The 143,607-nt window shown below is 46.2% G+C and overlaps 2 protein-coding genes across 5 annotated transcripts; one reads left to right on the top strand and one right to left on the bottom strand.

Moving 5' to 3' along the window:
* The first annotated feature begins 17,124 nt into the window (after nucleotides 1–17,124).
* Max (MYC associated factor X) lies at nucleotides 17,125–42,231 on the top strand. Of its 3 annotated transcripts, XR_007830799.1 has the most exons (6): nucleotides 17,125–17,409; nucleotides 18,082–18,108; nucleotides 26,192–26,299; nucleotides 39,410–39,533; nucleotides 40,012–40,096; nucleotides 40,742–40,888. XR_007830799.1 is itself a non-coding variant. In XM_051147933.1 (5 exons), the coding sequence occupies exons 1-5, from the start codon at nucleotides 17,374–17,376 to the stop codon at nucleotides 40,927–40,929; spliced, it is 483 nt and encodes a 160-aa protein (XP_051003890.1). In that variant the 5' UTR covers nucleotides 17,136–17,373; the 3' UTR covers nucleotides 40,930–42,231. The 3 variants fall into 3 exon arrangements, 2 of the variants coding, with proteins under 2 accessions (XP_051003890.1, XP_051003899.1); XM_051147933.1 differs by lacking the exon at nucleotides 40,012–40,096 and having other exon boundaries at nucleotides 17,136–17,409; nucleotides 40,742–42,231; XM_051147942.1 differs by lacking the exons at nucleotides 18,082–18,108; nucleotides 40,012–40,096 and having other exon boundaries at nucleotides 17,137–17,409; nucleotides 40,742–42,231.
* A 17,491-nt stretch (nucleotides 42,232–59,722) lies between these two features.
* On the bottom strand, nucleotides 59,723–135,317 carry Fntb (farnesyltransferase, CAAX box, beta). Of its 2 annotated transcripts, none has more exons than XM_051147875.1 (12): nucleotides 135,070–135,317; nucleotides 117,564–117,628; nucleotides 107,861–107,933; nucleotides 106,236–106,327; nucleotides 94,699–94,845; nucleotides 94,515–94,598; nucleotides 87,041–87,127; nucleotides 77,895–78,024; nucleotides 73,641–73,773; nucleotides 66,985–67,096; nucleotides 65,643–65,757; nucleotides 59,723–61,105 (listed from the first exon to the last, which is right to left on the bottom strand). In XM_051147875.1, exons 1-12 carry the CDS (start codon nucleotides 135,211–135,213, stop codon nucleotides 60,974–60,976), a joined length of 1,314 nt encoding a protein of 437 aa, XP_051003832.1. In that variant the 5' UTR covers nucleotides 135,214–135,317; the 3' UTR covers nucleotides 59,723–60,973. The 2 variants fall into 2 exon arrangements, with proteins under 2 accessions (XP_051003832.1, XP_051003840.1); XM_051147883.1 differs by having other exon boundaries at nucleotides 59,723–61,102.
* Between the last annotated feature and the right edge of the window lie 8,290 nt (nucleotides 135,318–143,607).

Below are 143,607 nucleotides of genomic sequence, written 5' to 3'. Positions count from 1 at the left end.
ACTGGAGAAACAAAATTTTCTTTTCATGAAACTAGGCAACTAAGAACTCATATGTATAGAAATGAGAAAATAGGGGCTGGAGAGATGGCTCAGATGTTAAGAGCACTGGCCGCTCTTCCAGAGGTCCTGAGTTCAATTCCCAGCAACCACATGGTGGCTCACAGCCATCTACAATGGGTTCTGATATCCTCTTCTGGTGTGTAGGCATCCATCCAGGCTGAACATTGTATATGTAATATGTAATAAATAAATAAATCTGGTACCCTCTTCTGGCCTGCAGGCAGACTAGTGTATACATAATCAATAAATCTTTTTTTTTAATGAGAAAATAATTAATCAAAGAATACATATTACTTTGGAAATCAAGTTTCTAATACAGTGTTCTGGACACACACATGCAAATCATGGCCACCCTCATGGATATATTAGTGGTATTATTATTTTGGTTTGGGTTGGGTTGGGTTTTTGTTTGTTTGTTTTGTTTTTTCTTTTTTTTAAAGCAGAGTTTCTCTACGTAGCCCTGCCTATCTTGAAACTCACTCTATAGACCAGGCTGCCCTAGAACTCAGAGATTCACCTGCCTCTGCCTTGCAAGTGCTGTGTTTAAAAGTGTGTGCCACCGCCACCACCTGGCTATTAATAGCATTACGATGGGGGTGTTTGTTATTAAAACCAGCTTTAGGAGCTGGAGAGATGGCTCAGAGGTTAAGAGCACTGGCTGCTCTTCCAGAGGTCCTGAGTTCAATTCCCAGCAACCACATGGTGGGTTCTGATATCCTCTTCTGGTGTGTAGGCATCCATCCAGGCTGAACACTGTATATGTAATATGTAATAAATAAACAAATCTTTAAAAAAATAAATAAATCCAGGTTTCTCTCATTTGATCTTTCCCAGTCTTTCCTCAGAAATATTTATTTATATTGCATGTCTTGTATATAATATCTCTGGTTAGTGGGGAGTGGTGACACATGCCTTTAATCCCAGTACCTAGCAGGCAGAGGCTGGTGGATCATTGTGAATTTAAGGCCAGCCTGGTTTACAAAGTGAGTCCAGGACAGCTAAGGCTACACAAAGAAACCCTGTATCAAAAAACTAAAAAAAAAAAAAAAAAAAAAAAAGAAAGGAAGAAGAAGAGAAACAGAGTTGTATAAAAATAACTTCAACAAGAAGTCCTGGTCAAACGTAAAATACAAGTGCTAGTGTTTTTGAAGATGTGCCACTGTATGTTTGTGGGGCTCACACCTGTAATCCCAGCTCTTGGAAGACTGACACAGGAGGATTCAAGAGCAGCCTGGGAAATCATACTACCATCATCGCAGGAGAAGGGGGAAATTGACGGCACTCCTCAAGGAGAGAATAATTAATAGTTTTGAGTACATTTTGTCATGCTTTAATAGGTATGTCTATTTAAAAATTAACAATGCCGGGCTGGGTGTGGCAGTACATGCCCTTAATCTCAGATCATGGGAGGCAGAGGCAGGCAAATCTCTGTGAGTTCAAGGCCGACCTGGTCTACAAAGTGAGTCCAGGACAGCTAAGACTATCACAGAGAAACCCTGTCTCGAAAAACCAAAAAAAATAAAATAAAATAAAAAATAAAAAATTAACAAAAATGAGATCTCCATATCCTGTGCCACACACAACTTTTTCCTCTTACTTTTGTGTTGCTGTGTCGATTCCGTTCCTTTGAGTAGCAATCTGATGTCCTAAGGCACAGATGTTTCATGTCATCCATCTACTAACAGATGTTAACCTGCTCCAAATGGGCTTTTAGGTTATAAGAGAGCAGTCAAGGATGGCAGCCTTGTGCCAAGCTTGAGTCTCAGAGTAGATGTGGTAATGCCGACGAAGGCAAAGGAGAAGAGCAAAGCAGCCGGTCTGCAGTAGATGAATAGCTGCACCTCTCTTTCCAATAACACAACTTTAAAAACATAGGCGCCGACAATGACACATGACCACTCTCTGAGCCTCAAGACCCAATTCAGCTTCATTAATTGTCTTTTTTTGTTTGTTTGTTTGTTTGTTTGCTTTTCGAGACAGGGTTTCTCTGTGTAGCCTTGGCCATCCTGGACTCACTTTGTAGACCAGGCTGGCCTCGAACTCGCAGCGATCCGCCTGCCTCTGCCTCCCTGAGTGCTGGGATTAAAGGCGTGCGCCACCATGCCTGGCTCTTCATTAATTGTCTTAATCACATCCATTAAAGAAAAATGATTCATTCCTAGATCTTATATTCATTTTGTTTCCATTTATTTTAAACTGGGAAGTTTCCCAGTTCTTCCTGGCCTCTCATTTTTTTAATTTTTATTCTTATTTTTGCTTTTTTTTTTTTTTTTTTTTTTTGAGTGAAGTTGGGACAATCAATGACAAACGGGAGCAGGCTTTGTTCTTCAGTAGAGCTAGCACTGGAACACTGGGTTGCATCCCAAGGAGGGGAACAGAGTGCACACAGAATAAGAAATCGGGTTCCCTAAACTCAGTGGCTCACGCCTGTAATCCCAGCACTCAGGGAGGCAGATCTCTGTGAGTTCAAGGCCAGCTTGATCTGCAAAGCGAGTTCAAGACAGCCAAGGCCAGCTCCTTTCTATAAAGTTCCCTGTTTTGATTTGGTCTGACGTTTGCTTAATGAGCAGATTTAGGATGTGCGTTGTTCTTTGTCCAGGACATCAGTCTTTGTGATCTTGCTCTCGATCTCTCTCTCTCCCCTTTGTCTTAGAGGAGTGGATGCTAGGAATCATGCCCAGGGTGGACAGTGTAGCACCCGTTCCCTCAGCATCCGTTTGTCTCATCATCTGTGACGTTAGCCTCTCCCATTTGGTCAGAGGCGTCTCCGTGTGATTCTACTGTATGTGTGCCTGCATCATCCTCCGTATGTGTGCCCGCATCATCCTCCGTATGTGTGCCCGCATCACCCTCCGTATGTGTGCCCGCATCATCCTCCGTATGTGTGCCCGCATCATCCTCCGTGTGTGTGCCCGCATCATCCTCCGTATGTGTGCCCGCATCACCCTCCGTATGTGTGCCCGCATCATCCTCCGTGTGTGTGCCCGCATCATCCTCCATGTGTGTACCCGCATCATCCTCCGTATGTGTGCCCGCATCATCCTCCGTATGTGTACCCGCATCATCCTCCGTATGTGTGCCCGCATCATCCTCCGTATGTGTGCCCGCATCATCCTCCGTATGTGTGCCTGCATCATCCTCCGTGTGTGTGCCGCATCATCCTCCGTGTGTGTGCCCGCATCATCCTCTGCGGCAGATGTTGACAGTTACCTCAATGGAAGCATCCATTCCTCACCCAGCTTTTCCTCGTGACTTTCAGCGTCTCCTGATGGTTCTTGGATGAATTATTCATTATTATTGTTGTTGTTCTCAAAATGATTTTTTTTTTTTCTACTCTGTCCTTATTTTATGTTCTTTAGTTGACATTTCCTGGTCAGAAGTTTTATTCTCTCATTTATTACTCTTTTGTTTATTTACACTACCACTGAGGTAACCCCCAGCCCTTCTTTTTGTTGTTGTTGTTGTTTTGTTTGTTTGTTTGTTTTGTTTTGTTTTTTGTTTTCTGAGACAGGGTTTCTCTGTGTTATCTTGGCTGTCCTGGACTTGCTTTGTAGACCAGGCTGGCCTTGAACTCACAGCGATCCACCTGCCTCTGCCTCCCAAATGCTGGGATTAAAGGCATGCGCCACCACTCCCAGCTTCCCAGCCCTTCTAATCATTATTCTAAAACCAAAGTCAGAAAAAAAAAAAAAAAAAAAAAAGACATTATAAAATGATAAGAACTGAATCCAGGCCAGATGTGGTGGCACATGTCTTTAATCCCAGCACTGAGGAAGCAGAGGCAAACGGATCTGAGTTTGAGACCAGTCTGGTCTTAAAGAGTGAGTTCCAGGACAGCCAAGGTGGCACAGAAAAACCCTGTCGCAAGCAAGCAAGCAAGCAAACAAACAAACAAAAGAACTGAGCCCAGGGCTCCTCAGGCAGGTGCTCCATCTCTTGAATTACATCTTCAGAGAATTCCTTTCTTGTTTCTTATTTTCTTGTATTTCTTTTATTCGGTTTTGTTTTTTAATAGATTCTTGTCCTGTAATCCTGGCTGGCTGGTTGACTTGGAACTCAGTCTGTAGATCATGGTGAGCTAGAACTTGCGGCAATCCACCTGCCTCTGCCTCCTGAGTGCTGGGATCATAGGCGTGTACCACCACACCTAGCAAATATGGTCTTTTGTCAAATGGTAGTTCTGAAACAATTGGACATATTTTTTTTTTAATGTCCCTTGATCTTGATCTTTACCTTGTACCCTACATATAAATTGACTTGACAGGAAATCTATAGTGATGGGACTTAGATGAGCGGTTGCCTAGAGCTGAAGGGGTGGGAGGAGAAATGTGAACCATGGCTAATGAGTGTGAGGTTTCCTTTAGAGCTGATGAAAAACCTTCAGGGCCGGATCACGGGAATGACCACACAACTCTGTAAATACACTAAAAACTATTGATTGCATTACACACATTAAGTGCATTTGGTTTGTGGGATAGGAATTATATATCAATAAGGGTGTGTAAAAAATAAAACAAACCTCAGTATGAATCATAGACCTAAGCGCTAGCACTAAGTATAAAGTTCTAAAAGAAAGATACAAGAAAACCACAGTGTGATGGGACACATCTGTAACCCCAGCTCCACGGAGGAAAGTTCCAGGGCATCTTTGTGTTCATGGAAAGACCCAGGCCAGTGAAAGCTACACAGCATTACCTGTCTTAGAAAGAAATAAATGAGAGGAAAGATGGAAGGAAAGGAAAAACCTCTGCTGTCTTGAATTAGGCCAGTAGTCCTGTGGGTCAGCTGTCCCCCAGGGGTAACATGTCAGGTATTTACATTATTATTTATAACTGTAGTAAAATTACAGTTATAAAGTAGCAACAAAATAATGTTATAGTTGAGGGGGTCATCACAACATGAGGAACCGTATTAAAGGGTCAAAGCATTAGGAAGGTTGAGAACCACTGGGTTAGGCGAAGGTCTTTAGTTTTGTTTGCTTGCTTGCTTGCTTGCTTCCTTGCTTGTTTGCTTGCTTGCAACAGGTTCTCACCAGTGTAGTGGCATTGACCTCATATGCTTGCTCTTTCTCCCTAGATTCTAGAGTACTGGAATTACAGATGTGTGCCACCATGCCTAGCATGGAGATCAGGAGTTCAAAGCCATCCTCACCTACTTAAGGAAGTTTAAGGCTCACATGGGCTTTGGTACGACCCTGTTTCGAAACAAAACCAACCAACAAACACTTGTGAAATATTCTTATTACTGTTTGTTTGTTTGTTTGTTTGTTTTGAGAGATAGTCTCCTTTTGTATCTCAGGCTGCCCTGAAACACTAGAATCCACCTGTCTCCATCCTCCCTAGCGCTGGTATTCAAAGCGTGTATCACCATGTCATGTCACCTTTTCTCCTGAACATCATTCCTTCGTTATCAGTAACTGTCAAGGATGCTTTCTGTAAATACGAGGCTGTCTCCACTTGCCCTGAGTCAAGCGGCTGGAGGGTTGGCCTGACCTACGGGAGTAGACATGAGAGCAGCTATCTTTGCCCAAAGGACGCTATGTTCTTTGGACCTGTTATCAAACCAGCCAGGTCACTTTCTCCTCCTATTTCAAAACATATTTCCTCCCATTTTCTTGAATTGCTGTAGCATTTGAGCTCTAATCTTACCAAAGGCATTAAGGAATGTTGGAGAAAATACTTCTAAAGGCACAGAGCTTTTGTTCATACACTGTTTTCACTTTTTCTTATTTTAGCCAAGTGCTTGAAGTTTAAGGAATCCTCATGAAGCTAGTTCACGCTCACTTACGCCTCTAGCAGCAATGGCGATGGTCATGCCGCCTCCAGGGAGCAGACGGGTGTGCTAGGCACTTCCATGCCTACCACTGGAGCAACAGTAGTACTTGAAAGTGACAGCTGAATTTTGGAAAGTTACATGACAGCTCCAGTGGCATTTTCACAGCTCACCCCTAGGAAGAACACTGGAGTGCTCTAAGCACCTAAGTGTCCTCTTCAGAGGCACCGTCCTTCATTCCCCCAACACTCCTTGAACTCCCACCACGGTTAAGTGCATGGCAACTCCAGACTGGCTGATAACATGGCGGCCTTGATCCACAGAAGGAATTCACAAGGTGGGGCCTCCCACTCGACGGTTCGAACCGGAGTTGGCAAGGACGTTGTGCACATCGATGAGACCGTGTGTGCTGAGTCTGATCGGAAGCAGTAGCTAGGGCTCCTGTGAGTAGGTCACTTCCAAGAGCCCCTCCCATTGTGAAGTCCCTTGCTAGATTTGTGAGCCAATGCCACAGAGTAGCACACACTGTGACATTAGAGCAACTTGGGCGCTAGGACTGGTCTTGCGCCTACTGGCTAAATGGTGACAGGGAAATTTTATTTTGTGGGTTTTGTTTTTGTTGTTGTTTTTTGTTTAGGACATGGTTTCATATAGCTCAGAGTAGTCTTGAGCTTACTGTGTAACTGAGCATGACTCTGAACTCCTGATCCTACTGCCTCTACCTCCCAAATGCTGAGATTAGAGGCATGCACCGCCACACCCAGCTTTATCATTGTCACCATTATTTTATTTGTTTATTTTTGCTCAGGCTGCTTTCAAACTCAGTGTGGCTCAGTGTGATCTTGAACTCCTGATCAACCTCTGCAGAAGATGGACCAGAGGCAGTTTTCAGGGGTTGGGGCTGGCAGGACAGATTAACTAGAGATGAGGCCAGGAGAAGTTTAGATCACAGATGACCTATTCCGTATCTTGGATATGGTGCTAGGTTGCACAAGCCTGCATTTTTCAAAATTGGCAGAAATGTTCTCTAGATTTTATTTTATGTAAATCACTCCTCTGTCCACAGGTAAGCAAGCAAAATACAGCTGCCCTTTGGACCACGTGTATCTTTGTCTCCCCACCATCTAAGTCAAGCGCTCTCCTTGATGCTATGGGAGGGTGAGACTTGGAAAGCAGAGTGAAACTCCTGCACAGTAAGACCCTCCCTACCTCAGGCCCCTTACCTGGAACTACAGCCGTTTGTCATCAAGGAGGAATATGTATCCCAACGACGCATACTTGGGCCGCTCTGTCACCGTGTGAACATCAGGGAGTGCACTTACGCAAATCTAGATGACAGAGAAGTGAGTCATGTGATGTGGCCTCTTGATGGAGACATGGTAAACACAGATCATAGAGCTGCTGCTTAACTGATAAACTGTTTACAGTGAATTTATATATATATATATATAATATATATGTGTGTATATATATATGTAAGTGGAAGTATGCTCTCTAGTGTATAAAGTATAGTAAATGCATGGACCATGTTATTAACTGTTGGGTACAGTATATAATTACATACACTATTATGCACCAGCAGACCAGTCAGCTTGTTTACGCCAGCATTGCCATAACGTAGGAATGGCACAGTGTCCTACAGCATTTCAACAGCTGTGTCATTTGGTGATAGATATTTTCAGCTCCATTATCATCTCGGTGGGCCACCATTGCATAGACAACCCATTCCAGTGCTGAATGAAATGTTACCACGAAGAGCATGACTATTTCTCTTCTGCTTAAGTGGGGTGTTCTGAGATGTTAGCCCTACAGTTGAGCTCCCCTCGCCCCCCCCCTCCCTTTTTTTTTCATTCTCATGAATGTCAAGTTTGGGGTATTTTGTTGTTGTTGTTTGTGAGAGTTATGGGATTTGTTGGGGGGGGTTGTTTTTGTTTGTTTGTTTTGTTTTGCTTTTGCTTTTTTGGTTTTTCAAGACAGGGTTTCTCTGTGTAGCCTTGGCTGTCCTGGACTCGCTTTGTAGACCAGGCTGACCTTGAACTCACAACGATCCGCCTGCCTCAGCCTCTCGAGTGCTGGGATTAAAGGTGTATGTCACCATGTCCGGCTTCTTTGTTATCTTTAAGACAAAGCCTCAGCCAGGCATGGTGGCACACACCTTTAATCCCAGCACTCGGGAGGCAGAGGCAGGCCGATCTCTGTGAGTTCAAGGCTACCCTGGTCTAAGCGAGTCCAGGACAGCCAAAGATAAGACAGAGAGAGACCTCGTCTCAAAAGAAAAAAAAAAAGACAAACCCTCACTATGTAGCCTTGGCTGGCTTACAACTTGCTATGTAGACCAGGATGGCCTCAAGTTCACAGAGATCTGCCTGCTTCCTGAATGCTGAGATTAAAAGTGTGTGCTACCACCCTAGGCCTTGGCTTCTCTTTTTCTTTAAAGATTTATTTTTATTTTTAATTATATGTACACTTGTGTGACTGTGTGTACAGTAATATATTAGAGCAGTGACCAAGGAAGCCAAAGGGCATTTTGTGTTCCCTGGGACTGGAGTGACAGGTCGCCAGTCACCCGACATGGATGCTAGGAATGGAACTTGGATCCTCTATAAGAGCAGCATGTGTTCTTAATTTAAGATATCACTTTAATCGCTGTGAGTTCGAGGCCAGCCTGGTCTACAAAGTAAGTCCAGGATGGCCAAGGCTACACAGAGAAACCCTGTCTCAAAAAAAAAAAAAGATATCACTTTAAATAACACCAAAGAAATCGAATAATGGCTGTGGCTTATGCAGGGAGATCACAATTTCAAGGCCTGCTGGAACTGCAAAGTAAGTTCAAGACCAGGCTGGGACAGTGGGATCCCGTCTCAAAATGCAGAGTAAAAAGGGGGCTGGGGGTGTAGCTTAATAGCACAGCACTTCCTAGTGCTGTAGAGGCCCTGTGTTCAGGCTCAAGTACTGCAAAGCAGGGTATGAAGGGGGGGGGGGCGGGGGGGAGGATACCTGTGTAAGAAAATTGATAAATTAGTTTCTTAATGAAAGTGTGAATTGCAAAAAGCCACGGAGAGCCACCTTCCTTCCAAATTCTTTAGAAAACCCCGAGTACTCCAGGGCATATTCTCTGAAACAAGCACACCTTGGGAGGCTAAGAGTGTGTTGCTCACTCTGCTCAGGGCCCTGGGTTCAACCCACAGCACCAGGGAGACTTCTGTCTATAATCTCAGAGTTTAGGTGTGGCAAGCAAGAGGTTCAGGAATTCCAGGTGAGCCTGGGCAATTTGGTGAGTTTGAGGTAGGCATGGGCACTTGGAATTTTCAGGTGAAAAGGTCCCTGTTGTAGTAAGCATGGTGCTCTTAGCAGTGACCTCTACTTTGTCTTCTGGAGACCTTCAGAATGGAAACTCTGTTTGACTTTCCTTTCTACAGCATTGGAAAGTGAACCCAGGCTCTGACATTCTGTCATTGAGCTCTATCCCCAGCTCTGGCTTTGCTTTTTCTTTATTTATTCTTGGGTTTGTTTTGAGACAGGGTTTCTCTGTGTAGCCTTGGCTATCCCAGATTTGTAGACCAGGCTGGCCTCGAACTCACTGCAGTCTACTGCCTCTGCTTCCCTGGGCGCTGGGATTAAAGGCTTTCTTTTATTTTAAATAAGATTGGCAAATGAGAGCCGGGCATGGTGGCACACACCTTTAATCCCAGCACTCAGGAGGCAGAGGCAGGCAGATCATTGTGAGTTTGAGGACAGCCTGGTCTACAAATCGAGACCAAGAGCCAAGGATACACCGAGAAACCCTGTCTTGAAAAACCAAACCAAACCAAACCAAACCAAACCAAACCAAACAACAATCAACGAGTGAGATGGCTCACCAGGTGACAACACTTGTTACACAAGCCTGAAGACTTGAACTGAATCCCTGAAATCCACAGTGGAAGGAGAGAAACAAGTCCCCAGTTTCCTTTGACCTCCATACTAGTTCCATGGTGCACGTGTGCCCACATATGTACCCATCACACACACACACATGTACCCATCTCTCTCTCACACACACATGTACCCATCACACACACGTGTACACACACACACATACTTAAAATAAATCATTGTTAAAAATAATAAAAGTTGTCAGATGGCATTGGTGGTTCATCCCTGTAATTCCAGTACTTGGCTGAAGCAGGAGGATTACCATAAGTTTGCAGCTAGCCTGGGCTACAGAATGAAATTTTGTTTGTTTGTTTGTTTGTTTTTAAAAAAGGGTAATTGTTCATTCACCCTCACCCTCAAATATCTCCACTAAAGACCTGTGATCTTTCTTATTTTCTTCTCTCTCTCTCTCTCTCTCTCTCTCTCTCTCTCTCTCTCTCTCTCTCTCTCTCGTTGTTCAAGACAGGGTTCTTCTGTGTAACAGCTCTGGCTGTCCTAGAATTTGCTCTGTAGACCTGGCTGGCCTCGAACTCACAGAGATCTGTCTTTCTCTGCCTCCCAAGTGCTGGGGTTAAAGGCGTGTGCCACCACTGCCTGGCTATTTTCTTTTTTTCTTTTTAATTATTTTCATTTTATATGCATTGGTGTTTTTGCCTATTTGTGTGTCTGTCCCCTGGAGTTACAGACAGGTGTAAGCAGCCATGTGGCTGCTGGGAATTGAACAGGGGACTTCTAGAAGAACATCCAGTGCTCTTAACCACTGAGCCTTCTCTCCAGTCCCCACTGTTATCTTTTCTAATTCTGCTTTTGGCCATATGATGGAGTTCATTTACATGCATAATATTGTTGCATTAGGCTAAAATGTCTTCCACATTACGTAAAATCTTGTCTGTCACTAGGAGTTGCCAGAATAATTGATGGAATGACTTCTACCAACAAGCATCCAGTTTGTATTAAGTAAAGAAACTCAACCTCGTGTTAACAGACGAGACATCTTCAGTGCATCTTGGACTTTAGGTTCCAGACAAAGGAGTCAAATTATTTCAAGTAAGATAAGGTTAAACACAGACGAGCCCATCAATATCCTTTTCACCCTGACTCTTGAGTTCTCAGAATTGCTGAAACACATTTGAAAACTATCTCAGAACCATGTATTACTAAGAGGGACAGCCCTGGCACACCTACTGTGAAGTGGGACCTAAACAGTTTCTTTATCCCCCATCAATCCCTAGTTGTTGAAGGCAATAGAGAAAACCTTCGCAGGCCCATATCTAACAGTGCCCTGGCTGTCCTGGACTCACTTTGTAGACCAGGCTGGCCTCGAACTCACAGAGATCCACCTGCCTCTATCTCCCACCACCAACACCCTGCTCCATTTTTTTTTTTTTTTTTTCTTTACAGTTGAATAAAATTCCTTCGTATGACGGGCTTCTAGGTGGATTCCTTTCCTTGCTATTGTGAGTAGTGCAGCAGTAAACATGGACATGCCAGAATCTCTGTGGTAGGGTGCAAAGTCATTTCACTGTATGTCTTGGTATAGCTGAGTCACATGTATGGTCTATTTTTTAACTTTTTGAGACACTTCCATACTGATTTCCATAATGGCTGTGCTGGCTGACACGCCCGCCAATAAGGGTTCACCTTTCTCCAGATCCTCAACAGCATGTGTTGTTAGTTTTTTAAATCCTTAAAAAAAAACAAAAACAAAAACAAAAACAAAAAAAAAACTGTGCTGAGGATAGAACCCAGGCTTCAAGTTTGTTAGGCAAGTGCCAGCTCCGCCTCCCAGGCCCCAGCCCACAGCCCACAGCCCACAGCCTCTTCATGGGGAACTTCAATAGTCTCTATTTGATGTGCCAGCAGGTTCCTTAGTGACCCTGCTGGTGCATTTCCTCCCCAAATAAAGAGAATGCAAGCACAGCTGATGTGCATGCGTCATGCAGGAGAAAGGATGGGCCTGACTTCCTACCACTATGGCTTGAAACATTTGCTGCTTAAGAAAGATAGCTGACTTGTGAAGATAGGGGCTCTCTTAATAGCTTGTCTGTTTTAGCAGGAATGATGCTGCATGCTTTAAAAAAAAAGAAAAAGAAAGAAAAATCGTTGGAGTTTTCCATTATTCAAGGACATTCACTTCTGCTAATTTTACATATACTTCTTCAAGTATCTATAGATATCATATAAATACACTCAAATTATATTCCTATTGTTATTTAATTATTATTTAATTTATTTATTTAGAGATGGGATTCCATGTAGTTCAGGCTCTCAAACATGTTATACCCCAGGCTAGCCTTGAAGTCTTTTTTTATTTATTTACTTAGTGTGTGGTGTGTGTGTGTATGCCAGAGCACAGGCGCACGCATGCGCGCACTGCACATATTTGCAGGTGTGCAAGGTATAAAGAATGGAAACTGTCATTGAGCAGCCTGATTCTTCATCGCGTGTCGTTGTCTTCTTTTTTAAGTCAGGGTCTCTCACTGAAACCTGGAGTTTTTGATTAGACTGGCTGGTCAGTGAGCTCCTGATCTGCCCCGCCCCCAGTGCTGGGGTTATGTGTGTATGCTGCTATGCCTATCCAGCTTTTTTTCTCCGCCCCCTCTCCTTTCGGTTTTTCGAGACAGGATTTCTCTGTGTAGTCTTGGCTGTCCTACACTCGCTTTGTAGACCAGGCTGGCCTCGAATTCACGCTGCTTCTGGTTTCCGAGTGGAGGGCACGTACCACCATGCCCGGCTTCGCTCTCTTTAATTAAAAAAAAAATATTATTAATTTATTCATTTTACATCCAGTCGTAGACCCCTTCCTCCTCTCCTCTCAGTCCCACCTGGGCCCGGAGGATCTGAACTCAGGCTCTCACACTTGTAAAGAGGATGCTTTACCCACTGAGCCATTCCCCAACCCGTGGCCTTGAACTCTTTCTTTTTTTTTTAAGATTTATTTATTTATTATGTATACAGATCTCATTAAAGATGGTTGTGAGCCAACATGTGGTTGCTGGGAATTGAACTCATGACCTTTGGAAGAGCAGTCAGTGCTCTTAACCTCTGAGCCATCTCTCCAGCCCCCTTGAACTCTTTCTTGATCGTACTGCCGAAGCCTCCTAATTGTTGGGTCATACACACGGTCCATCCTGCCTGGATGAGATTTGGTCTTGGGTCACCATTAGAGAGTTAGTCAGCAAAGCCTGGGGAGGCCAAGGATACCACCAGATTGAAGATGGAAGCAAAACATAAGGGTCTGCCTGGCACGATGTCTCAGTGCTTGTATTCCCAGCATTTGGGAAGCAGAGGCAGGAAGAACGCAAATTCAGAGACAGCCTGGTCCACCCCCTGAGACCCTTCCATAGCATAAATGAAGGCCTTGGCTGGACTCCCCGGCGCCACAAACACACAAAGCAGTGAAACAGAATAGGTCAACAAGTAAGAGAAGAATTTGGATTTAGTAGTAAGAGGTAGCACGCGGAGCCGGGCATGGTGGCGCACGCCTTTAATCCCAGCACTTAGGAGGCAGAGGCAGGCGGATCGCTGTGAGTTCGAGGCCAGCCTGGTCTACAAAGTGAGTCCAGGATGGCCAAGGCTACACAGAGAAACCCTGTCTTGAAACTCATCCCCCTCAAAAAAACAAAACAAAACAAAAAACCAAAAAAAAAAAAAAAAAACAACAACGAGGTAGCGTATGGTCTAGAGATTTTAATAGAATGGCAAGGTGAGCTGGAATTTGGGCAGAGTGAGAAACTGAGGCAGTCAGCCCCCACGCAGCACATCCTGATGATGACGACGGCGCCCATCCACCGGGACCAGGGCTTCTCAAATTCTGATATGCGTAGGAACCAACTGTAATCCAGATGTGACCACCTGGGTCTGGTGGAAGCTGAGGCTTTGCATTTCCACTAAGCCTCCCCCTGGAGTGTTTCCTTGGACCAGCTCAAAATAGTTAGGACTGACAACTCCAACCCTAAAAAGCTCAAGGGCTTGAATGTTTTTTTTTAAAGCTTTACCGAAGGCACACCTGTCAGCTTGGTTTTTTTTTTTTTTTTTTTTTTCCGTATCAGAAAAACAGTGAGAAGAAAATATAAAGGGCATTGCTGTCTCTTGCGTCCAGTTCATCTCCCAGCTCGGCTTATTAATGAAATCTCCACTTGGATCACATAACTCCGTTTCCTTATGGGACAGGAGATGACCATGAACTGTTGACCCTCCTGCCTCCACCTTCAGAGTGCTAAGATTACAGGAAAGTGCTACCATGTCTAACTTTTTATTTTTAAATTTAACGTTATTACCCCTATTTTGCAGATCAAACCTAAGTCCTTGTGCATATAAGCCAAGTGCATTTATCCTCATTCTGCTTTCTTCTTCTTCATCATCATCATCATCAAACTATGTTAGATCTCAGAACATGTTCTCTGAAATCACAGTCCGTCAAAGTTTACTGAGATTCAGTTTATGGCTCAGAAGTCAATCAGTCCTTACAAATGTTCTATGAGTGCTTCAAAATAACACTCAGTTTCTGGGTACTTTTTGTTTGTTTGTAGGTTTGTTTGATTTTTTTTTTGATTTTTGTTTTGTTTTCTTAAGACAGGGTTTTTCTGTGTAGCCTTAGCTGTACTGGACTTTGTAAACCAGGTGGGCCTCAAACTCACAGCGATCTGCCTGCCTCTACCTCCCAGTGCTGGGATTAAAGGCCACCATGCCTGGCTCAGATTGACAGAATTTAATAATCAGTTAATTACTGGGAAAAGACTAGATGTGGTGGCACACACCAGTAATCCTAGACTGAGGCAAGAAAATTATTGAGAGTTGGAGGTTTTATAGTGAGTTCTAGGACAGCCTAGGTTACATGATGAGACCCAGTGTTCGATGCCCCCCTTCCCCTGTAAGAAATCACAAGGAAGTAGCCAGGCATCATGGTGCACGCCTTTAATCCCAGCACTTGGGAGGCAGAGGCAGTCGAATCTCTGAGTTCAAAGCCAGCCTGGTCTACAAAGGGAGTCCAGGCAGCCAAGGCTACACAGAGAAAGTCTGTCTTGAAAAACCAAAGAAGGGGGCTGGAGAAATGGCTCAGTGGTTAAGGGCACCACCTGCTCTTCCAGAGGTCCTGAGTTCAATTCCCAGCAACCACATGTTGGCTCACAACCATCTATAATGTTATCTGATGCCCTCTTCTGCAGATAAAGCACTCATATGCAATAAATAAATCTTAAAAAAAAAAAAAAACAAAGAAGGAAAAGAAAACAAGGAAGAGGACAAAAAACAAACAAAACAAAACAAATACCCCGAAAAGAAAACAAGGAAGAGACATCTTAACACTATGGTCTCTCCTCATGGAAAACCTTTTCTCCATTTGGCCAGATCCCCTTTCAACATGTGGAAATTTGTGATAAGCAAAATCTAACCTGTTCTTTGTAGGTCCAGCCCTTGTGCTATGAAACTGACCGCCTAAGACGACCCTGATCTGTACCTCCCACCCTACCAGGAACCTGGCACTCTCCTCTAAATTCATCTGCTCTACAATCTACTTGACATGGCTGCCTTCCTTACAGTGTTTGTATAATTTACTTTCTTGTTAGGTTTTAGCCATGTAAGCAAAGTTTGGTTTTTTTTGTTGTTGTTGTTCTGTTTTGTTTTGGCTTTTCAAGACAGGGCTTCTCTGTGTAATAATAGCCCTTGCTGTTCTCAAACTCTCTTTATAGACCAGGCTGGCCTCAAACTCACAGAGTTCCTCCTGCTTCTGCCTCCTGAGTGCTGGGATTAAAGGCGCACCACCACGCCTGGCTAGCAAAGATTATTGTTGTAACAAATTTGTTGGAGTATAATTGTCAACATATCATCAAGTCAACTCTTTCAAAGTATACAATTCAGTGAAAGCCTGTCTGTATCTTGCATCATATAGGTTTCCACATCCGGAATCACCTGAAGATCTTTTTGTTTGTTTGTTTGTTTTTTGAGACAAGGTTTCTCTGTGCTGTCCTGGACTTGCTTTGTAGACCAGGCTGGCCTTGAACTCACAGTGATCCGCCTGCCTCTGCCTCTCGAGTACTGGGATTAAAGGTGTGCACCACCACTTAATTGAGCTGGGGCATGCACCAGGCATGAGATATGTTTTAAGTCCCCAAATAAACTTACCTTGCACCTATGTCTGTTTATGCTCTGCACACTGCAGGTAGGTATCTAAGGGCTCCTTGCTGTGATCATCCATTCCTCTTCCTACTGTCTTTGTCTCCCTTAGAATCCCTGTTTCCTAGGACAGTTAAATGTCTACTTAGGACTGTGTTCTCAACACCAGGCTTGCCCACACAGCCATTTCAAGACCAGCTTGGACTAGACAAAGATTGTACATTACACCACCAAGTTTGTGTACTCAATAGTCAGGGATAAAACGATTTTCATTCAGGAATCAGTAACTGAAAACAATTTGTGCCTTTATTATTATTTTTCTTTCATCCAGGACCTGATACACACTGAAAATGGTGGCAGGGTAGTGCAGTTTTTGCTTCCACAGCTGTAAGGTCTTTGAGGGGACCTGGTCAGGGCATTCCTGGGCTGCCACGTATTACACTTCATACCTCGGTGCATAAATATGACCTTAACTGGGTAAAGAGCCGCACAACTTTCCCATTTTGATTCTTTTCGCAGGTCTTAATTAAGGTTCTCTAAACTGGGGCACTTCCTAATCTGCACGGAGTACGACAAACAGAAGGTAGGTTTTACTTGACCTTCGTGAGGTTTTGTAAACATTCAAGCCCAGTAAGGGCGATCCTCTCGGACAAATGAAAGTAAGATTCTTGAGACTAAGGATACCCTTGCGAAGCCAGTCCCCTTAGTTTGTCCCCGTAATTGCCTCTTAACAGCCAAAAACAGATCCAGAGGGTCAGCGTGGGCATCCCGACCGCGCCCCCCTTGGTCAGCAGCAGCATGATTCCTACCATGGAGGGTCACGCCCCAGGGCGCAAGTGGAGCGTCTCAAGCATTAAACAAGACAATGTAAAAGCAGTCTAGCCAAGAAGAGACAGTGTTATTTTGGCAGCCCGTTTCTCCCCTGGAGCCTCCACCCAATCCCTCGGGCTGGGCGCCCAGAACTCAGACTGCGGCCGGCTCCAGGAGCTCAGCTCCCTCCACGTGTCCTGTCTTCCCAGCAGTCTCTCTGCCGCCAGGGGAGGAAAATCTCCTGACAACTCGCGGTCTGTGGACTACATCTCCCGGGAGGCACTGCGCCGCCTCTCGCAGCCACCACCCGATGCGCAGGCGTCCTGCGCTCTGTCAACAAGCAAGTCTGGCGAAGACTGTGTGCGGTTCCTGATGGGATTTGTAGTTTCTTCAGTCCTCTCCGACTTGCCCAGCAGACGCTCGAGGACTACAAGTCTCGTCTACCCCGGCGCGGAGAGGCCGGTCACGTGTCAGGGGGCCGACCGGGCGTGCGTGCCGCCGTTGATCCGGTGCTGCAGTGAGGTGGTTGTCGCCCGTGTTGTGTGTGTGTGAGTGTGTGTGAGTGAGTGAGTGAGGGTACGAGTGAGTGAGTGTGTGTGTGCGTGGGGGCACTCGGCTTGTTGTTGTCGGTGACTTCCCCCTTCCCTCCACCCCTCCCCTCCCCGGTCGCCGCTGCAGTGGCCGCTCCCTGGGCCGTAGGAAATGAGCGATAACGATGACATCGAGGTGGAGAGCGACGTGAGTCCCGGGGCTTCTTCCTTTCGGTTCGGGTTGTCAGGCGGGGACAGCGGCCAGGGCTCTCAGCGAGGCGACAGCGGGAGGGGGCCGGGTCGCCGCCGCCTCCGTCCCCTTCCCCCTGGGTCGGGACCGCCTGCGTCGGGCTCGCTCCCCTCCAGCCCTGTCGGAGAGGCCTCCTGGGACTGAAGGTGGGAGCAGACACGCGGCCTCTGGGACCCCCCACCTCCTCCCGTGGAGGAGGGTGTCGAGGCCTCCCTCTCCACTCTTCCCGGCTGGGGACCCTATTATCCGTCCGGATCCTGGGCAAGGAGACAAGCGCTCTGGTTCTGCTTCTTGGGTCCACGATTCCCCTCCTCTCGTGACCCGTTGGTACTGGGGATGAAGGAGCTGGGCGTACTCTGACGCCCAAGAGGGATCCGAGGAGAGCAGACAGCGCTCCGGACTCCCTCTGTCCAGTTCGGCTCACAGAAGGAGAGGCAGTGCCTGGGACCCCCGCTAGGTTGCGGTTCCCGCTGGAGAGAGTGGAGGGGAAAGAGGGAGGGAGGGTTGTCGGGCTAACTCCCCACCCGCTGCTTCCTCCGCCGCCGGCATTTTCTTTCTTATTATTGAATGCAAAGTGTAAAAATAACTTCTATATTTTCTATTTTTTTCTCTCTCTCTCTCTTATTCCAGGAAGAGCAACCGAGGTTTCAATCTGCGGTACGTCTCCTACTCTCCATTTCATTTTCATTTCCGTTCCATTTTGGTTCTTTTTGGAGTCAGAGAAAAAAAGAGATCATTCTGTTACTTTTACTATTCTTGTAAACTCCTCTTAACCGCTAAGGTGAGATGGAGTCAGCTGGGGTTGGAGGTTGGGGGCGTTTGCAAATCCCATGATTCTGGGTTCTCAGGTGGTAGAGTCTAGTGAGTAGTTAAGTTAGGTAGGTGAGTGACAGGAGCCCTGTCTGCCGACTGTGCTGCCGGCTGTTCTGTAGTGAAGGATGCAGCGAGGCATGTGAGAAAGGCAAGGGAATTCCGAAGTGAGTGGTAGTGTTATTTCAGAGCAAACTGGTCAGGTTTTATTGAGGAGCAAGAATGCTTTAAGCAATATCTGCATTAGTTGTGTGGAGCTGACGGCATATGGAGCAATGGCCTTTAGCCAAAGTCACGTGACTGCTGCAGACCCTTACAGTGGAGAAACGAGGTTTTCTCAACAGCAACAAAAATGGAAAAGCCGAGGAGCCAGAAGTTAAATCTTGAAAGTATTGCAGCTTGTCCTCTGACTTAACATTCAAGAAGAAAAAAAAAAGATGTTGAGAACTGGCATTGTAGGAGACAGCTTTGCTGAAGGGTGATGAGTGGCCCCATAGCATGCTATCGGCGAAATCTTAGGCTTTTGGTGTTCATGGTTTTTGTAGGTGTTTCTGTGGATTTGGGGGTTGGCACCATGATCTCTTTCTTTGAAGTCTGAGACTTAGTAAGTATAGATTAGGGAGGGAGTAAAGGAATAGACTCAGAATAAGTCCAAATCAGAGAAGAGAAACAAATGTAATAAATGATAGTTGGAAATGCAAGAAAGGTGTAGCATGAGAGCCAAAAATGCATTTGCCTGGGGGGACCAGGCAACCAGATAATGAAGGAGTCAAGGGTAGAGGGAGGGGGTGCGGACTGGGGCCCTGAGGAATGCACACCCCTTCTAAAAAGTCAGCAGCCACCTAGCCCTAGAGCTTGCTACAAAAGAGAAAGAGTGAGCTCAGTGTTGCCAGATCTTTCTGGGGTTTTTGTTTTTTTCAGGGCTGGGGTTAGACCCTTTACCACTGAGCCATACTCCATGGAACTTCCTACTTTACAAAGAATGTTAAAATGCTAAAAACAGATAATTATTTTTCTGGTCTGTTCATGGGCATTTAATTTTTTACTCTGCTGGGAGTTTAACCTGTGGCCTTAAGCATGCCAGGCAAACCCTCTGCTAGGACACTACAACCTCGGCCTACTTAACTGATTTTTTAAAAATTGCATTCATTTCTTTAATGTGTGTGTGGTCATGTATATATCATGGCTCACAAGTGAAAGTCAGAGGAAGGAGTCAGTTCTCCTTCTAACATGTGGGTCTGGGCATTGGACTTGGGGGTCCTCAGGTTTTGACCACTAAGCCATCTCTTTAGCTCCTAGTTATCTGATTTTTAAACGATATGTGGAACAGCTGTTTGGGAGTTTGTAAGAATTTGAAGGATGACATGAGGCATGGTTACCCGGGCCTGTGAACCCAGTTACTCAGGATGCAAAGGTAGGAAGATCAAACATTCAAGCCTGCTTCAGCAAATTACCAAGGCCCTGTCCCAGCATACAGAAAACAAAAAAACAAAAACAAAACCCCCCACAGAACCCAGGGTTGTGATCCAGTACGGAAGCCCAGTGCTTGCAAGGCTTTGGCAGTAGGGTTGCCCCGATTTTTAGGCCAACCTGGGCTACAGAATGAGTTCCAGCCCAGACTACAGCTTGTGGTTCTGGCTCAAACAAACAAGAACTCTTCTCTTTTGTCTCTTGCTTGCTGGGGAATATAGCTCAGTAGCTGTCGGGAGGCTCTGGGTTCAACCCTGTATGGAAAAAACAAGTATGCAGAATGCTACTTTGATAACTCCAGTGCAGGAATTCAATAGTCTCAGGGTAAAAACAGTTGTGTCTGTTCTTCGTTAGAGCGTCAACAACTGTACAGGTGGCCTGGACATTAAACGAGCCCACTGATCCAGTGTGCTTATCTCGGGGGGCTTGAAGATTGTGCTGAGAGATCCTCACTGAAGATAATGTTTTCTTTCTTTCTTTTTTTAGCTTTTTGAGACAGGGTCTCTCTGTGTAGCCTTGGATGTCCTAGACTCACTTTGCAGATCAGGATGGCCTCAAACTCACAGCGATCCGCCTGCCGAGTACTGGGATTAAAGGCGTGCGCCACCACGACCAGCTAATGTTTTATTTCTTAATGAAGTGTTAAACATACTTCTGAAAGTCAGATTTTTGTTTTGTCTTTCAGTTATCATCTCTCTTTTTTTGAGTAGTTCAGGCTGGCCTCAAACTCGCAGAAATCCACCTACCTCAGCTTTCCCAGTACTGTGATTTAATGTGTTCACCACCATATGTGGGTACTGTTATTCTTAATAATATGGATGTGGTGGTTTTCATTTGAGCCTGTTCTACCAAAACACGAACAACAACAAAAAAGCAACTTCCTTTCCCCTCCAAGTGTTCGGTTACAAGATGGGCAGGTTACAGGGCTTCATCGGTGTTAGAGGGAAGGATCAGAAAGGCTGGTTTTGAAGGATCATCCTAGAGTTAGAATTAGATTTGCTTCTCAGTGAAAGATGTTTTCTTATTTTATGATAAGCAGTTATTTTTAAAGTATCCACCTGGGTGATGTAAATTAATTTACTAAATGCTTCCATCCCCAAAAGGCTGGACTTTGTCTATTTGTTTTTACCTCTTTTTGTTAAGGTGCTTAGGATTTTTTTTCCCTTTCATTTAGGGACATAGACAATAAAATTTGTGTTGTTGGGAGCTGAACCTTTGTGTTAATTTGATGTACTTGTTGAGATTTATCTGGCACAAGTTTATCATGATAGACAAAAAAAGCAGGTATAGACACTTCATCGAATGACGATCACAGATGGAATGGAAGCATGGATTCTCCCTCCATCCCTGTGAATACATCTATTTGCTTATTGAAATTTAGTGTAAATAATACTTTTTTTGGAATGTGAAAAGCTGTTAGCTAAATATGTGGACTAAAATGAAAAGCTAAAATGTGGACTCTGAAAACTAGATGTTTATGACTGCAGAAAACTTTAAAAAAGTTACTTGGAGCCCAAGTGTGGCAGCTCACACCTGTAATCCCAGCGCTCTGGATACTGAGACAGGAGGATTGCCATTAGTTTGAGCTGAGCTACAGGGTGAGACCCTAACACATACACAAGCAAATTGTGTGAGTCCTAACATGAAAAGATGATCATATTTTATACAGTCTGTAGAGTATTTTAAGCCCCATAAAAGGTGCAAGCCATTCAGGTCAGTATTAGGAAGGAGGCTAACAGAAAGTGAAACTGATCTGACAACTGTCGTGCACCCGGAAGCAGCCTCTCCAGGGGACAGCAAGCTGTTAGAGGAAGTGGCCCTAAACACTAGTTACTAAATTTGATAATTGCAGAATCTCACTTGTGTTTTTTTCTTTTTTTTTTAAGGGAGTAAGTTGTATTTTAAAGATACGTTTCTGAGTTATGCACGACGTTCCTTTTGCTTTATTTCTGTTTGGGAAATTTCTCTAGGAAAGAGTGAAAGTGTAAGTGAAACGTCGGATTCTGAGCTGGTCAGTACCCTGAGGCCTGCCTCCAGGTATTGTCCTTCACGTCCATTGAACTCGCCATGGTGCAGTTACAACACTGGCTGGAGATTTAAAATAGATTTGTGCTATTCTGGACTATACTTTAGTATTTTTAACTTCTCAGCTCTTCGTTGGAGATTGAAGGGTATTTGGGAGGAAGGGAGTTTGACCACTTTGGAGGTTGGAGTTCAGGAAACTTAGTGTCTTACCTGGGATCAGCTTCATGTCAGAAATGCTGTAAGGCGCACATGCTTCATTCCTGCTCAGGGTTGGTTCCAATGACGTAAGCAGCAGGTTTTCTTCCTGGGTGAGCCTGTGGAAAGAAAAGGTGGTGTTAAGTTTTTAAGAGTTGTGTTATTGCTTTATCAAGAGGCTGATAGGATAAAAGAGTTGATGGAGGAGTCCTGTTTGATCTTTATTTGGGGGCAAGGAAAGGTTATGACGGGATTGCTATGTAGCCTACCCTCTGACCTGCAGTGATTCTCCCACGTCAGCCTCTCAAGTACGGGGCCTACAGGTGTGTCCTGTCAGGCTCCACTTCAGTGTCCTAACGAAGAAATCCTTCCTCTTATATGGCTAGTGGGATGACATGTCAGGGGTGTAGTGTTCCCAAGTTCTTTTAGGTACCAAAAGATGGGAGAAACATCAAAAGCAAGTGTCTATCAGCCATAGGCTTCAAACAGAAGAGGAGACTGGAGTTACTGTCTACCTGCTAGAGACTTTAGTGAGCTTATCTCAGTTGCCTGTCATTTCATGTTGCAATTTTTGAGATGATTTAAATGAGTACTTTTAGGTTGCTTAGAAATTGTTTTATGTATCTGATTTTTTATCAATCAGAAGTAATACACTGTAGGAAAATTTGGAACCTTTGTATTTTTCAGCATTCTTAGTGTTTGTGTAATCTTGTGTTGTGTAGCTTGATAATCCTGTCTTCCTTCTAAAGTGCAGCCTTTAAATTTCTGAAACTGAACATACTGAATATCCACTAAGAATGACTGAGATTCTCTCCTTGGTGAGGGTTTTCTACATTGGCATTAAGAAGACTCCCCCTATGTGTGGAACAGGTAGATGTCGGGCAGCTGGCAGGAAATGGTGTTCTGGAGAACCTTGCACATCCTTTACAGTAAGATGTTTCTTTCTCCATGCTAAGCCTTCCAGGAAATTAGGTTGGTGACTGGTGAGGTGCTGAGAGTAAAGGTGCAGTCTCTGTGCAATAAGCTCTCTTGAGAGAGCTCCTCAGTTCTGAGCGGGTCGCCTTAGCTTCTGTGTCCTCCTGCCAGTTTAGCGACTGAGCTTGCGTTCAACATTGAACTGCACTCAGATACACATGCTTGCTAGTGTGAGAGGTGGACAAATTATAGGTGAAGATTTTGCTTCTGTCTGCCAGCGTGGAAAAGTTTGGTGGAACTAAAACTGAGACTGAGTAAAAACCTTGGCATAGACATCAAAGCTGGAAGCTGTTTGGTGCTGTAGTTCCTGCTGAGCAGCTGTGGCCCACTCTCTGGTATCACAAGGCCCCTAGTACTTCTCTTAGTTTGGGCCATGCTGATGAAGAAGGGCTTGCTGACCAAAACTGCAATTCTTATGCTGAAGAGCAAGCAGTGTCCAGCCACTGCTCCTGAGGACATGTAGGGGAGTCATTTGGGAACCTGTGGTGTAGCCCGAGAAGACCTCTATGACCTATTAGACCGCAAGGGTACCGCCAGTGCCAGTGTTTGCATGACCAGACACTCCTTGGTGTAGGCGAGAGAGTGTGCACTCATCTGAGTTGCTTTGTTTGTTCCACTGCTGTTAATTGCTATGCCGCTTTAAAACGACAGTTCATGGGATGATCTCCAGCACCTTATAATGAGAATTTTCACCTCGGTTTTCTTTCTCAATTCTGAAAGCTTAGTCTGTAAGTAAGCTGTCAGTAAGAAACGATGGCTAACAAGGCAATATACTGGCCTGCCCACTGGCCCATCATGCAAGGCTAGGGGCTTTCAGCCTCATCTGTAGCTTAGAAATACTTTCCAGAGAGAACTCTCAGCCTTGTGTGAAGGTGTGTCAAGTTTTCCTATGCTTTGTAAGCACTAGAAATGTCACTTAATTCAGAGTTGCCTGAAATTAGGCATGTGAGTTCCGCATGTTTTTCACGTGTGCTTGCAAATGAGGCTTGGGGAAGGGAAAAACAAATACCTCCTTGTGGCTGTCTCTGTTTAGGCATTGCAGCTGAGGGGTAGGCATGGCAGGAGGGACTGGTCTAAGATTCCCCTGTTCTGCTGTTAAATTGGGTCTGGAACCACCACAGAAATTCCATCCACTGCTTGGAGAACAACAGTCCCCAGCCCAGGCTTTCTACCAGGCAGTGGCCTGCCGCCTCTCCTAGCTGAGCCAACTTCTAACTTGGCTGGCTCCCCAGATGAGAAGCTGAGATTTCTGCTCATGGTCTACAGCCAAGTTCACTACAGTCCTCCAACCAAAAGACTTGTTGTCCGTTTCAGTCCTTTCAGTGCTCAGCAAATGGGAGGGGGTGGTGCATCTTGTGGGGATGATTTTGGTGTTGGGTTAAACTTAGCTCCTTGTTTGCAGCACGGCCCACAGGAAACCAAGTCCAACTTAGTTCTAACTGCTTGGGATTTTCAGGGTTCTCCCAGGAAGAAAATAGACAATTAGGATTTTATTTGTATCGACAGGAGGGATTGTGGGTAACTGGGGTCACTGCTTCTGTGCACAGCTCTTAGGCTGGGAGGAAAGCCAGGAGTTGGGGTGATTTAGTAGACAGGAGTATCTTGGGCTGCTGCTGAAGACTAAAGCTGAACAATTGATTTGCAGGTAAACAGACCATCTTAGAAACCAAAGCAAACACCAGAGCATGTCACATGCTGCTCCTAGATGTCTTGCACTCCTCAGGTATTGGTTGTAGTAGCCAGTTTACCTGTGTGTTGGTGGGTTTAGTTCCTTCATGCTGTTTTACACTGCTATTAGAGGGCAGCCGTAGTTGCCCTCCTGTATACTACAGAGCTACCACTTCTAACTTCAATTACCTGGGTTGCCAAGGTTAATCTTCTTGGAGGTTCTCCATTGTATTTTTTATATAACTAGTCAAGAAAATATTTTGCTTTACAGTGAACTGAGGTTTAAGAAGGGATAATTTTACAAGTCCTCCCAGCTTCTCCATCTCCAGGACAGTGGCTGTGATGGGAGTTTGTATCAGTTAGCAGAACTGTAGGCAAGTTACCTGAGAGATCAGGAGCAAACCTCAGGCCACAGGGACTCCAGGCTCTTCCTCCAGAGTGAGTCACAGACTTAGAATTTGATAATAGAATTTCAAATCATTTTCTTCTCATGGCTCTTGTCTGATTTCTATCTGCCCATCTTTTCTAGTAGAAGGATTCATTGGAAGTGGCATTAAACCAAGTTTACACTTGTTGCTGCATTTTCAAAATTCCTGGCACTCTGGGCTTAATAGCCAGGTCACTTTGTAATGTATAGACAAGCTCTTTAGGCTGGCTTAGCACAGCCTGCTCTAGTCAGGGTAAAGTCTCAAGAGAGTGTCTCTATAATTCCTGAAGTTTAGGTGTGGTGAAGCTCTTGCTGAAGTAGGTCCTTGTTTTCTGTCTAGAGGGAGATGAAGCACCTTGGCAGTGCTCCCCAGCAACCCTTCCTGATTGGTTGGCAGCCCTGCTCCTCAACAGCTGACTGTTTATAATTCTAAGCAGGAAAGGTTAAAGGCTGGTTAGGGTATTTAGAAAACTGCCAAGTGGACCTGACCTCCTTCAAGTGCCTGGGGGAGTTTACGAAGAGCATGTAGGTGTCAGAAGGTCTACTACCCAAAACTGCCTTTCTGGCTCAGCCTGTGTGAGAGGAAATCCAAATGCAGTTGGCACATCTGTCAGCTCTGTCATAATGACCTCAGATGCAACTGTGTTTTCCAGAGGTTTGGGGCTCTCTTGTATGACTTGATGAGAGGCTATGCTAGTGACCTTTAGCAGGAGGGTGTCAGAGCAGAGCCTCTGGATGGTGGGTCTCATGTGGGCAGAAGCACCCCCCCTTCCCCAGATCTCATGGTATAAGGTAACTGTCTTACGAAGGTGCCCACTGGAGCTTTCTTAGTTACATTCCAACCACGGATTGGCAACTGCTCCATCATGTAGGCTGAGGACACTTACAGGAGAGTCATACTTTGTCCCTGTGAATAACCTTGATTTTACTTGTGCATGAGCTGGATCCATCTTGTTACTTTGGATGTTCCTGTTGCAAGCCTTGCTCACCCCCTTTCTCCTCCTTTAACAGAGCCTAATTCTGGAGACTCCTAACTGCCCACCTCACTCTACAAATCTTCCAGTCCACTTGCCAGGGACAGCGCTGACTGCATACACCTCCAGGCTTTTCCACATCCACCTGTGAAAGGAGTGGCGTTCCTAACATGCTCTTTCTTTTTCGTTCTCCTAGGCCGACAAACGGGCTCATCATAATGCACTGGAACGAAAACGAAGGGACCACATCAAAGACAGCTTTCACAGTTTGCGGGACTCAGTCCCATCACTCCAAGGAGAGAAGGTGAGTTTGTTGTTGGGCCTGGGCCCATCAGTAGCTTAGAACCCATTAGGATATCCCTTCTGTAAAGAAATACAGTCAGGTGGCATGTTCTTTGGAAGTTCCCCAATCTCAGCTGTTCTTGATTATCTTTAGAAAAAAACATTTCAAATGGAGCTGTTTATGAGATAGCCCTAGGAGATACATGGAATTGATCACATTTTCTTTGGTGGTGCTGGGCATTGAACCCAGGACCTTGTATATGCTAGGCAAATAAATTAGTCATTCACAACATTATTATAACTATATACTGTAGTATATAACTTGGTCTGTAATTAGGTTAGGATCACTAAAGATTCCTCAGGCCAGCAGCAACTCCCTAAATGGCTGTGGGAATTTCTCTCGTGCAGTTCAGCATCAGTGTTTAGTGTAAATGAACGCTTGCCGGCAGTCTGTGAACCTGCTGGGCCAGCAGTGATTTCCAGACCTGACAGCTAGCTATTCTTCCCAAGATGTATAAAGAGCCTTGTAAGCTGTAGAACGAGAGTTAAGAGAGATGAAGTAAAAAGTAATCACTCTCATCTTCCTAGCAGCTTTTAGAAACTCTTGTGTTCCCTGAAGAGGTAGGAGCCAGTGTTTCTAGCTTCAAAAAACAAAAGCTTTGAACAAAAGCCTATGAGTTAGGGTCACTCCTTGGAATACAGAAAGAACATTTGTTTGCATAATTAGTTCCACCCTTGGCAAAGTTAGCAGGCTGCTTTTTGTAGTCCTTCAATAGAACACTTTTTTTTTTTTTTTTTGAGGGTTATTGATACAATGTTGAGGGGAGAAGAACTCAATCATGGGATGCCTACTATATAGTGTGTAGGTCCTGTGGGTGATCCCCAACATTGAGAAAATGAAAACAACTTTTTTTTTTTTTTTTTTTTTTGAGACAAGGTCTCACATAGCCTAGGCAACTGGCTACATAGCTAAGGATATCCTTAAAATTTTCCCTAAGTGAACATCTCTCCAAGTGCTGGGATTACAGGTGTCCTCCACCACACTTACTCAGCTTGTTTGAAGAGTCTCACTGTAGAGCCAGACTGGCCTGAACTTTGAATTCAGCCCCTCCTGCCTGTTGGCTTTACAGGCATGGGCTACTACATCTAGCTTAAGAAGCACTATTTACTAAAAACAATCTTTACCCTAGGTATACTGTAAGTGGCTTTACTGCTTTAGTTATATGTTAAGTGTCCTGAATTTGTTTGGTTATCCAAGATCAAATTTTTCATGTTTATAGAAAGTTAGAAAGCTATGCTTTATATTTTCTATGATGTGGCCTTCTGTGTGGTTGAAGTGTGGAGTAAGTCTAAGCTTACTGGAAAACACGAATAGGCCATGTGAATACAGTATTACAAAACCAGAATCTGCTGTGGCTTAAGCCCACTTAGTATGTACTTGATTTAATGGCCTTGAACCAAGGTACTTTCCGGAATAACCACATTCCTGAGTGTAACACTGAGCACCACAGAAAATCTTTATGACTGAGAGACGCACTCTTTGTGCAAAAGATTTGTGTCTTATGCACGTCTGACCTGTTGACAGTGGGTGCTTATTCCGTATACCACAGTGTCATTTGACAGCATTTTGTGAGGTACATGGGCAAGAGCTGCCTTTACCTGAGTCTCACAAGTAATGAGAGATACTGAGGATGTGCTTCTCATAGGTGAGCTGTGAGCTCCCTGAGGTAAGCCTGAGAGTGTGCACTTGCAGCAAGCAGTCAGGTGATTCTGAGGACTTGTTAAGTTTGAAAACACTGGAAAGAGCAGATCACAAGCCACAGCTGTAGCTCTTCCTTATTTGGGGTCTCTTGCCTTGCTATTGCATTCTTCCTGCAGTCCTTACAGTTTCATCATGCTAAATCCTGTGGCCTCCTTTTTTTTAGAGAAGGTGAAAGTTTCAACTTAGTGTGATACGAATGGAATAAAGAGTTCTTCATTTGTGGCCCTTTCACTGACTTCATTCAGCAAATATCTGCTGAGGGTCTGTGTACCCCAGCCACTATTCTTAGCAAGAATAAGGAGGTCTTTTATTCCAACACGGAAATGGTAGAAATTTAGTAATCACTAAAAATATGAATATGCCTAGGCATGGTGCTGGTGAAGCTAATCACAACACGTGGAAGGTCAGGGGCAGGTGGATCTTTTTAGGTTTGAGCCGGTTTGAACTACATATCAAGTTCCTGGCTAGCCAGGGCTATCTGCGTGGGCTATGGAGGAAATGAAGGTGGAAAGAATGCTGGAACTTATTGGGACAGACAGATCTCATTGGCAAGATGGCCTTTGGCAGATTTTGTGGGAGTGAAAAAGTATCAGTCTGTATGTCTGTCTGACGCTGAGCTGGTGCTGAGCATTCCAGGCAGGAGAAAAGTGGGTGTAACAGCAGCCATGAGTCAGGACCTGAGGAGCGTTCAGGGGCAGTTGAGGAGACTTGAACAGGCCAGAGTGGCTAAGGAATGGGTGAGGGGATGATACCAGGCCCTGTGTTTTAACTTGCTGTGTTTACATGTTTGTTGAGATGGCATTTCTTCTATCTCTGGCTGTCCTGGAACTCACTGCATAGTTAAGGCTGACCTTGAAGTCATCACCTGCCTCCACCTCATCAGTACTAGGATTTGGCTTAGTCTTTTTTAATTTAGTCAAAGGAAGAGAATCCGATCTGTTAGGCCTAATCTGCCAGTTTGCGAGCCGCCATTCTTATTTCAGAGGCCTTCCTGTCCTGCTTGCACTTAACTTTGGCTGCACCCAGCCTCTTCCCATACAAAAGAGGGCTGTTCACTGTTCTTCTGTCTGCCTGCAGTTCCACAGGTGCACCGAGTCTTAACTTCCGGAACCCTTTGGCCTCTCAGACTGACTTCTCACTAAATGTTGCAATTTTCTTCTTAAAATGTGGTATTGGAACCAAAGGAAATTGACTCATTCTTGATTTGAATTGCAATGGTTAAGGTTGTGACATGTAAGTGGTCATGAAATGAGTGTTGCGTGTGAGTTTGGAGAGCTTAGCTCAGATTGTGGAAGAAAAGCCTTTGATGCCAACATCCTTGTGTTCAGGTGACTCTGGGATTATGTGACATGTGTCCAAGCCTTTCTAAACATTTTTGCTTATTTCTTAGTTTTGGTTTCTTGAGATAAAGTTTCATTCTGTGCCTCTCAAACTGCCTTGAATTCATAGTGATCTTTCTGCTTCAGGCTTCCAGATGTTGAGACTTCAACTGAAGCCTCTTGTCATTTTTGTTAATGTATGTGTGTATGGATTTTCGAGTGTTCTTTGTTTTTTGGAGGGGGTGATACAGGGTCTCACTATGTAGTCCTTGCTGTCATGAAACTCACTATATAAACCAGGCTGGCTTCAAACTCAAGAGAGATCTGCCTGCCTGTCTCCTAAGTGTTGGGACTAAAGGTGTATGTCTTTAAAACAAAGTAATGAGTTTCGTCATGGGCATTATACACATATATAACATTTTACTTTGTTCCTATTTATTTTTGAGACAGGGTTTCACACACTGAGACACAGTGTATCCTGGATGTCCTGGAACTCACTATATATACTAGTCTGGCCTTGAACTCACTGAGCTCCTCCTACCTCTGCTTTTTTTTTTTTTTTTTAAACATATATAAAGAAAAATTAACATTGATTTGGATCCTAACCAAGGTACTTGGGGAGAGAAAATGGCCTTTTTAAAATTTATTGTGGAATTTTTGCTGAATATAGTATGATCAGAACTCAGAATTCTGCTTCAGCCCCTCAATTATTGAGGCAACAGGCCTATGCTACTGTGTCTCAGAGGGTAAACGTTTCACTCATCCATTTGTTTGTTTGTTAGTTGTTTTGAGGCAGGGTCTTATAATGTAGCTGAGGCTTGCAACCCCTAAGGTAGTCTTGGTTGATACAGAATTTATAGGGGTCTTCTGCCTCAGCTTCCGGGGTGTGGGAATGACATGAGTGTGTCACCATGTCTGGCAAGAAAGAAAAGTTTAAATGTAAGACACAAATTCAATTTATTCCTTGTTTCTTGTATTTGTATGATAAAATAAACATCATAAAGAGTGCCTATATTCCTAACTGTTGTAATCTTGAAGGAGGATAACTGAGTTCAGGGTGCTACTCTTTCAGGGACCTGGGTTCAATTCTCATCATCCATATTGGTGGGTCACAACATCCTACAACTACAGTGTCAGGGGGATCTCTCTCTCTCACACACACACACACACACACACACACACACACACACACACACACGACTGAATGATTTTCTTTTTAAATAAATAAATAAGGAAAGAAAAAGCCAGTAATCTGGGAGCGGTATTGAATACCTGTAATCCCAGTACTTAGGAAGTGAAGGCAGTAGGACCAGAAGTTCAGGGTCATTGTCAGCTCCATGGTGAGTTAGGCCAGCCTCAAGTGCAGCCTGTTGTTGCCCTTGCTGTTGTCAAGGATGAGGTAGGTGCCTGCTTAAGGTCATGACCCAGGGTGTACCAGAACAAGGAATAGATCTGAGACTGCTGAGTTCCATCTTCCGGCAGTCTGAGGGTGTTTTAATGAAATCAAGCCTGGTACAGTGGCACAGGGGTACATCATTCCCAGGCAGAGGCAGGAAGGTTGCCTGAGGTCTGAAGTCTGCCTAGAGTACCAAACAGAATCTCCACTACTCATGCTAGCAATCTTGGTTAGATGCAAAAGGGCTCACAAAAAGAAAAAAAAAAAAAAGCATGTAAGTAAAGAGGGTGACATGTTGAGAGGAAGAGGGGTTCAGTGGAAGGAGTGGGGAGCGTAATGTGGAAAATACGCTCAAAGTTCATTATATGTATGTGTGAGATTGTGAAAGAATAAAGCAACAAATAAAGTCAGTCCTGCTTAAGTACTTAAATCTTGTCATCTGTTGGGAGCTCTCTTGAGGTAGAGTTGTTATCTCAGCAGCGTGTCGTAAAGGAGTTGCTATGAAAATACTCCTAAAGGGGTTTACTCAGGTTACACCAAAGTGCAGAGCTGAATTTACACCTCTCTGCATGGCCCCAGAAAGTGGATGGATCATTCCTGTCTGTGATGATTTATTTAGATTTGTCATCCGTCCCTGGGTTGGGGAGTGCACCTTCATATTCTGTTGTTTTAACTGGGTTTTTTTTTGGGTGGTGGTGGGGGGGTTGTTTTGTTTTCTCTTATAGTTTTTCAATTGAAGGTGGAGCTAACTAGGAAAAATGGAAAGATAGTACTTTTCTTGAATAGAAGTTGCTTTAATCATCTTTAGATGGATTCTAGGGCCTGTTTCTCAATGGTTCCTGGACGCTGAGTTCAATGATGATTTGTTAGTTGGGGGCAAGACCTTGGAGACAACCCATTGCCTTTATGTGAGAGTAAACTTCCTCCTCTAGCCCATGAATTGACTCTAGTACCAGTTCAGAATGTTTATAGCTGGGCATTTCTGCTTATCATGGTTGACAGTTGGAATAGAAGGTTGCTTTCCCCATTGCCATTTGCAGCGGGGTAGCAATCACAGGAATTTTTCACATCTTATAGTTGTTTCTTAAATGCCTGCTTATGTCTGTAGTTTTCTCTCAGGCATTTGTGCTGTGGATTTCTTCCTGATAGAAATGCGTGGGAAGAGTTCGACCGTACATACGGCATTTGAACGCAGGATTTTGCTAGGCATGGTGCTACATGCCTGTAATCAAAGTGATTGGGGTGAAAGCAAGAGAATCAGGAGATCCAGGTCACCGTGGCTACATGTGAGTGTGAGGTCACACGGCTACATGAGAACCTGTCTCAACAAGCAAACCAGAACCTTGATCTTCTAATCAGCTCTTAGCTCAGAATTTCTTGACTTTGATGTGAGAGTACAGGGATCCCGCACATGACAGGTTCTCCACCTGTGGTTGTGGCAAGAGGCAAGAAAACAGTGGCTTACACAGCCCCGAGAATAACAGCGCCGACTCTCTTGTGTGTACCAGTGCAATTGAGACCCTGTGAGTGTTATAGAAGTGTAGAGACCAGCTAGGTAGCCTCTACTCTTGAGGTCTTTGCCCTCATGCAGGAAAAGAGGCTAACATCTAACAACATTTAAAAGACAGAGCTAATCTCTGTTTCACTTGAGATAAAGTCTGGTTTCCTTAATGAGGCAGGTGTGTTTTAAGACATAGCTTTGTTAAGGCAAAGAATATAATGGTTCTTGGCATATATTCAAATCCCAATGTCATTTTACTAGTATTTGTGTTTGCCTGATGTTTTGAATGTTGCCTGTGCGGTGCCATCATTAGGACACACACACCCACCCACACACACCCACCCACACAGACACACACACACACACCCAAGGCAGGGAACCTGTCTCTCAGGCTTAATGGAGGAGCTCTGTGTCCGTGCTGCTTATAGTGTCTGGGAAATGCCTCTTTCTTGTGGATGGTGTTGGCGGGTTGTCTTTGAAATGGAATATAAACCATAGCCCTGTCCATTTTACCTCATTCATTACTCATTAGCCAAACTCCAATTTGGGCAAGTATCAGCTTCTGTGTACACTGTTTCTGTGTCTTACCTACAAGGTCTTCTCATGGACCAGGCTGGTAAGGACTCAGCATTGCTTGCTGCTTTTCTCGTAAGAACCCTCCTATCATGAGAGACTGTGTCTCCTTCCTCTTGTTTGTCTAAAACGCCATTGTCAACCTCTCTCAGGCTCTCAAGGTCACTCTGGCCTCAGGACCCAGATAATGTCTGACCCTAGAGCTGTGTCCCAGCATTTCCCCTGCCTGCATTCTGGTACTGCCAGTCACCACCTCCTGTCCTCTCTCTCAAATGCTTCTTAAGTCACGCCTTGTTCCTGATTCCATGGCTCCATAGGCTCTCCTCTTTCTTAGTACTTACCAGACCTAACTCTGCTTACCTTGCAAAATCAGATGGGAGCCATCTCCCTAGACTTAATTCTGTGACCAAAGGTGATACTTCTGGAGGAGCATCCCAAAGTCCTTACAGAGCCCAGGGTGGGGCTTTCCCTTCAGAGCGCCAGGAGAGGTACTTGCATTCTTTGTTTCTTCAGATTATTAAGTATTTTTAAAAATATATATATATATATATTTTTTTTTCCCTATATTTGTAGTCACTGCAATTTGGACTGAACACCTTCAAGTATTCATTAACCATATGGCTAGTGTGGGATTGTACTGGATTATGTAGTAAACTTTATACTCCCTGTGTCACCCTCCAGTTAATTGTGACTAAAAATGGTTGCCACCTTAAAGTGATATCAGACTTGTCTTCTTTTTCTCCCACCAAAAGCTATTTTAATTTTCAACCCAGAGGCTGCAGATGCAGCTCTGTTGGGGGGGGGGGGGGGGCTTGCCTAGCATGCCTGAAGCCCTGGGTTCCATCCCAGCATTTTGTAACCAGCTGTGGTGGGAGGTAGAGTTAAAGGTCAATGACTTGGTGGACTTGTGCCTATCCTAGTCTGCACGAGAACTCCCCCGCCCCGCCCCAGTGCATAGGACTGATACAGTCTACGAAGCAAGGGCAGCTATTGCACTGTCTGTCTCTGGGCACACTGGCCACGGGTAAAGTGTGACTCGCTAGTTGTGTTTACAGATCTCATCTTCCTCCAAATGACATATCATTCATATTTAGTCATTGGGATGCTTCTGTTGGCCAACTGGGGTGTTGTACACCTCTTACATTTATAACTAGAGTGATGAGCAGCAGGAAGTGTGTAGCCATTCTGTATTCAGAATCCCTCTCAGGAGTTGGATGAAGGGTATTAGCCACTGGCTTTGCTGTGTGTTGCCAAGATACTTCCACGAGGACTGTTTCCATCTCATTCGCTTTGTAAACTTTGGCGTCTTTCCATGGAGTTTGACTGTCTCAATTTCACCATCACTGGGCCTTAGGGCCTAACTAACTTTGTAGGCAAAAAACTAGTAATTGGCTTTAAATTTTTTGTTTGGTAAATACTTTTCCACATGTTATTCCCTAGATCCATTTCCTCTTCAAGGAACTATGTGTTGCGCCTACTCTGTTTGGACAGAGTTTGATGGGGAAGCGCCACACCTCCTACCAGGGTCCCAGCATCACAATTGAGCCCATAAGGTTTTAAAATAAGTTTTGACCCTTAAGCCAAGGTCTTGTAGGCTCTGTCATTGCTGTTCTGCCTAACGGTCACCAGGCCTGCCAAGGGCCTGCAAACACGAAGCCTTTAAGGAACTTCAGCCTCTCATCTCTTGCTGCGACTGATGGGTTCCATTTCGGAGTGAATTAGTTTAAAGGAGATCTACATTTGTTGTACAGATTTGCTAATTTTCATTTCCAGAAAGTGGCTTATTCAACAGAAATGTTCATCAGATTTGCCTGCTTCCTCCCCCACCACTTAGGTTCTTCACGACAGGGTCTTTGTAAAATGGTCTGGCCTTGAACTCACCATTCTCCTTCCTCAGCCTCCCAAACACTGGCATTAGAGCAGATGTAATGGCCCACCATACCTAGCGAGCATCTGGCTGGAGAACAGGGACTAGTGGAGCTGCTGGCTTTAGGTCCTCAGGGAAGGGCAGAGATGCTCCTCATGTTAGTGAGCTGAGGCTACTGTGGTCTCTCTACCTTGTCTCTCATGCCCTGTTATCTAAACCAGTTTGGCTTTCTATATAAAAACACTAAGTGTGGTAAGACTGAGAACTAAATCTGGAGCTTTTGCTTTCTCTTGTGTCGGGGGTGGCTGGTGGGGTCAGAAGAGGACAGCTTTTAGGAGTCAGTTCTCTTCTTCCGCTGAGTTCTACCCACCTGCCATCTCACTGGCTCTGTGACTTAATAACCCTGGCATGGCTGTGTTGATGAGCCTCAGGTATCATACAAATCTGTGAGAGTCTAATTAGGTTCTTTCAAAGGTTTTGAGTCCTTTTTTGAAATATGAAACTTTTGCCAGACACATGGGTAGGTTGCCCCTGTTTTCTGTTTTCAGAAAAAGGGTTGTACCGCAGGAAACGACATCCCTTTCCTTCAGGCCACCTGTTGCCAGACCTGGAAAGCTCCTCATTGTACCTTGTGGGTTTTCCTCCTTTTCTAGGTTTCCAGGAGGCAGTGAAGCCATAAGCACTGTGGCTCCGGCCCTCCTCCTCTGCTAGGAGCCTCTTTAGGTCTCATCTGTGGAAAGCAGTGTTTTTTGATGCCACTATTATTATAAGCCAGCTATTTGCTTGTTTGATTTTGTTTCTCACTTCTTACATTTTAACAAAAAAGACCAGTCTTCTGCCATTGCTTTTCAGCCTGGGCCTAGGCCTGTGCATGGAGCTGCTTGCTCATCATCCACCTTGACTCTACTTTAAGGAAACCATCTTCACTGGGGTTTTCCTTGCCATCTCTGCAGGCAGATCAGTGATTCTCCCCAGGTCCTGTTCCTCATCTTTGGTTTTTCTTGCCATGATAACTCTGTCTCTGCAGTTCTGTTCCTAAAACATAAGTATATCTGACACTTGGTTTCAATTTCTGACTATTCCCTACAAGTTCACCAGCACTGAGCAGGTTACAAGCTGTTTGTGCATCAGGTTCCTCACACGAAGGTTGTGTGGGGTGCCTGGCCCCCAGTATTCCATGTGAGCTGTTTCTGTTGCACTGGTTATTCTTACTCCTGTGTTTAAGCATGGGCTTTCAACAAGAACTACCAAGGCTGCCCAGCACCTGCCTGCAGCTGGCTCTCTATGCCGCTGTGTGTATATAGCATAGCTGCCTCTTTAGTTCAGCCACAATCTGTCCTGGCCCACAGCACTGTCCAACCTTTTCAGAAGAGCCTAGCCTACTCAGAAGGCAGAACTAGTGCTTTCTAAATATTAAAAACTAAATAGGGCAAAAAATCATCGGGGTCCTTACTAAGACAGTGGTCGATCTGTGCGCACGTTGACTTACCAGGCTCTGTGTAGTCACAGGACTCACGTGAACATTCAGTTGACTGTGCTGACCCTGCTTCTTTTCAGAAAACAGAAACCGAAAGCCTAGACCCATTCCATAGTCTATGCCATAAATCCCAGGACCTTTATGTTTATTGTTCAAGTACTCTGAACTCATAAAGGCTGGGAGGGTTGTGGCTGCTCATGTAGTCTTGTGGTTTAAAAAGACGAAAGGCATTGATTGCAGATGAACCTTGCATTTTCTGACTTTAACTTTCTGTTTTTCTCCCCTGGAGCGGATGTACGTTTAATATTTTGTAGCATCCTATATCTTGTGTTTTTTAACTTTTTAGACTTTTTGAGTGTCCTAGAGAGACCAAAATAAAGTGAACTGGACCATTTTTCTAGGTTTGTTGATTGGCCAGGGGCAGCCTGCCCACGTGACCAAGGGCACGTCTGCTTGTAGTAGGAGTTAGAGGAAGGGCTATGTTGTGTTTAGCATTAGGAATGCCTTGAACACTGGATTTAAAACAGGCCAGCCAGGTGGTTGCAGTGGTGTACGCCTTTGATCCCAGCATTCAGGATGCAGGTGGATCTCAGAGTTGGAGGCCAGCCTGCTCTACAGAGTGAGTTCCAGGACGGCCAGGGCTACACAGTAAGACCCTATCTCCTTTTTTAAAAGTTAGAAGCAAACAAAACCAGGCCAGTGTTCTTTGGGGACCTCTCGTTCCCAAAGCACTGTTTTGAGCCTTTATAATTCGCCCTCACTGAAAAGTGTTCTGAAATGCTGTCGCCTGGAGCCCCGTGTTCGCTTCTCTGGCCTGTGCTGACCACTCGCTTTTTACCTCCTGGTTCTGCTTTCCAGGTTTCGGTTGTAAGTATCTGAAAGAGAAACTGGGGGTGCACAGACCTGTTGCTTTGCTGCTCAGCGGGAGTCGGCACTGGCCACATGCAGGCACTCTCAGTTTCAGATTCTACCTTTCTCCTCTTGTCCTAGATGGACGCATGCCTTAAGAACTAAGACTACCTTCTGGGAACTGTTTGAAAAACAGCTTTAAAACAGGCAAATTTAAAAAGAGAATGTACACACTTATTTTTAATCCCAGCACTTAGAAGACCACAGTTTCAAAGCAGATCCAGACTCAGTGAACAAGACTGAGGTGTATCTATGTGCAAGGACTTAGAGAGGGTGGAGGGTTTCGAGTTGGTGAGGAGCAGCCGTGGGCAGGAATGTCTAGGTACAAATAGGTACTATAACTGTCTGTTGCATCCCCACCCTGTTGCCTGTCATTCTCCACCAAGCAGCTTCTGTCAAAGGGGCAAGGTAGTTTAATTGGTCCTTACTAGTGATGTGCTCCCCCCACCCATTGTGCCAGCGATGCCCTCAGAAGTCTCTTTGAAGAGTGAGAGCCTCTGAGGTGTCTGTCCACTGCTGGGTCACCTCATTCCTCTTACACAGGGTGACTACTCGGCTAAAGGCACACACCCAACTTAACCCCCACCTCATGCCCTGTGCTACTCAGTTAGGTCACTGTTTCATAGTGTGCAGCACTAAAGCCAGTGTCTACCACATAGTAGGTTGTCACTCTAGCGAGAAGCTGCATCTTCAGTGACATTTGTAATCTCCTAGTCTTTACACTTGTCAGCACTGTCTGTGGCGTGTCTGCATATAGACATACTTATCTTCTCAACTGGACAATAAGCTTATGGGCAAAGAAGCTGTGGCCAATACATTTTGTTTCCCCACAGTGACTACCTTGCACATAACTCTTACCGGATAAAAATGGTTGATTGAACATGAATGCTTTCCTCTTGAGCAGATCACCGTGCAGTACTATAAAAGGAAAGCCTGGAAACTCTAGTGTTCTCAAGGACTGGTAAAAGTTCAGGCCTTGCACACCTCACCTTGCCTACCCTAAGGTCTGTAATTGGTCATTAGGATTTTTTAAAAATATAGGAGTAAACTGAGATTTGCTAGCTTGCTAGCTTGAGTACTGGTGTGTTTGCTGCCTTCCCCTCACTGTTTTCTGGTGGTTCGGAGCACTGGGGTATAATGCAGAATTGTCAAGCACTGCCCTTTGAGTACAAAGCCTTTGTAATGAACACCAGACTTCAGGGCTACTATGCTGCCCTGCCCAGAGCTTACACCTGACCAATTTACATGTTGGATCTGTGGCCTGGCTTTAAGACTGGCCATATAGGCAGCCTGGTGGGAATCTTCCAAACAAGTTTGATTCTAGGGGCTCAGTAAACAGTAACCTGCTACCCATTTTGTTTACTTACTTATTAACTTGTTCCCCATGATGAGCCAGGCCCAGATTGCCTACTATAATTGTAGAGGTGTGGCTGTTTCCTGGGATGGCTCAACTACATGTTTTTCCTGTCTTGAATTTAAGTACCTACAGCTTTCATGATTGTCTCTTCAGACAATGGTGATGCAGCAGGACCATTGTATAGTTAAGCTCATTTCCCAGTAGTGTGAGGGTTTGGTGAAGTCCTAAGACCTTGATGGGGGAAAATGTACCCACTTTGATGCCAAGCCAGGTCTACCCCAGCCCATGCTCTTGTCATTCTGAACCCACTGCCTGTGGCCAGGCCCTAACAGAGTGTATGTGGCCTGAGCTTTCATTGTGTTTTGGCGTCTTCAGATGTAGTTAAGCTGTGTCTAGCATGCACAAAGCCTGTAGCACCACATAAAAGTAGAATAGTTATCCCAGCACTCAGGAAGTAAATGTAGAAGTGGCATACTCAGCTACAAGTGAGCTCAAGGCCAGCCTGTCTCAGGCACAGGCAAGCTGAAGACTTTAAAGCAAGCTAGAGAGCCAGAGGGTTGAGAGTGTTGCCTCTGGCTGTAATCCCAACAGCTGGGAGGCCTGCCTGGCCTTCAAACCATGGGGGAAAGATCCAGAGAGGCTGAGAGAAGTACAAGTTCAGGAGTCAGACGGACTCTTAAGCCTAGGCCATGCATGATCTAGCTAGTGGTTTTAAATAAACCAGCATGGCCCTGAGTCCTGGGTTCCTGATAGAGCTCTTAAGACTGTGTAGGCAAGTTCTGTGAATCACTTGGCCGTTGGGATAAAGGCCATAACTCGCCATTACTTTTCCTCGGCTTTTTCCATCTTGCCCATTCTCCTGTTTCCAGCCTTTCTTTCCCTCATGCTGTTGCCAAAGAAAGACATGGTTCTCCTGCTATGCAGACTTGGTCTTTTATTTTGTCACCTTTTTCCCCCTCATATTGCAACAGGCATCCCGGGCCCAAATCCTAGACAAAGCAACAGAGTATATCCAGTATATGCGAAGGAAAAACCATACGCACCAGCAAGACATTGATGACCTCAAGCGGCAGAATGCTCTTCTAGAGCAACAAGGTGAGCAACCAAGCTCTTGGGGCGACTAGCCCTGCTGTGCCCGGCCAGGCTGGGGCTTTCACACCTGGGCCTTCGGTCAGAGCCAGAGGACCATGCTTCAGATGCGTCCTCAGCCCTGCTCCACGGGCCATTGAAGTTGAGTGTTAGAGCCATCCTGAGGAAGGACCAGGCCCTCCAGTGAGGAGATGGAGGAGCTAGGGAATTGAACATCCAAAGGCTTGTATCTTTTCTGGCCTGATCTCTCCCTTCCTTGGGGCTCAGGTGCTCTGCCTGCAGTAAGGGTCACACCTTGTATCAGGTAGCTGAACAGACCTTTTGAGATCTCTGGAGTAGAATGTGCCATGTAAGTACCAGAGTCTCCAGGAGTTCAGGGACAGTGAGCCCTCCCTATTATCGATAGTAGTCCAATCAGGGCAGCCTATGGGCCAGGCCCCTGCTGTTCTTCAATGCTCACACCCGCCTTTTCCTATAACCACAGGGGAAAGCGAGAGCTGATCAAGTTCTTTGTTCCTGGGGAATTCACTTCTCTTCCTCCCTCATGGAAGATGCAAGTAAAAGGAAATGCAAGTACCCACCTGGGTTAGAACATCTCACATAAAATAAATAACATGAAGGGTTGATCCTCCAGGCTCAAGCTGAGCTGAACCAAGGGATGGGCAGTGGGTGGCGGCAGCGGGTTGGATAATGGGCCAAGCAGCCTGCATGTAGGGGTGTCTGTTGAAAGGCCCAGGTATTTTGTGTGTATTGGTGACTTGCTTCCAAGTGTCCAGCTTGTCATTCCAAGTAGACTTTGTTTATGAGAGCCAAGCCAAAAGCTTTCTTTGACCCAATATATTTTGTCATCCTTTCCTGCTATCATTGGGCCCTCACACCTTCATGGAGCCTAGCATTGCCAGGCTAGCTTTCTTCTATGTCGTTGCGTTGCTCAATCCAACAGGGAACTCTTGCTCTGGTCTCTATGCTGGGTCCATGGCAGGACGGTGTCTCATCACAAGCCTTCTCTTCAGGGTGGTGTGGCAGTTGTTGGAAAAGGGGGAATGGAAATGTGCAGGTGGAACAGCCACCAGAAGGGAATGACTTCTGAGCCACCCTGTGCCTTGGGGGCCAGCAAGCAAACCCTTAGGAAGAACAGGCTGGACCCTGAATCTGACACTTGGTCGCTTCGGATCTCCAGAAGGTGGTAACATGCTCCCTTGGTTGCCTTTTAGTCCGTGCACTGGAGAAGGCAAGGTCAAGTGCCCAACTGCAGACCAACTACCCCTCCTCAGACAACAGCCTCTACACCAACGCCAAGGGCGGCACCATCTCTGCCTTCGATGGGGGTTCAGACTCCAGCTCAGAATCCGAGCCTGAAGAGCCCCAGAACAGGAAGAAACTCCGGATGGAGGCCAGCTAAGCCATGCGGGGCAGGCAGGCCAGCAATAAAAACTGTCGTCTCCACCGTCTCATCCTCCTTTCAGTTCATCGTTAGAACCCTTGAAACCATTGAAAAGACTCTTTATTTTCCTTTTCTTTTTATTAATTGTTATTTTTGCATAGAAGCTCTTGGACAACAGCTCTCATCCCCTTCTCTGTGTCCACTATTTTTAAATGTATTCCCTTCAGGGGTTCCTGTCCCCACCAGAAATTTTAAACCAAAACACCCTAACTTGGCAGCTCTTTCTGTGGAGGACAGACGGCCAGCCAGACCTCTGAGTACATGGTGTCCTGCCCACCCCACCAGCTCCTCCAGCCCTCAGAGCATGTGCCTGGAGAATGCCTGCCCTGCTAGGCTCTCCTCCCAGTCCCCTGTCACCTGTGTTTGGTGGACTTTGTGAATCTCTGAACTGCTGTGCTTTGACAAGATGACCTGATTGGAGTAATCAGAAGTGACCCCCTCTCCTTTGTAAGGATTATTTTCTTGGAAAAGCTATCGCTCCTGTTGAAAGACCATATTCTTGAAGAAGTTTGTGGTATAAAAGGAAAGCGGGGACAGATTTTCAGGATCCTTGGCATGTTTCACTCTTCAGTTGTTTAAGCCTGCAGAGCCAGCCTTACAGAAGGCCACGTGACACTGGTATGTATAGGAGATGGCAGCAGTGAACCGACCTCCCAGGAGTGGTCGGGGTGGCTATTTGTGGGTGGGGCAGGGGGGGAGTTTTAGGTGGGGTAGAGGTTTTGTATTAAGGGCCAGTGATGATGTTTTGATATTTATTTCCTGCTACTGAAATTTGAATCTGAATGAAATGCCCCTATTTCTGATGATGTCGATATTGTAAAGCGACAGATTCATAAAGTAATGATCAAATCTTCATTTCTTTCTGTGTGTATTTCTAAAAAATAGAGCCAACTATTTTTATGTAAATACCAAGAGCGACTTACCTGGTACTAAACCCACAGCCCAGTACATCCTCCCCGCCCTCCTTCTCTTCCTCCTGTCCCAGAACTTGTCGCCATTGTGTGATCCAGCCCTGGCTCTGGCTGTGGTCAACAGATCCCAGTGAAGGGTTTCCTGCCTTTAGGCTTCATTTCTTTGTCTTTTTCCTACTCTGTTGCCAGCGTTTGCTGATTTCTAGTGTATACTCTGTAGTCTCAGTCGGTGTTTGATTCCATTCCATGGAAATAAAAAGTATGTTGTACATACTGCCCGAGAATTGTCTTGCAAGTTGAGGCTTCCACCTTTACTATAAGAATATAAATAAAAACTTATTTTATCCTTGTTGGTAGTAGTGTCTTCTTGCCCCTGCAATGGCCAAGATAGTTGAGGGAAGAGCCTTCTGGAAGCTACTGGGCCCCCGTGGAAGCTTGAAAGAAGCAGAGATGTCTCACTGGAGCCTGCAGAGCCAGGAGCAGCTGTAGCCAGACCTGTTTCTCCTGTGTCTCATAGCCTGAGAGGCAAATAATAGGAAACGACTTTCAGGCTTCAGTGGGAAATCTGTGCAACAGCTCCTGCTACTAAACAGATGCTCTTTGGAGGAACTGATGGCTCAGAGCTGTGGCTATGAGTCTCCTGGTAATGAGTGTCCTGTGTAAGAGGTAGCTGGGTAGTATTGGCTGGGGTTTTTCAGTTTCTAGAGAGTTCTTCCAGTTACAAAGAGGAAGCAAGAGCTACCAAAGACTAGAAGTCAAAAAGACGATAACAGCATCAAGTTTACTACTGTCAACCCAACTCCAACCTGAACTGCTTGACCATTGAAAGAAAAGAATTTCCAGCCAGAAAGCATCGCCATTTTGTTTTTCGGTCTGGTTGACAGGAAGTACTGCTTTCATAGACCAAGGGAAGAGGCGAGGTCAGGTAAGTCCTTGGCTTTAGAATGGCAGAGAATGCCGGGGGCTCGTTTCCTCAGATGGCAGTCTGTAGTGTCTGGCTAAGGGAAATTGGTGGATAGGTCATGTTTGTGGAGGATGCAGCATCCGACCTCAAAAGCTGTGATGTACAAAGGAAAGCAGAGCTGTTGGGGAAGCAGAGTCCCTGGAGGCTCTCCTTCCCTAGGCAAAGGGGAGAGATGCAACAAGGCCTGGGCAGAAGCAGCCTCGTGGGTCAGCGTGGCGCCGCCTCAGTCACAAGGGTACCACATGGTTGTTAGGAATGATCAGCCAATGGAGCCAGATGGGTAAGGTGGGAGTGTAGAAAGTTAGGTTCCCTGCAGGCAGGGAGCAAACCAGAAGAGGCAGCCAAGTTGGTTGGCTGGTGGGATATCTTAGGAACTCCAGGACCATAGGGGACAAGGGCTGAGTTTAGGCTTCCCTGGAGTTCACACACTAGTGGGTTGTTAGGGATGCAGTGGCTAGCTGGATTTTGTGGGAAAATGTATACCTCCCGATAATGCTGAGCGGGTGACTGAGGAAGGACAGTGCCGTGGGCGACACTGACGGGACAGGAAACAAAGTGGGAGAGAAAGAGACCCGGGGTAGAGAGTGCTCTGTTGTAGGAGACAAGTCACAGCCAAGTCTCTTCTGGCATGTGCGTCTAGGAACTGTAAGCGCCGTATGCCCCAGGGACATTTAAGTCAGCTGTGGCCCACGCAGTGATGCTAAGTTGTACATCTTCATTTGTCACTTCTCTGGTGGGTCTCCTGCACAGAGCTCAGGGCACCTGTTGATGTTCTGTTTGCTTGGTCACTGCAGCAGGTAACTTCCCTTTGGGACCTGTTGAAAGTCACAGCTTCCTCCTTACAGCACTGGGCTTGGGACTTTTGCAATTGCCCCAGCACAGGGTGTTTTAAATGGCCTGGTTCCTCATATGCCGGTGCTTTCTTGGCATGCCAGCCCCCTTGGAGAATGCAGAGCATCACTTGGGCTTAACATAGCTGTCACCTTTTGTTTTGTTTTCTTGGTACATGCTCTTACTATGTAGGCCAGGCTAGCCTGGAACTTACTGGGTAGCCCAGAGTAAATCTGAGACTCCCTTTGCCTCAGTCTCCACTTGCTAGGATTATCCATGTGTGCCACCACGCCCGACAGCTGTCGGCTGGGACGGTTAAAAAACAAAACTGAGTGGGTAGCAGGAGATAGAGATTCGAACTAGGACTAGAGCAAGCAGAATTCTGTTTGCAAAACGACAGTATTTGTAATGGCTAGGCTCTGGAGTCAGACTGCCTGGGTTAATATTCTGTCTTTCATGAAGTAGCTTCTTTCAGTTTCAGTTTCCTTAGCTCTAGAATGAGATTCTTGACAGCAGTAGTATATAAGGTGGCTGTGTGGCTGTGTGAGGTAGTGTGACCAGTGACAGGTGCAAGATGGGAAATGGTAGCACAGCCAGCACAACTGCTCAGGGGAGGCTTGACTGTTTCTCCCAAGTGCTTCTCACAGCTGCTCTACCAACACTGAAGAGGTTCCCACAGAGACATTAGTCCGGCCTCTCTCTGCGGACTAGTGTAACTCAGCTCTGGACACTTGGAGCCCCAGGAAATTTCATAGACGCCCCAAGTAGGTCAGCCTGTTCCCAAGTGTGCCTGTGTGAGGTGCTCCGGGCCTCCAGCCTCCCAGATCTGTAGCACTCCACTCAGCAGCTGAAGTGAGGGAGTTTCACAGGTGGCCCTTGACTCCCCCAGGTTTGGCTCCCTGCAGTATGATGGCCAAAGAAGTAAGTTCCTGGAGCAAGTGCAGCAAACTGGGCTGAGCTGCTGACATGCATCTGAAGTCTGTTTACTTGGAAAACAAAAGTGTCTGCCCTTGCTCCAGTGGGACTCCAAGACTGAGATACCCCCACCACCTCTTTCAGATGTCCCTTGCAGAATACCTGACACACTGGCTGAGCTCACGTGTTTGTGACCCTGCTGGAGCAGGGCTCTCTCAGGCCTCTTGTAACCTGTTCAAAGCTCCAGGGACACAAAGCTCAAGACTGTTCAACAGTTTCTCTAGGCCTAGAGGAGACCCCCAAAGGGACAAGATTTGCCAGCCTCTGTGCTGCAAGGTGGTAACACACCACCTACTCTCTCTCCCTATGGAGATCATATCCAAAAAACACTTCCTAGTTAGTCCCTTAGGATAAAACAAGAGGTTCCTGGGTGTGTTATAACCTATATTATGCCTATACTGTAATCCCAACACTTGGGAGACAGAGCCAAAAGGATTTGGAGTTCAAGACCAGTCTGTTGTACAGTGAATCTCTATCTGATGAAAACATCATAGTTTCCTACTGCCACATTCTGAGCAGTTAAGGTAAGTCTGGCTCACCTGCACTGCACTGGGGCGATGGATCCCTCTTCTCCACAATCACCTTGCAGCTAAGTGTCATGGCTGCCAGTGCTTCTCTGGGCTGACCTGAAGAGCTGCAGAAGCAGTGCTGCTGTAGTTGAGGCCTGTTGGTGCAAAAACGACTCCCATCTCAAAGGGGATAAAGAGTTTATTCCAGAGCCAACTATAAATAGCCGTGGGCTGAGAACACTGATTTTGATCACCCCAAATTCCATGTTCCAGTGTGGAAAGTTTCAGGAAAGTTTTTGTAGGAACAGAACAGAAACCCATACATTAAGGCACTTGAAAATCTATTGGTGGGCACATCACTTAAGGCAGGTTCTAACACGGCAGGGAAAATGCTGTGGGTCTTGGTTATGATCTGATTAGTAGTAACTAGGAGTCTGCTCATATATTCCAGAGGAATTTTACCTGACCGTCACTGGGTGCTAAGTCCAACACAGAGGTAGGAATGTCTATTGAGGGGGCTAAAGATAGCCCAAGATAAACTGTAACCAGGCTCTGGACCTGCGTCATTCTGACCCCCTCCACACCACTCTGTACAGACGCAGCTATGTCTAAATTCCCTTGCTTGCTGCAGCGTTTGCCTCTCGCTGCTGCCCCTGTCTGGAGCTATACTACAAGGACAATGCATGTAAGAGGCCCTTGAAGTGTGTGTAGATATTTGGTGACATATGGCAGGTAGCTCAGCAGCCACATGGCTCTTGAGCTCCTCCTGCCTGAGTATTGTTGAGAGGTGGAGTGAAAGAACTCCATCCTGTATACTGATGCCATCAAAGTTCGGCATATAAAGCTACTCCAGAAGAGGGGACCGTGACACATAGTGTGCGCCAGAGGGCAGGTGTGCTTTCCTTAACTTTCTGAAGGAGAAGACCTTTGAAGCAGACTTCAGAAATAGAGTATACCTGCTGGCATCTTCACCTCCTCCCCGTCGTCCCCCCCTCCTCCCGCCTGCACAGCTTGCGTTTCTTCAGAGAACCTTGTATGCCAGCCCAGTGCTTCTTCCACATAGGGCTTGTTGGGGTGTAGGCATGCCATTGTCTCAGCCTTCGGGTACCCAGACAAACTGGACTTGCCCTGCCACCTTAAAAGCCAATTTCTTGAAGGTGTGAGTTTATAGGCGGTAAGGCATTTAACCCACTAGGTCCCCCACCTGATGAGGAGCCCCGGACTTCTGTTTACCTACCCTGAGATAGAGTTTAGGAGTGTTTATGGGATGGAAAAACTGGTCTGAGGTGTAGGAAAGGGTGATTGAGGTGAAGAAAGATGAAGCTTTGGGAGTCTGCTTGTAAACTTCTTGCCACTTTCTAAGACGTGTGGAGAAAAATGACTGTCTTAGTGTGACCTGGGTTGACTTGTGGGCGTCCCGCCTGATCACACTATTCCAGGGTAGGTGGATTTGTTGATTTCAGGCAGTATGAGCCACACAAGGCTTCCTCCAAACCTCTAAAAAGCTACTTAAAACAGCCATGGTAACCCCATGGTGCATGAAAGGGGTTCTGACACCCGCAGAGGTTCAGGCTTCCTCTAAGTGAGCATCAAAGGAGAGGATGTGCTCTTTGATCTTTACATTTTAGCTAGGGAGAATGGCCCAAGCCTCTTACAAGAGAAAACTGTGAATTTCATTATGGGGTTTCCTCATGGTGGGGTGAGGTAAGGCAGACTAAGCTGTTGGCTGGACCCAAGAACACTGGGCTGCAGATACATAGTCTGATGGGTGTGTTTAAAGGGGTGTGGGACAGGGTGTCCAGGATTCACATCAGCTGATGAGCTCCCTTCCACTGAGCCTGTGCTGCCAGCTGTGCAGGCAGCTGCCCAGCAGGCTTGCTGTGAGTGCCAGTCCCCAGTCAGGATTGTTTACCTCTGATGTTCAGTGCAGGGTGGGGCCCTTATATACCTACAGCCTTCTCTGCGCACAATTATCCAGCAGTCTCTATTATTAATTTGTTTCCAGCAAACTAAAGCCTGGAGGAAAACAAACAAGAAGGAACCAAGGATCCAATATTAAGAAAGCTGTCCCAGAATTTTTTCCATTCTAGTTCCGAAAGTGGCCAAGGATTAAGCTTCTGCCAAAGAAAACAAACCGGATGGTGCTGGCCAGTGGAGAGAGGTATGCTTCTCCCCACAAGCCGGTTCCTGCAGGAACCTAGGAACGCGGCACAAGCCTTGCAGAATGTGGTTCAAGAGATACCAAATGCTCACAGGGCAGCCACCAGCCATCTGGTCACTCATCCCAGATCAGGGAGGCCAGCTGGCGGTGTGGCTCCATGCACAGTACTTGACAATCATTGTCCCCCTCTCTCCTGGAGTCCTTATGGCTCTGAGATGGCAGGGTTAGGTCTAAGGCCATAGCAAGGCCAGCCAGCTAAGGAAAGAATGTCACGTCCACAGCAAACACCTAATGCAGGGCCTCTGAGAGACCAGGGAAGGACATTGGGTCCAATAGCTTAACCACATTTCCTGTCCAGGAAATGAGTCCAGACCATCCCCTCCCTGTATGCAGAGAGCAGATGTGAGTAGGCCTTTCAGCCTAGAGGCTCCCAAGGGGTCTCAGCCTGGCCAAGTGCCTACTCTGTCATAGTCCTCTTATGGTCATCGAAAATGCACAGGGGGATAAGTCTGGATGTGCAGTCATATCTCTCTCTCTCTTTTTTTTTTTTTTTTTTCCCCCTCAAGACAGGGTTTCTCTGTATAGCCTTAACTGTCCTGGACTCACTTTGTAGACCAGGCTGGCCTCAAACTCACAGCGATCTGCCTGCTTCTGCCTCCCAAATACTGGGATTAAAGGCATGAGCCCACATGATTTCTGCTCATAGGTGTTTGAGCGGCATGTTGTCTTGGGCATGTCCTGTACTCTCTACTCTCAAGTTATAAAGCCTGGGCCCCTACCTTGGAGAAGCTTACATGGGGTTTGTACATGTACCACAGGCATGCATGCCCAATTTTAAATACTAAGGTGGGGTCCTTGCAGGGCAGGTAAGGGGTGGCAGGTGTCGGGGAAGGGCCCACTCAGACCGTCTCAAACTCTTTGTTCTCCTTCCCTTGACATCCCAGCCTCAGGCCACCTGGGTCATGTGTAGCCGCCTTAAGGACTGCCTGCCGAGAGTGGTGAAGAGATGGACCCAAAGCCTCTCACCCTATGTAGGTTGGCTTGCTGTTCTTGCTCTCTCACACTGATGGGCTCCCTTGGGATCCAGGCACATGGCAGATACTGCTTTGGAGTTGTCCAGTGAAAGAGCATCTCTCATAAGGACATGGCTAGCAGGGCCTCAGCAGTCGTGCATGATAGGGACTGGCCACCTTCTCCTGGCAAGGAGACGTGACTGAACCCTGCTCTGACAGCTGCAGGCCCCAGCACACCCCGTGTCCCATCAGCCCAGCCCATCACAAGTACAGAGGTGACAGGGAAGAGTCACACCCAAGATAGCCAACAATGCAGAGTGCCTGTTATGGAAGGACGCGCATGTGAGCAAAGGCCGAGAGAATGGTACAGTGAACCCAAACGTATCCATCACCTGGTGTTGACTGTTAACTGACAGGCAATGTTTTTAAAGAAAAAGATGACTATAATGTTGCTATTGAACATAAAAAATATATTGATATGTAAACGAAATAGCCAGTTAAAAGAGTTCCAGTGGCCAAACTAAGGACAATTTGAGCAGCAAAATACACTACAGTATTAGAACATAACCCAAAGTAAAGTTACTAGAACATAACGCCAAACTATTCTGGAATCTCATCCCTCAGAAGTCTCTGTAGGTACCCAGAGCTGTGGATGCTCAACTCTCTTAGATGGCATAGTACTTGCACGTAACCTCCGTAGTTCCTCCATGTACGTACTCTCCTGAGGCTGAGGAGTGTTTGCCTAGCATACCAAGCCCTGAGCTTGATCCCCATTACTGCCTTCCCCAACCCTCCAGATTAGTTACAATATCTAACACAATGTAAGTGCTATGTAGACAGCCGCTAAACTGTACTGTTTAGGGAGTAAGTGGTGAAGGGAAAGTCAACACATGCTCAGTGTGGACATCAGGTTTTCTAGTATTTCTGATTCTCAGTTGCTGCATTCATGGCCTGAGAGCCACTGACACAAGGGCTGGATAAAGGACCGAATAAGTAAGTGGTTTAAGAAAAGAAACAAAGCCAGGTGGTGGTGGCGCACGCCTTTAATCCCAGCACTCGGGAGGCAGGGGCAGGTGGATCACTGTGAGTTCGAGGCCAGCCTGGTCTACAAAGCGAACCCAGGACAGCCAAGGCTACACAGAGAAACCCTGTCTGGAAAAAAACAAAACAAAACAAACAAACAAACAAGCAAACTCCGATAGAGCAGTTTAGGCTCAAAGTATAGAGCCTATTGTCCCCACTCCTTAAATGTAGGCTAACCATAGTGGTTCCTTTCTAGGGCACAGGGAAGGAAGTTGGTAGGTAGTTCATTCTTTGGAGACACCTGACCACACTAGCTTGGATAGTGATCAAGGTCATCACTGCCAGAACTTAGCTCTGTGGTTCCCTCCCACAAAGCATAGGCTCAGAAGAGTCACAGCAATCCCACCTGAGGACATCGAGCAAATAACCTGACCTGAACCTCTAGAACAGCCAAGCAGAGCCAAGGAGACCTACCAGCTGACTACAGTTACCCTCCACTGTATCCTGTCACCAAAAATGGCGTTAAAGTGTCAGGCAGACATTTGCTCTCAATTCTAATCACCTGAGTTCTATCTCCAGAAGACACATGATGAAAGAAGAGAGCTGACTGCTACATGTCTCTGACTTTCACACCAGGGATGTGTCATGTATACATCTCACACACACAATAAATGTAATGTAAAATGGCATTAGACAAAAACTAGAGGAATTTGAATGAAGCGTGGCCTTTAATTAATAGATCCATATCCTTGTGACACATACCCTGTTTAGAAACACCATGTATGTGTAGTTCCTGTGAAGGCCAGAAGGGGGCATTGGGTACTCTGAAACTGGAGTTACAGATAATCATATGCCACTATATAGGTGCTGGGAACTGAACCCTGGTCCTCTGGAAGAGTAACAACCAGTGCTCTTAACCACGGAGCCATCTCTCTGGCTCCTTAATGTAAACTGTTTAACAACTGGAGTAAACTGGCATGTGAATATGTAGGAACTTTGTGCTTTGGGATTTTTTTTCCCCCTGTCAATCTAACACTAAAGTGTTGGTTTACTTCAATCGTACACATAATGTATATATCTAATGTTATGTGTATATTGTTCACCTGAGTGTATGTTATCCCCTGTGTGTATGCAGGAGCCTTAGGAGGTCAGGAAAGGTACCAGAGCCCCTGGTACTGGAGATACAGATGGTGGTGAGCAGCCATATGGGTGTGGGAAGCAAACCTAGGTCTCCTGGGAAAGCAGCCAGTGCTCTAAATCACTGAGCCATCTCTCCAGCCCTTATTTCTTCTTCTTCTTCTTCTTCTTCTTCTTCTTCTTCTTCTTCTTCTTCTTCTTCTTCTTCTTCTTCTTCTTCTTCTTCTTCTTCTTCTTCTTCTTCTTCTTCTTCTTCTTCTTCTTTCTTCTTCTTCTGACAGTCTCACGTAGCAGCCTCAGGCTATATGTAGCTGAGGCTGGCCTAAAATCCTGCTCCTCCTGCCTCAGTAGGCTTGCACCATCACACCCACTTGTTTTGTTGTTGTTTTGGTTTTTGGTTTTTTTCTTTTGTTTTTCTCTTTTCTGTGCTGGGTCTTGAACCCAAAGCCTTATATGTGATAGGCAAGCTTTCTACCATCAATCCATGCTACAAGTCAAAGCTTTATTTTAAAATCTGCTGCTGCTGCTGCTGCTGCTGCTGCTGCTGCTGCTGCTGCTGCTGCTGCTCCTTTTCCTCCCCCCACCCCCACCCCCTTTGTCTTCTCTTTGGAGGCAGAGTTTTGCCTGGAACCCACTGTGTAGCCGAGGCTGGGTTTGAACTGATCCTCCTGCTTTTGCCTCCTGAGTGTTGGCTCAACCTGCATTACTCTTATGTTTGGTTTTTAAAAGCTGTGTTTCCTTAGGGAGATCTCAGGACAGGGAAGAAGCTCACACTCAGCTGGGTTTTGTCCCTACCTGATGTTCTTGGATATCCCAGGGTGGCAGGAGGAAGGGAAGCTGAACTGTCTGGCTGTCTGGTCTCATCCCCTGCACCAGCTGGTGAAGAGCTCAGACAGAAGCTGCCCTTGTGGGAAATGAGGCAGATGTCCAGAAACCGGTTAGACATGCTGGGGCAGGTAGTAGAGGGCTAGCTGCCACCAGGGCTGCGGTCAGCTCCCAGAGACTGACATCACAGCCTTGCTGTGAGTAACACAGTGTCACAGCAGGGTGGCACACACTTAATTCAGAGAATGAACTATACACCCCATGGGACCATGGGAAGGAGCTGGGGGCACAGCTCAATTGCTAGCCTTTGCCTTGGCATTCACGAAGCCTTGGGTTCAATCCCCAACACCAAATAAATCAGCTATGGTGACCCCAACATGTGGGAGATAGATGCAGGAGGATCAGGAGTTCAAGGCCATCCTCAGTACAGAGTGAGTTCAAGGCCAGCCTGGACTACATGAGACACCATCTCAAAAGGAAAGGATAGGGTAAAGCTGTCCCCTTCTTTGCTGTCACCACCTTGTCCTGGTGAACGATAGGGCCAGGAATTCAGGGCCTCTGTCATTCAGCCCTTGGAGAAAGCAAACAGTTTTACCCCCACCCTTGGGTTAACTTTGCACCTCTTCATCTAGAGACCTAGGGTGGCAAGAGAGCATGGGCTTCGGGCAGTCAAGGGCAGCGGATCTGGGCTTAGGTGGACTCCACCACCCAACAGCAGAGACCTCAGTGAGTCACTCAGCTCGCTGGCCTGTTTCTCCAGTTATGAAACACAGGTCATATGAAACACATCCACCTCACCCAGTCGGTGAGGCTGAACCAAGGATCAGATGAGGGAAGGAAGGACATCAGGCAGAGGGCCACAGGGGTCACTGCTGGGGAGAACTGGCCAGGGTGCTGTTTTTGAGGCAGCAGCTGTGGACTTTGTGGCCTCAGGAATAGGAGTAGTTTTGTGTCTATCAGGGTGCTCTCACTTGTAAAGATACACCTTTATTTTTGATAAGCTCATTGGAAGTTGAAAACAAAGTCGAAGCTGCAGTTGTAAGCTGGCTGTGGTGGGACATAGTTGCCATCCTACCCCTTAGGATCTTGAGTTCCAGGCCAGCCTTGGGTGATGTGCTAACCCATTGACTGCACCTAAGCTGCCAAACATAATATGGAACCTGTTCCACACGTTGCTTTCATAATACTGTGATGTCAAAACACTGTAAGCTGAAGACTGTGATATGGTAAATGCAACTCAGATTGACCCATACAACTGAAAAAGAAAAAGACAGCGCCTCAGGATTGGCGCTTGGGCATGTTCCTAGTCTTCCAGGAAATGTGTGTGCTCACTTCCCAGCCTGCCTGCCTTCTATGTAGAAAAATGGCCACGTATGCCACTGTCCTGCTAGGAGAGGACAATTGCTTCTTCTGGTCAAGTGTCCAGCATTTCTCTGGACTGTTTCAGGTCATGTTCTTGGCTCTGGATCAGTCACAAGAGCCCAAATACGCTGCCTGGATTATTTATCCCTGGTTACTGTCAACCCTGAGCAATGACAGGTCAAGATGATTGGCTTGGAGTGGAATGGATGTCAACTGTCCACTCCAGGTTCTGTCACAGCCAGCCCACTGTGGTGTAAGCACCCGTTTCCCCTGTTGACTACAACCCCAGTTTTTACTTGGAACTTGTGATTTGAGTAAGAGTGTCCCCCACAAGCTCGGGTTTGTTTGTTTGTTTTTTGACACAGGGTTTCTCTGTGTATCCCTGGCTGTCTGTGGAACTCACTCTGCAGACCAGGATGGCCTCTAACTCAGAGATCCACCTGCCTCTGCTTCCTGAGTGCAGGGACTAAAGGTGTGTGCCACCACTCCCAGCTCCAGGCTCACGTATTTGAACACTTGGTCCTGGATTAGTGGTGCTGCCAGGGAGGTTTAGGAGCTGTGGCCTTGCTGGAGGAAGTGTGTCTCTGGGGGCCAATTTCGAGAGTTCATCCTCTTGTCCTACTTCTAGTTGACCCCCTTCCAGTTCACTCCCTGCTTTGTGTTTGGGCTTAAAAATGAGATCTCTCCACTTCCCTTCCTGCCATTATACTTATCATTTGCTGTCATGATGACCTCTTATCCTCCTGGAGCCATAAACTTTCTCCTACAAGTCACCTTTGGACATGTCTCAGCACTACAGCTGAAAAGTCACTTAGCCAGAGCATCCTTCCTCCCCAGTAGTTGTTGGTTGGTCGGTTGGTTTATTGGTTGGTTGGTTGGTTGGTTGGTTGGTTGGTTGGTTCTTGTTTTTGTTTTTGCAGTAGATGGGGTGGGGGTTATTTTTTTGAGACAGGTTTCAGATAGCTCAGGGTGACCTCTAACTCGATGTGATGCTTTATCACTTCTTCTTTCATTCCTCCTTCCTCCCCACTAGACACACACACACACACACACACACACACACACACACACACACACACACACACACTCACACCCCATTCTTTGGTTTTTTTCACTGTTGTTGTTTTGAGAGAGAGTCTCACTATATATTATGTATCCCTGGCTGGCCTGGAACTCACAGGGATCTCCCTGTCTCTGCATCCCAAATGCAGGGATTAAAGGTGTGTGCCACCCCCACACTAGCTGACCATGGATTTCTGACCTCCCATCTCCACCTCTCCAGTGCTGGGATTCTAGGCGTACAATACCACATCTGGTTTTTTTATTCTCATTCTTAAGATTGCGTGCTTCTGATGGGGTCTCATTGCCCACTGGAGAGAAACAGGTGACCAAGATATAGGCCCAAACCCAGTGAGTCACAGTAGTCCCCACTGGGAAGAAGTGCTGGGTAGAACTAGGCATTGACACCACAGAGCCATGGCTGCTGAGACTGATGCAGACACCTAGAGCAAAGGGGAGAAACACCAGGTCCACTCACGCAGCTGCCGCAGCCCTGGAGTTTTCAGAAATAATAAATTCCTCTGCTAAATTTAATTTGCCCCATTTTGTCTGTCCCTACTCCTGACTAGATCCCCATGTCTCCTACAGCTTGAGATAGTCTGGAACTTAAAAAAAAAAAAATTATTGATTCTTAGTGAATTTCACATCATGCACCCCAATCCCACCCATCACCCAGTCCCTCCACATCTGCCCTCCACCTGTGCAGCCTCCCTGCAGTCTCACCATAGAAGCTTTGGCATGTCACAGTGTGTCATACAGTGTATCCCTTTGCCTAACGCTTTACTCGCAGTTCATTGCAGTGAGCCATTGGTCTGGTTTGAAGCCCCTGGTTTCTGCTACACTTTCAGGGCCATCTTTCCCATGCCCAGGCTACCACCCAGCCATCGAGGCTTGGGGCCAGCTCTCCCATGCCAGTGCCACCAAGGCCAGCTCTCCCATGCCTGTGCCACCAAGTCCAGCTTTCCCGAGTGCTTCAGCTCATGAGGGTTGGGGTGGGGCCAATTCAGCATGGCCCATGGACATCAACTTGGCTCCAGGTGGCAATCCAGACCAGGGATGTCCACATGGCCTTTGGTAGTAACGTGGGCCATTGGCATTGACACAGACCCCTGCTGTTGGATGGCCACAGACCCAGACATGGCCCTCAATGGCAGCAAGGGCCCAGTCATCACCATGGCCTCAGGTGGCAGTGCAGGCTACTCCCATCAGGCTATTCCTCTCCACCACTCTGCCTCTCATCAGAGTGCACAAAATATTTCATTTCTCTTTCTCTCCCATCTGTCCTCCACATACCTGCTCATTGTAGTGGCGCCCGCCTACTCATGCCTCATGGTGGCAGGCGGGCCCTTTTTCTTCGTTTATTTTATTTATTTATTTATTTTATGAGACAGGGCTTCCAATAGTTTTTAGGTTTTTGAGGGTTGTGGTTGTTGAGATAGGTCTTAGGTAATCCAGGGTGACCTCTAATTCTATATAGCTGAGGATGACCATGGATTCCTCTCTCTCTCTCTCTCTCTCTCTCTCTCTCTCTCTCTCTCTCTCTCTCTCTCCCTCTCTCTCTCTCTCTATTTCCTTCTTTCACTGAGCCTTCTCTTCATCCCCAACATTTTTTTAGATTATCTATGTGTGTGCACACATATGTGCACATCATGCCACAGTGCACATGGGGAGAACAAAGGGTAACTTGTAGGAACCAGTTCTCTCCTTTTGTACTTGGGGTCCAGAGATTGAACTCAAGTGGTTGGGTCACTATGTAGCTCAGGCTAGCCTTGAACTTGGGCTCCTCCTGCCTCTGCTCCTGAATCCAGCAGTTACAGGCGGGCACCACACATAGCTGTCCGTTTTGCCGTTGTCTTCTGTTGTGTATTCTCCACCCTATCCAAGGCAGTGAATGCCACGAAGCCGTGTGTACGAGTGACTGCAATGCTTGCTTAGCCTGCGTTTAACTGGCCAAAGGCATTGTTTGACTCTCACAGTATACAGTAAACAGCCATGAAGCTAAGGCAGAACACTAAATGAATACAGATGAGACAGCATCTATATGCACCAGGGCAAACTGCAGCCCATGGGCCAAATCTGGGTCATCACCTGTCTTCATAAGCAGGACGCTTGGGACGCAGCTACACGCCTGTGGTTTTGTGGTGGAGGGGAGTTGAGCAGTTGCAAGAGATGGTGCTATCCACAAAACCTGAAAGTGTTGGCCTTATTTACAAAAAGTATGCGTCCTGTTGTTGTAGTTGATAAAAGAATAAAACACGGGGAAGCAGCTCCCCTGAAGCACCCTCTCTCCCCAGATGGAAGGGGCACTGTCCTAGCCCTCAAATCAGCTTCAGGAAAGCAAATGTTCCTGAGTCAAACTTACCCTGGAACATGAGAAGTGCCAGTCTGTGCCTTCACCGGTAATGTGCTCCGTGCAGGGATTGTATCTCTGTAGGGCCCAGTGAGAGAGTCTAGGCAGCATGCGTGTATAAACACATCCATTTCCCACTTGAGGCTTTGATCCCTTTCTCTGGACTGAGAAGCTGAAGGCTATGGTGAGCTCATGCCATTACCCAGAACACACTCCGGTAAGAGGTGGTTCGGATGAAACAGACAAGCTCTCTAATCTGCACGATGGAATGTCAGTCAGCGTTGTTGTCCAGACACCAACACTCCAAGCCAGTCCTGCCTCTAGCTACAACTGCATTTGCACTCAGGACCATCAAACACCTGCTGCCGCCACCACTGCCACCTTTGTCTGTTTAGTTTGTGATGCTGAGTACAGAGCCCTAGGCTTTGAGGACACCAGGCAAGTACTTTACCATTAAACTGTTAATTCTGGCCCCAGACAGCTCTATTTCTAATTCCTGGCTATTAAGCTCCTGCCCGAAGTACAGTATATACAGCTACTATTGGTGAAACAGTGTAAGGCACACGCAGCCAACCACCCTTCAAGGCTCCTTTTTTAGAAATTTATGTATTTTTATGTGTGCATGTTTTCTTTCAGGTATATGTGTACCACATGTACACCAAGTGTGCAAGGAAACCAGACGAAAATGTTGGGTCCCCTGGAACTAGAGTTAACATATAGTTGTGAGCCACCATGTGGTCCTGGGGAGTGAACCCATGTCCTCTTAAAGATGAACAAACTCCCTTAACCACTGAGTCATGACTACAGCACTAAAGTTTTCTTTAAATCATTATTAATTTATTAATAATTAAGTGGTTAACACAATTAATTAAAATTAAATAAATGATTAATTATAATTTTATAAATTATACTTTTTATAAATTACATCTTAAACATTAAATTTTTATTAAATACCATTATTCATAAATAATTGCATATATGCATGCAGGTGGATGTACATACACCATATACATGCACATGCATGTCACAGTGCTCATGCTGAGGTTAAAGGGCAATTTGTAGGAATCAGTTCTCTCCTTTTGCCATGTGGGGCCCAGGTGGTGAGGCTTGGTGGCATGCTTCACCTCATGAGCCGTCATGCAGCTCTCTCTCTCTGTCTCTGATGAGCTAAGACACCAGGCAGCCACACAGCTGGCTCTGCATGAGGCTAGCCCTTGAGAGGCCTTTCCATGGCACTGGTACTTAAGCATCATTTATGCCCTCTCTTTTGGTCTTAGTGCCTTCCCATAGGGTCCTACTACAAAGTCTGCAGAACAGCTTAGGTGAGGATGCTCTGGTTCCATGTCCCTAAGGCCTACACGATACATGTTATGGAATTTATCACCAGGAAGAGACTCTTGACAACTGGCATGTTGCCTTCATCTACTACAACTCTACAGTAACCCACTCCAGCCTTTTGTTTTGTCTTGACCCCAGGAAGCTCTGGATAAGTAAACTCAATTCTGAGAGTCACTGTAGTTTTCTTCTTCCTCCAGGCTCCTCGGCCGAGGGCCCCTTTTCTGAGCGTTTAGTCTTTAACACCCCCATGGCCTGGTGGCGTGGGCAGGCTTTATGCTATTGTTGTAGTGCTGACACAGGAAGATATGCCACTGTTTGTGCTTCTGCACTCCTGAGTTCTGAGACCCAGAAAACACACGGGGCTGCTGGCTGAGGACAGCCAAGGGCACGACCTGAAACGAGGACCACCTGAAGATGGGCTTCTGCGTGACTTTGTGGCTTAGGCTAGTTCTCTGGCTCCAGACATCTGCATTTCTTTCTGAAGACAGCTGTGGGGGCTCTGCCACCAGGTGCGTGCTGGGGCTGCTGTCAACTGCGCAGTTGCAGAGCTAAACAAAGAGGAGGAGCCTCAGACCTGACCTGGGATGCTTGGGAATCTAGGATGAACAAGATCAATCATGATGGCGATGGGGAGGATGTCAGGGGAGGAGCCTCACATCAGAGCTACAGTAAAGGACAGAACAAGCAGGGGCTGGAAGTTCCTCTCTTAGTTTGACCTTGGCTATGTCCACAGAGCTATTGGCTAGACTCTCACCTGATGTTACTGACTTGAATAAGGCTACAATGAAAGGACAGTTTTAGAAAGCTACTCCTCGCCGGCAGTGGTGGCGCACGCCTTTAATCCCAGCACTTGGGAGGTAGAGGCAGGTGGATCACTTTGAGTTCGAGGCCAGCCTGGTCTACAAAGCGAGTCCAGGAAAGTCAAGGCTACACACAGAAACCCTGTCTTGAAAAACCAACCAAACAAACAAAAACCAAGAAAGCCACTCATCAAGGCTGGGAGTGGTGGTGCACACCTTTAATCCCAGCACTTGAGAGGCAGAGGCAGGCAGATCTCTGTGAATTTGAGGCCAGCATGGTCTACGGAGCAAGTTCCAGGACAGTCAAGGCTACACAGAGAAACCTGACTCAAAAAAACAAAACAAAACAAAACAAAAACCCTGAGATTTCTCTCCAGGCCTACCCTAAGCTGAGCTGGGAAGTTCTTCAGAAAAGAACTTCTAGAGAAATATTAATACAAACCTGGAGCCGACCATTCTGGATGCACCCTCCCTTCTCTCCCTAGTCCAGCTCCACCAGCTCTCTGGGCCTTGCTCCTGGGTTATAAAGACATCTCAGACCAATGTGGTTTCTCAATCCCAGTTGTTACTGCAGATTTTCACTATCTTAGGCTTCTGGTGCTGAGCCTTCTCCTATTGTCAGTGGTGGACAGGTAAACTTGTATATGTTGGATTGCAACCCAAACCTTTATTAGCAGAATAACATTGCCAGGGGATGGGAGCTGCATTCAGAATGTGGCTCTGGGTTATTTGCATAGACACAGTTTCCTCTGAGGGCTCCTCCTTTCCCAAAGGGCAAACCAAAGAATCCTGCCCTCTTGCCCTTTCTTCTTCTTTTTTGGTTTTGTTTTGTTTTTTGAGACAGGGTTTCTCTGTGTAGCTTTGGCTGTCCTCAACTCGCTTTTGTAGACCAGGCTGCTCTTGCCCTTTCTTGTGAGGAAGTCCCTTCTAGTAACCACAGGATCCCAGCTATACCCATGCCAGCCCCTACCTATGGCCAGGATGTCCACCCACCAGCCCTGGGCAGTGCCAGAACACAGGCTCTTCCATGGTCAGGTTGAAGACAGAAACAGATGCCATAATTCAGTGTGTGGAGAAGGTGTGCTAGGCCGAATGCAGTTCTGCTTCCTTCAGTCACATGCAGGAGACAGAAAATCCTCAGAGCCAATGAGCATCCTGAAGGAACGTTCTTGTATGGACAGAAGAGGTAGCACAGTGGGATGGAAAGAAGGTTCAGTGGCTGAGCGCTTGCTCTGCTGAACAGAGGATCTCAACTTGGTTTCCATCACCCCACACTGAACTGGCTAACAACTGCCTGTAACTCTAGATGCAAAGGATTTTTGATGCCCTCTTCTGGTCTTCAGATGTGCACGTGCACGCGCGCGCGCACACACACACACACACACACACACACACACACACACACACACACACAGAGAGAGAGAGAGAGAGAGAGAGAGAGAGAGAGAGAGAGAGAGAGATAGCTTTTTAAAAATGAAAAACAAAAAAGGCATAGAAAATGTTACTCTTTTATTATTTCAAGGAGGTAATACATAGCCCAGTAGACCAAAGCAATAGGGAAATCAGAGGCAGCACATGGCTGGTGGTTTGGGGAAGAGCCTCATGCTGCAAGCTCAAGCTCCTGTCTGCCTGCTCACAGGAAAGACGGGACAGTGACATAAGCTTGCTGTGACTGTAGCAGTGGACAGATGACCAAACTCAGCACCGTACCGACGGAAAGGGCCAGTGCAGAGGCAGCTCCAGGATCTGGCACACTGGCAGTGCTTGGCCTACCACCTGAGAGTACTGTCCCCACAGCAGCCAGCTGGCCTAGCACTTGATTCTGTCTCAGTGAGCCTGGAGTGGACAGGGCAGGAATGAATCCTGAGTCACCAATTAAGGTGGAAGCCTTAGTAGTGTTAATACTGTAGACGAGAAAAGACCACCCTGGCTTAGGGTGGGTGGACAGGGAGAAAGAAGGACCAGAAAGAGCCTGGCCTGCACATCGCTAGAGGACGGCCTCTCCTGGTACATGATGGGAGAGGCAGGGATTGGGCGCTGGGGGAAGCTGCTTCCTCTGGCCCAGATTGACCTAGAGGTTGGTTTTCCACTCATAATTGGTTACCTGGGTCTAGTCATCATACCTAGGGCAAAACAAGTCTTGCTCGCACCAAGCGTGGCCTTGGAGAGATGTGTGGCTCAGGTCTCCCGTGCTGGGGGAGGGCTCAACCTGAGACCCTTCTGCATCCCCAGGCCCTCTCCTTTGCAGGTGGCTGGGATAGGGAAGAAAATGGAAGTACACCCTGCTGTAGTCCAATGCTCTTCCAGGGACCCACAGCCCCACCCTGGCATGGAGCTGGCATTTATACCCGAGGGGGTACCCATCTGGTGACTAAATGGCGGTGTACAGATGGGTGTCACAGCAGTGGCTGGGATGCTGAGATTATCACAGATCAGCCTCCATTGCAACCTGGCAGCTCAGGCTGCTTGGCTGCCAAGAGAGGCTCCTTCTTCCCAGCATGCACTGCTCTTCAACCCCACTGCACGGGCTCCCAGAGTTTGGTTTGACAGGTATGAAAATAATTTTAAAAATCACACCACTGTGTATTCCAAACCCAGACCTGATGGCTTTGTTTTGTTTGACAGGAAAGGACAAAAAAACCACAACTCCACAGTGGCCGAGGCTCACGTAGTACAGAGCGTGCTGTGTACCCAAACGGAGAAACCTTGTCTGAGAGGGGAGCTGGGGGGAGCCATGGGGTCCTCTAGTCGGTGGCAGGATCCGAGGTCACCTCATCTTCACATTCCTCAAAGCCCGGGACTGGCTTCTGCAAAAAGTACGTGGTGGCCTGGATCACCTTGTCTGGCCCAATGTTGTACACAGGGTGAGTGGGCTGCTGTGAAGAGAGCACACGTGAATTCATCACCAGAGGCCCGTGGTCTGCTGAACGCACCCGGCAGAACTTAGACTAGGGAGTGTGAGTGATAGACACAGGTTTATCCAGGCCCAGATGTGCAAAACCTCTCACAGTACACAATCACAGGGGAATATTATACAGCCATCTAAATATGCGCTTTCAGGGGCTGGAGTGATGGCTCAGTGGTTAAGAGCACCGCCTGCTCTTCCAGAGGTCCTGAGTTCAATTCCGAGCAACCACATGGTGGCTCACAACCATCTATAATGTGATCTGATGCCTTCTTTGGCAGACAAAGCATTCATATACAATAAATAAAATAAATCTAAAATAAATAAATATGTGCTTTTGAATACTTAATGACATAGGAAATGCTTATATTTATCTGAAATACATTTGCAGTTTATTGGATTTGGAATAGTCACATAGACTTTACCAGTTAATCGTCTTTATCTAAAACCCTGAAGGGAGAAACTGTGTGTGTGGCAAGAGTGTTCCACCACTAACCTACATCCTTGGTTCAAAACCTTTTTCTTAAGCATTGTAACTTTTAAAATTACTAAATCTGTTTCTTATTAACAAAGTCCTGAGTTTGTTTAAGCATTTTCTTTCTTTCATTCTGTCTTTAACAGTCTCATCTAGCCGAGGCTGGCCTCAAATTTGCTATATAAGCTGGCCTTGAACTCCTGGTCTTCCTGCTTCTGCCTCCTAAATGCTGGAGTGATAGGTGTGCACTGCTGCATCTGCCTTCTGCTGTGACATTTCCGTGTATCCTGTCATTATGCTTTGTCCCACCGCACTCCTACTGTTCCCGGCTCCCCGTATTGTGGCCCCTCTGGCTTTCGTGGTACATACATTCCATCGTCCTCTTTGTTTCTCTCCCTGAGAACTCTGACATAGAGAAAGTGTATTTTCTCTCATATATGGAGCTCAGATCAAACATAAAAGAGGAAAAAATGAGGCCAGGCAGTGGTAACCCACACCTTTAATCCCAGCACTGGGGAGGCAGAGGCAGGCGGATCTCTGTGAGTTCGAGGCCAGCCTGGTCTACAGAGTTTCAGGGCAGCCAGGGCTACACAGAGAAACGCTGTCTCAAAAAACAAAAAACAAAAAAAAACAAAAAAAGAAAAGGAGAGGAGACAATGAGAGGGGAGGAAGGGCACTGCGACTTTTAAAGTGTGTGCATGTGTGCACTGTGATGAGCGCATCCCGCCAGGTAGTCCCCGCCTTCCTCCCTTTAGCGCCCCTCCCCCCACTAATTCCCAGCACAGTTTGCCTTCTAGTTTCATGTCATAGATACACACATGTTCATGTGTCATATATGTGTCTCCCTGAGACTGCTCCATTCACTTACTATGGTGGCGCCGGTTGTGATCATTCTCCTCGCTTCATTCTTTATGGAATGAGTGTTTTTGTTTTTGTTTTTTGTTTTTTGTTTTTTTGGACAGGATGTGTCCCTCCCAGTGCTGCAATTACAGATAGACACAACCACTCCTGGCTTTAAAATTTTTTGACTGCTAATATGATACTTAGAAAGTTTTAGCTTTTAAAGCATTTTGGATTCAAAAAGTTCACATCAGGAATGCTTAACCTGTAACACATGAGCAAAGTGCCGTGCACAAAAGCGTCTCAAATCTCCTTTCACAACTTGCTCACAGCTATGACGAGGGGCTGTGGCTGCCAGACCACGATGACAACAACAAAGGGACTCTTCTCATGTGTTTCAGTTATTAAAACAGTGAGCATGTGTTTACATCACAACTAAGAAAACAGCAGGCAGATCTCTGTGAGTTTGAGGCCAGCCTGGTATACAAAGTGAGTTCAAGACAGCCAAGGCTACACAGAGAAACTCTGTCTTGAGGGGGTGGGAGGGGACCACAACTCCTTTGAGGATAGGAGTGTCAGGTCATATTTCAATTCTTTTACATTATTTCCCTACATCACAAAAATCCAAAAGAAACAGGATCTGAGGCAGGGCAGAATTTTAGAGCAGTATTTGGGACTGTCTCACAAGTGAAGAAGAGGAGGGTATAACCACAGAAAAGATTTTAAACTTTCTTCTTTCTTTCCATCCTCCATCTTGCACGTGCACGTGGTCAGTAGCATTGGTTTTCTCCTACTGTGCAGGTTCCAGAGTGATCTCAGGTTTTGAGGCTTGGCAGCAAGCACCCTGACCTGCTCAGCCAGCTTGCCAGCCCCTCATTTATTTAGGCAAGGTCTCATGTAGCCTACCTAGGCTGGCCTCTCTCTGAAAGGAGTACAGCCAAGAATGACTGAATTTCTGATCTCTTGCCTCCACTTCCCAAGTGCTGGGAAGACAGGTGTGCACCGCCGTGCTTGGTTTATATACTAAGGGATGAAGGGGGAAGAGGAGCTAGGAGAGCAGTGTACCAGCTGAGCCACCATCTGTTTCTGAAAGACGAAAAGGGAGAAGGAAGCTGGACACGGTGGTACACACCTTTATTCACAACACACAGGAAGCAAAGGAGGTGAATTTCTGTGAGTTCAAGAGTATCCTGGGCTACACAGAGAGTTCTGCAGCCAGCACTGCAGAGTGAGACCCTGTCTGAAATGGGGGGGCGAGGCCATAAGCAACCTAACGAATTTCATGAGGCCACTATATTTAAAAACACAAACTGGGCTGGAGAGATTGCTCAGAGGTTAAGAGCACTGTCTGTTCCTCCAGTGGTCCTGAGTTCAATTTCCAGCAACCACATGGTTTGGATCACAACCATCTAATGGGATCGGGTATCCTCTTCTGGCAAGCAGGCACACCTGCAGGAAGAGAATACTGTATGCATAATAAATAAATAAATCTAGCACTCAGGAGGCAGAGGCAGGCGGATTGCTGTGAGTTCGAGGCCAGCTTGGTCTACAAAGCAAGTCCAGGACAGGCAAGGCTACACAGAGAAACCCTGTCTCAAAAAACAAAAAAATATATCTTAAAACACACACACACACACACACACACACACACACACAAACTGGTGGTGCACGCCTTGAATCCCAGCACTTGGGAGGCAGAGGCAGGTGGATCTCTGTTATCTCAAGGCCAGCCTGGTCTACAAAGTGAGTCCAGGACAGCCAAGGCTACACAGAGAAACCCTTTCTCAAAACAAAAACAAACAAACAAACCAAAACAAAAAACAAAAAACAAAAACCCATAAACTGAAAAGCACATTATACTAAAAATAAGTATCAGTCAGTACAAGGCACCCACATGCCAAAGCATTCAGGTGGAGGTCAGATAACAATTCCCCTTACTACAGTGTGGGTTCCAGGAACTGAGCTCAGGATATCAGCCTTGCGTGGCAGCCCACTGAGCCATCCCACTGGCCCTCATGTTTGTCCAAGACAGAGTCAAACTGACCTTCCTGAGGGACGGGGAGATCAGCTAGTAAATGTTCACCTCAAAACCACAAGGTCTGAGTTTGATCCCCAGTACCCCAAAAAGGCAGGTGTGGTTGGTACACGTGTAACCCCAGCACCAAGTAGGAAGAGACAGGAAGACCCAAGGGTGTACCCACATACGACCCCACCAAAGGTTAAACCAAGTGTAGCGGATGCAGCGTATAATTGTAACCATCCCAGGGGGGAGGGGCAAGAACACTGACACAGTTCAAGGCCAGCCTGGTCTACAATGTGAATTCAAAGCCAGACAGAGCTACAGAGTGACATTGTGGGGCCCTGACAAAAAGAATAGTGACTTTTCTTCTATCTGTCATCTATTTGCACTTCTGCTTAAAATATTTCCCAACGCAAATGAAGCAAAGACGTAAAAGACAGATGAAAAGATTAAGTCTCAGTATTTATATCTGTTGGAGGTGGAACGTCACAGTATGGGTGGCCATGACAGTCTGATGGACTCTGTTCCGTGGCCACTGTGGACAGTCTCGGCTGCACACATCTAGGTACAGAGTGTCCCCTTCTGCCAGGCTGCGTAGCACAGGCCACAGTGGGCAACATCCCGTTCCTTCCGTGTGGTGGGGGGTTGAGCTGAGGGCGCTACAGGCACATCCTGTCACGGACCTACAACCCTAGCCTTCGGCTGCCACCTTATGGAGGAAGCACACGCACACACAAAAACAAATGCATGTGCTGCTGCAGGACGGCAGTGGGCAGTCTCTAAAGAGAGCATCTGAGATGCTGAGACATGAAGCCAGCCACAATTGAATGGAGCAGTGTCCATGCTAGAGGTCCCCAGGCTCTGAGTAACAACTATGCTTGCCTTAGAGAGGGAACTGTGGTCGGCAGTGGGCTGGAATAAAGTCCCAATACCTCTGCCACGAGTTCAGACCACCGCTGAGATCCTGCCTCTGCCTGGCCCTGCGTTTCCTCCACTCACACCCTCACTACTCAAGCTGCAGGGTGCCAGGAGGGTGGGGCCTATGAGTTTCCCAATTTGCCCACACAGGAAACAGAGCCAGCTCTGCAGGATGCAAGCGGCTACTCTGAAGTTAGGTCCCCTGACCTGGAAGACCGTGCAGAAGCGGGGCATTGAACCCCCTACCTGCCTTACCAGAGCATTTTCAGGTACACCCATGACCACATCGTGCAGCATGGCTCCGCTTCCGAAATGCTGGGCGATGGATAAGCCGCTCAGGCAGTAGCAAGTGTGGTAGAAGTCACGTGACCTGCAAGGACAGACAGCTCTGAGATGACCCCATCCTCTTCCTACCAGCTCCCCTAAATACTGCCACATGACTCCAGAGGCCTGTGATACAACTGTGCTTGGGACCCTTTTCTATATACAGGGCCAGAGAAAGCACGGCTGTTCCCAGCATGGGCTTCAAGGCCCCATTTTCCATCTCTGCCCAACAATGGGACTCTAGTTTTCCGTTTTGTTTTGTTTTTGCGGTGGTGAGGTCAGACCTTAGGGCTTCCCACTTCTAGGCCAGTACACAGTCACGGTTGAGCCACATGCTCAGCCATGGGAGCTGTCATTTGGTCTTTCCAGCTGTCTGGAAAGGGCTTTCTAGTGGTTGTACTAAATTAATGTATTTCTCTTTAAAAAAATAAAATCACAAAATGTGTAGAAATCAACCACACTCTTCTTGATAAATTGTTGGGTCAGGTCTTTGTCCCAGTGGCAGTGTGTGTGTGTGTGTGTGTGTGTGTGTGTGTGTGTGTGTGTAGTGTATGTGTGTGTGGGGTAGTGTAACAGAACAGCTCATATTTTATTTACCTTTCCCATTTACTGTACCATGCACAGCACCCCAGATTTGCATTTAGTCATCTAATTTACTCTAAAATAGTTGTTGGATTATAATTTGTTTACAACACTCATTGGTTTGATAGCCTATTCTATTTTGCTGTTTCACGGTGCTCAGGATTGACCCCAGAGTGTCATACGTCCTTGGCAAATGCTGCACTCTACCACTGATCCACACCTCCATCCATATGCTATTCTAGTTAAATGGGCTTAACAAGAAAAAAACATAGAACAAAGCGGTAAAGAGAGCCAGGCATGGTGGCACAACCTTTCACTTAAGAGGCAGAGGCAGGCCGATCTCTGAATTCAAAGTCAGCCTGGTCTACAGAGCTAGTTCTAGTGCAGCCTGGGCACTAGAAATCTTGTCTTGAAAAACAAACAAACAAACAAACAAAAACAATAAAGGAAAGCTACCAGGTCTGAAGTCCATTTGCCTCTCTGGGGCAATGGGGAGGTGCATATGAGCTGGGGGCCTCTGAGGAGCAGCCAGAAGTGAACGGTCAGTGGCCTCAGAAGCGGCTGCCCCAACTGCAGCATTTTCCCAGCAAATGTCAGTGATAAGGAGCTGAAGGGCCGGGACACCCCAGGTAGATGGCCTGGGTGTCACAGTCCCTCTCTCTCTCTCCCTCCTTCCCAAGAGGACACTTACTTGCCAGGTTTGTCCAGCAGACCCCCAGCTGGGCACTGGCAGCACATCAAAATGTACTCCTGCAGGGCCTGCTGATGGAACATCCAGTGGCTCATGCTGAGGGCAGGGTCACCTGGTGAAGGACAGAGGATCAGAAAGGCGGGGCAGACATCAACTGTTACTGTCTCATTCCACTCATTCTTGGTACGCTCGCCATCTTCATCACGTGCCCCGTCTCTCGAAGATGGATATGTGTCAAAGAGCAGTTCTAAGCGGCAATCTCATTTGCCTGGAAGTGCACCCGTCAGCGTGGATACGGTGCTAAACCAAATCTCCAGCAGTGGCTACTCAGCGAGGGCATTTTCTCCAGCTCCTCTCTGCAACTTGTTAAGTCACACTGCGCAGGTAAGAAATGCTTTCCAGGGGCTAAGAGTCAAATAGCTTATTCTGACCTTTCTAACCCCGAACTAAATCCATGTCCTAAAGAACTTCCCGAACATTTGTCCCTGAATGCATCACTGCTGACCTTTCTGCGTCACAGATGGCACAAGCAAAAACCAGTCATGCTGGGAGCCACATGAAAATTAAGTCCTGGGTTTAGGTTTTCTTTTCATTTCTTTTGATGCTGGGGAATGGAATCCAGCACCCTTTGCATGCTGGGCAAGCACTCCACCCCTGAGCTACATCCCTAGGCCCTGGGCTCCTTCATTCTCAAGTTCAGCCAATACAGTGAAGGAATTCTGTGGGTCACAGTTAACAAGCAGGGGGAAGAGAGAGAGCCCACCATTTTTGTTTTTTATCCATTTCTCTACATAGTTTCAATTATTGTAATTTTGTAACCAAATGTTTTCATATAACCCTTAAGCACAAACTTCTGTTCTGCTATGCAATCTTCATAACCATCATTCTGAATAGCAGTGACACATCTCGTTTAAGCAGAGGTACAAGGTAATTGAGAAAAGGAACGGGGCCCCAAACTCACAGGTATGGCTACATAAAACCTCTAGGTGAAACTCATGAAAGGCTAAGGTGAATACAGTGGATGATAAGAATATAAGCAAAATAAGTGGGGCTGGGAGATGGCTCACTTGGCACAAGGCCTCCTGTGCAAGCATGAGGACCTGAGTTCAAATCCCAGCACCCATGTAGAGCCAGGTGCAGCACTACAAGCCTGTAACTCCAGTGCTGGGGATGTGGGGACAGGAGAAGACATGTAGCCCACTGTTTAGCCAACCTAGCTGAATTGGTGAGCTCCATGTTCAGTGAGAGACCCTGTCTCCAAAATATACGGTGGAGACTGATTGAGAAAGACACCAGATGCTAACCTCTGGTCTCTATCCATACCCACATGTGCACACACAGGCATGTACATGCACATATACCACACATGGCAAGAGAAAAATTCCACATTTAGTTATATAATATTCAGACAGAAAATATTTTCTTTTCTTCTTTGAGGCATGCTCTCAAGTAGCCCAGGCTGGCTTTGAACTCACTATGTAGCTAATGATGGCTCTGAAGTCTTGATCCACCTGCCTCTACTTCCTGTAATTACAAGTGTGCACGACACATCTGGCAATAATTTTGCTTTTGTAACTGTAATGTTTATTTTACTTTTATATGTATGGGTTCTTGCTTGTGTCTAGTGTGTGCCTGGTATTCATGGAGGCCAGAAAATGGCATACGATCTGGAACTGGGCTTACAGATAGCTGTGAGGCACCATGTGCGTGCTGAGAAACAAATCTGAGTCCTCTCCAGGAGCAGCCGATGTTCTTAACCACTGAGCTACCTCTCCAGCACTTTTTTTTTTTTCCTTAAAAAGAGACACACGCTTGTTGTCTCAGCTATCTGGGAGGTTGAGCCAAGAGGATCACTTGAGCTAGAGAGGGAGAGGAAGGTGGGGGAAAGAGAGGGAGGTAGAGGAAACAATGGAGGGAAAAAAGGAAGAAACACACACACACACACACACACACACACACACACACACACACACACACAGTATAAATGTAATTTTTAAATGTTCCCATTAACTAAAATGGTAAAAAGAGATGCCTAAAATGGTAAAAAGAGATAATATGGACATCCTGTATCTTATACTATACACACACAAGTGTGTACGTGTGTGCACATGTGTGTATGCATGTGTATATGCATATGTGTGCTACAAGGATTAAATGCAGAACGTTGTGAATGCTAGGCAAGTGCATTACCACTAATCAGGTCATCAGCCTTGAGGCAGGCGCCTTTACCCACTGAGCCATTTTTTTAAAATTATCCCAAATTTACAAAGATCAAACTAGAAACTCAGAAGTAAAGGTACAAAGATCACAAAATACTAATAATCTGATGTAAACTATGTATTAAGGGGGAAGGGCAACATCCCAGAAATGCAGAATAGTTGAACATTAAGAATTAAGGCTAGGGTCCTGGAGAGATGGCTCAGAGGTTAAGAGTGCTGTCTGCTCTTCCAAAGGTCCTGAGTTCAATTCCCAGCAATGGCTTACAATCATCTGTAAAGTGATCTGATGCTCTTCTGGCCTGCAGGTGTACATGCAGGCAGAATACTGTATACATAATAATAAATAAATCTTAAAAAAAAAAAGAAAAAGAAAAAATCTGGCTGGAGCTGGGACGTAGTGGCACACGCCTTTAATCCCAGCACTCGGGAGGCAGAGGCAGGCAGGTCATTGTGAGTTCAAGGCCAGCCTGGTCTACAAAGTGAGTCCAGGACAACCAAGGCTACACAGAGAAACCCTGTCTCGAAAAACAAAAAACAAACAAACAAACAAAAAAACCAACAACAAAAATAACAACAAAGAAAGAAAGAAAAAGGAAAAAAAAAAAAAAAAAAAGAAACCAGGTTAGGCATAGTGGTATGTGCCTTTAACCCCAGCACTGTGTAAACCAGGTACAGTAACACGCATATAATCCCAGAACTTAGAAGGTTCAGAGGTTCATGGTCATCCTCAGCTACAGAAAGAGTTTGAAAATAATAACAGAGCCAGGAAGACGGCTCAGCAGGTAGGGGCTCTTCCTGCTCAGCCTAATGGAGAGAACCAGGTCTGATCTCCACACGGGACCCCACCAGCGAGTACAAACCTGGCTAAGTGGATCTAATCATTTATCATTACAAGGAGTTGGAAAGATAGATTAGTCAATAAAGTTCCTGATGCCATGTTCCAACCCCAGCAAGTAGCAGAACTTGGCAGCTTCTGCCAGGTGATTCTGGCTTTAGAGTCAAAGACAGAAGAAAGGGGTTAGGAAATCTCCTTCCATGACTAAGGAAAGCTGCTGAAGCCAGGTGTGTGTTAGGGGCGTCCCTGCACGGAGGCCCAGAAAGGCCATTTGTGAAGCTGTGAAGGATTAGCCTGGATTGCCATGGAGGCCCCAAGATGTTGCTGAAGATGTCAGAGCTATGGGGTACCTGCCAAGGAGAGCTGGTAACGGTGTGGAACCAGCCCCAGAGAAAAGTGTTGCAGTCAACAAAGCTGAAAATGGTTGGAGACCTCAAGAGTGCTTTGACATCGGACATGAGATGCAGAGCTGGGAGTTCGCCCAGGTGGTCCAGTGTTTCCTCACTATACTCCTTTCCGTACCTTGTGGAACATGGCAGTGTATACCCTGTTGGAAGTATCTGATCTGCTTTTTGGTTTTGATTTTTAATATTACAGTTAAGAGACTGTATGAATCTCAAAAGAGACTTTCAACTTTGGACTTTTAAACAAATGTGAGACTGTGATAGACTAAGGGGAATTTTGAAGTTGGACTAATGCATTTTTGCATTATGTTTTAGATACAAGCCTATGAGGGCTTGCTGTGGACTGTGCATGGGCTGGGGAGACAGCAGTAGATACAGCGCTTGCTGTGCTGCTGACTGTGGACTGTGCATGGGCTGGGGAGACAGCAGTAGATACAGCGCTTGCTGTGCTGCTGACTGTGGACTGTGCATGGGCTGGGGAGACGGCAGTGGATACAGCGCTTGCTGTGCAAGCAGGAGGACCACAGTTCAGACCTCAGAACCATGTAGACTCTGGGCTGTCATGGCAACTGCCTGACATCCTAGTACTTGGGTGACAGAAACAGGACATTGTCTGGACAAGCCAGCTAGCTTGACTAGCTAGGATAGGTGAGCTCTGGGTTCAACAAGACACCGTACCTCAATACATAAAGTGAGATCCACTAGAGAAGATGCCTGAAGTCAGCTTCTGGCCTCCATATGCACCTGCACAAACATCACATGCATGCTCACCCAGAAATATGTATGCATACCTGCCACATACATGCACACTCACATATACACACATGTATGCACGGCACACACACATATATGTGCATGTTTTCTGACTAGAAAACACACTATTAGTAGATACTATGATCCAAGATAATAGTTGTCATAATAAATACTTCTTAGTTTCTTGAGAAGGAGTCTCACTATGTAGTTCTCCCTGGTCTAGAACTTGCTATGTAGACCAGGCTGGCCTCCAACTGAGATCTGCCTTCCTGGAGGCCAGAAGGAGTCAGGTCCCCTAGAGCTGGAGTTTAGGTGTTTTAAGCCACCCAAAGTGGGTTCTGGAACTGAGCTCAGACCTTCTGTGAGAGCAGCACATGCTCTTAACCAGCGAGCCACCTCCTGCACCTAACATGCATGCCTTTGTTTCTGTTTGATTTTTCAAGCCAGGGTTTCTCTGCATAGTGCTGGCTGTCCTGGACTCACTGGCCTCCAACTTAGAAAGCTGCCTGCCTCTGCCTCCTAAGTGCTGGGGTTAAACATGTGTGCCACCACCACTCAGCTAGTATTTGTAGCTATAAATGAACTGGATAACAACTTTTCTTGGGGAAGGGGCATCTGGGGTGATGCAAGCTGGGTCCCAGCCACCTATCCACCAGGACAGGTTGCAGTCAGCTTATAAAGCAAGCCGTAACTTCTTTGTTTCCTTCCCTGCAAAATGGAACACTGAAAAGTCTCGGTGTCATAGGGCTGTCTGGTGGGATCAAATGAGATGATGTAAGTGACACACCCTGGTGTAGGGAATGATTGGGAAGTCTCTGCTGCTGCTGATAGAGCCGCCATGACAGTGAAGAAGCCAGCTCCAAATAGAGAGAGACCACCAAACCCTCAGCTTATTTTTTCAGGAAAGTCAGCCTCTAGGACAGGGTTCTCAATCTTCCCAATGCTGTGACCCTTTAATATAATTCCTCACATTGTGGTGACACGCCCCCAACCATAAGATTATTTCCATTATCCATTTCCATTACTAGCATTTGCTATTGTTGTGAATTGTAATGTGAATATCTGATATGGGCCCCAGGGGGCCGCGACCCCCTCGTTGAGAACCACTGCCCTAGGGCCTCCCTGGCTGTCCTAACAGAGATCAAGCCAGAGTGCTGGGTAGTCTGAGGCCTAAACCCAATGGCCCCCCAGCTGGGACGGGAGGACAGGGACTCTCTGTACTTGACTCAGTATTTAAATCATCTGCACCTCAATAACTCCAGTGAGATTAAGGAATTAAAGCATAGGGCTCAGGAGTGGGGGAGGGAAGGCAAAGAGGCTTAGGTGTGGGAGCGAACAGGAGAGAACCCCATCTTTTACCTCTGAGCAATTAGTCCCCCAGCTGAGTCCACAGGAAAGTCTCCCTCTGGGCCAAGGGATCTCCCTGCGGGAACAGATTGGATGCCAGCAGGGTGGCCGTGACTCCCCCTCCCATGTGTAAGTCTAGGGCTCACTGGCAACAACAAGCCTGGACTCGGAGGGTATGAAGACAAAAGGTGCCATCGAAGCCTTCCTGTTGTCCTGTGTGCCCTGTGGAGTCTCCTTAGAATGGAACATGCATTTCTCTAGTCCCGCTGCTTAGGGGCGCACTCATAGGTCAGCTCCCAGACTTGAAAATAAAACATTTCTAGGGCCAGGTTGTGGCTGGGGGGGGGGGGGGGGGGGGGACAGGGCACTTGCCTTGCATGCATGACGTCCCTAGTTTCAACCCTCAGTTCTGCCAAACAAAACAAAACCACTAACATGAGCAGGGGCATTTATAAAATAAAGCATTCCTTTTAAAAAGTTCTATTTATTTATTTTGTGGGGGAGGGGAATCGCATGCAGAGGTTATAAAACTCTGTGAGTCAGTTCTCTAGTTCCATCATGTGGGTCCCAGGGATTGAACTCAGGTCATCAGACTTGCCAGCAGGCACCTTCACCCACTGGGCCATCTTACTGACCCAAAATAAAACATGTCTAACAGTGACATGTACTCAGTGGGAGGTGGCGAGACTTTTCTCAGAGGTTCTGGTTCTCTGCCCCTTTTTATAACTCCTTTTCCTATCACCGTTTAGACTGAGTGTACATTGGGCGGATCATTCTGAGATGACCAAGCACAGTTCTGCAATGGAAGCTGTGGCTTCACACCCAGCTGGGATGGCAGCCAGCCCGCCATTGTGGGGCCTGAGGCAGGGCTGGGGATGCTCCCTTCAGATAACAGGGAGTGGCACAACGGAGGGACATTAATCCCACCACAGGCAGGCTGAGGCAGTGTGAGCTAGCTGAAGCCATGGGAACTGAACTGTACTCTGCTTAGACAGCCTGTAGGGCACGAGGCTCCATAGCAGCTCTCAAAATCCCAGCCACTCCACTGACTAGCACTTGGGGAGGTCGTTTCTGTCCTCTGTAGTGGGGTGGGCTCACCTTGAGCATGCAGTGCTCGGTGCAGCAGGGGCAGGAGCCCTGCCTGCCAGAAGGAGTAGCAGCCATCCACCAGCTTGTTGCAGCGCCCCTGAAATCCTCCTTCAAATCGCATCTGCCGGCTGGTCACCCATTGCTGAGAGAGACCACAAGAAAGGCGGGTGTGAGATAGAAATATCCATCTCCAAGGGCCACTCCATGGGCTACTGTCTGGGAGCTCTGGCTTCCCTTCCTCTCCAACCCTTCCCTTATGGCCACCACCATTTTAACTGGCCACTTTGAAGCAACTACACTTGCCACTGCTCAGATCGGAAGAGACAACCACCATTTTTTAGTCAGCATAAAAATAAAAGGTTTCAGGCTGGAGAGATGGCTCAGAGGTTAAGAGCACTGACTTCTCTTCCAGAGGTCCTGAGTTAAATTCCCAGCAACCACATGGTGGCTCACAACCATCTATAATGTGATCTGATGCCCTCTTCTAGGTCGCAAGTATACATGCAGGCAGAGCACTATATACATAATAATAAATAAATAAACCTTTTAAAAAATAAAAGGTTTCAGCAGGGCGAGGTTGTGCACGCCTGTAATCCTAGCACCCAGGGAGGCAGAGGAAGGAAATCTCTGAGTTCGAGGCTAGCCTGGTCTATAAAGCAAGTCCAGGACAGCCAAGGCTACACAGAGAAACCCTGTCTTGGGGAAAAAAAAAGGGGGTTTCATTGGTAACATTCATTTTTGTCCCCCATTTTTCGAGACAAGGTTTCTCTGTGTAGCCTTGGCTGTCCTAGACTTGCTTTGTAGACCAGGCTGGCCTGGAACTCATAGTGATCTGCCTGCCTCTGCCTCCTGAGTGCTAGGATTAAAGGCGCGCGCCACCATGCCCAGCATTCACACACACACACACACACACACACACACACACACACACACACACACTTGTCTCCTTCATTGCTATTTCCTGTCACCCCTCCCCAGGCTTGTTCTCTTCCCCTCCTCAAATAGCCATCCCTCTGCAGATGTTGTACACATCCCACTACCCTCTCTTGTTCCCACTACTCCTTGACATCTACCTTTGCTTCTGTCTAAATGAATGGCGATGCTAAGTGCAGAGGCCATGCTGGTGTGGGAGGCCTGCAAAGGTCTCTTAAACACAGCTTGGGCCAGGAAAGTCAGGGCAGGGCCACTTGTCTCTTCTCCTCACTTCTCAGGGGAGTTTGTTCAAAGAGAAGTGTTGGGCTGATCTCATCAGGTGACATCAAGCTAGCCCTCCCTGCCTTTACCTAGTACCTGAGGACATTGACTCTACAACATCTGCAAGTCCCTACCAGGACTGAAGGATGAAGCCAGAGAGCCTAACTACCTAATGTTAGCTTCCTGGTCCACCCCCTCCCCACCCCCCAGGCTTCTAACTCTGAAGCTGACACTTGTTACCCAGTGGCCATGCATGACACCACCACTCCTGGCGTATCTGCACATTTTCTAAACACACTCCATCAAGATAGCCTTGGAGGGATGAGCAAACCAACTGGCCGAGCGGACACAATCGCTCTCTTCCCGCTCAGCCTGAGGCCAGAGAGCTGCACCACTGGACTGAAAGGAAACAAGTTGGGTGTGCCCGGAACCTGCAGCACTCCCAGACTGAGTTCCTGAGTGCAGACACAAGGACTCGTTAAGGAGAAGCCTGGACTTCCCTCAAGTATATTGCCCTAGTCATGGCAATATAAAAGTTAGTCTCAGCTTCTTTTTTTTTTTTTTTTTTTTTTTAGGTTTTTCAAGACAGGGTTTCTTTGTGTAACAACAGTCTTGGCTTTCCTGGACTCGCTTTTGTAGACCAGGCTGGCCTCGAACTCACAGATATCCACCTGCCTCTGCCTCTGCCTCTGCCTCTGCCTCCCAAGTGCTGGGATTAAAGGTGTGCGCCACCACCACCCGGCTCAGTCTCAGATTCTTAAAACAATGAAAGCCTGTGGGCTTAGGTAGTTGCACCTCCCTAGTCAGTCTTACATGAGCCCTATGCCTGAGGAACTGCCATTTAATGACAGTGAGCTAAGCACTCAAGAAGAAAGTAGGCGCAGCCACTCTGTGTTTTTACTCACCCCACAACGTGAGTGGATTCAAGCCATGGGTTGGTTCCACTTCCCTTGGCTCTAGGAAGTCAAAGGTACTCAGATACAGATGTTGGGTCTTCTCTCTCTGTCTCTCTCTCCTTTTTTCAGACACAGTTTCTCTGTGTAGCCTTGGCTGTCCCAGAACTCACTTTGTAGACCAGGCCGGCCTTGAACTCAGAGATCTGCCTGCCTCTGCCTCCAGAGCACTGGGATTAAAGGTGTGTGCCATCACCACTTCACTCAGGTATTGGTTATTTACAGGAGAGGGAGGACCTTCTGTCTACCAGGCTTTTTATGCATGATCTTTCCTTTAACCCTCGAAGAATAAGGATTATTATTCCTACCTTCCAGAGGGAAGAGACAGTGAAGCTAAAGCAGGTTAGACTTTTGGCCAGGGGTTTTTTCCTAGTTTCTTTAGGGATTTTAGTTTTGTTTGTTGTTGTTGTTATTTCTGAGAAGAAGAAGCAGGCTTCAAGCCTACAGTGCTGTAGTTATAATTTAGGCATGCACTAGTATATTCCTTATTTTTGTCCACATAGGGCTTTATATTCCATCTCTGTAAAAAAAATTTTTTTAAGATTTTAATTATTTTATATATGAGTGCTCTATCTGCATGTATACCTGCATGCCAGAAGAGGGTACCAGATCTCATTATATATGGTTGTGAGTTACCATGTGGTTGCTGGGAATTGAACTCAGGACCTCTGGATGAGCAGACAGTGCTCTTACCAACCAAGCCACTTCCCTCTGTCTCTGTCTCTATTTTTTTTTTTTTTTTTTTCCTGATACAGGTCTCTCTATGTTAGCCTTGGCTGTCCTGGACTCACTTTGTAGACCAGGTTGGCCTCGAACTCACAGAGATCCACCTGCCTCTGCCTCCAGAGTGCTGGGATTAAAGGCATGCGCCACCATGCCCAGCTATATTCCATCTCTTAATGGTGATCAGATTTTAAAATGTATCTACAAAGTTGCTCATTCAATATCAAATTTCCAGAACCTTCATAGAGTATGCTGTGGGAGACTTTCTCTCATGAGGGAGATATGCAGCTTGTTACACCACCACACAATACAAAAGCAGCTCTCTAGAGGACTCACAATGGCTCAGCAGTGAGGGCCTGGCGCCTGCTCTCAGAGAGAGCTGACCGGCTGCTGCAGCTGGTTTGTTTTGGTGATGGCCAGGGGATCGCATGGCCCCCAAAGACAAAGGGAATATATTTTCTCTGTGTGTTCCCTTAAGCTGACTGCTTTCTCAACGCTGGCCAAGAGCTTGGAGGTCTAGAAGAGATGCCCAGACCTCCTCATAGCAGCTCCCCAGCTCTGCCTGGAGAACTCGCTGGAATGCAGCTAAGGAATTTTCACAGGTAACAAATCCTTGGCCTAGAATACATCGGAGTTTCTTCTCCTAGGATTCTAAGACACATGAGTGCTAGCTGAGCAGTGGTGGCGCACACCTTTAATCCCAGCACTCAGGAGGCAGAGGCAGGCGGATCACTGTGAGTTTGAGGGTAGCCTGGTCTACAAAGCGAGTCTAGGACAGCCAAGGCTACACAGAGAAACCCTGTGTCTGAAACAAAACAAAACAAAGCAAAAAACAAACTCTGAATGCTGAGGGACCTTAGCTATTCTTCTTAGCAGTCTGGGAGAGGAGACTCTGGCTCATCCAAGCGGTAGAGGACTCAAGACCACTCTGGATCCGTGCAAAAACTCCAAAGCAAGCCGGGCAGTGGTGGCGCACACACGCCTTTAATCCCAGCACTCGGGTGGCAGAGGCAAGCAGATCGCTGTAAGTTCGAGGCCAGCCTGGTCTACAAAGTTAGTTCAGGACAGCGAAGGCTACACAGAGAAACCTTGTCTCGAAAACCAAATCAAACCAAACCAAAACAAACAAACAAACAAAAAAAAACCTCCAAAGCAGCCAGAGGGAGAAATGGGAGAAGGGATTTGCGACCGAGAGCAGCTGGTTGCCTCTTGAGTTGACTCACGACTGTGCCGAGCACTAGCAACCATACGTGCAGCTTCACCCTGGCACGAGGAGTCTGCTCAGGGGGACAGTCCAGCCAGCCCTTCCTGTCGCCAGACCTCCCTCTGTCTCACATCAGAGTCCCATCACCAACCCTGGGCTCCAGGAGGGGACAGTGCAACAACTACTCACTAGCAAGCTCTTCAGGTTCAGAGAGCGTTCCTTCTTGAGGATGACCAGTGCAGCCAAGCCACAGAAGGTGTAGCCACCGTGAGCCTCCATCCCTGGCACGCCGCCGATACCGCCTTCCCAGTTCTGGCACCTAGGAGATTGGAAGAAGATGACCATGCAGTGCAGGGATGAAGACGAGTGTCTGCTCTATGGTCTAGGTGGCAGAGAGTAAGTTTGCTCTGATTAAAGTATACGGTGTTGCCACTATGGATAGAGAGGTGCTGCTTTATTAACTTGGTTGCATGTATACGTGAGTGTGCGCGCATATGTGCATGTGTAATGTGGAGGATGGAGACCAGCTGGGGTGTTCCTCAGGAGAGTAGCCACTTTGTGTTTTGAGACAGGGTCTCTCTCAATGGAACCTGGGGATCACAGCTTTGGCTAGGATGTCTTTGCCAATGAGTCCTAGGGATGGCCTAACTCCACTTCCCCAGTGCTGGGATTACAAGCATGCCTGGCTTTTCACGCGTTATTGGATTCAGGTCCTCTTGCTTGTACTGTACACCCTTTATGGGCTGAACTATCTCCCCAGCCCTTGATGTGTTAATGTTTGAAGAGTCCTTTTCCTAGAAAACAGAACTAGAAGCCTTGGAAATTTAGAAACTGCCCACTTATACAAGAAATGTGATGCCGGGTGTGGTGGCGCACGCCTTTAATCCCAGCACTCGGGAGGCAGAGGCAGGGGATCTCTGTGAGTTCGAGGCCTGGTCTACAAAGCGAGTCTAGGACAGCCAAGGCTACACAGAGAAACCCTTTCTCAAAAAACCAAAATAAAATAAAATAAAGGTGGTAGCACTGGTTACTTTCCATTGGGGGAAGGTTGCAGAGTTCCATACATAGCAGAATCATCCAGTTAAAACTTAAAACAACAAAACACTGGTTCTGATTATCTCTGAGTACAAGGTCTACTAGTGAATACCTTTTTATTTTTATCTACTTTCCTTTTTTAACTCTACCTCTGGAGCTCAAACCCAGGTCTCTGCACATGCTAGGCAGGCACTCTGCCACTGGGCCCACCTTTTGCTTTTTAGAGTAGGTCTCCCTAAGTTGCCCAGGCTGGCCTTGCACTCACTCTGCAGCCCAGGCAGGACTTGAATTTGGGATCCTCCTGTTTTAGCCTCTGAAGTAGCTGGAATACAGGCCCACACTACCAGACTGCCTGGCTCAAAAATTCTATAATGAACACACACACACACACACACTCCTACACACATACTCAAAAATCCATTTTTGAGCTATGTTTTACCGTGTTGCCCAGATGGGCTCATGTGATCCTCCATCTTAGCTTCCCTAACTGGAACTAGCTGGGTATGGTGGCTCATCTCTATAATTTCAGGACTTGGAAGGTTGAGGCAGGAGGATTGCCTAGGCTACAGAGTGAGATCCTGTCTCAAACAAACAAACACCAACAATAAAACCCCTAAATATAAGACTGTGCCCAGCTTGTAACTGCTCAAAAATAACCTTTATTTTTTTTTAATGTTAGAATTTGCTCCATATTGAAAATATCTGAGGTGAGTGCAGTAGCACATGCCTTTAGTCCCAGCACCTAGGAAGCAGAGTCAGACAACTATCTTGATTGGAGGCCAACCTGGTTTACAGAGAAAATTCCAGGCAATCAAGAGCTATAAACTGAAGCCAGGCTGTGGTGCCGCATGCCTTTAATCCCAGCACTAGGGAGGCAGAGACAGGTGGAGTTCAGTGAGTTCGAGGCTAGCCTGGTCTACAGAGCTGTTACACAGAGAAACCCTGTCTTGAAAAACAAAAACAAAAAATACATAGTGAGACTATTTATTGAAATTCTTTCCTTCTTTTCTTTGTTTCTTTGTTTTTTTCTTTCCTTCCTTTCTTTTTTTCTTTCAAGTCAGAATTTTTATGTGTAGCCCTGGCTGTTCTAGAACTCACTCTTTAGACCAGGCTAGCCTTAAACTCACAGAGATTCACCTGCCTCTGTCTTCCGAGTGCTGAGATTAAAAGTGTACACCACAACGCCCAATCAGAGGTAGTTTCTTTTCTTTTTTTTTTTTTTTTTTTTTTTTGGTTTTTCGAGACAGGGTTTCTCTGTGTAGCCTTGGCCATCCTGGACTCACTTTGTAGACCAGGTTGGCCTCGAACTCACAACGATTCGCCTGCCTCTGCCTCCCGAGTGCTGGGATTAAAGGCATGCGCCACCACGCCCGGCTCAGAAGTAGTTTCTTATTGAACCCAGAGCTCGCCGATTCTGGCTAGTCTGACTAGCAGGCTTGCCCAGAGAATGTCCTGTTTTTGTCACCCAAGTACTGGGATGCCAGGTAGATGCCATGACGGCCCAGTGTCTACATGGTTCTGAGGTCTGAACTGTGGTCCTCCTGCTTGCACAGCAAGCGCTGTATCTACTGCTGTCTCCCCAGCCCATGCACAGTCCACAGTCAGCAGCACAGCAAGTGCTGTATCTACTGCTGTCTCCCCAGCCCATGCACAGTCCACAGTCAGCAGCACAGGGCCATTTCTAGGAACTGACTTACAAAAGAAGTGATAGTGTGTCCAGGAGCACACTGTAAGAATGTTTGCTACATTCCTACTTTAAGAGCAGAATGTCAGACCAACTTTGAAGTTCAGAAGTGGGGGGAGGAGAGGCTGCTACATAAAGTATGGTGCATCTTACAACAGCCTATTACCCTGTCATTTAAGTAGTGCTACAGAGTTATGAAAATGTTTCATGAAATGCTAGAATAACAATGTACTGAATGATTGAATTTTCAGAACTCTGAAAAAATATACATAAGAAAGAAAGAAAGAAAGAAAGAAAGAAAGAAAGAAAGATCAGTTTGAGGCTGGGTGCATGAGGTATTAGTCCTAACACTTGGGAAGCAAAGGCAGATGGATCTTTGTGAGTTCCAGGTCAGCCGGGGCTACATAGTGAGGCTCTGTTTCAAGAAACAAAAGCAGCAACAACAACAAAAATGTATGACAGTTAACTTTAATTGTCAACTTGACACCATCTAGAATCACTGGGAAGACAGTCTCAATGGAGGATTGTGTAGACAAGGCTGGCCTTTGGGCACGTCTGCGGGAGACTGTCTTGGTTGTATGAAATGATGTGGGAAGACTCGCCCACTGCCAGCAGCGCCACATCCTGGGTTTCGGTGATGAAGTGTGTAGGAGTGAGCACGCGGGCTGAGCACTAGTGAGCACATGTGCATTCAGTTCTCTCTGCTCTTGGCTAGCAGGTTTCTGTTCCCTCTACTTCTGTTCTGTGACGTAACCTAGACTTCTGAGCTAAAACAAAGCTCCACACCCGCGCCACACACACAACTGAGTTCTATAAGGACGTTTTTCACAACAATAGAAAATGAAACTAGGACAACTGGTTACATCATGGTGGTATATTACAAGTAATTTAGATTGTCTTCTTCACCTACTTAAAACAAACATGTTTTATCTATATAATAATTTTAAGGTCTGTGTGTGTGCAAGTGTGCACACCTGAGTGTGCGCTAGGGATTGAATTCAGGACCTCACTCATGCAAGGCTAGTACTCTACCACAAAACCTTGTCCCTAACCCTAAATTTTAAATATACATAATGTATATGTAAACATAATATAGACATATAATAATCATGTGTTATGTTACTGTATATATTTTTGTTGTTTTTTGAGACAGGTTTCTCTGTGTAGCCTTGGCTGTCCTGGACTCACTCTGCAGACCAGGCTGGCCTCGAACTCACAGCGATCCACCTGCCTCTGCCTCCCATGTGCTGGGATTACAGGTGTGTGCCACCACACCCAGTTTAAATTATCTTTAAGTGACACTATCACACTGTACTCCCTAAAGTCACACTTCTTCTCTGCTGCGGTAGAACAGCATGGGTGAACAGGCCTTCGTCCAGGAGCTGACAGGACCTCTAAACTCCTCTGCACAGAGCCCTGGTGTCTGGGGACCACAGGCGTTCTTCTGAGATCGTGCAGGCTCAGGAAAGGCAGTGCGCAGAGCCCAAAGCCAGCTACACGCTCTGAACAGACAGCTCCGCTCTGTCCCTCATCCTCCATCACCACCCAGGCACGAGCCTCGCTTTACAATTCCAGTGCATTTGGCCACTTGAACTAGAGAAAGCACTCATGTTCGGAAAGTCTGGTGAGTGAAGAGTTTGCAAGGAAGATCAATTCTTTATTTTACTAAACTAATCTTTGTTTTAACTGAAAAGGTAATATTCAAAAAGTTTAAACAAAGAATTAAAACCGCAAAGCAGCTTCCTGCCCATCCTAGACCCCTAGGCCCTATTACCATCAGTTTCTGTGTTAGTCTGACTCTGTGTCTCTTTTATACACATTACACATGCTACACACACACACACTACACACACACACACACACACACACACACACACACACTACACACACACACTACACACACACTACACACACACACACACTACACACACACACACACTACACACACACACACACACACACACTACACACACACACACACACTACACACACACACACTACACACACACACACACACACACACACACACCACACCATATACTACAGACATGTCCTCCACTTTCCGTTGGTTTTTATACAATCAGGAGCCCATGATACACCCTCTTCTGAACCTTGCTTTTTTTTTTTTTTTTTTCTTTTTTTTTTCAGTTAATAAAACTCTTTGGAAATGACCATGGTGGCACATGTAATCCTAACACCTATAGGTTGAAGAAGATGAGAGTTCACAGCCAGCCTCAACTATATAGCAAGTTCATGGCTGGCTTGGACTGTATGAGACCCTGTCGTCACCACACCCACATGCACATACACACCATGACAACATAATAGACTTAATACTAGAGCCCAATAGACAGAAAAGCGTTTAAATGGAATAAATGGCCAGGATAAAGAAAGCAGAAGACATGAACACAGGCTAGCAATAGCAAAATCCTAAAAGCTGGGTGATCGGGGTTAAGAGGTCCTAAACGGCTGCCAACAGCATGCATCCTTTGACAGACATTGCTGCCACCCACCTCTACAGCACTGAGACCACCTGAGGGGGATTGGAAAGAACATAGGGCTGTGAAATGCTGTGTTAGGCGGAACACAGCCATTGCAGTCATGGTCTCACAGCACCCGTGATTGCCTGCTATGGACCTGCACAAGACTGGGCCTGTCAATGGTGAATCATGATAGGGGAGGGGCTCACCGGGGCCTACCCCGCCCAACTGAACTACTGGCTACTGATGAATTCTGGGAGAGAGGCAGCCACTGTCTTGAGTTGTGTCCCATTGAGAAACCGAAGCTCCACTGATATCTCCAAAGCCATGGTGACACAGACAACCCTAGGTAAACTCACTGAGTCACAAAACAAAACAAAAAGACACGAATGTGGGAAAGGGACCTGGAAAGAGGGTGAGGAACAGGCGGGAGATAAGAGGGTGGGGTGGCAGTACTGACAATGCACTATATGTATAAAATTGTCTAAGAACAAATTGATAAAAAGCCTTTTAGAATGAGGTTAATACTGCTGTAAATTGAGCAAGCTGAGTACGTCGGCACATGCCTATAACCCTAGCACCCGGGAAACTGGCAGCCTCGGGTTCACAGTGAGACCTCTTCTCAAAAATAAAAATAAAGAAGGAGAAGTCGCCAAAGAAATACTGCATTGCAATTTCCTACTCCCGAAACGTGTGTGCTTCCGAATGAGAGTCCTACTGGGTGCCTAGCACACAGTGAGAATAAGCAACACCAAGATCCACCATTATGAAGTTTCCAATCAGCACCAACAAAGATTCTCAAGGTCTCAAGCCAGGCGTGTGGGGTGGGGATGAAGGAGAAAGAGAAAATCCAAGCAAAACTTCCCATGGGACTGGGCTTCTTGGTGGTCCGGCCATGGTGGCAGGAACTATGTCACCATCACACGCACACTCATTTGGGTCCTGTATGTTCCAGATTTGTAGACAATTCAACATCCCATCAGTTGACACGACACAGAAATGGAACAAGATGTCCAAGGCACAAAGCTAGTGAGTGAGACCCGCATGTTCAGTGAGAATCGTGCTAGTGAGTCCTGCAGGCTGCGCTGCACACTCCTACATGATAGAAAACATCTCGGGGCCCAGCTGACCAAGGAAAGGCACCGGGAGCTCAGTGCAGAGTTAGACCTTGAAGCCAACAACTGCAGAGAAATGGTCCCCACTATAACACCCTATTTTTTTTTTCTTTTGGTTTGCCCAAGGGATGGCCATAGTACCCAAATGGTGGCAGTGGTAGCCTGGGTCTTAGGGCAGGGCAGCTAAAAACTGTAATAGAAGGCCACCATCTTTAGCACGAAGAAACAGGCTACTAGAAAGTGAGGACAAGCTAAGAGAGTCAGAGATGGAAAAACCCAAATTCAGCTCAAGTTTCTACCTTGAAAGCACATATGCTGGGCAAACTGGGCGCCTTGGAATCAAAACCGATCTGAGATCTGAGCCACCACCCACTGCAGGGCGCAGCACTGTTTGAAGTGTACAGCATGAATCTGACTAAGTAGCTTGTCTGCTACAAACAAAGACATCCTTCGAAGCAATCTACCAGAATCCGTTCTCTGCAACAGGCCAGCCACCACGCCCAGGACACAGTCCAAAACTTCAGCACATGGACACGCAGGACAACGAGACATGTCAATTTGCAAGACACTCACATGCTGAAAAGACCTAGACATGGGCTTTTAAAGTTGATTATTATTTTATTTTATGTGTGTGGTGTTTTGCCTACATATAAGCCTGTGCGCCATATGTATACCTCGTGCCCGCGGAGAACATTGTAGAGTATTGGATCCCCTGGAAATCAAGTTACAGACAGCTGTGAGCCACCATGGGGTGCTGGTCTCCTAGAAAAACAGGCAGTGTTCTTAATTGAGCCACCACACACACACACACACACACACACACACACACGCGCGCGCGCACATACTCACATGCACGCATGTGCACACACACACACACTCACACACACATTCGCACACTTACACACACCACCCTACTGAGACAGGGTCTCACTATGTTCCCCAGACTGGTTGGTCTTGAATTCCTGCACTCAGTGGATCTTTGTCTCACCCTCCTGAGCAGTAGGAACTGGCAAATGCTACTGCACCTGGTTCCTCCAAGGGTTCTAAAGCAGATACAATTGTCTATTTGCCACAGGAAATGAAGAAAAGCACACTGGGAAGGAATAAAAAGATGGGACATCTCAACTGAGAAACAGGACTAAAATGAATCAAATCCAGAGAACGCCTAGTTACAGTCCCCAAACCGCCACCATCATCCTACTGCGTCCTCAATGTCTGTTAGTTACTGTGAAAAATCAGATTCATTGACGATGACATGGAAAGTCATAAGACAATGGAGCAATGCTTACAAAATTCAGACAAATACAGTCTATACCATTGCCAACCTACTCATCTCCACCCAGCAGACCACCAAGCAGGCTTGCAAATACAGATGTATGTAGGATCTTAAAACTGTGTTTCCTACATGGCCTTTTCTGAGAACATTTAGAGTACTGTGCTTTATTAAAATGTATGATAATGAAAAAAAGACAGGGCTCCAGCCAAGCAGGAAAATGGAGTGAATTTCATGCTGGAAGGAAGCTTCTAGATGCCTGCTGTGCAGCAAGCTGAGAGCAATCTGTCTAGATCTGAAGCAGGAGGCAAGGGCTTCAGGGGAGAACGACCCAGAACACGCACGCACACATACACACACTCACACAGGCATACTAACACACTCACAAGCAAACACGCACGCATGTGCACAAATACATGACAAAAGAAAAGATTATTTGAGACGTTTGGCTATATGAAGAATGGCTTTGTAGTGCTGGTAGAGAATTTGGAGAATTCCTGATAGATTCATGGTACATGCATTAACTCCAGAAAATGAAAGTAATACCAAAAATATGACCATAGTCTATCATCTGCTGTCACATCACATTTACATGGTGATAAGCACATTTTTAATAAAAATAACAAATAGTATATATACATATATATGTACATATGCAGAAAAATAAAATTAATTTCATTCTGGAAGGAAGCTTCTAGATTCCTGTTGTGAAGTAAGCTGAGAGCAACTTGTCGAGATCTGAAGCAGAAGGGAGAGGGATACACACACACACACACACACACACACATATTATGCATACTATAATGTATATACAATATGTAGCATATATACTATACTGTGTGTATACAAACAGTATGTACTATATATACATGTGTAATATATATTATGCTATATTATATGTAAATTATGTGCTATGTAATATATACAGTATATAGTATACTGTATACAGCATGGTAAATAGTGGGCGTGTATAGTATATACACATGTGTATAGTATATATTATATATATTATTTATATATGTAAGTACATATATACTATTTGTTTTTATATTTTATATAAACACACACACACACATATATATACACATAATACCTTTTTGTTTTTTATTAAGAGGGTTTCTTGTAGCTAGACTGAAACTCAAGATGGGGCTAAAGATGACAATGAGTTCCTACATCAGCCTCCTGAATGACGTGATTACAGTGCGCCCACCATGGGCCACCACACCCAGTCCTGTTCCTGGCTTTTTGCTCTTATAAATGAGTCTTTGTCTCTTTTTTGTATGTGGGTGAGAGTTTCTATAGAAGTGAAGTTCTATAAGCAAGGGTGTTTTGAGATATTTCCAAACTGCTTCAGTCAATTTAGACTCCCACCAATGTCACCCACCAAAGGTTTTGGCCTGTGCCAATATAAACTATAATACAGCATTAATGTAAGTCTGAAAATGATCTCAAGTATTTACAAAGGGCATAATATATAACCCCTAAGACATCTTATATCTTATAATTTTGTATTTCCTGATGGGTGTGGTGGTACACACCTGTAATCCCAGCACTCGAGAGGCAGAAGCAGGCGGAGCTCTGTGAGTTTGAGGCCAGCCTGGTTTACAAAGTGAGTCCAGGACAGCCAGGGCTACACAGAGAAACCCTGTCTCAAAAAAGAAAAAAAAAAAATTTATATTCCCTTTCAGACTTTTCTGTTTCATGACCACTTGCCCTCTAAGGACTGGGGACCATGTGAATTCTCCCACCTTGCTATCCATTCGGCAGTGCCTTCAAAGAGGTCTGGAGTGACGATATTGGTGAGAGAGGCTACTGAGGCAGCACAGTACGCGCTTCTGGAAAGACAGAAACAGAGGGAAACACGTTAGGCTCCAAGGAAAAGCCAGAACAAGGCTCAGTAAACTGCTAGGGTAGACTGTTCCCTTTGCCTGGTAAGCTGCAGTCACATCCCTGCTCGCTCTTGGCACACAGCTGTTCTTCTGGATTAGGGATGTGTGTAAAAGGTTAGCTCTCTATTTCCTCTGACAGACACACTGCACAGCAGGCCACCAAACTCTATTGGGCCACACAAATGAGACAAGGACAGACATATCCTTATGCCTCTAGAGAAAAAAGCACTTCATCAAACAAACAGAAATAGACCTTCCAGTGACAAAGTAGGAACGGAGCTTAAGATGTGGCTGGCCAAGTATGCACAAACCCCAGGTCTGATCTCTAGGACCCCAAAATTGGGCATGGTAGTGCATGCCATAGTCTCAGCACTCAAGAGGCAGAAGCAGGAGGACCACAAGTTCAAAGTCATCCTCAGCTACACAGCAAGTTTGAAGACAGCTTGGGACACATGAGACACTGTTTTAATTTAAAAAACAAGTAGAAACATGTCTTTTGGGCAGGACTTCACACCTATCATGCACACACTCTCCCACTAAGCTATATTTCCAGCTCCTATCTGAAAATGAGCAAAAAAATAAAATACATCCATTTGACTTGAGATAATCTCGTCAGTCTAGTCTTCTAGCCATAATTCTTCTCAGGACACTTTTTCATCTTCCCCATTTGTCACGGAACACATCCAGGGACTGTCTTTTTAAATACCCAGCATGGAAGGCCAGGTGTGGTGGCACACGCCTGTAATCCCAGCACTGGGAAGGCAGAGGCAGGCAGATGGCTGTGAGTTCCAGGCCAGCCTGGTCTACAAAGTGAGTCCAAGACAGCCAAGGCTACACAGAGAAACCCTGTCTGGAAAAGACTAAAATACCCAGCGTTGAAAGACAACTATTTATTTTACTTCCTCTCACATATCTGTCCTCTGAGAGCACAGAGGGAACAAGAAAGGGAAGGTAAAGATAGCTCAGCTTCCATTTTATTTCTTGTATAGATTCAACATGAAGGCAGACTTATTGAGGCATTCCACAGGAATCTCTGCAAAATCCAAGGGCACACTTATCCTACCAGCACTGTGACCAGCCAGGCTCCCACTGGCCAAAGGCACAGCAGGGGCTGAGTTTGGTCAGCAGGCATCTAAAGTAGGCAAGACTCAAGCTTTCAGGCGCCAAATTATTTACCATATGCTAACTTTGAAAGTATGATCTAATTTCCTCCAGGCCTTTAGCCTCTCACAAAGGCTCAGCAGTGTTTTCAGGGGCTCTTGAATCCTAATGAGGCTGGGAGAGGACTTGCAATATAGTCTGCCTCTCATCAGTAGGCGAACTGACAGGGGAGGCTGTTGTGGAATTCTGTCCTCTGAGCGTGACATGGCTACTACATCTTGAGAGTCAGAGTAATCACTTGACTGAGATCCGCACAAGATAGTGTCTATTAATATTCCTGTGTAGGAGGAGGGTGGGGAGGGGTATCGGATCCTTAATTGGAGACTCCAGGCCTTCCCTTTCAGAAACCAGCCTCCCCACTAGCCACATGTAATCCTCCCCCAACTGCACAAGACCGAGGTGAGGATTCCAGTGATGCAGCTATCATGACTAAACTGTTTCTTTGGTCTGTTCTTGCCCTGTCTACTAAGGGTGAATAGAACTAGGCCTCCCAGGAAGAGGCACACAACAACTGGTGGCTGACCAGGGGATAAACAGAACCAAATATGAATTGGGGGAGTGCAGTTATATGCCTCTGAAAGGGAAAATAGGCTAGCAACTGGGGATGAGCTGGTCTGAGGGCAGAGCATCCATAAGGGCAGTTCCAATGCGGCCATCTTTCCCCATGTGGACCGGATGAGCGTGTCTCCATGCTGGAACGGCAGGTATGAGTTCCCTTGATAGTGATGTAAGACATGAAACAGGCCGGGTGTGGTGGCGCACGCCTTTAGTCCCAGCCCTCGGGAGGCAGAGGCTGGCAGGTCTCTGAGTTCCAGGCCAGCCTGGTCTATAGAGTGAGTTCCAGGGCACCCAGGAGTACATAGAGAGACCCAGTCACAAACAAACAAACAAACAAACAAAGTAATGGGATCCTTTGAACCTCACTAACAATTTAAAAAAATATTCTCTAGCCACTAAATCCTAAAACCTATTCTTACTTGCTTAGAGTAGCCAGTGGTGGGCATTTGGAGATCCTGCCCCCAGTTTGTGAAATAGATTCCTTATGCACATGATACAGTGCTAAGCTCTAGGTTCCCTACAGATTTGGAAATGCATCTCGAATGGAAAAACACAAGTTAAAGAGTTTGGCTGTATTCTGGGTGTGGGGGTATATCCCTACACGTCATTGCCAAGGGAGACACCTAAAGTCCCACTGTACAGGCTACACTATTATTAGCCACATACTAATGGTATGTAACTAAATGGTAAGATCCTACTGCTGAAAATACCACATGTTCTGGTTGCAGAATATGGAGGAATTAAGCTGGGACTGAGCTAAAAGCTCACTTCTCACTGGTTGGATTTTTTCTTTTTTTTTTTTTTTTGTGGTACCACAAGACACTATGCTGGCGCTGGAAGAAAACTGTCACCAACAGCCCTGCTTGGCTGTGCACTCTGTGTGTTAATGCCATCACCATTACAGGCAGAATGTGTCTGCTGGTGAAACAACAGTACAACTGTTTTGGGTACAACCAACTACTTTCTTAATGGGGGAAACAATATTTGGTATTGTAAACCAAGACAAAAAAACCTGTGTAAGCAGGAAGGCTGCTGCTAGTATTTTGATAAACAGTCGTGATTTGTCTACCAATTTATCTTCTAAACATTTGTCTTTACATCCATAGGTTACTGATACTGTTGGAACCTAAGTGGGAAAAAAAAAAAAAAACTTTTTATAGTGGACAGCAGTTATAAAGAGACTCAGAATTGGTCAAATTGCTGAAAGTGTCTTACTGTGTCCTATACTATTGAGACACAGGGACCCAGTGCTCAGCGAATAATCATACATCTGTATAATTCCAAGGTTCAGGGAGCACTGTAGAAGAGAATATAAGAATGCAAAAACCACCAGTGGTGGCGCACGCTTTAATCCCAGCACTCGGGAGGCAGAGGCAGGCGGATCACTGTGAGTTCGAGGCCAGCCTGGACTACAAAGAGAGTCCAGGACAACTAAAAAAGAAAAAAGAAAAGACCAGAAGAAGGGGTGGAGTATTGTGGAATTCTGTCCTCCTAAGCATGACATGACTGTTGTCATCTAGACATTAAAGCACCTGTGATCACCCACGTGACACTCAGAAGATTGGGCCTGTTAATGTTTCCTTGTTGGAGAAGGGTGGAGAAGGATCATGAGGCCTTCACCTGAGACTCCAGCCACTCCTTCCTGACCTCCACCAACGCATGTAACCGTGACTGCGGATGGAACTCTAGTGATGCACTGTTTGTGATCCATGCCTTTTCATAAACCATCACGTGAGGCTTTTGGTGGTTCAGCTGCCCAAGGCACCCACGATCCTATGAGCAACCACAGTCAACTCAATGGCTCGACAAGCAGGGCCTGGATGGCATTTTCTTTGATCTCTTTGGAGATGAACAGAAACGGACTCCCAAGAAAAATCATACAACAAATACCAAAACCACTAGTCGTAGACCATGCACAGAGATGGGGAGGGAGCAAGGTACGATGTTCCACGCAGTTTCTCCCTGTCTCTCCGAATCCGGCATCACAGCTCTCAAGTTTGTCTGCCTTTCTCCACCGTCATCCGAACCCACGACATTATCATCCGCCGGGATCAGCCTGATTGTCTCTCTCCTTCCAGCCCAGAAACCAGAGGACATTTACTAAAACACTATAATTCATTCGCTGCAACCAGAGAACTAGCAGAGAACAAATCAGATCATATCATTGCCTACTTAAAACCCGTAAGAATGTATTTGCCAGCCTCTGTAATGAGAGTTCAGGGCCTCCTCACCCTGTCCCCAGGCAGCCCTCTGGCTGGCTCCCTCTTCCCACTGTTGCCCCAGGCCTCCTACGCTGCTCAGTCAGCTGCTGCCTCTCCTCTGTCTCCAGAGAATACTACAAATTTCATAGCTAATTCATGAATGAATAATGAATAAATAAAAATGAATAAATACGGCTAGAGAGATGGCTTAGAGGTTAAGAGCACTGGCTGTTCTCCCAAAGGTCCTGAGTTCAATTCCCAGCAACCACATGGTGGCTCACAACCATCTATAATGAGATTTGGTGCCCTCTTCTGGTGTGCAGGCCTACATGCAGGCAGTATACTATATACTTAATTAATTTATTAATCTTTTTTAAAAAATGAATGAGTAAGACTCCCTTTATCCATATGGTCATTTTTCCAGTACTAGGAATTGAACTCTGTCTCATATGTATTAGGTAACTGCTGTAAATCAGAGCTGCATGTCCATTTTTTTATTTTTATTTTGAGACAGGGTCTCAACTTTGCCAGGCTAGCCTTTAATTCACAATTCTGCTCAGGCTCCTGAGTAGGAGTCTGGGATTCCGGCTTCTTCCTTAGCTGTTCATGGAGGTTCCTGAGGTACCCAGAAGCCATCAATACCTGAATAAGGCATTCTCAGGAACTACCAGGAGTTGTTCTAGGCCCCAGAGATCAAGAGGCCATCTCTGGGTAACCAACTATGCCGGTTTCCCATTTCCTCTCCTGAGCATTGACTGGTGCTTCTAGGCAAAGGAGAGCAAAGAAATGCAGAGTGAAAAACTGTGGACTCCCTGTTCTAGAAGGCAGGTAAGACAAGAAAACTGGAGGAAAGCTACAGCTTTGCCTTGTCATTCAAATCTTTCATCCACTGTACAAATGACAACCAGGAACTCAATGGCAGATCAGTCCCAGGACCACAGTAGGGGGGGATTAAGCAATCACATCGAATTGGCTGGAGAAGTTCCCCTGAATTTGACTAGCATATAAATATGAACCCAGAAAAAGACTCTATTTTGGAAAATTAGAGAACAATATGTAAAATGAACATTTTAACAAAACACCATGGAGACTTTGCCATGCTTTGTTGGCTTATGTCTAGTCTCATTTAGTTTCTTTTTTGCTTATTTTTGTTGTTGATAATGTCATTTGGTCTTCTGAGACAAGGTCCCTGTGTAGCCTTGGCTGGCCTGGAACTCATAAAGATCTGCCTTCCTCAGCCTCTGGAGTGCTGAGATTAAAGTGGCGCACCACCACACCCTGTTGTTTTGAGATAGGGTTTCTTTATGTAGGCCACACAGGCCTTGAACTCACTATATCCTGCCTCAGCTTCTTGAATGCTGGATATTCTGGGTGTGCTACCATGCTCAGCTTCAAAAACTAAATTGCCTTGCAAGCTGCCACTACTCTCTAATGGCAGTGTTCCCTCTAGCTAAGCTCTGGTCTAAAGTCAAGACAGGTATGGTGGTTTGAATAAAAATGGCCACATAGGTCCATAGGGAGTGGCACTTTCAGGAGATGTGGCCTGGTTGGAGCGGGTACAGTTTTGTTGGAGGACGTTCGTCACTATGGGGGCAGGCTTTGGGTCTCCGAAGCTTGAGTCCAGGCTTAGTGGCTCACTTTCTCTTCCTGCTGCCTGCCAGTCCAGATGTAGAATCTCAGCTCCTTCTGCAGCACCATGTCTGTCTGCCTACACATCAGCAGCACCATGTCTGGCTGCCTACACATCAGCAGCACCATGTCTGCCTGCACAACACCATGCTTCCCACCATGATGATAATGGACTAAACCTCTGAAACTGTAAGCCAGTGCCAATGAAATGTTTTCCTTTATGAGAGTTGCTGTGGTCATGGTGTCTCTTCAATAGACCTAAACTGACAGCAAGAGCCACTCAAGTTGGGCATGGTGGTGCACGCCTTTACTTCCAGCACTTGGGAGGCCAAGGCAGGCAGATCGTTGTGAGTTTGAGGCCAGCCTGGTCTACAAGGCGAGTCCAGGACAGCCATGGCTAACACAGAGAAACCCTGTCTTGGGGGGGAAAAAAAAAGCCAGGCGTGGTGGCACATGCCTTTAATCCCAGCACTCGGGAGCAGAGGCAGGTGCATCTCTGAGTTTGAGGCCAGCCAAGGCTACACAGAGAAACCCTTTCTTGAAAAACCAAAAAAAAAAAAAAAAAAAAAAAAAAAAAAAAAAAGAAAGAAAGAAGAAAAAGAAAAGGAAGAAAGAAAGAAAAAGAAAAGAAAGAAAGAAAGAAAGAAAAGAAAGAAAGAAAGAAATTACTTATGCTGGGCAGTGGTGGCCCACATCTGTAACCTCAGCATTCAGGAAGCTGAGACAGGCGGATCTCTGTGAGTTTGAAAAAACCCTGTCATCTCAAAAAACAAAAAGACACAGAGAAATTACTTATTAGCCAGGCATGGTGGCACAGCCTGTGATTCCAGCACTCAGGGAGGCAGAGGCAGGCAGATCTCTGTGAGTTCGAGGACAACCCAAGACAGCCAAGGCTACATAGAGAAACCCTGTCATCTTAAAAAAAACAAAGAGAGAGAGAGAGAGAGGGAGGAAGGAAGGAAGGAAGAAAGGAAAGAAAGAAATTACTTTACATGTCCCATAGATGGACTGCCTGCAGGTCAGGAAGCTACTTGCTAGTGTAATTAATATCTATTTTTTCCTTTTTCTTCTTTTTATTTAAGATGGGGAGGGGGGCCTGGAGAGATGGCTCAGAGGTTAAGAGCACTTGGCTGTTCTTCCAAAGGTCCTAAAGGCCCAAGCTAGCCTTGAAATCATTATGTAGCCAAGGATGACCTTGAACTCCTGATCCTCCTGTCTCCGCTTCCCAAGAGCTGAGATCTTGATCACAGACCACCACACCTGCCAGATACACTTCTTTAGTAAAATACTAGGTTTGAGCCAGCAGGTACCAGTCAGTGGGTTCAAGTCCACTACAGTGCAGTCTATTGGCTCTCGAGGCACTCAGCACCACACAGAGGGGCCTGTGCCTCGGTGTTCAGCACCCTCAGGATTTCGTCAAGCGCAACCAGGAAGTGTTTCCAGAGTCACTCTAGGTGTGCTTCTCCAAGAGAGGTGAAAGGTCACATTACACTGCGTGATTACGTCTATCTTACAGCAAACGATGTGCTTTGTATTTATAAGTCTGAAGCGCTTGATTTTGTTCTTAGTCAACTCACATTCTGACATTTACATAAAAGAAGCTAAGAGACAGCGACACCTGAGGACACTAGTGCCACCATCCTAGCAACGACCATGACACTGTGCCGGGAACACGTTTACACATCAGTGTATGGGACGAAGCAGCAGTTTGCCACGTTTCTGAGGCTTAGCAGTTCTAAGAAAAGGTACATTCCAGAAGGCATGGATGCAACGGTCCCACTCACCTCACGTCCACTTCACCTCCGACGTGCATGAGGAAAGAGCCATCGGGTTGCTTTAGGGAGTACAAATACTGAAGGAGCTTCTCTCTGAGAACAGTAAGGAGAAGGCGGAAAAGGCGGCGGCGGTCAGTGCCATGCAGTGGGTGGAACCGTCCTGGATCCCCACCACTGCTGCCGGCAGCTTTACCTGTTAATGACACTGTAGGCTTCCTCCGTGCCAATGATGCACAGCGCATTGACAGCTGCATACGTGGGTGCGAGGTGTGGGTACTGACCAGGGCCCCCTCCAAAGCCACCTTCTGGACTTTGACACAGCTCCAGGAACCGACACACACTAGGTGCATGGCCAAAGGGAAAAGCAAAGTTAGACAGCATTAATTTCCAAACACCAAAATCCTTTCAGATTCCAACCTTTTCCATTCCCCTCCCCTCAAAGGGGGCAAAAATCTCCTCCCTGACACTCAGCTACAAGCCCCCAAAAGACTTAACCCTTCACTCAGATACTGTCAGTTTTATGCACACTCCTGAATCTTCTATTTGAGAATGGTGGTGCACACCTTTAATCCCAGTACTCGGGAGGCAGAGGCAGGCGGATCACTGTGAGTTCGAGGCCAGCCTGGTCTACAAAGCAAGTCCAGGGCAGCCAAGGCTACACAGAGAAACCTTGTCTCGAAAAACCAAAAAAAAAAAAAAAAAAGAATGTGTCTTGTCGCCGGGCAGTGGTGGTGCACACCTTTAATCCCAGCACTCGGGAGGCAGAGGCAGATGGATCGCTGTGAGTTCGAGGACAGCGAATCCAGGACTTGGCACTTGGACTTGCCTCTCTTTTCAGCATTGTGGGACATTCATGAGCACCATTATAGTACATGGAAAGACAAGAGAGATTGCTTAAGTGGCATTTTATGATGAAAAGGTAACTGTGGGGCTGGAGAGATGGCTCAGAGGTTAAAAGCACTGACTGCTCTTCCAGAGGTCCTAAGTTCAATTCCCAGGAACCACATGGTGGCTTACAACCATCTATAATGTGATCTGATGCAGTCTTCTGGCATGCAGGTGTACATGCAGGCAGAATGCTGTATACATAATAATAAATAAATAAAAATTTTTTAAAAGAAAGAAAGAAAAGGTAACTATGACAGACACCACCACTGACTCACATCCAAAGAAGGTGTTTCAGTCTTAAATTCTTAAACTGAATTTAGTCTGTTTAGCAGAATTTTTCATGCTAAACAACAGAGCCTCCAGCTTCCTTGCAAAGGAAAACTGTTCCTGAACGATCTGCTGCTTGGCATGGCATCAATTACATTCTTTTTGTTTGTTTGTTCTTTGAGACAGCGTTTCTCTGTATAATAGACCTGGCTGTTCTGGACTCACTTTGTAGACCAGGCTGGCCTCAAACTCAGAGATCCACCTGCCTCTGCCTCCCAAGTGCTGAGATTACAGGCGTGCACCACTGGCCTAGTTTTTTTGGTAATTTTTTGTTTTGGTTTGGTTTTTTGTTTTTGTTTGTTTGTTTGTTTGTTTTTTGAGACAGGGTTTCTCTGTGTAGCCTTGGCTGTCCTGGACTCCTTTTGTAGAGCAAGTTGGCCTTGAACTCACAGTGATCCACCTGTTTCTGCCTCCTGAGTGCTTGGATTAAAGGCATGCACCACCACGCCCAGCCTTAGAATTTTTTTAAGGTTTATTTACTTTCTGTTATGAGGGCTCTAGCTGCATGTACACCTGCAGGCCAGAAGAGGGCACCAGATCACATTATAGATGGTTGTGAGCCACCATGTGGTTGCTGGGAACTGAACTCAGGACCTTTGGAAGAGCAGCCAGTGCTCTTAACCTCTGAGCCATCTCTCCAGCCCCATTAGTTACATTCTTGCCCTAGGTGAAACTGAGACAGTCTTCACTTGCACAGGGTCCTCTACAGTTTACAGGAAAGACCATTCCAGGAAGGGCCAATTAAAAAGGCCCTGGTTATAGCACCTCTCCCCTATACTCTCAGGTCACAGCCTTCCTGTTGGGAGGAGACCTCCTGCAAGGCCTTCTTTCTGGGCTGTTTTGGCTATTTTATTATTTATTTCCTCCCTTTCTTTCTTTTTTAAATTTTTATTTGTTTGTTTGGTTTTTCAAGACAGGGTTTCTCTGTGTAACCATGGCTGTCCTGGACTCACTTTGTAGACCAGGCTGGCCTCAAACTCACAGTGATCCACCTGACTCTGCCTCCCGAGTGCTGGGATTAAAGGTGTGTGCCACCATGCCTGGCTTCTTTCTTTCTTTTTTTTTTTTTTTTAAAGATTTATTTATTTTTCATATATACACATATATCAAAGCCTGCATGTACACCAGAAGAGGGCACCAGATCTCATTGCAGATGGTTATGAGCCACCATGTGGTTGCTGGGAATTGAACTCAGGACCTTTGGAAGAGAGCAGCCAGTGCTCTTAACCTCTGAGCCATCTCTCCAGCCCTCTTTCTTTTTTTTAAAATGAGAGTTTACTCTGAGCCAAATGTGAGTGACCAGGAACATGGTTTCAGTTGCCATAAAGGATAAGTTCTGACATGGAAGTCGTTACATGAAAAACTGTAAAACCTTTTTGTAAATTAATTTTGAAAGCTGGCACACATGATGAATTTCATTATGGCATTTGCAACATATGTGTTGTTGGCTTTGCTCTAACCCATCCTCCCCTCTGCCCTCCCCTGTCTGCCTGGTCCCCTCCCTTCACCCAGAGAGACCCCTTCTGCTTTCAGGTCACATGTTCCGTTATTATCTTTCCCCCTCCCCCTAAGCTCTCTTCCTTCCTTCTCATGATCTTTTTAGTTTTATGGCTTACACATGTATATACGTACAGGCATATGTGTAATTTTAGACTCATCACCTCATTATTGTTTATTTGTGCTGCCTGGGAGAAGACAAAGGCCAGTGTCCACAAAGGCATGTGTTCATTACTCTGTCCCCCATCGCACACGGTTTTCCTTTTTGAGACAAGGTCTCCTGTGTTCCAGGCTGGCCTGGAGCTTCCTAAAGTAGCTGAGACTGGCCTTGAACTTCTGACCCCTGTGCCTTCACTTCCTAAGTATTCAGATCACAGATGTGGTTTATGAGGTGCTGGGGATCAAATCCCAGGGCCTGTAGCATGCTAGGCAAATACTCTAACGGTTAAGAATCATCACCAGGCCTGTTTTGTTTGTTTGTTTGAGACAAGGTCTCTCTCCATAGCTCAGTGTGGCCATGAACTCAGCAATCTGTGTGCTACAGTCCCCACGTGCTGTGATTACAGGTGTGAGCCATTATACACAGTTACTTTTTTGTTTTGTTTTGTTTCGAGACAGTGTTTCTCTGTACAACCTTGGCTGTCCTGGATTCGCCTTGTAGACCAGGCTGGCCTCGAACTCACAGCCATCCGCCTGCCTCTGCCTCCCGAGTGCTGGGATTAAAGTCGTGCGCCACCACGTCTAGCTACACAGTTACTTTTGATTTCAGCCTTCTCATTATGTAGACAGGTACAGCAACAGACTGGCTATTTTAGTCTTTACAGGTTTTTAAAAAATCCTCATTTACTTCTATTTATACCTAAAATTTGACTATAGGCAACACAAGGATTGAAGCTAAAGTTTATAGCCAAAGAAGGAAGCAATTCTGGAGCACATATTTTTAAGAAATTTTTTCATAAGTGGAATTTGCTCCCTATATATTTTCCAAGCCATGGTCAATTATTATGAAATATACAGAAACAAGTAGCCAATAACAGTTCTTAACAAAAGCTATCTGCTAACTGGAAGCTTTCTGTACACAAACCCGAAAGGTTTTAACTGAAATAAGCCCAGCAGGTGGGCTGGGGAGCTAGCACTTGTTGCTCTTGCACAGGACATGGGGTCAATCCCCAGCAACCACACTGTAGCTCACAACCATCTGTAACTCCAGTTCCAGCAGATCTGATGCCCTCTTCTGGCCTCCGTGGGCACCAGGCAGACCCATGGTGCACAGACATACATGTAAGCAAAACACTCATACACATAATATAAAAAATAAACCTGAAAAAAACCCCACAAAAACACAAAAACCTCAACAGACTGGAGCTGGAAGTAGATGCTGCTGAGTGACAGAGCACATCCATGAAGCTCCAGCATTACATGACACTTTTTCTTTTTCTTTTCTTTCTCTGCCTGCCTCTGCATTCTGAGTATTGGGATTAAAGGTGTGCGCCACCACACCCAGCTTTTGTTTTGGTCTTTTCAGAGAGGGTATCACTACACAGCCTGGCCTAACCTCTATCTCAGAGTCCTGTCTCAGCCTTTCAACTGCTGGAATTACACATGTGCACCATTATACCCAGTTGCTATTAAGTTTGAGGCAAGTCTGAAGTACGTAGAAAGTTCAGGCTAGCCTGAGCTATAAGAGTAAGACCTTCAGAAAAACAAAACAAAAGGAAAAACAAAAACAAAGAGTCACCTAGAATCCATTTCTTCCCCAGCTCCTAAGATAGACTGCTGTAATGGAATGCAACACTCCTGACCCGGTAGCCTGCAGCCCAGAGTGAGTGGGGAGCTGAATGTTCCAGACGCCTTGCTGTCCTGGCTCCATGCCAGCCTCCCTCAGCTGACAGCCATGAGGGCGAGCCTCACCCTTCCATACTACAGAACACTCTGATCCCGAGGCTTCCTGACTTGCACCTTAAGGGACAAACTATGAAGTGACAAGCTGCCATTAGCAGACTTCTTAGCAAGTTTAAAATCCAAAATGACAGCAATACTGTGACCTATCAGAAAGGGAGGAAACACTTAAAGACCAAAAATTCGTCAGCTAATAAAAAAAAAAAATGGCAGCCAGGAAGCTTTGAGCAAACAAGAGGACACTTTATGGAAAGCAAGTATACCCAAAAGTATTCAGACACAGATCATGGTTATCTAAGGGGGGCAAGCTTTGCATCCCAGCTTACATATCAGTGACCAGCAAAGTGGAAAACCCTCCTTCAAACCCAAACTGTGTGCACTGGAATCAATGGAGTAATAAAGACCTGGGTTTCCTGAAGCTAAAGGTCTGTACTGATCAGAGGCCTGAGTGACTCGATACCCTCAAACGCTGAGCATCATCCATCCTCGTCACACTAGTAAAATGACTTATTAAAAAACCCAACAACTAGCTGGGTGTGTTGGCGCACACCTTATTACCAGCACTCAGGAGGCAGAGGCAGGTGGATCACTGTGAGTTTGGGGCCAGCCTGGTCTACAAAGGAAGTCCAGGGCAGGCATGGCTACACAGAGAAACCCTGTCTCAAAACCCAAAAAATAAATAATAAATAATAAATAAAAACAAAACAAAAACAAACCCAACAACTAAGTCATACCCAATAACCACTTAAATCAGAACCATCGAGGGGAGATGCAGGTGGCAGGTCTTTACCTCTCCACGCCAATGTTCACCCAAATAACCATTACTTCTTAGACTTCAGTGTGGACAATCACCTGTGAATCTTAAATTTGGTTTTGCTTGGTCATTTTTTTGTTTGGGTTTGTTTGTTTGTTTGTTTAGGGCAGGTTCTCACCATGTAACCCCAGACAGCCTATATCTTACTTTGTAAACCAGGCTGTCCTTGACCTCACAAGAGATCAGAGTGTCTCTGCCTTCTGTGTGCTGGGATCAATGGTCGCTACCACGTCCAGCTTAGTTTTGTTTTGTTTATAGCCCCCACTGGCCTGCAACTCACTACATAGGCTGCGATAGCCTTGAACTTGCAGCAATCCTCCTGTGTCAATCTCCTAAGCACTGGAATTACCAGGAAGGAGCCGCAGCATTCAACTGCTTCTGTGCTTTTTTGTTTGTTTTGTTTTTCGAGACGGGGTCTCTCTTCTCTGTGTGGCCTTGGCTGTCCTGGACTCGCTTTGGCGTCTATGCTTCTAATAAGTCCTGGGGTGACGGCAACACTGCTGGTCTGAGAACACATTGTGGAGACCGATAGGCAACCCTAGTCACAGGGGGCAATTTACATTTTAATTCAAATTAATTTAAAAAATTTTTAGGTCTTCAGTCGCATAAGCCGCATTTCAAGTGCTCAGCAACCACGCTTAGCTAGTGGTGGTCATACTGGGTCACATAAGCCATACAATCTTCCCTTTATCGTGGGACAATCTATTGATTTTGCTGATTCAACCACTATGGAGGATGTAAAACTTCTATGAGAATCAAGTTCAAGAAAAAAGTATTTCACCTTTAGGTTTTTTTCTTAATTTTTATTTTATTTTATTAATTTATTCTTGTTACAGTTTTTTTTAATTTAATTTCACTTATTAAGTATGTGTGTGTGTTGGTATACCAGACATGTGGAAGGCAGAGGGCGACTTTGTGCACTTGGTTCCCTCTTGCCAACTTTACAAGACTCCCAGAGATCAAATTCAGGCCACTGGCCCCACTGTTGGCCTCATACACAGGTCTACTTGTCTTCTAGTAATGGTTAGACTAGTCTAGAGTCAGAACAAAACTGTCACCAGTAGGGACAAAGGATTGAAAATTATGTAAACAAGCAACTAATGGGAAGCAAGCAGGAAAACAAATCAGAGACCAGTAAGAATAAAACAAGGTCCAACCAGCAAATAACGTACTGGGAGTCAGTCGTAGGGGAGAAGCACTTAAGTACAAGGTGGGACATGACTAGGAACACAGCAGGGAAAAGACCTCGATCAGGGCCTGGGAGCTAAGGATAAATCAAGAGGGAAGCGTTCTTGTTAAAGGGGCCAACAAAGCATGGCTGAGAACTGCATCTGGCCCTGGCCTCCATTCCCCAACTAAGAGAGAGATCAAATTATACTTGTAAAAAATAGATACATTAAAAAGACAAAACAAAAAAATTAAAGCTGGAAAGGGAACAAACTACTAAAAGGATTAAAATTACAGACAACCACTGTGAGGGGGATGCCCAGCTATGTTCTTCTTCATCCAAAGGTGCTACACAAGCTCTAAAAAGAACAAAAGCAAGATGTGTCTTTGGTAAGAACCGCTTCGGAGCCAGGCAGTGGCGGCGCACGCCTTTAATCCCAGCACTAGGTAGGCAGAGACAGGTGGGTCGCTGAGTTGGAGGTCGGCCTGCTCTACAAAGCGAGTCCAGGACAGCCAGGGAGAGACCCTGTCTTGAAAAACAAAACAAAACAAAAAAATGGGAATTATAGTAAAGAACTTCTTTCAGTGTTAAAATCATTAAGCCAAGCAAGTGTTATGTTCCAAAATACTTCATTTGTTTTATGTAAGCACACATATAAATTTACGTACAATCTCTTGAGAGAAAATCCAATTTCCCACCTCTGAATTTATTATCCTTGAAACAGCTGATACTTGCAATAATAAAGGGCTGGCCTTGCCAGCTTCCATCAACCAGCACAGAAGTTAACAAAAGTGATTTTGTCCACTAGAGGGAACCCAGCTTATTTTATTTCCTAAACAAAATAGGAAAAGGAGAGAGAAACCATGGTACACATGTAGACTGTGTGTGCAGAGCGTAGGCGGCATGGGGATAGGGTAGGCAAACACTAAACCTCCAGAGTGGGCTCTCTGCCTGCAAGGTCGCCTTAATGTATAAGGTGGGGGGGGGGGGGGGGGAGAGCACGGTTCAAAGCGTTCTCTTTCCTTGTGCAAAGTCAACAAAAAGGGGCTATACACCCTGAGAGGGGTAAGGAGAGACACCAGGAAGGGGCTGGGTGAAAGAAAGGGAAAATGATATAATTATATTTCAACTTTTAAAACTTAAGTAATATTTCAAAGCCCAGCACAGTGGCACATGCCTGTAATCCTGGCACTCAGGAGGCAGAGGCAGGTGAAGTGCTGTGAGATCGAGGCCAGCCTGGTCTACAAAGAGAGTCCAGGACAGCCATAGCCAAGGATACATACAGAAACCCTGTCTCAAAAACAAAACCAACCCAAACAGAATTATTTCAAAAAATAAAAAATAAATAAAAAATTTAAATTAAAACAAAAGACAAGGATCAAGGTCTTTCTATGTCTTCAACTGCAGGGCCCCACAGCATATGGACTGAGACTGCCACCTTGGCGTTTAAATGGCTAAGCTCTCTCTCCATCCCTCATTTTTATTCTTCTAAAAATACTTTTTAAAATACATCTTTCAAGCACACATCTTTAACCCCGGCTTCCGGGAGATAAAGGGGATGGATCTATCTCTATAGTGAACTCCAGGACAGCCAGGACATAGCCAAGACTACATAGAGACCCTGGCTCAAAACAAAAGCAATAAAAAAAAAGTCTTTTAAATCATAGGAATTGATTATTTGAGTGCATTAATGAATAAAAGGATAAACCTAAAAATAAAATAGATAAATGAAAGGCAATATCCTCATTCAGATAGTCTGAAAAGACCCTCACATTCTTACAAAAGCCAGTAAGATTTCTCAGGCTCTAACAACAATAGTTATTTCCTTCCCATTCAGAGCTACTAGGCAGATTCAGAATAAGCAGTATCCGGACCAGCAGGTAACTGCTGCTAAGCACAAAACCAAACACAGCATCACTACAGGAAGGTCTTATGTCATTTAAAAGTTCACTAAATTGGGGCTATCCAGAAAGTTCCGTGTATAAAAGCACTTGGCACACAAGACTGTCAATGAAAAGCTGGGTGCAAGGCCTCAAATCCACAATCCCAGAATCCTACATTCCTACATGGACGTGGGAAGTGGACCAGAATCACCTGGAAGCTCGTGGGCCAACCAGCCTGGAGAATGCTGAGCCTCAGAAACAAGAAAAGAGACCCTGCCTGAACAAGGTGGAAGGAGAGAATTCACTACCATAGCTGTCTTCTGACTTCACACATGCAGCACGGTACCGGCATGCCTCCACCGCTGACCTACACATCCACATAAACATCATATAACACACACATATACAATAAAAATAACAAAATAAAAGATATGTTAAGATGGACTGGAGAGATAGGTCAGTAAGACCACTTGCTGTGAGAAGCAAGAAACCTGTGCATGGGCACACATATGCATAACACAACACACACACACACACACACACACACACACACACACACACTCATTAAATCAAGCTAGGGGGATACAGCCTAATGGTAGGACACTTACCCAGCACGCATAAGGCCCTAGATTCACTCTCAAGAACTGAAAAACAGTAAACAGACTTTAAAGTTCATTAAGGCAAGTCTGGTGTGGTGGCTTCTGCCTGAAATCCCAGCCCTTAGAGACTGAAGCAGGAGGACGCCGTGAGTCTGAGGCCAGCCTGGGCTACATGGTGAGTTTGTGTCTACAAAGTGAGATCTGTCTCTAAAACCAGTAATAAATTTGAAAAATAAAAAACAAGACTTATTAAATCAATGCTCAGAAAAACCATGAATGAACGTTTCCAAGGCAGTTGTAAAACAAGCTCTCAGCCACAGATCATTGCATGCTGTAATTAATTCACTTAAACTTTAAGTAAAATTTTTGTTGTTGTTCTGTTTTTTGAGACAGGATTTCTCTGTGCAGCCCTGATGTCCTGGAACTCTGAGATCTGCCTGCCTGATTAAAGGCCTGTGCCACCATGCCTGGCTACTTTGTAAATGTTAAAGCACCCCTTACTACTGATGCTGTTTACTGTGAAGAGCCCTTTAAAGAGGCCTCTCTTCCCATCTGGTCCCCTCCTTCCACCATGGGTGTCACAGGTCAGACACTCAAGGCAGGGGCCTGCTGAGCCATCTCACCTCACTCTTCTTGCTATCCTAGCCATAGAAGCAGCTGTGATGCCGACTTCTTCAGTGACAGTGGAAAAAAGACCATCTATGCAACCTAAAACAAAGTGGACAGTGACACAAGCTCTTTGTGTCTGCACTTCACACTGTGTGTCCTCTTCTCTCCAGCCTCCACGTCTCTCACAGAAGCCCCCTTCCGCTCCCTTCTCTCCTATGCATCTTTCCTAGTGTAGCATATGCCCCAATAGTGTAGGTGTTGGGTGGAGGCTTCCCAAAGAACCCTCAGCCTCCAACTGGTATTTCAAAACCACATGGGCCTTTAGTTTGACAATTAAGTCCCTTTTACTGCAGAAACTGTGTCCAACTCTACTTCCAGTGCTGGAAGCAAGCAGGCTGGTCACAATGTGTGGATTATAAAAACAATGCATATTTTCCCTCTGCCTCACAAGCATGAATTCTAAGGGTTAATGACTTAATTCTTCATTATCTTCTCTGTCCACATTTGTCACAAGACACCATTCCCAGGAAAGCAAGAATGAGAAGTTATTGTTAAGAGAATGAATGAGACAAAGTAAGTTCTGTTCCTCTGACCTGACAATGTGACCAAGGCAGGGGCTCTGGGACTAGGGAGGGCTCCAGCAAGCCTCCAAGGGTCTTGGCACAGTTGCCACCTTCTGCTGTGGAAAAACAAACCTGGCTCAGGACCCTGGCATCCCAAACTCCTCACCCTCTGGAGTACAAGGCAGTGGAGGCTCACAAGCCAAGAAGCCATGTTCTAGGTAAAGCCTTTAGGTTCAGTCCTAACTCATCCTTGCCCATCTTGGGTATTTCCAGGGTTGGAGGCATGATCGATCAGTTTTGGTGTTTATTTTTTTCCTTAACATGAGCTTGAGGGGCCTGGTGTGGTGGCGCATGCCTTTAATCCCAGCACTCAGGAGGCAGAGGCAGGCGGATTGCTGTGAGTTGGAGGCTAGGCTGGTCTACAAAATGAGTCCAGGACAGCCAGAGTTACACAAAAGAACCCTGCCTTGGAAAAATAAATAAATGATGATGATGATAAGGTTGAGGAGCCACCTACAAATGCCACCTGCACTAGCAGTTTCGGACGTATCTAGGTTGCTTACATGTTCTGTCATCATCAGTCAGAGGTCAGTGAAACTGTGAGTCACAGCATTGGTGCACCAAAGCAGTTGCCCATCTAGTCGTGTGGAGAGCTGGCCTGTTCACAGCACCACACCTCTGTGGAGGTATTCAAGGAGGCTAGAGTATTTTGATTCACAGAGCAGTACATGCTTTCCACTGCATTTCATCACCACTGTCAGAGATGATGGTGAAGACTTCTCAAAGATCAGAGCCAGAGTGATCATGGGAGGCAGAGGCAGATGGATCACTGTAAGTTCAAGGCCAGCCTGGTCTACAGAGTAAGTCTAAGACAGCAGGGCTACACAGAGATCTTGTCTGAGGGAACTGGGTTGCTTGCTTGTTTGTTGGTTGGTCTTCAAGACAGGGTTTCTCCACATAGCCCTAGCTAGACGTAGAGCAGGGTTGCCTTGAACTCATAAAGACCTGTCTGCCTCTGCCACCCAAGAGCTGGGATTAAAGGTCTGTACCACCGTCACCTGTAGAGACCTTGCCTGAGAGAGAGAGAGACAGAGACAGAGACAGAGAGAGAGAGAAAAGAAGAAGGAGGAGGAGAGAGAAAGAGAGAGAGAGACAGAGAGAGAGAAAAGAAGAAGGAGGAGGAGGAGAGAGAGAGAGAGAGACAGAGAGAGAGAAAAGAAGAAGGAGGAGGAGGAGAGAGAGAGAAGAGGAGGAGGAGGGGGGGAGGACAAACAGAATTCCTCTGGAAGTTTCGACTGGTTCTGCCCACCACCTTACAACAGGGCTTCTGAGTGGAGGAGTTTCCGGAAGCTGCTGGAGGTCAAAAGAAGGGCAAGGGCTTCTAATGTGCTTTCTCCCCATTACAACAAGTAAGACCGGAACAAAAAGAATTTCAAATCCAGGGTGTGCATCCAGTGGGCACCCCAGGTTCCTCAGAACTCACTCTGTAGCCACTACTTGGGGGATGGGTTCATCCAGGAGTTCCAAGCTGTGCAGGATCCAGTAGCAGAGCCAGGGGCGGCTGGCGTCCAGACACTGAGAGGGACGAGGAGAAAACACACCCTTTATTCAGTCATCCCAAGATCCCAGGACAAGGCTACATGTGTCTTGGTTCCTGAAGCCGAGTAAGGGGAGGGGGTACACCCTGGCATGAACAACAAGCCGTAAATGAAGGATGCTTTCAAACCCTGACAAAGGACAACAGGAAACAAGCCTTAGGCCTCTTCCCTGCAGCTGTCCAGCCAGGCAGAGCGGAGAACCTACACAGCCGGAAGTTAGCACTGTGGGTTTCCCAGTGCAGACCCAAGGAAACACAGTCTCACAAGGGCATTTCTAGAATTCACTCATTCACAGATTCGGCAAATATTTGGTATCTACTTGTGCCGAACGCTGTAGACGCTGGGGGCATGGTAATGATGGAAAGTGGTTCTGAGCCATGGGGTGCTCAGCATACTGGTGTGGCTGTCTTAGAGGAGGAGGCAGCAGATGACTACGCGTAAGTTAGCCCATGTCTTTCTGGAACAAGGTGAACATGGACTAAGTCCTTTGAGGACCTGGGGGAGGCCGAGTGTTTGGACACTGGGCAAAGGCTTCTGAAGGTGATGTGTGAACAGACCTCCATTCTAATTTAAGTCAAACATGGCTGCTGAACATCCTACGCTCTGCAGGGCAGGTGGGACCAGTTCTACAGGGTTAAAGTATATAAACAAGGTCTAGGGAGACTAATTTTTTCCAGGTTATAAAAGAAGTAGATGTCAGAGTTGGGGTGTAGGCTGTGTTACTCGGGTTAACTATGAGACTTGTAAAACCTATCCACAAAACACACACACACACACACACACACACACACACACAAACAAATATAGAACTCCAAAATAAAAGCCAATTAACGGCAGAGCTACCCCTTTGTAAAGGGAGGCAGAGAGACGGGAGCCCAGGTGTTCACAGCCTTTTCTATCCCCACTATAGCTCTGAGGTTTTTCCATGAGTCTCCTGGCTCTTAGAACTATGCTCTAAGATTCACTCAGTGTTTAGTGCCCTCTGGGACTTAAGTACTGGTCCTCCCGGCTAAGATAGACACAGGATCAGCTCTCAGGGTCAAGGTGTGGGGAGGACAAGGCAACTGACTTTTATTTAGGTGGAAAGGGCGTCAGGAGAAAGCATGCTGTGAGCATGAAGGAGACCCCAGGCCACCCAGGGTGTCCACTAGCTCTAAGGGCCAAAAAAGCTGGAGGAGACTTATTTTTTTCCCAAGACTGGGTTTCTCTGTGTAGCCCTGACTGTCCTGGAACCAGCTCTGTAGAACAAACTGGCCTTAAACTCAGAGATCCACCTGCCTCTGTCTCCCCAGTGCTGGGACTACAGCATGCGCCACCACCTCCTTGCTGGAAGAGACCTTATCTGTCCCTTTTGTGAGTAGAGCGCCAACCCGGAAACATCGCCCTAGTTCCTGCCAGAGCCACGCGGGTGAGACAGGCTCAGCTGCGGCAGGTGAAAACCCAGAAGCCTTTTGTGTTCAGATGGGAACACAGCCCAGTGCTTGACAGGAAGTTCCCGGCAACATTTTACCTCGTAGGCATCTGTCAGCTGTCGGAGGCCTCTTTTCAGATAGTGGAAGTGCTTCTCCCTCTGCAAAATGAGCCTGGAGAGACAGACAGAGAGACTGTAAGCCCTTCAAACAGCTCATATCCCCACTACACGCACACAGCCCTCCTCGGACACTGTCCACAATCACGAAGTGGATACCTGGTAACTTTAGTACGTACAAATGGCGACTACACCAGGGCAAAGAGGCACGCATCTGAGTTCTCTGAGTGCCTTGCACACTGTCCTGGCAGATGCCTGAGAGAAAACACTTGATGAAGGAGGTGACTGCCCTGCACTCGGCACACACTGCTGAGCACGGACAGTCTACTCAGAAGGCTCCTCCAGCACCTAGAAACTTCCTGTGCTGTAAGGAATCTAACTCGGGGCCTTGCTGCTTCCACGGCCATCACTTCAGTCGTTTCTTCTGGGACCACTTGTCTGAGATCTGTACTTTGTCCCCTGCCCACCCTTTGGTTGTCCATCTGTTACTCCGGCCCCAAAATTCCACCTCCCACGCGCTGACCCACAGCCCTGGCCAGAGGATGCTTTTTGTATTCCACAGGCGGTTGGTCACACGCGTGGCCCTGGGGTCAGCAATACTGGCTTTAAGATGGAATGTGCTGCCCATGGCCACCTGCAAGGGCAAAGAAGGAGGTGGGACTTCTTGCTTAGCATTGAAAAGTGCCCTGTGTGCTTATGAAAGAAAGAAAAGGAGAAAGAATGTCAAAACGTTTGCCGAGCCTGCTGACTACAGAAATAACAGCAAAGAGGACCAGTCTCTTCTAGGTAGTCAATAAACAATTGTTTCTAGAACTCCCACTGTTCTGCGCTCAGAAGACCAATCACCAATGTGGTCTGTGCCTCAGGAGAATCTTCCAAGGCGGGGATGGGAACGGATGGCGGTGGCGCCCACCTGTTGTAATGCTAGCACTCAGAAGGCAGGAGGACCACAAGCTCAAGGCCAAGAGCCTCCTCAGGAAAAAAAAAATCACAATGCTATGTATAGGAGATGGCGGGACCTCTGAGCATGAAGAACTGTCAATTAAGTCACTGAGAGGTTTGCAATGCCTTCCTCAACTGAGTAAGTGATTCCCAAGAGTCAGCTGTTACAAAGCGAGGCTGGTCCTCTCTCTGTGTCTTCCCCATGTACCCACTTGCCTTCTGCTTTGTACCCTGAGCTGAAACAGAGCAAAGGGCCCCACAGAAGCCAACTAGATGCTGCCATGCTCCCCAGCTGCCCAGCCTCCAGAATCATTAACCAAAATACACTTTGAGACATATACATAGAATAATTGTCCCCAGTTCAGGCAACAGGAAATGGGCTTAAACAAGGGAGCTGCAGACAGGGACCAGGTCACATATAGAGATGGGATTATTTATCTACTATACAAGGTGGCAGATGACGCAGAGAGACTTGGGGAAAAGAGGACCAACAACAGAGCAGTCCATGACCTTTGTGAAAACTCAGGGCAGGGGTCAGAGCAATGACAGAAAACAGTTGCTAGGTGCGGTATCACAGGACTGTGTTCCCAGAGCCGAAGGCAGCAGAAGACCAGGAGTTCAAGGTGAGCCTTTGCAATATAACACAATCAAGACCAGTCTGAGCTATGTAAGACTCTTGTCTCAAAAAATCAAAAAGGAGGAAGAGAAAATGGCCAGACTCAGTTTCTCTTTCAGAGGATCCAAGGGTCAGAACTCCTGTATAGGGAGTGTCTTGCATGGAAGTCCAGCTATGGAGCGAAGGCAAGTAGAGCCCTGCCCAGCTAATGCTCTAACCTGGTAAGCATGGTGGGCTGATTTCACAGAACGGCAGGGGAAGTCAGTACTGGTACTGGTAGGCTGGAGAGACAGCTCAGAGGTTAAAAGCACTAGCTGTTCTTCCAGAGGTCCTGAGTTCAACTCCTAGCACCCATATGGCAGCTCCCGACTGCCTGTAACTGTAGTTCCATGGGACCTGATATCCTCTTCTGGTGTACAAAGTACATGCATGCACACAACATACCCATACAGATAAAATAAAGAAATCTTAAAAAAAAAAAAAAAAAAAAAAAAAGCTGGGCTCCGTGGCACACACCTGTGATTCCAGCACTCAGAGAGGCAGGCAGATCTCTGTGAGTTCAAGGTCAGCCTGGTCTACAAAGTGAGTCCAGGACAGCAGAGAAAGCCTGGCTCCAGAAACAAAACAAAATAAAATAAAATAATTAGTTCAGAAGTTAGAGTCAGGGTACAAAGGAGTAGGCGGAGAGAAGTCAGCCTGGGGAGGGGCAGAATTTACAAGTTGTTTAAAGCCTAGAAGCAGGCTGGGCGTGGTAGTGCACACACCTTTACTCCCAGCATTTGGGAGGTGGAAGCAGGTGAGTCTCTGTGAGCTCAAGGTCAGCCTGGTCTACACAGCAAGATGAAGGAGCTGAGGGTAGTGACCAAGGGTATCCTTGTAAGGGGCAATGCAATGCTCAAAAATCAAGTATAATAATAGCCATACAACTGTGTGAATGTACTATAACCGATGAATTACATATTTGAACTCAGTGAATTATGTACGAATTATATTTCGTTAAATTATCTTTTCTAAAAAGGAGCCAAAGCTAGACACGGTGGTGTATGCCTGCAATCCCAGCATTCAGGAGGCTGGTGCAGGAAGAGGGCAAGTCCAAGGCCAGAGAGTGTCAGACTTCCTGGACTATTAAAGCACTCGCTGTGCAAGCCTAAGGACCTGAGTTCAATGCCTGAAACCTGTGTAACTGTAGGAGGACGCAGCCGACTCCAGCTGTCCTCTGACCTCCACATGAGCCTATGTATGCACCATGCACACATATAGGCAATAACAATAAGCAAGTAAAAATGATTTTAAAGGGAGTTACTGAAGTGATTTAGGCAGCAGGAGACGAGAACTTCCAATAAGAAAGGCCTCCACATCCTCAGAGACAGAAATGATGTGATGGGCAGTTGGGTGAAGCCAGGCAAGTCTGGGAGTGTGAGGTGGGGAAGCGCAGACCAGCGGGAAGCTTGTGGGATGGCAGCCTGTGATTTCTCAGGAACGAGGAACCCGGCTCACAGAAGCTCCAGACTGGCTGCTGCCGCGAGGGCGTTAGAGAATATGAGCAAATGACGTGGAAGCCAAGAAGTAGACCAGTCAGCCGACATTTCTAGGTGGCTTCTTAATTTGTTTGGTTTTGGTTTTTCGAGTCAGGGTTTCTCTGCGTAGCCTTAGCTGTCCTGGAACTCAATCTGTAGTCCAGGCTGGCCTCCAACTCAGAACTTTGTTTTGTTTTGTTTTGTTTTGTTTTAAAGACAGACTCTCACTATGTAGCCTAGGTTGGCCCCAAACTCAAAATCTTTCTGCCTCAGCAGAGGGCTTATGTTACGCGTGTGTGCTACCATGCCTGGCTTCCTTGCTGGGACTATTTCGGAAACAGCAGTGGGATGAAAGGAAGAACAGACTACAACAGGGAGGGAGGGAAAATGGTAAGCAGATTTCTGAAATAGCTCATATGTCCTGGCTCAGCCTGAGCAGGATGGAAACACAAGCTAGCCCAGGCCTCTGACAAGAACAAGCAAGACCATTAATGAAGGCAGACCAGCAGTGATGACCAGAGAAACCAAAGCCACTCAAACTCAAGCGTAGTATTTGTTTTTGTTTTTGGTTTGGTTTGGTTTGGTTTGGTTTTGAGACAGGATTCCTTTGATTGGCCCTTGCTATCCTGGAAATCATTTTGTAGAACAGACTGGCCTCTAACTCGGAGATCCACTTGCTCCTACTTCTGCTGGGATTATCGGTATGTATCACCACACATGGCATTTTTACTAAGCTGAGTTAAACAACTAAACAAATCCTTCAAAAGTACAGAAATGCAGCCCAGTGAGACAGCTCAGCAAATAAGAGCACTTGCTACGATGGCCTGATGACCTGAGTTCAATTCCTGAAACCCACATGACAGGAAGACAGAACCGAGTCCTGCAACTTGACCTCTGACTTCCAAGCACCCATACTATGCATGTCACACATACACACACACACACACACACACACACACACACACACACACACACACACACTGTAAATAAATGTAAAAGAAATCTTTTTCAAGTACTGAAACTCTAAGAAGTCTTCCTATCTTTTTGAACAATCTTTTTATGTGACAAGGGGCTTTTCAGTCACTAAGAAATCAACTAACTAGCTCCAAAGCTTTTGGCTTTTGGCTTCCAAAGGCAACAGGTCGGCTTGCTGAAGCAGAAAGGACTGCTTGAACGCTGACTGCTCGGGAACAGCTAATGGAAGGAAGCCTCCATAGCCTCCTCATCTACCTCAGCTTGGTCCCTAGAAAAAGAATCTGAGCCAGGCCAATGGCAAGGCCCCTCCTAAGAAGCTCCCCTCTACCTGAGCCTCACCCCCATACAACCAGGCCCCAGGAGCCCTGCTGAGAGGTGGCTGTTGAGGTTGGGGGGGGTGGTCTCTCTGAAGAGAAATTTCAGCCACATAGGCTGGAGGGAAATGGAGAGTTAGGAGATGTGGGGAGAGATGATTTCCGGGGCATTTCCCCAAGCCAACTTCTTACTTTTTTCAACCTCATCCATTTAAATCATAAGCATAAAAATGTACTGCTAAGTTGAAGTGTTCAGTTTATTTTGGTAAATTGGAAACTGCACTAAAAGGCTACTGCTATGAGCTAAACTGTGGCCTCCCCCCCCCACACACACACACAATCAATGTTGAAATCTTAGCCATGGTGTGAGTGTGTTTAGAAATAAGACCTTGAAGGAAGAATGTAAGGTTAAATAAGAGCCGAAAGGTTGGGCCTATCCAATAATACAGGTGCTTTAGGAAAGCTAGGGGTGTAGCTCATTGCCAAGAGCTCGGCCCAGCAAGCACAAAGACCGTGGAGGGGCGGGGCATGGAGGGGAGACTCTAGGGAGTCTGAGCCCAAAAAGCCATGTGAGGACAGTCAGGCAAATCCTGGAGGAACCAGGCCTGCTAGCATCTTGATCTTGGATTTCCAACCTCTTGAACTTCTTAAGTTCCTGGGTTTCAGAGCACCCAGCATGCACTTGGTTACCACAGCCCAGGCTGACTCACACCCCTTTCATTACATGCCCCTTTCATGCTCCGTGTAGGAAGTTAAAAGCCAAAGCTCCTCCCACCCCCAAGAGCTCAGTCTCAAAGCCAAGAAGGGGGAAAGAAAACAGAGGCTGGGGTGGAAGGCCAGGGATGATGCAAGGGTTCAGCACAACAGTGGATGAGGGAGGGCACTTGTATAACAAGCAGAGGGGGACAGGAACTGGGATTAGAAGGGCCTTAAAGTGGGTACCAGGTGGTAATATGGCTTATATTTCTGGGTTTAGCCCACTCAGCCCCTTCCTCTCTCTCCAACCTCACCCCACGACCTGAGCTCTGCTTTCTGCAGTCTTGGGACTTTGCACACGTTGTCCCCTCTGTCTAGAACATTCCTCGCACTTCTAAGTTTATCAGCTCATGCCGCGGGGCATCCTATGGGTCTCAGCATTAACTGGCACTTTCTCTGAAAGGCCACCCCGATCTGAGACATCTGTCCTGGACTCTCAGGCACTCCACTAGCAACTGGAGTTGGTGTTCATCTCCCCAAGAGACAGCAAGCCCAGCTGAGGTAGGACTAGGGCCTGTGTTGTTCATACAGCTTTCCAAGCCCCACAGAACACCTGGCTCTCGGGAGCCTCCTCAGGCACTGGTGCCGAATGAATGGGGTGAACGTCTAAAAGACTTCAAGACAACAAGGCAGAGTAAAACCAAACAAGCATACGTCCCCAAACCTGTACCACCCTTGAGTGTCTTGTGATGACTGTGACACGGAAGACGCTGAGTGTAGAAAATGCACTGTAAGAAGCAGTGTGCCTCTGGGCCCTCAGGATTTCTATTTAGGAATGGGGAAGACAGAGGTCAAGCGTCGAGGTCTTCAGAGCTGGCTTCTGAACCACTGCAAGCTTAACCTCCAGCGAGAACCCCAAGGGCACTGCCAGCAGGGTCATTCCCACCCCAGAGAAAACAATTTTAAACGTGTGTGTGTGTGTGTGTGTGTGTGTGTATGTGTGTGTGTGTGTGTGTGTGTGTGTCTATCTGTCTGTCTGTCTGTCTGTCTGTGCCTGTGCATGCACAGTTTACACATTTTACATTTCACATTAAGGCAAATGAAATAAACTGGGAAGGTAAACACTCAGGACTGTGACGAGCAAGTGGTTAAGGTCCTGGATGGGAAAAGCAAACGTTCATAAGAAGCAGAACAAGATGGGTCAAGGAGAGGGCTGGGTGTGGGTCGGCTAGCAGGACTGCTGCATAGTGTGTGCCAGGCCCTGGGTTTGACCTCAATGGCTAAGAAAAAAGTGAAGAGAAAAATGAATGAAAATGAGGACACAACTCATCCTGGGTACCCTAGGTTTGCCGTAGATATGAGGGAGAGCACAGCCTGAGGCATCTGGAAGGGTCCAGCTGAACATGACCAGCAGAATAGACAGTACATAGCCAAAATGGCAGAGTTAGATGGATAGGAGAGAGAAGCTGGGGGAAGGGATGTATGCTCAGGGGCTGGAGGGCTTGAGGGCAGGGCCAGGAGTGAGAAGTGCTGAGAGGAGCCAAGCCTCTCAGTAACAGTAACAGGTACCTGAGACACTGAGAGACACTGGCAGCCAGAGCCTGCTCTGATACGCTAACAGACACCTCAGCCATTTGTCCTGGGTTTCTGTGAGACCTAACAGAACACACTGAGGTTCATAAGAAAGCAGGGTGTGTTATAGCATCATGGTGCACACCTACGGCCTCGGCAGAGTTCAAGGTCATGCTAAGTGACTAGCTCTGTGGCCAACATGAGAAACCCTTTCAAAACCAAAACCAAAATCAAAGCAAATAACAAAACACCCCAAAACAACAGCGATAAGAGAAAGCAGGATGCTGACAAAATCAGTACAAGTACAAGGGCCCAGTGAGATGGCTCAGTGCCTCAGGAGCTCACCCATGAGGCTGATGACGTGAGGTCAAGGGTTGAGGGTGCGAAGTCCCTAGCAGTACAGAGGGTCCTAAATTCAACCCCCAGCACCATAAGAAGAAGAAAGAAAAAGGAGGGCTTCTTGGTACTGACTACCTCACTCCAGGACAGATGCACACTTCACAGCCAAAAAAAGAGGGAAATCTTATCTCTTTTTTTTTTTTTTTTAATAAGGCCTCCTGTAATCCAAGCTAGTCTTGATCTTGAACTCACGTCTGAGGAAAACTTTGAACTCCTGGTCCTCCTGCCTTTACTCCCCCACCCCTATCCAAGGTGCTAGGACTACAGGTGGCATATACCACCACCCCTGACAGGAAAGTCATTTCTGAGAAGGAGATTAATTGTAGAACACAGCAACATCTAGCTTCGGCCTTGAACTTGAGCCACACCTGTTTCCCAGCTCTGGCTTATGCCTGCCTCAGCATCATTGCAGGCATTCCTGGACCTGCCCTGCTGTCAGCGGCCCTGACAGCATGTCACATCTCATCAGTATCACGGCCTCAGGAACCCAAATGAGCCGTGTCACTGAGGTGGCCTACCAACGCTGGGTAAGCATGGTGGTGAGCCTGGATGAGCGGTCAGGCCTGAAGTGTGGTTTTGTTTCTTTGGTTTGTTGTCATTTGGGGGTTGTTTTCTTTTGAGCTGTAACTTGGGGCTCACACCCGCGAGACCACAACTCCACCCACTTCACTATACCTCCTGGCCAAGACTTAAATTGTGACTACCAAAAGGTTAAATTTAGAATAATAGTTTCAGATGGGTGTGGTGGCACATGTCTGCATCCCAGCACTCTATGAGGCAGTGGCAGGGGGATCTCTGTGAGTTTGAGGCCAACCTGGTCTACAAAGTGAGTCCAGGACAGCCAGGGCTCTTACACAGAAAAACCCTGTTTGGAAAAACAAAACAAACAAACAAACAAAAGATAAAAATTGGACAGTGTGATTCTTGAAGCAAGTCCAGAAACATGATATATTCTATCAAGCACACTTGTTTTCTACCCACACCTGACCTAAGATCTATAAATGGCAAGTGGGTTCTCTACCACCACTCACCAAAACCCATCCAGACTGCAGCCCCTCAGCCTTCCTCATCTCTTGTCAAAAACGAGAGTCCAGGGCTAAAGAGATGGCTCAGAGGTTAATAGCATTGCCTGCTCTTCCAAAGGTCCTGAGTTCACTTCCCAGCAACAACATGATGGCTCACAACCATCTATAATGTGATCTGGTGACCTCTTCTGGCCTGTAGGTATACATGCAGGCAAAGTACTGTATACATAATAATGAATAAATACGTCTTGAGAAAAAAAAAAAAAAGGATGAGAGTGCAAAGGCTCCGTTTGGATGGGGAATGAAAAGAGAGCGTCAGAAGTCACAGGTCCCTTGTGTGGGAACACAGAGGCTGTGTGTCCGCAGAGCCCCAGGCAGAACACAGTGACTCAGAGCTCAGGCAGGTGACACAGTGGCTAACAGCATGGCCCTCCCAAACATCCTTCAGCATCACCAGGTCCAACCGCCTCTGGGGACGGAAGCTGGAGCGGGTCTGGTGGAGATAGGAGCTCTGTTCCCCTGAGCTCTTGACATAAATGACATTTGCGAAGCTCCAGATGTGGCTCCTGACTAAAGGAATAGTTCCTCGGCCCAAGGTCTCAGCTTTGGGTACTGCAGAGATGTAGCCTGGCAGGCTAGGGAAAGGTTCCTCTAGCTGACCCGTACTTGCCTCTTGCCCTTCCGGGGAAGCATGAGGACCTTTGCCTTCCCACGTGCCCTTCCCGGCAAATGCTGCCCTTTCTAGCTGTTTTCTACAGTAGCTAGAGCCATAAGTAAATTTTCAGTAAGAAATACCCAGACCTTCCTTCTGCTTGGGTCAGTGCCACAGGTGCTTCTCACCTGGAGAGTACAGACAGGCCTCGATAGAGGAAAGCCCCGTTCCCTGATGAGCCAGTCTCAAAAGACTTCTATGTACTTGGCCCATGGACTATGCAGAATTCACAAGATTGCCGGGCTGGGCAAGGGGGCTCACACCTGTAATCCCAGAACTCAGGAAGGCAGAGACAAGCAGATCTCTGTGAGTTCGAGGACAGCCTGGTCTACAAAGTGAGTCCAGGACAGTCAAGGCTACACAGGGAAACTCTGTCTAGAAAAAAAAAAAGTTGTCAATAGATGTGTTAAACAAGGTGAAGCTGAACTTCGGACCATACAGCTTCTTTCTTTTTGGTTTTCTGAGACAGGGTTTCTGTGTAGCCTTAGCTGTCCTGGAACTCACTCCGTAGAGCAGGCTGGCTCTGAACTCAGAGATCCACCTGCCTCTTCCTCCCCCAGCCCCCTGGGATCAAAGGCGTGCACTACCACACCCTGCCCATACAGCGTCGTAAACCAGAGGGGATCAACTGGTGTCTCCCGGAATTTAATTTGGATACCGGCAAAAAGAACTAGTCTAGGGGGTTGAGAGATAGCTCCCCACTTGAGAGCACTTGCTGGCTTTCCAGAGGACATAAGTTTAGTTTCCAGCACCCAGATCAGGTGGCTCACAATCTCCTGATCTCCAGTTCCACTGAGGTAGAGATTTAGTTCAGCTGGTTGGGGAAACACGCCCCTAGTTGGTTAAGTAGAGACAAGGAGGAGGGTAGAGGGGGTCCCTCAGGGCTGCATGCGCGCTGGCTGCTACTCACAGCTTACCTCGGTATAACGTGGTTCAACTTGTAGGAACTGAAGACCTCCTGGATGTTCTCCTCTACTTTGGCCTGAGAAGGCAGCAGGACATGGAAGAGAGAAAACGTAGATGATGAGATGCTATCCACTTTTTCTTCCTACTACCACGAATGCATAGCGCCTGAAGTCTTCCAGCACAGCTAGCTCTGTGCTACATAGAGATTCGGAGGCTCTATAACCTGACAGAAGTAACTGGAGAGGTAGTTTAGGGCCAGGAATCCCCATAAACAACAATCCAGGCACTGTCCTTGGTTTTCTAACCAGGAATGCCAGAAGCGGGGGCTAGGGAAGGGGGAGGGGCTCTGGTCTCTAATCCAGATCAGCACCTTGCCTGGAGGCTTGGCTTAAGTCAGTGCTCCTGCTGCTGTGATGAAAAGCCAAGAGCCAAAGCAACTCGGGTTTATTTCCTTTTTGTTTGTTTGCTTGTTTTGGTTTGGTTTGGTTTTTTGAGACAGTTATTTGTCCCGTAGCTCTGGCTGTCCTGACACTCACTTTGTGGACCAGGCTGGCCTTGAACTCACAGAGACGCCTGTCTCTGCCTCCTGAGTGCTGGGATTAAAGGGGTGCACCATCTTCTAATTACCGAGGGAAGTCAGGGCAGAACACGGAGGCAGGAACAGAAGCAGAGGGCATGGAGGAATGCTGCTTACTGGCTTGCTCCTCATGGCTTACTCAGGACCACCTGCCCAGGGATGGTGCCACACCCACTCCCACCCTACCCCAAAGTGGCCTAGCTGGACCAGCCCACATCAATCATTAATCAAGAAAAGTCTTAATCTCAGCACTAGGGAGGCAGAGGCAGGTGGATCTCTGAGTTTGAGGCAACCTGGTCTACAGAGCGAGTTCCAGGATAGCCAGGACTACACAGAGAAACCCAGTCTCAAAAAACCAAGGGGGGCGGGGTCCCCTACAGACTTCCTACCAGCAGTGTGAATGAAGGCATTTCTCAAATGGAGTTCCTCTTCTCACATAACTCTAGTTTATGTCAAGTTGACAAACAACCAGCCAGCACAGACTATATACAAGAAAATGGAAATAAAACTCCAGTCCAGAGCTGGAGAGAAGGTTCAGAGGTTAAAAGTACTGCCTGTTCTTCCAAAGGTCCTGAGTTCAACTCCCAGTCAACCACATGGTGGCCCAAACCACCTATAATGAGATCTGGTATCTTTTTCTGGTGCGCAGACAGGCATACATGCAGACAAAACATTGTATACATAATAAATAAGTAAATCTTTAAGAAAACAAAAAGCTCCAGTCCAGACACTAATCCTTTCTGCTGAGCACAACTGGCTCTCTAGACTTTCATGGTGAAAATGGTGTTTACTTACTCCCAAATTTCAGCCCATTCCCAAACGATTTTTAGACCACCTCTTAAGAGGTGGGAATGTCATTGTAAGCTTGATCTCGGTTCTGTGGAGGCCCATTAAAGGAAAGCTATTTCCTCCTGGTCAAAAGAATGGATTCTACCTCTGGCCTTGGGTTAAGATCTAACATTCCAAACCACCCAAAACATAAGAGTTATTCCAGCTGGACCTGGCAGTTTGGGTGCATACCCTGTCTCCTCCCCCGCACCCCCCCCCCGCCCCACAACACACACACACAGTACCAGTCACCCAGAAGACAATGGAAAATAGATATTGAGGGACTAGACAGACCCCCAGGTAAGCAGACATATAGGCAGAGGGTCCATGACTAGGTAATGAGGATGATTAACTTTAAAGATGACTGCCTTCTAGATCTGAGATAGAAACCTGGCAGGGTAAAACAAAGGCCTTCTGGGCTTTTTCTCTAGCCAAGGCTGGCACAAGGAGTCCAAGGTCAGACTGGGACAAGTTTACACAACAGTTGTGGGCCAATCAGCCATCCTGTCTTTCTTGGAAATGACCAACCCTCAAGTGCGGGAGGATGACCTTCCAAAGGCTTAAAAGCCCCAGCCCTCAAGGAGAACCTGCTTGCTTTGTGGAAAGGCGCCCTCTGTGTGCCCTAATAAAACCCTTTCTTCAACTGCGGATTCTGTCTGCTCCTCTCTGCTGTGCTCGACATGTCTCTACTACTACCTGTCAGTGCTTGAGATCTTCTCTGCCATTTAATGCTTTAGCTGGCAGAGAAAAAGAGCCGGATCAAGACCCCTAGATGGTAACAGTACCTTTGGCTTCTGTAGGATACCCAGATCTGCTATACCCAGATACCCCTCCGTAGCATAAGGATTGTGTTGAGCCTATTACTTTAAGGGATTGGAGATGCAAGAGAAGCCCTTAAAGTAAGAAGACAATAGACACCCTTTCGTAAGAAAAATTCTTATTTATGCAGAAAATGCCATTTGTAAGAATGTTATCCTCGGTATTAGGAAGAAAAGAAGGACTACATTTCACACACACACACACACACAGAGCTCCAATGTGGGAAAAGGCACCTATGAAAATCTACACAAACCTTTTTGTTTCCTTTTCCTGGTCACCTTTACACACACACACACACACACACACACACACACACACACACACACACACACACACACACACACCATCCTTTGTTGTTAGTGGAAGCTGTTATATAAGCTTTTTTGTTTGTTTGTTTTTTGAGACAGCCTTGGCTGTCTTGGACTCCCTTGGTAGACCAGGCTGGCCTTGAACTCACAGAAGTCCACCTGCCTCTACCTCCCAAGTGCTGGGAGCAAAGGTGTGCGCCACCACGCCTGGCCAAGCTTTTATTCTCAACCATTTCTCCCCAAGTATCTTCATGTATATATGTTAACAATTTTATTTTCTTTTGTTAATACAGATCTCAGGGGGAAAAATTAAAGGATAGAGGAAAATAGTCTCCCTCCCCTACCTTTCTTTAAGGGGAAAGGCGTTTTGCCTGCATGTATGCCTGTACACCACTTGCACACCTGGTGCCCATGAAAGCCAGAAGAGGGCATCAGATACCCTGGACGCACAGTTATAGACAGAGATGAGCTGTCATGTGGATGCTACAAATCAAACCCAGGTCCTCTGGAAGTGCAAGCAGTGCTCTCAATCACTGAGCCATCTGTCCACCCCCTGTGTTTTGGTTTGTTTTGATCCCCCCTTTTTCTCTTATTTCTGCTCTGGGGACCAAACCCAGGGCCTCACACATGGCAGGTAGCACTCATTACCTAGCTATACTCCCAGCTCTAAAAGACTTATTCCCCCTGTTCTATAAAATTGTCGATCAAATACACAATTAGTTCCTGTGAAAGACTGTATGCTATTGTCAGGTTAAAGTTTAAGTAAAACTATGAAAATCATCTAAGAAATGTATAAGGAGATCAACTGCTAAAATGCCAAGAAATTTAAAAATCTGGTTCTGTCATATATATATCTCCACAGTGTCACAAAATGAAGAATCTCAAAAATTCAGGTCAACAAAGAAGCCACAGACATTTCTCTTTCTGTCTGTCTCATTTTGGAGGGTTTATGTTTTAGATTTTTAAAAAAGATTTATTTATTTATTACTTATACAGTGTTCTGCCTACATGTGTGCCTATGTACTAGAAGAGGGCACCAGATCTCACTATAGATGGTTATGAGCCACCATGTGGTTGCTAGGAATTGAATTCAGAACCTTTGAAAGGACAGCCAGTGTTCTTAACCTCTGAGTCATCTCTCCAGCCCTGGATTTGGCTTCAGAGTGTGTGTGTGTGTGTGTGTGTGTGTGCGCGCGCACGCGCGCGTATGTATGTGCACGCATGTGCACTTATGGTACATGTGTGTTCAGTGCCTATAGAAGCCAAAAGAGGAAAGAGTGTGTTGGATTCTCTGGAGCTGGAGTTACAGGCAGCTGGGAACCAACTGGCCTGGGTCCTGGGAACTGAACTTGGGTCCTAAGCACAGTATCTGTCCTTTAACCACAGAGCCACCTCTCCAGCTCCCTAGTGTTTTGTGTTTGAGATGGGGTCTCATGTAACCCAGGTTGGTCTGGAACTTACTAAGTAGCTGAGGGATGACCTTCAACACCTGATCCAGCCTCCACCTCCCATGAGTCCTGGGATCACAAGTGTGCACTGCCACAACCAGCTCCCTCCACATTCTTGATCTTTATAGTGAGTTCTCCTTGATTTTGTAAAATATATAATGATCTTGTTCCTAGAAAATGCCCCCCATCCCTTATTTGTTTCATTTTATTTTATTTTTTTCAAGACAGGGTTTCTCTGTGTAGCCTTGGCTGTCCTGGACTCACTTTGTAGACCAGGATGGCCTCGAACTCATAGTGATCCCCCTGCCTCATCTCCCCAGTGCTGGGATTAAAGGAGTGCACCACCATGCTCTGCAAATATTTGCCCTTTTTTTTTTTTTTTTTTTTTTTGCAACATAGAGGATGGACATAGAGCCTTAAGAATGCTGGGTAAGTTCTATTACTCAGCTGTGCATCCCATCAGCTCTCCCTGGGAACCTTAAGACAGACACATGCGTGCGCGCGCGCGCACACACACAATTTCTGAAACACCCATTGAGAGTTTCTAGTTCCTTTGACAAATGTGCAAAACTTACATTAATGAGGAGAGTGGTGATGTGAGCCATCTAAAATGGCAGGCTCCTAAAACTTAATTACGTTTGGCTTTTGGATGTTTTGGTATTTGTAATTGAACCTGAGCTTAAGGGATGAGGTGGTTAAGAATTTTTAACACTGCAAGAAACAGACCAAGTCAGCATCCAACACGGCTTAGGAAAAGCAGGACACTGTCCCGGGTTCCTTACAATTCTTTCTCCATTCCAAATCCTCTCCTGGGACTAATGCAAAGGCAGCAGAACAAACAGAACCCAGACAGGTCCTGCCATGCTGCCCTTGGCTGTAAAGCCAGTGAGCTGGGAAAACAGGTATGGAGCACATGTCAGCCAGGACGTGAAGCAAGGTCTGCCTGTGGCACACTGCTATATGCCTGAGAGGACAGTCCTCAAAGAAACAAACCCAACTGGGAGAAAAGCCTCGAGCAAACATAAGCCTATTCAAATCTACACCAGGTTCAGTTGCTGCCAGAGGCATCCCCTCCCTAAAACTCTGCCAGGTAGTCGGTAGCCTGGGGAACCAGAGGCATCCCCTCCCCAGAACTCTGCTACGTGGTTGCCTGGGAGAACAGTCAAGAACTGCTTCTGCTCCAAAATGGGCAACATAATCAGTCAAATACCAAACAGGAGGATGGAGGTTTATTTCTACACTAAAATACCAAACACAAATATGGAAATATGTCATAATGCTTAGGGGAAAATAATAATAATAAAAAAAAAAACATTCCAAACATACTGTCATTTGTCTTCGGATTTCCTAGTCACACCTTTTCATTTCAATGTAGTCAGTAGGAAACTGATACCAATCATTCAAGTTAAAAATTCTAATGAACACCTCATAGGTCAGCTATTTATAAAAATGAACAGATAATTCACTGCCTCATAAGTAGTCATGTACTTTGGCCTGGAACAGTGACCCATGATCTCAGCACCAGGAGACTGAGACAGGGAGCAGGAGAACAGTGAGCTAATGCCAGCCTGGGCTGCATAGCAAGACCCTGTCTCAAAACAGGCTTTGTTGATTAAAAAGGCATGATTTAAATATATTTGAAAAATGAATACACATAAAACCCAAATATAATTTTATTAAGTCTTTTTATGATTTTTACCTTGTGTTTTGTTGAGACAGGGTTTCTCTGTGTAACAGCCCTGACTATCCTAGACTCACTTTGAGTGCTGGGATTAAAAGCATGCGCCACCACACCCAGCTACTATGTTTTTATTTTATGTGCATTGATATTTTGCTTGAATGCATGCATGGGTGGGGGTGTCAGATTCCCTTGGAACTAGCTACACACAATTGTGTGCTGACATGTGGGTGCTATGAGTTGAACTCAGGCCCTCTGGAAAAGCAGCCAGTGCTCTTAACCACTGAGCCATCTCTCCAGCCCCCCAAATATAATTTTTTGACATTTGCTTCATATTTGGAGGTTGCTAGCATACAGGTGATTCTGCTGCCACCCTGAGGAACCTAGCAACACCTTACATCATCACCTGCCCCTGCCATGCCAGGTGGGCCAGGTATATGTGGCCCATAAAACACTGTCTCTGCCTCTCTGTTCCAGTTTCCCTCTGGCCCCACATTCTCTTTCTCTGTGCCCTGGGCATCCCCTTTCTCTCCCTTGCTGTCCCCTCTCTCTAAGCCCTCATGGCCCACTCACTGTCTCTGTCCCTCCTCCAGGCCCCTCCCCCTTTCCCACAATAAACCTTTTATACCAGATCTGTTGCATGACATAATTCCTCAGGAAGTTACACCTCATCTTTATAGAGTGTAACAGAAGTGGCCAAGCAGGAGTTTGCTGTGGTATAAGATATTTTAATACAAGGGACTGGAGAGACAGCTCAATGCTTAAGAGAGCTTACAGCTCTTAAAGTGGACCCAGGCATAATTAGTGGCACCCACGTGGTGGGTCACAGTCATCTGTAAACACAGTTTCAGGAGATCCCATGCCTCTTCTGACCTCTGTAGACTCCTGCACATATGAGGTGCCATACATATACTCAGGCACAAGATTGCATGCACACACATACACATGTACACACACACACACACACACACACACAAAATTAAATAAACATTTTTTTAAATCTTAATACATATAAAGTCAAAACACACAAATGGTGTACATCAACCATGCTCATTAGATTGCAACTATGAGTTTCTTTCCTTTCTGTACAGTTAGTAAATATGCGACTTTCATGAAGGCTGTGTTACATCCAAAATTTGTAAATATGTCTTTATGTTTAATCTCCTTCAAGAAGGAAAACAGAAAGTGCCAAACCCAACAAGCAGTAACATTCAAGATCCAGGTAGCCTCCTATCTATGCATCAATCTATGCATCTATCTATGCATCTATCTATCTATGCATCTATGTATCTATGTATCTATCTATCTATGTATCTATCTATGTATCTATGTATCTATCTATGTATCTATGTATCTATCTATGTATCTATCTATCTATCTACTTTTGAAACGGTCTCCCGTGCCCAGGTTGGCCTCACACTCCCTATGTATCTGTGGATGACCTTGAATTTCCGATCCTCCTGCTTCGCTCTCCCAAATGATGGGAGTACAGGCATGTATGTCCATCCCAGTTTATCCAGGGACTGACCCCGAGGCTTGTGAGGGAAGCACTCTATCAACAAAGCTACATCCCCAGCCCCACAATAAACTTTTATGTTACTCTATATATTAGGTCAACGGACTGTTATCAGAGCTTACCAAAAAGAGAGGTAACTAATACCTTTAAAAGGTTATTACAAACCAGGCATGGTGGGCACACCCCTTTAATCCTAGCACTCAGGAGGCAGAGGCAGGTGGATCTCTGAGTTCAAGGCCAGCCTCGTCTGCAGAGTGAGTTCCAGGACAGCCAGGGCTACACAGAGAAACCCTGTCTTGAGCTCCCCCCCAAAAAATATTATTATACTATTAAAATGTTTTGTTAAATGTTCTGAGAAAGTTCTAAACTGTCACTTTGTTGAGAAAACTTTAAATATACATTTAAGAGACAATAAAGATTAAGGGTGGCTTTATATCAGCGGTTCTCAACCTGTGTGCTGTGACCCCTTTGCGGGGAGTTGAACGGAAATATAACTTATCCATCTGTTATACATACTACACTATATACATATATTTATGTAGCTGACAAATACAACCTGATAAAATTATCATGGTTTTCAGATACAAGTGTATACAGCATGTGTATGTTTCTAATTATAATATAATCATCCATTTTTTAGTACCAACAATTAGTTATGGCCAAGCACTTGACATTCCAAGCTCTAACAGCTAAAAGGAGTAAACGCTGATCACATAAGTCCTGATGAGATCGAGAAGTGAAAAATGACTGGATTCTTTTGTAAATTGCTACGTTTCCTGATTTTCTGGTGAACTCTTGGTGATTCTTTTAGCTGTTGTCTGTTGATATTGCCTCAAAGAGGGAAACAATCGTTTCCTATTAGGAGTCAGTGTATTTAATACACAGGAGCCCATACGTGGAGCTGAGCCTTCAAATAAAAGAGATAAAGAGCTAAAGACAGTTCTGCAGCTAAGAGCACTTACTGCTCCCCCAGAGAACCCAAGTGGGATAAGCAGCACCCACATTTGGTGGCTCATAACCACCAATAACTGTAGCTCTGGGATATCTCATGCCCCTTTCTGGGCTATTTGGGCTCCTGCATGTATATGGTATACAAAGAAGCACGCACTCACACATACACTTTAATAACAGCACTTGGGAGGTAGGGGCAGGTAGAGCTCTCTGAGTTCAAGGCCAGCTTGGTCTACAGAGTGAGTTCCAGAACAGCCAAGGCTATAGTAGGGCCTGTCCCACCCACCCCCAAATTATAACCAATCAATTGATCTTTAGTATATATAATCTTCATATATATATGAAGGGTAAGGAAAAGCGTTCACCTCACAAACTGCCAAGGAAAAGGCATAATAAAGAGGGACTCAGCATTCATAAAATGTCAGAAGGCTCCGTGTGAAAACCGCCTCAGAGGCCTTCCTTCTAAACAGCGGGCCTTCTTACATTTGGCCAAGAAAAGAGGCTGTTGGTGTTGTCTTCCTGCCTGCCTGCCGTACTTCTTCCTTCCCTGCCCCATGAGATAGAGGAGATCAAAGGCTAAACGCCTCATCGCATAAAGAAGGGAGAATTAAAAGCAAACCACAAGGCGGTTAGCAGCGATGCCTTCAGAGAACTGTTCCCCGAACAAGCTAGGGAGATGTATATGTAACATACCAATGTGGACCTGGCCTCCCAGGTTCTCCCAGCATCTCTTCTTCCCTACCTGCTGCAGGGCGTGGCTGGCATACCTGCCCTCTACCCTGAACAGCCCAGGGACACGGGCTTCCCCTCCCCCTGCACTATATAATAGGGACATTCTTGGTACCCTCAATCACTCTTCTCTCATCTCCTCTCTCTCTGCACATCCCTCTCCCCCCCCCCCCCATCTCTCCCTCTCTCCCTCTCTCTCGCTCTTTCTGCCTGAGGATCAGGAAGTAGCTCTTAGCTACTGCTGCAGTGTCTGCCTGCATGCTGCCATGCTGTCCACCATGGACTAAACCTCAGAAACTGTAAACCAGCCCCCAAGTAAATGCTTTCTTCATAAGAGTTGTCATGGCCATGGTGTCTCTTCACAGCACTAGAACAGTGACTAAGATATGATGGAAGATGACAGAGAAAGACATCTGGCTAACCTCTGGCTCCATGTATGCAGGCACAGTGTGAGTGTACCTATACACACACCAAAAAAAAAGAATTTTTTTCTTTAAAAAAAAAGATATTTATGTATTTATTATGTATATGAGTAGGCTGTCTTCATGTACACCAGAAGAGCGCATCGGATCATAATACAGATGGTGTGAGCCACCATGTGGGTGCTGGGAATTGAACTCAGGCCCTCGGAAGAGCAACTAGTGCTCTTAACCACTGAGCCATCTCTCTAGGCCCCAATTTTTTTTTTTTTAATAATACTGTCATCTTCCCTCTATATTTTAGGTGTCTAAAATACATCCCTGAACAAAAGAGACAAGAATTTCCACCCCAAAGCTTGCCTTTTGTTCACCCTCACTTTTTTAAAAAAGATTTATTTATTTATTTAATATATAGGAGTGCTCTATTTTCATGTATACCTGCACGATAGAAGGTGGCATCGATCCCAGTATAGATGCTTGTGAGCCACCATGTGGTTGCTGGGAATTGAACTCAGGACCTCTGGAAGAACAGACAGTGCTCTTAACCACTAAGCCATCTCTCCAGCCCTCATCCTTACTTTTTAAACATGAGCATGAAAAGGAAAAGCAGAAAGAGGCATGCCAGTCTGAACAGTGGTAGGAAACTCCCATCCCAGAAGCTGGGAACCAGCCTGGTTGTCAGAACCGTACACTCCCGTATTCTCCATACACATCTATACACTCAGAACCTATGAGTATGGAGTCAGGGTCTCTCACTGAACCGGAAGCTCACGAACTGGTTATACAGACTGGCCAGTGAGCTCCAGGAACCCTCCGGCCTCAGTTCCACCAGTGTAGGTATTTTCACATGGGTGCTGGGGAGCCCGGTTCCTTATGCCTGTGTGACCATCTTCCTAGCCACAAAAGGTTTTCAGAAGAGATGAAGTACTTCTTTCATTCATAAATGCTATTGGGTTTCTTTGTTTTGTTTTGTTTTTCAAGACAGGGTTTCTCTGTGTAACAGAGCTCTGGTTGTCCTGGACTCATAGACCAGACTGGCCTAGAACTCAATGAGATCTACATCCCTAGTGCTGGGATTACAGGCATATGCCTGGCCATTCTTTTTTGTTTGTTTGTTTGTTTGTTTTTAAAAGATTTATCTATTTATTATGTATTCAGTGCTCTGCCTGCATGTACACCTGCAAGCCAGAAGAGGGCATTAGATCACATTATAGATGGTTGTGACCCACTGTGTGGTTGCTGAGAATTGAACTCAGGACCTCAGGAAGAGCAGTCAGTGTTTCTTAACTTTGGAGCCATCTCTCCAGTCCCATTGTTGGGATTTTGTTTTGTTTTGTTTGTTTTTGTTTTTTGAGACAGGTTTCTCTGTGTAGCCCTGGCTGTCCTAGACTCACTTTGTAGACCAGGCTGGCCTTGAACTCATAGAGATCCACCTGCCTCTGCCTCCCAGAGTGCTGAGATTGCAGGCATGAGCCAACAGGCCCAGCTTTCTGTTTTGTTTTGTTTTGTTTTGTTTTTTATTAAATCACCAATTTACTATCCTTCTTCTCAACTAAAATGGTAACAAAAAATTTTCCTGAACTTAGTATTTGAGGAACATGGGTGAGTAGAGTATGTCATCCCAAACTAAGACTGCAGGAGATGAGAGCCCATCACTCACAATGAGAGCGAAGGAGGCGAAACGGGGCCCTTGCAATAAGCCTCTTTGATGTGAGGATTATTTTGAGCTGCTTATTTTGAGCAACAGTAGACACAGCTTTGAAAACAGCAGAAACTGCTCCTTTACAAGAAGCAGCTTGTATCTCTAAAGGATGTCTTCATCTTTGTCGCCCTCCCTCCTCTGGTATCTTCCTCCCGCGCCCCCCCTCCCCGTGCCCCCTCCAACTACCCACCCGCCCTCCCAACAGGAAAGATCAAGCCAGACTTCCTAAAGCACAGTGTGAAGCTGCACACCAAGCTGATTTCTGCGCTCTTTGTGGTCACCTTCCTGTGCCGGACATCCCAGCACTGCAGTGAAGATGGTCCTTAACCCGGAGCCCTGAGTAACCTCCTAGAGTTACTAGCTTCTCTGGGCATCGCTGTGAGATGTACATTACTAATCTGTGTGTCTCCTCTTGCTAGTCTCTTTTGGCACAGAGGGTACAAACTAAAAACTCAGAAAAAGGAGCAACATTCCTTTTTAATATTCATTTCATTGTCATGTGAATGTATACGTGTGTGTGCATGTGTGTGTGTGTGCACATGTGTGTGTGTGTGCACATGTGGGGGTGGGTGGGTGGGTGTGCATGAGCCACAAGGAAAAGCATGCGTCATCAGGCTTGTCAGGAAACGCTTCTACCCACTGAGCCATCTCATGGTTCCTCCCATTTTCTTTTCACTGTCTGAGACAGGGCCTCTCTAACTAGCCCAAGCTGGCCTCACTATGTAATACAGGCTGGCCTTGAACTTCCCATCCTCCTGCCTCAATGGGCCCAAGGAGATGCGATTACAGACCTGTTCTTCTAGGCCGGGGCCAGCCCTTGAGCCTGGGATAAGCTATTCAATGATGATTGTCTTACTCACATGATCTAGGAAAGCGTATTTGCTTGCTCAAAATACACTGGTGATAATAAAAAGACGCATGAAGAGGTTTAAGAGAATTGCCTCATGGGTAAGAGGAGAGTAATTAGCATTTCTAAATTAGTGTTATATAAAGTACGAAATATAAGTTATTATATTTGTGTGTGTAATGCTAGGGGTTTAATTTAGAGCCTCACATATGCTCGGAAGTGTTCTACCACCAAGCTACAGCCCAAGGCCACAGTTACCTAAATTTAAACATAAATTTTCTCAATAGGCATTTGATTTGTTTACTACATACCTAAAAATCTAAAAGTGTATGTATGTCATCCCAACCAGAAATGTCTGTAGGCTTCTTTTTTTCTTTTATAGACCTGGGAGTTGAACCCAGGGCCTTATACAGCAGGAACACCAGCACTGAGATATATTTTCAGGCCAGTTTTATTTTTGTGTTTATTCAGCTGTTTGTTTATAGATAAGGTCTTGCTACGTAGAACAGGCTGGCTTCTAACTGTGGTGTCCTTGTCTCATCCTCTAAGTGCTGGGGTTACAGGATGTTACCACCATACCCAACCCCACCCTCCCTGTTGGGTTTATATAAATTTGACATTTAAATCATACTATCTCTGGTCTGCTTAGAGCTGTCTGACTAATGACATCACTGGTATTTCAAGTGGAAGATGCAGCTGTGCAGTGGTGGAGGCCCACGCCTTTAATCCCAGCACTCAGGAGGCAGAGGCAGGTAGATTTCTAAATTCAAGGCCAGCCTGATCTACAAAGTGAGTTCCAGGATAGAGAAACCTTGTCTCAAATAAATAAACAAATAAATATCAAGTAGAAGATGCTTTGGTCTCTATTCAAGGGCAAACTGAAAGAAAAAGACAAGAAAAAAGAAGAGCAATAGTATGTATTATAAACATGGCCACCACCGAAACAGAGGCTATCCATCTTAATTCACAGTTTGCATTAGGGTGATTCCTGGTAGCACGATACTGATGAGGGTGGACACTAACAGCATAACCTCACCCTGCTGTGTACTAAGGCCCTTCACACCCACTAGGGAAACACGTATCAAGGGACACACACCCCCATCCCTTCACAAACTGCCAAGAGACTGACCATTCCTTATCACAGGCACGACAGCCACTCTGTAAGTAGCTGTCACCTCTCACCCAGAACCTCTCAACCATTGCCTATCCCCACCGCCATCTACACATACACACGGGCAGAAAGTTGTAGCCACTCAGTGTGTACTGGGGAATCTATGTGACTGGTCCTCTGGAAAGTCAGCAAGTGCTCTCGACTGCTGGGCCATCTCTTCAGCCCCCACACATAACTCTTGACAGTAACCCGAGGAGCCTGTTAAATCGTCATTCAGACTGTTTCACTGCTGAGTCCTGGCAGCTAACAGGTCTAAAGATGGGAAGGAAGGAGTGGAAAAGGAGTCCAGGGTCTCTTTGGAGAAGGCACCTGAAAAGGTAGGACCTTCTGTTCTGGGAAAACTTCTGCTGATCTCATCCCTCACTTTCTTTTCTCCTAGCAACATTTCGGGGCTCAAACCCACACCCTAAGCAAGGGAGCCTGTCAGCACAGCTCTACATCCTGAGGCAGGTCAAAGTAGAAAGGAGTGTGGTGAGTCTGCTTGGTAAATGCAAGCTCTCCAGCCAATGGCTTCCCATCTCACTAGGCCTTTCAAACACAACAGCCGTAGGCCATAATAAGGCCATCCCATCTCCGCTCTCCTGTCTCCTGGCCTCTTTCCTCGCCTGGCATGCTCCCACCTCAGGCGCTTTGTACATGCTTTCTCTCTCTGCCCAGAACGCTCGCCTACCTGTCCCACTCATGACCTGTTCCCTCACACACTTCATCTGTCAGGTCACACAGGATATCGTTGGCACACCCTCAGCCTTTTATGCCTTAGGTTTCTAGATAGCTTCTTTTTATCCTCCCTTCCTTGTGGTACTTCCTGGTGGTAGATCCAGTGTTGCACATGGTAAGCACATGCTCTGAGTCACACCCCCATTGCTGATGTTTTTCTTTTCTTTCGTAATTGGCTGACTCCCTGGTATGGAGCAAAAATTTCCTTTAAAGCATCAATTCCATTTCCTTTGTTCACTGACTCATGCCAAGTGTCTGAACAGTGCCTAGACCTAAAATATCTTCTTGTTTAATTGTCACTTTATTACTTTGTTGGTATTGGAGGGGGGGTTATGTGTGTGCACCGACCGTATGCACGCAGAGCTTCTGGAAGCCAGAAGTCTTGGGTGCTCTGAGACTGAAGCTCCCTCCAGGATTTACTGATAGCTCAGTTTTGTGTCACAGGAATACAGATCGATGCCGCTCACTTCCTATCTCATTTGGAAGCTTCGTTTGTTAGACAATAATCTAATAGTTTAACAATGGGACTTAAACCTGTAAGCAGTGGCAGGTGAGACCTTCTGTTCCTTCATTCATTGTCTTTCAGGAAGCTCTTGAGGGCTGGAGTGATGGCTCAGTGGTTAAAAGTACTGGCTGTTCTTCCAGAGGACCGGGGTTCAATCCCCAGGACCCTACAAAGTGGCTCACACAAAATCACCATGGCATAAGATCGAGCTGTCAGGAAATCTGTGAGGAAGCTTCAGTCAAAACCAAAAGATTCCAACAGAATCCTCTGTAAATAGCTCCTCCCAGCAATGCCATTTCTGATGACGGTTGGTACCATGTTAACCACCAACCTGCTTGTGCTGAGCCTTCTAGGCCAGAACGTGTAAGGTCTGAGTGACATGCGTCTAGAAAACACTTAGCACTCAGCTGGAAGCAAATGAATGGCCACTGTGGTGATTTGTTTGTTTGTTTGTTTGTTTTGTTTTTCAAGACAGGGTTTCTCTATGTAACAGCTCTAGCTGTCCTGGAATTCTCTGTAAACCAGGCTGGCCTCGAACTCACAGAGATCCTCCCACCTCTGCCTCTCAAGTGCTGGGATTAAAGGCGTGCGCCATCACCGCCCTGCTCACTGTAGTGACTATTAAGTGTGGAGGAAACCAGAAGAATGAAATATCGCCAGGCATGGTGGCTTTAATCCCAGCACTTGGGAGGCAGAGGCAGGTGGGTCTCCGTGAGTTGGAGAGTGAGTGCCAGGACAACCAGAGCTGTTATACAGAGAAACCCTGTCTCAAAAAACAAAAACAAACATTATCTTCCTACTATCCTAAACTTTTAAAATATGAGCTGGAATAATGCCATGAAATATAAGACTCTATCATATCACTGGGCTTGTGTCTGACAGGCGCTCTATACTAACCTATCAGGACCTAGCCTCCACCCCAGCCCTGATGTTTGCCCACCCCTTTTCAGAGCATCTTGTGCCTTTTTTTTTTTTTTTTTTTTTTTTTGGTTCATTATGCCTGCTTGGAACATAAGTTATTTCCTTATAGGAAAAGAGCAGGAAGAAGCTTCAGTGGTCTAAAGAAAAAGGACAAGGCAGTACATACAAAAAGAACACACAAGGAAAACTCCTGGTTCATTCCCTGTCTTTAAACATAGACATTTCTGTAAAATGATAGACTAACTCTGGTTCTCTTTCCTTCATTAGCATCCTGTATAACCGTATCTGCTAAGTCAGCATTTCCCAACCTGTGGGTCATGACGGCATTTTCACAGGGGTGGCCTTAAGACCATTGGAAAACACAGGACATAGACATTACAATTCATAACAGTAGCAAAAGCATACTTAGGAAGTAGCAATAAAAATAATTTTTATGGTTTGTGGTCACCACAGCATTGGGAAGGTTGAGAACCACTGTGCTAAGTCAGTTCAGTTAAGGGTATAAAAAAATAGGGGGTTGGGGGGGCGGCCTGGAGAGATGGTTCAGCAGTTAAGAGCACTGGATGCTGAGTTCAATTCCCAGCAACCACATAGTGGCTCACAGCCATCTATAATGTGATCTGATGCCCTCTTCAGCACTGTATGCATAATAACAAATAAATATTTTAAAAAAGGAAGGTTCAGCCACCTTCCTGCCCTTAAAAAAAAAAAAAATAGAGGATGGGAGGGAGACAAGTTTAACCCTGTAGCCTCAAAGGAAAAAGGCTTGCCATAGTGTAATCAACTACAAAGACATCACTCTAGCTAGGTGGTGGTGGTGGTGGTGGTGGCGGTGGTGGCGGCGGCGGCGGCGGCGGCGTCCGCCTTTAATTCCTCAGAGCACCTGAGAGGCAGAGGCAAACAAATCTCTGTGAGTTTGAGGCCAGCCTGGTATACACAGTGAGTTCAAGAACAGCAAAGGCTACACAGAGAAACCCTGCCTAAAAACAAAACAAAATAAACACAAACACAAAAAAAAAGAAAGCAAAAACAAAACAAGCAAAATCACTTTAAACGCTGCAAAGATTCTGTAGGTTTAGTCAACAATGAAAGATTTCTTTGAATGTTTTCCAAAAGATTTCTGTGGGACACAAGTTAACTAAGAGAGCTGCTGCTACATTCAAAAAGTAAGTTTCCTTTATTACCCCAAAGCCCAGGAGACATTAACTCAAAGGTTAAAATATTCTCTCTGCTACTACGTGAATAACCATATGTTCAATCCTATGTTTGTTATGAATTTTATTTAGGGCAAAGGAGATGGCTCCGTGGGTAAAGGTCCTTGCCATGCAAGCCCGACAACTTGTTAGATCTTCAGAACCCACATACTGCATGCTTTAGCACCAGCACCCACAAACACGTCGTACATACATTCACACACATAAGCATTAAAACAAATGTGTATTCAGTCACAGCTGTAAAATTTATGTAGTCATTATTGCTATTAATTTTGCCTAAGTAGATATGAAAGATGAGACAGGTCCCTCCACAGTTAAGCCTCAGTACTGATCTCAGGAAAAATCTTATTTTGGTAAGTGGCTGGATGCCTATTTCTTAGCGCTGACAAGCCTCATCCTGACCACTTCTAGTAACAGATGGGTAAACAGCTCTACAGCAACCAATTTGGGACCAATTCCAAATGGAGAGTGAGAAAAATGAAAACTATAATTCACTACTCACATCTTAAACACTTTTCAAAATGCCATGCCCGGCACACCCTAGGCCTCAGTGAGTCACAAGCAGTTCAAACGTCATAACTCTACAGTTATCCAGCCAGTCCCCCTTAGCCACACTCCTGCCTAGGGGCTGGTTTCTTTTTCTGTATTCCCAGTAGGTGCTCAAATGATTACCCACCACGAGGTAGGCCTCAATCTGACCTAGCAGGTCAGAGATTAATTCGATTTAGGGATGGCATGACCATAGTCCAGCCGTTCAGTCCCCTAACTGTTCGCAAATTGCGAACATGTGAGGAAAAGAGAGCGGTCGGTCCTAGAACCCCAAGACATCTAGACAGAATGGAGCGGGCTACCTGGTCTCCCCAGGCTGCTGTGGACTCCAGACACAGAACACGATTCTTTACACCTTCTGAAGCAGGGAGGACAGAGATATTGTTCTGTCCTCCGAGCCCAACATTGACAACAACCCTTTCCTACCTAAGTCAGCCCCACATAAATACCACTCCGAAGCCCTGGTCTGGGTGTCTAGAGCTTGGGGTCGAGGTGGGGCGCAGTGCATTGTGGGAGTTGTAGTTCCAAGGAGAGTTTTGCACTCAGACGGGTCTACAAATGAGACTCCTGCTCCCAGAAGGCCCCGCGCCGGCGCCTCGCCCAGTCCTGCCACCTCACCTGTTCTATGGACGTGACTGTTTCCACTGAGTCGTCTTGCAACCGCTCCCGCGCGTGCTCAGGTCTCAGACTATACAGCGGTTCTAACCAGACAGGGGAGGAAGATGGAGGCCAATAGTAGGTGAAGGGACTCGAAGAAGCCATGATCGGGAGAGCTGCGGGCGCTGTATGGGACTCAGCTTCGTACAGCAACAACGCGTATTGAAACTCGAGCGGGCTAAGGCGCTACGGAGAGTGGGTGGAGTCAAAAAGATTTTGAACGCGAATCTCTCCTCCCACCTACACATCTTCAGTAAGTGAGTTACTGGGATACTGCCGCCCCCCATTGGGCAGATGAGCTGCTGCAAGAGCTCACTTCCTGGAGCGCAAGAAAGGATGCGTAGGTTGCCTTAGTTCATTATGCAAGTAATATAAAAAGAAAACTTCAACGTTTCGCTCTCACCTAATTGTAGCAGTAGATGCGATTTCAGCCGCTCAAGAACCTAACGAAAGTAACTTGAAAAGCATTTCTGACATCTCTTTTGATTGCCTCAGCCATGCTATTAACTAATAGAATTACCATGCCCCTTTGGGTCCTTGACAGCCTCTTAGAAGGCTGAGCTTGTCAGTAAATGAGCAGAATTTCAGGTCTCATCTCGGTACTCAGAGATAGAGGGGAGCACTGTAATTTTCTTGTAACCCTTAGGGGTTACAGTGCAATGGCAGAAACTAAAATACCATAAAAAGAAATGAGAGTAAATGTAACAGCCGAAGAAATAGTCAGCAAATATTTATGCACTGTACCAGACTCCAGGAATACAAAAGTCAGTAAAATTACAAGGTCCTATCCCTTAGAATGCATCTGAATTTTATTTTAGAGGAATAGACAATTAAATAAATGAACACAAATATTTGAAGACTTCCAATTATGATGTGACAGAAAATAATAGAGTCAGGACTGGAGAGGTGGCTCAGCAGTTAAAAGCACTGGCTGCTCTTCTATAGAATCTGAGTTTGATTCCCAGCCCTCACCTGGAGACCTACAGCCACCTGTAATTCCAGTTCCAGAAAATTGGATGCCATCTTTTGGCTTCCACAGCCAAAATGCAAAGATATACATGCAAGCAATTTACTAGTGCTTTTTTTTTTTTTTTTTTTTTTTTTTTTTTTTAAGACAGGATTTCTCTGTGTAGCCTTGGGTGTTCTGGATTTGCTTTGTAGATCAGGCTGGCCTTGAACTCACAGCGATTCTGCTGCTTCTGCCTCCTTCTTAAGTGCTGGGAATTAAAGGCATACACCACCACACCCAGTTTTATTTTGGTTTTGGTTTTGATTTTTCAAGATTGGATTTCTTTGTGGCTGTTTAGGATTCATTTTGTAGACCAGGCTGTCCTCGAACTCACAGAGATATGCACTCCCTGAGTGCTGGGATTACAGGCGTGTGCTACCGCACCTGCTGTGCATATTATTTTTAGTGTTACTTTTATATTTTTTAATTGAAAATAATTTTTCATGCAATATATTATGTTCACAGATTCCCTTCACCCAGATTCTCCCCATCTCCCCATCCACCCAACTCCACACCTTCTCTTTCTCTCTCTTTAGAAAACAAACAGGCAGCCAGGCATGGTGGCGCACACCTTTAATTCCAGCACTTGGGAGGCAGAGGCAGGCCGATCACTGTGAGTTCAAGGCCAGCCTAGTCTACAAAGTGAGTCTAGGACAGCCAAGGCTACACAGAGAAACCTTATCTGGAAAAACGAAAGAAAGAAAGCTGGCAAACAAAAAGACAAAACTAACCAGAAATTTTCTTTTTTTTTTTTTTTTTTTTGTTTTTTTTTTTTTTTTTTTCAAGACAGGGTTTCTCTGTAGCCTTGGCTGTCCTGGACTCACTTTGTAGACCAGGCTGGCCTCGAACTCACAGGAATCCACCTGCCTCTGCCTCCCAAGTGCTGGGATTAAAGGCATATACCACCACCACTGAGCCTAGAATTTTTTTTTTTTTTTAAAGAGAAAGCACAATAAATACAGGCACACACACAACCAACAATTTAATTTATAAAAATTATAAAGGAAAGAAAATAATAGCATCGATGAGATGTCCAGAGTGATGGAATGAATAGGGTTCTAATTAGATTCGGTGCCTGACGCAGGCCTTTCTGAGTACATGGCTTTAAGCTGAGACCCAAAGGATGACAGGCAGCCATATATCACAGAACAATGAAAGATCTCTAGAGGAAACAGCAGCATGTGTGAAGCATGCCACAAATATACTCATGCACGCCTGGGTTAGTTCTGGATGGGTTCAACCATGTATCCCTCACAAATACAATGTTAAAGTTTAGGAAAACCCTGTGGGACTCAAGAGATGGCTTAGTGGTGAAGAACACTTGTTGCTCTTGCCAGGCACCTTTTCACTTTTCGACACTCTCAGGGAGGCAGAGGCAGGCAGATGGAGCGCTGTGAGTTCGAGGCCAGCCTTGTCTACAAAGTGAGTCTAGGACAGCCAAGTCTACACAGAGAAACTCTGTCTTGAAAAGCCAAACAGACAAACAATACAAAGCACGGAAATATTATGAGAGAATGTTTTTGTTTTAATCCTAGGTGTGGGGATATGGGGCTGCTCTGCAGCAGCTGACTATGATCCGCGCCGTGCTCTAGCAGAGGCATGGTTTTGCCAGCCGCAGATAGTTTCTGCAGTTGTGTAACATTTGGAATTCTGGGAACTTTGCTTAGAGCCATGATAGGTGGGTTGGTGGTTGGTAGTCGTTCAGGGGGAGTGAATTAGATTCAAAGTGCTCTCTCTCTCTTTCTCTCTCTCTCTCTTTCTCTCTCTCTCTCTCTCTCTCTCTCTCTCTCTCTCTCCCTCTCTCCCTCCCTCCCTCCCTTCCTCCCTCCCCCTCTCTCCCTCCCTCTCCTTTATCCCTTTTCTTATAGCTAGTGAAACCAGGGTGAAAGGATGGGGAAAAGAAGAACCCACAATGTACCAAAGTCCAACTACACATGCCTGTCTTCTTTTGTCTTAATGTTTTTGGAGACAGTTTCTCTGGCTGTCCTGGAACCCACTCTGTAGACCAGCTTGGCCTCAAAGTCAGAGATCTGCCTGCCTCTGCCTCCCAAGTGCTGGGACTGAAGGCACAATTCACTGCCACCACTCAGCTTTCACATGCCCATCTTGGTGTGAGATGAAAACCTGTGGCACCAGAAGATTACCAAATCTGGGACTACGTTCGTGGGACTGTGGTTAGGGCCGTGGATATGGATGAGAAGTGTCTTCCACTGTCTTCACGTTTTCTCTTTGCCTGGCCTTTGCTGGATGTCTGATAAGGTCTGGCTCATATAATAAGGATTCAGCTTTTTATGTGAAAAGCTTCTTTGCTTAGGCGCTAGAAACTTAACATTTCAAAAAAAATTTTTTTTCGAGACAGGGTTTCTCTGTGTAGCCTAGGCTGTCCTGGAATTTGTTTTGTAGACCAGGTCGGCCTCGAACTCACTGCGATTCACCTGGCTGTGCCTCCCGAGTGCTGGGATTAAAGGTGTGCACTACCACACCCAGCTAATATTTCAATCTTAAAGGTGGAGTCACTGAAAGAATAGGTGAAAGGATTTTGTAACAGATTGTTGACTTTGTGACAGGGCACATAGAGCAACTGAAATTTTTTATTCTAGAAATAGTATGTGTGTTGCTGGAGGCTGCACTCAGGGCTTTGCACGTGTTAAGCAAACACTCTCCCACTAAGCTACATCCCAGGCCCAGAAATCCTTTTCTGAAATCCAGTCTCCTGTACAGTGAGATCCAAAAAATGTTAATAAGTTCTTGGCCAAAGCCTCCCTTACTGAGCGTCAGTTACATGGTAGGCACTGAGCTGAGCCTTAAGAGATGGTGCCAAGCAAGCTGGCTGGTCTCTGCCCCGCGGGTCTCATGACTTATGACTTATCAGAAAAAAAGCAGACACTAAGCAGTAATGCAAAAACTGTTTCATTACAGTTCAGGAAAATAACCATGGCAGAAAAAAGCACAGTGTGTCACAAGATTGTATAACAGGTCAGACCTGAGGCAGTTTGGAGGCGCTGGGGACTCCCATGAGGAAATGAGCTAGCTAAACTGGAGTACAGGCTGTTGGCATATTTTTTAATGCTACTTTTGGGGTCTTATACCTCTACCTCCCTTCCAACCCCCCTACACTTGATAGGTGAGAAAGAAGGTTACAGGGGAAAGAGGGTGTAGGTCTCTTTAGTACTTCCTGCTGTTTAGAGTCATTGGGTTCCTTGGGGCAAGTCCAGTCTTTGTTTCCAGTTCTCTCTAACTTCTCATGAAACCACAACAGCAGCAACCAGGAGCAGCAGAGAGGAGCTGCCTCCTCCTCCTCCTCCTCCTCCTCCTCTTCCTCTTCTTCCTCTTCCTCCTCCTCCTTGTCCTCCCTCCTCCTCCAAAGCGCCCCCTTACCCCTCTCTGGGATCTGACATATATACCCTCTCTAGAATCCCCAGAATTCTAAAAGTACACTATCTGCAGCTGGCAAAAATCACACTCCTGCTACTGCATGAGGCAAATCATAGTTAGCAGCTGTGGACAATCTGAAGCATCCTCATATCCCACACCTGGGATTAAAACAAAAACATAGGCAGTGGTGGCACACACCTTTAATCCCAGCACTCGAGAGGCTGAGGCAAACGGATTTCTTTGAGTTCAAGGCTAGCCTGGTCTACAAGGCAAGTCTAGGACAGCCAGGGCTACACAGAGAAACCCTGTCTCAAACAAACAAAACATATTCACATAATATATCTGGTGAGTTTGTTTTGTTTGTTTGTTTTGTTTGTTGGTTGGTTTGGTTTGATTTTGGTCGTCCTGGCCGTCCTGGACTCACTTTGTAGACCGGGCCAGCCTCTTAACTCCCAGCAATTTGCCTGCCTCTGCCTCCTGAGTGCTGGGATTACAGGAGTGCGCAGCCACACCCAGTTTACATAGCTGGGTTTTGTTTTTTGTTTTTAGGGTTTTTAAAATTATTTATTTTATGTATATGAATGCTTTATCAGCATGTATACCCGCAAGCCAGGAGAAGGCATCGGCTCATTATAGGTGGTTGTGAGCCACCATGGGGTTGCTGGGCATTGACCTCAGGACCTTTGGAAGAGCAGCCAGTCTTTTGTTGTTGTTGTTGTTTGTTTTGTTTGTTTTTTGAGACAGGGTTTCTCTGTATAACCTTGGCTGTCCTAGAGTCACTTTGTAGACCAGACTGGTCGCAAACTCAAAGAGATCCACCTGCCTCTGCCTCCCGAGTGCTGGGATTAAAGGCGTGCACCATTAAATCCAGCACAGCCAGTACTCTTAAAAGCTAAGCTATCTCTCCAGCCCAATAGCTGGGTTTTTTTTTTTTTTTTTTTTTTTTTAAAGAAGCCAAAATTCAAGCCAGACGCACTTGATTGATGATTCTGGACTTCTTCCCCTCCACTGCTATAAAGGACATCGATTTATTTTCTTTATCTATTACCCACTCTGTGGCATTCTCCTATATAAACAGAAAATAAACTACTACGTTAGAAGTTGTAGGCATAAGGCTATTGTGTAGTTTAAATTCTGATTTCCTGTCTAAATGTTGTTTAAACTCTGCTCCCCAATTGTCCCCCTGTTATGTCAGTAAAGCAGCTTACAGCCAATCGATGAGCAGGAGAGAGAATAGGGCTGGACTTCCTGCCAGCCAGGGGAGGAGGAGTTAGGAGACAGGGGATTCAGCCATGGGTAGAAATCCAAGGAAGATCAGGAGGAAGGAGCTGGAGCCGAGGAAAGCTACAAAGTGCAAGTGTCACTGGGAGCTTTGCATGGGAGTAAGGCAGGATAGCGTACTGCGCAAGATTGTTGTTGTGAAGCTTAGTTTTAAACAGATATCAGTCTCGCTGGGCGGTGGTGGCGCATGCCTTTAATCCCAGTACTCGGAAGGCAGAGGCAGGTGGCTCACTGTGAGTTCAAAGCCAGCCTGGTCTACAAAGCAAGTACAAGACAGCCTAGGGTACACAGAGAAACTCTGTCTTGAAAAATAAAAATAAAAACAAACAAACAAAAAAGAAGCCAAAATTCTTACTACAATAATCCAGGTGGAAAATCCCAATGATAACCAAAAGTCAAGAGTCACCAGCAATGAAAACCACCAAGAGTTTGTATTGTGTGTAAGCATTGAGAAGAGCAGTCAGCCGAGGGTCGGCAGCAGCCCTCCAGTCGTCCTTCCTCTGGTCTAATAAAACTGCTGGTTGCTGAAGCAGAGCGAGAGTCAATATTTGCAATCCTGCAGAAAATGGCTGGGAGGGCCCGTCTTCATGGTGACAACCAATGCCAGCTGCAGCTCAAACTGTAGATAGTATGGATTGATTTGACTGAAATTCCTACTGTTTGTGGGTTTCTTCTTCTCCTTCTTCTCCTTCTCCTTCTCCTTCTCCTTCTTCTCCTTCTTCTCCTTCTCCTTCTCCTTCTTCTTCTTCTTCTTCTTCTTCTTCTTCTTCTTCTTCTTTCCCACATTGAATGTTGAATTAAAAGATAATTTTATAATGTTGACTCTGCTGATTTGCATTTGGAAAAGCAAGAAAAAGTTAATCTAAATGAACCACTAGAGGTCGCCTGTGACACCCCTCACTCCCCCTACACACACACACACACACACACACACACACACACACACACACACACCAGGCATGGAACAAACTCCCAATGAATTCTAGGTGCATTACTCACCCATGCCCTTCATCAATAAGAACTTTCCCTAATATCTTGTGAAACTATGTAATATGTAGCAGAACATCTGGGAAATAGAAGCGCTCCTGTCACCTGTGCCCTCCCACTCTGCATCGCAGGCCCCTGGCATCCCCTGACTGACTGAGCGAGGGCTCCAGGCCTACTCTAGGGACAGCTCCTCCCCCTTTTCCAGACAAAGACTGCGGCACCCGGCCCCTCCTGAAGCACCAGCTTGCCCCTTTGTTTAATGAAGCCTGACACTGCTAAGCATAGTATCTGGGGTTCACTTTCAACTCTGTTCCCCTCTACTTTTTTGTCACTCATTTGCTTGGACTGCAGGTGGTTTGAGTTTTCACTCAAATACCTGCTGCTGTTTTCTCCAATATCAGCCTGAGCAAAGGCCCTGAAGAGCTGCGGCCTGTCTAACTCCACATCGCTGAATCCAAGGGCAGCAATCAAGTCTTCCTGCTCGGTGTCCTGGCAACACTTGTGTGGTTGGTGCTTACCTCCGTGAACCACCTTCTTTTTTTTTTTTTTTTTAAATCTTTATCAGCAGATACAAAATCAAAGCCAACTAAGCACCATTAACACTGAACATCCTGAAAGGGGAGTGGAGGTGTTCAGCGACTGAGTTCTCGCCAAACGTGTATCAGGTCCTGTGTCTAATTCACAGCAGCTCAGAACAAATACAAGATGGGAACTGATTTTTGAAACTGTTGAGTGACAAAGCCAGCAATTCATCCTACATATAGTGCATAGGTGACACTAAAGCCTTATAATGCAACCCCCCTCCCACCTTCCCCCCCATACATGCCCAGGGCTTTAGGTACATTTCACAAAAGGAAGGAAAGAAAGATCCCAGCACTCGGGAGGCAGAAGCAAGCACTGATCTCTGTGAGTTCGAGACCAGCCTGGTCTACAACGAGAGTCCAGGACAGCCAAGGCTACACAGAGAAACCGTGTCTTGAAATACCAAAAAAGAAAGAAAAGAGAGACATTTTCTTTAGTGGGGTAGCTTCTGAAAATGAGCACCTGTTCCTGAAGAAAGCAAACAAACAAAAACACAAACTCCCATCCAACTGCTCTAAACAACTCTGGTGAAACTCATCAGGTCACACACTCAACAGAAGGCATGAATATAGTAAAAGGAGCCGGGAAGGAGGGGAGGAGCGAGGAGGGACTGATGGAAAGTAAAGTGGAGCAATAGGGGGATAATAGGAGGATAAGAGTGGAATATTTTATGTATGTGTATGAAAGCATAATGAAATCCATTATTATATATAATTAATATATGCTAATAAAAGCATCTAACAACAATAATACAGGGTGTCCCGGATGCCAGCCTGGTTACTGAGTGAGGTTCGTTGGGTGGAGCCCACACACCTGCAGGCTGGAAGTCCTGTAGATAATTCCGCTGTACAGTTAGTGTCGAGAGCAATGCTTACTGTCCCTCAGAGCCCTGCTCCCCTTCTAGAGAAACCGGGGCTTTCTGGGAAGTGACTGCCCTGAAGTCCACTGCACTTAGGTCAATGGAATGCAGAAATGCTGTCCATTACATCCACACCTGGCCCTTCAAACCATGCTACTCAGCCCCCATGGATACTGTCACCTAGGACAGACAGACCTCCATGCAAAGGAACGTCGAGTCTCACTTCTGGAAATTAAAACTCTCAACTAAGAATTCTATCAGGATTCTACTCCACTGGACAAAAACAGTTCCTTTATAGATCACAAATTATTTTCTGGGCAAATATTTGGATATTTTGATTCTTTTTTTTTTTTTTTTTTTTTTTTTTTTTTTTTTTTTCCTTTTGGTTTTTCGAGACAGGGTTTCT

Source organism: Acomys russatus, chromosome 1 (assembly GCF_903995435.1).
Source record: "Acomys russatus chromosome 1, mAcoRus1.1, whole genome shotgun sequence".
Classification (NCBI taxonomy): domain Eukaryota; kingdom Metazoa; phylum Chordata; class Mammalia; order Rodentia; family Muridae; genus Acomys; species Acomys russatus.
This window is presented reverse-complemented; position numbering and strand designations above follow the sequence as displayed.

Coding starts and splice junctions, on each gene's coding strand:
- Max (XM_051147933.1), top strand. CDS start 17,374: ATGAGCGATAACGATGACATCGAGGTGGAGAGCGAC. Junction 17,410..18,081: donor ACATCGAGGTGGAGAGCGAC/GTGAGTCCCGGG, acceptor CTCTTATTCCAG/GAAGAGCAACCGAGGTTTCA. Junction 18,109..26,191: donor AACCGAGGTTTCAATCTGCG/GTACGTCTCCTA, acceptor TCGTTCTCCTAG/GCCGACAAACGGGCTCATCA.
- Fntb (XM_051147875.1), bottom strand. CDS start 135,213: ATGGCTTCTTCGAGTCCCTTCACCTACTATTGGCCTCCATCTTCCTCC. Junction 107,934..117,563: donor TTGAACCACGTTATACCGAG/GTAAGCTGTGAG, acceptor CTGTCTCTCCAG/GCTCATTTTGCAGAGGGAGA. Junction 78,025..87,040: donor ACTGCCGAATGGATAGCAAG/GTGGGAGAATTC, acceptor CCAATCTCCTAG/GTGCCAGAACTGGGAAGGCG.